General features: G+C 43.3%; 1 long non-coding RNA gene across 3 annotated transcripts; it reads left to right on the top strand.

Annotated features, from left to right (window-relative positions):
* The first annotated feature begins 37656 nt into the window (after positions 1–37656).
* Positions 37657–85573, top strand: LOC132249811 (uncharacterized). 3 transcript variants are annotated; one of them, XR_009461310.1, is made up of 3 exons: positions 37657–37809; positions 59685–59744; positions 85217–85573. It is a non-coding gene; the product is annotated as an uncharacterized LOC132249811 (long non-coding RNA). The 3 variants fall into 3 exon arrangements; XR_009461311.1 differs by lacking the exon at positions 85217–85573 and adding an exon at positions 84825–85210; XR_009461312.1 differs by lacking the exon at positions 85217–85573 and adding an exon at positions 63355–63424.
* The last annotated feature ends 58606 nt before the right edge of the window (positions 85574–144179 follow it).

Raw genomic sequence — 144179 nt, 5'->3', positions numbered from 1 at the left:
AGTGGTTTGGAATAGCATATTTGCAATGACTGCTGATTCCAAATGAATGCTCCCTGCTTTCTCTGTCCTCTTGTTCTGTCTGAGCACTTTTAGTATATGATGAGTCACTTTCTCAAAGCTAAAGATACCTCTCTGTAACTATTCTCATCTCCCTTGTTCTGAAAGCTGGCGGTATTTACTGACTAGGGAGAGTGATTATCACAAGGGCAAACAGTGCCTTGGTTTTGCTAGCCAGGATAGCCAGGGGCTTCTTGGCTTGTATACTTATTACCATCATTTTATTTTTTCAAGTGAGAATAAATGGAAGAGTGAGGAAGGACTAGCTAGAATGCACAGATTAACAGCGGGGGACAGTTTGGCTATTAGCATCGAATTTTCATGGGCAGAAGTAGCCCACTGCACAGTCCAAATGAGGCTCATTGTGTTTTCAGAAGCCCCTGTTAGTCATGTATGAGCTCCTGGGGAGCACAGGAGATTGAGCAGCCCTAAGTGGTGGGTCCAGAAGGAGTTTTGTGCTGAAGGAACTTGGTCTTTCATTTAGGATTTTCAAAAGTGTTCACTCACGTGTTGATCACTTAAGGAATCTCTGTATTTGTCATATACACATGTAGGCACAGATTAAACCATCAGGTTATTGAAGCTCAGGTAAATTGTGTTAACCCAGAAATCCATCATGTACTTCACTGAAGTGTAAGCTGGAGAGGGTGAAAAATTCTTATTTCATTAATAGGATGACTGTTTGCTATGCCCTCAGCTGCAGTACATGGTACTTCATAGCCTGACTGTCCCACCCTGCTATGTCTCCTACAATTCTGGTTTTGTTCACTGCCTCAGATTGAACAGCTTGGTAAGTAGCTTTCATTTAAGTCCCATTGGAATCCAAAAATTAAGCAGAGCAGAACCTAAGTCCATTGAAAGATTTGATCCAGGATTTATATTCTGCCTGAGCATACCCACGGCGTACAGACAGGACCTTCCTTAAGTGTAGTAATGTCCACCTTATTTTTTAAGCTCTCCTTTTCTATAATAGTATTAACAGCTAGAACACTCTCGTTCTTCAGACCTAGATCACCAGCCTTCCTGGAGAGTGCCATAACCACTAGGCTGCAGGCGAGACTGTTCTGAAGATCTCCTCAACATCACCCTGCTGACGTGGGACGACTGTGCAGAAGGAACACAGAAATTATGTGGCCAGAGAGGAAGCATGCATAGGAGGGAGTCTGACCACAAACTAAATGTCAGAGAGGGGAGAGTCTTAGTTTCTGATCCCTGCTTCTAGGATTACATACATATTGGGTACATCTACACAAGACACTTAACTGCACATTAGCATAGTTTACTGACAACTAAGCATGTGTGTCTACATGTAAACATGCTTACACACAGTAAGCCTCCCTAATGCTGAGTAAATTTCCTACCTGAAAATGCAAGTAGCAAATTTACTCAAGATAAGTAACTGCACAGTAGCACTCATGTAGATGCCTGACCACCTGGTCAGCCATCCACCAGGGGGCAGGAGATAGCTCTCTGCCCATGGGAGCTGCCTGCTGCTGGGGTGTGCTCCACCACAGGAGTCTGGGCAGGGACTATGTCCCCCTGCCCTGGCAGTAGGGAGCTCCAAGCCCCCTGCTCTGAGATTATGATTGGGGAGCAGGGGCTAGAAGACTCTTATCTCCCAGGACTGGCTCCATGGTTGTGGAGCTGGTGCTGGGAGCTCCCTGCTGGTGGGGGCTGGGGACCTGTTCCCTGCCCAGCTCCGTGAATGTGGAACTAGGTGGGAACAAGCTTCCCAACGTATTCCCCCACAGCTCCACGCTTTTGGAGCTGGGTGGGGAACAAGCTCCCCAGCCTCTACCTGGCATGCATGGTAGGGACTGGGAACTGTCCTTATCTGGGGCAGGTCCTAGCCCCATGCACTGACTGGGTGATTGAGACACAGGACTTGGAAAGAGCTGGGGTGGGGCAGGTCCCAGCCCTCTGCCTTGATCTGATGGTGGGGCAGGTAGCAGCAAGCTAGTTGCTAGCTGGCCCACCAGTGGATCGGGGCAGGGGACTAGGACCTGCCCCTCCCCTGCAGCTATTTCCAAGTCCCCTATCCCTGATTGGGGAGCCAGGGCCAGGAGCTCCTGACATTGTCCCTGCCCCAGCAGCAGTCAGCTCCCCAGAGCTGTCTCCTTGCCTAGGGCTTCCTGCCAGCCCCTGAGCTAGCACCCAGGGGGATCCTGGAGCTCCACCCAGTGGTGGCAAGGGCCCATTGCAGGGCTGGAGGAAACGGTGCAAGAAGCAGCAAATCTTCTCCCTAATCCCTGGATGTGTAGATGCCTGCCCGAAAGAGCATAGGTGATGCGTAGAGGGGTATGGGGGAGCACGTGGAGGACACCCCTCCCCTCCCCTAGTCAGGCCCACTGACTTGGGAGTTGCTTACACCAGAGTAAACTTAGGTTGGATCAAATGCATGTGTAGATGTGCCCATTTTATAGTAAACAGTCAGTGAATAAAATACATTAATTTTTATTCATGGTGGAAGAATCCAAACCATGACTTCCCCTATTACACTAGGCTACTGATTCATCCTTCCCTTGTGCTCTTTCTCTATGGCTCCTTGCTCTTGTATTCCTTTCTGCACTGTGGCCGACTCAATCTTTTCCAATATTCTGTACAGGAACCCTGGGTGCCTAACTCCAGATTTCAGATTCCACTGTGGCATCCAAAATGAAACCTGTTAGGGTGACAATAATTTGGATTTTGGGGAGCACTGGATTTGCAGCTGAATACAAAGGCTTTTTCCTGTGTCTCAGCAGAGCTGCTGGTCACAAGGCAGGATAATATATTAAGACTAACCTTGCAAATGCTTAGGCAAGCAGTTTTCTAAACAAAGTTGTAGTGTTAGAATCCATTGTGTAAGAAGAGCAAGATGCAGCCCACCAGCTATCGGCAGGAGATAAAGCAGAAGCAAGACCTTGGAGATGAAGAAGGAGTCAGCAAGAAACCAGAAAAAAACAGTAATTGATCAAGAGTACCCAAGTTCATGGCCCTAGCAGAGCGGAACGTAAATAAATGAAATGCATAGGCAATTCCATGCTAATGAAGTAAACAGAAATCTGAGACAGAGCTTGAGATGGGAGAAGAAATGGGTGGAACAGAAGGAGGGACAGAGGTGGCATGAATGTTAATATGTATGAACCAAATTGAATAAAATGTAAAAATAACTAAAGTTCAGTGCAGGTCCCCAGTTTGTTGTTTTTTAGGACCTTTGCCCGAAGCTGTCTCCATTCTAAATAAAGCCGTTGCGAGCAATGTGTGCTGGTGTTTGCTCCCTGCTTGCTCTGGCTAATGAGTAACAGGATCCATGAGCAATTGGATCGTTGTCTCCCTACTCATGGGGCACCGCATGGAGTCAGGGTCTAACAAAACCTTTTAGCTTTTTGTTTCAGAAATGCTTGCTTTGGGAACTGTCAAATACAAGCCCAAATAACATGAAACATTTCATTTTGACTCGAGCATAATATTCCATTTCAATGTGAAACATTTTTTCCGTTATATAAGGTGCGTCTACATGAGTCACTCTGGCAATGTTGTTACGACACCATGATTTAGTACTAAAACACAGCGCAGTAACAGCCTGTATTGTGCTATTCTCATGGCACATGGTTATTTTTAGCAGCTACTTTGCTGTAGTGGCACACTATACCAGGGAGCGCATCACTACAGCAAAGTAGCTGCTGGTCACGTGTAGACACGTGTAGTACGTTGCTACAGCAACATAGCATCACATGTTGATGTGCCCACAGGGAAACATTTTGGGTTGATCAGAACAGTTTTTCTTCTCAGTTTTTTGGTTCGCCCAGTTTAAAAAAAACAAATCTATTTTACGTGCAGCTTAACATAAGCAGTTTGCTTCTGGTGGTGAGAAAATACTGACTTGCTTTCTGGCTTCCTTAGGCATAGTGTCCAGATCTTCTGATACCATAATAGCATATGTTGAAACAATGGGTATGGATGCTATAACTTCTGATGGTGACTACATCTACATGCTCCTATTGGGTACTTGTTTGCAGGAGTGCCAATTTTGTATCAGCTTTCTTAGCTCTGACCTGCATGCTTCCATTTGTAAAATCTCCTTCAGGTGCTCCATTACATAGACCTAGATTCATAGATTCATAGAATGTAGGCATGGAGGGAGCTTGGAAGATCATTGGGTCCAGCCCCCCTGGACCAAGCAGGAAAGACAACTGAGGTCAAGTGAGGTGACCAGCAAGGTAACCGTCCAGTCTCCTCTTGAAGATTTCCAGGGTAGGTGATTGAACCACCTCTGGAGGGAGCTTATTCCACAGTCTGGACACCCCAGCTGTGAAGTTTTTCCTAATGTTGACCCTGAAATGGTTTTCCAGGAGTTTGTGACCATTGCTTCTGGTTTTCCCCAAGGATGCCTACCTGAGGAACTGGAACTTAACTGAGGAAGGAACAACTTTTTGGGGATCTAGATGACCTGCTGAACTGGGGATCAACAGCCTATTATTTGAGGTTAACTCCAAGATGGGGATATCCATTTAATTATGTTAACATTTCAAATGAGAACAATAATTATGGAGGGTCTGATATAAGATAATGGAAGAAAGATGATAAAGGAATCCCCAGTAGTCATATTAAAAAAGAAAAATACTTTTAACAATTGAATGGGGAGAATTTTGATTCAAGCTTTGCTTGGATTATGACAGCTGGGTCATATATACAGTTTTGTACAGTGAGAAAATCAAAAGCTGAATCCCACTTCAGAGCACTAATTTTAGTGGAAATGATTTTTCAGCATTCACACCATGTAAATCAGAATCAGGCTCTCAGTATATGCTTTGATCCCTGTTAATAATCTTTGTTATAATAAAGCTATGCTATGGTGTAACAGGGAGCGGTCAGGAAGTTTGAATGATCTTTTTCTTCTCATGTCTACACCACATTTGACCATTTTGTTACATGTTTGTGCTTGTTTATTGTACTTTGCAAGGTCTTACATTGTACATGTGCCTTCAAGCATCGGGCACTGCAGCAGGTGTTGCACAGTTTGGGGATCTAAGTCACAGATGGTCGAACCAATTGCATAGTCCCACTTCTTCATTAGTTCCTTGGACTGTTTGACTCTCATATGTAAGTGGTTGACACATCACCACTTTTGCCATGGTTTGCCAGCCTCTGGTGTTAAGGACTTGGCCACTAGAGTGTACATTTTTCCTCTATCAGGTATTTTCTTCAGCCTCTCATCTGAAGCATTATTTGACCAGTTTTTTAAAGTGTTTTTTGCCAATTGAAATGTCCCTGTAATAAAAAAAACAAGAGAGCCTAAAAAACTTGAGTTAAGTATTTTTTGCCAGTGCAATAAGGACCACTACTTAGTAAAGAGGACAATTATATGTGTAAACCTTTGTTCAATCATACATATATGGAATAGCTGAGGGGAGCTGAGTCTGTGGCCTTCAATCACAATTACCAAGTTCCATGAGCATTGGCAAATGGGATTATTTTTTTGAGTAGACAGCTAACTAAAATGTATTAAGCATAAGGCATTCATTTTAAAGAACTGAGCTACTGCACTTTTGCTCTTTGGAATGCATTCCATTTTCTCTGAATTTTTGTATTATTATCAGCATGGAGAATAACTTCATTTTTATTTTAAGAAATGCTCCTGGCCTTAAAAATGGAGATTCAGCTAATCATGGGAGCAACTACTAACTCTCTTATGTAATGTAAATGCCTACCCTGAACTGTAAATTAACCAGTACTGCATATGTATCAGTTTTGTGGTCTCGGTGGTTGTTTCATGGTAATAATGTTATGATGTTCTTGTCTACTGCAAATAAATATTGCTTGACCTTTCCTATTAATGCTGTAAGATCATGTAATCAATGGCACTGTAAAACACTGAATATTTTAAAATTACATAGGGTTCTCTTTTCACTTTTAAAATTATAGGCTTGATGCTGCTCTAACTTTGGTCAGTAGAAATTAGGAGCACATTCTACAAAGTCAATCAATTTACATTGCTGTAAAATTGAGGTAATCAATTGACTCCAACATAGCAAGTCTTGATTAGGGCTGTGTAAATACGTGATATATTGATTTGACTGCCAAACCAAAACAAAAAGAAAACAAATCAAGTCAGATTAAACCAAAATGTTTTTCTTGCCAAATGAAAAACTGAAAGGCAGCGATTTGATGCAAAATGTTCCATTTAACCTGAAACAAAACATTCTGTTTCAGGTGCTTGTTAAAATAAATACGTAAGTACATAAAATAAAGCAAAACCAGAGGAAATGAAGAGCCAGATGCACAAAACTGAAAGGGGCAAAAAAGATGATGTCCCATTATATGGAGTAATCCAAAGATCAGAGTGTTTACCCAAGATGTAGGAGACATGGGTTCATTTCCCTAAGGGGCTTTACTTTTACTTGTTTACTAGCTCAGGGCAGTTTTACTTGTGCTCTGGGTGTGAGAGGGGCAGTATCTCATGTATCAGGATCCCTGCACTTAAAAATGGTTGCAGGGGCGCTTGAACTAAAGCTTGTTCAGTGAGCTCTAGTTCAAACACCCCCACTGCCATTTTTAAGTGTGAGGATGCTGATACAGGAGGTGCAGGAGGCTGCTGGAGCACAGTAATTACCATGCTCTAGCAGAGTCTGCTCCAACATGCTGTAATTACAGTATGTCAGCACAGCCTCCCTGCTTGTGCACAGGCACACTCAATGACTATATATGTACTTCATCCAAAATGAAACAGCTCTACCAGGAAGGACTGAAGCTTGTCCACTCCAGAAAACCCTATAAACTGAGTGCATCTACACGTCCATTAATGTGCCATAATTACTGCGCATTAAGTTTAGTGCTTGGATAATCAACTACTAAATCAATGTGCAGTAACGTGCTACTGTGCAGTAGCAAGAGCACACAAGTTTTTACAGATGCTAACTGTACAGTAGCCTAATACTACTGCATAGTAGCTTATTAGCATGGTTTTTGCCCGGTACGCTATTGTGCAGTGTTATTAAGCTACTGCACAGTTAGCATCTCATGTAGATGCAACCACTGTTGTCTAAAATGTTTTATTGGGAAGTAGTGGATGTGGGCCTGGGGTCCAGCTCTAGGGATTATTTAATTATTTGCAAAATGTGGTTGACTATTACCAGGGCAAAAAACTATACACCACTTCAAAATGCCCTATAGTGTGGTAGGGTGATAAAAGTATTCCTATTATGAAATGTTTCAAATCTACCTGAAGTTAGAGAAGGAAAATCCAAGTGTCCTACATCTTGCAAGAGTGATCTAACAACCAAGCTATTAGTGAAAGGGCAGCTCCTCTGCCTATGGATGTTTTTTTAATTTAGTTTGGAAAAAAAATATTTTCTAGCTGAAATCAGTCAGTGAATTTAAGTTAAATTCATGATGACTGGAACCTCATTGTTCGGTGAATTTATTATTCTAAAAAAAAAAAAAATTAACAGCTCTACTCCTCTACTTATAAACCTTTGACATTTCTGAACATAATATGAAACCATAATTCCTTTAATTAAATAAATCATAGGGCCTTGTTACACACTGCACTTCGAGCTGCTCAAATGTTGATCAGTGTGGGCGCATCTACACAAGACGTTTACTGCGTAGTTGACTAATTAGCTGCACAGTAAATGTCTCACATCTACACATGCACAGCTATTAGGCTGGAGTAAACTAATTTACTCCACAGCAGGACACTGATAGTATTTACAAGTTCTATCCTTCTGTGACGGTAAAAGCTTTTGTGGATTTACAAATACTATCCTGCTGTGGAGTTAAAAATTTGGCAGCAACACATATGTAGATGCTGCCCTGGCTGGCTGGGGCATGCACTAAATGCCCCGACCAGCCCCTCCACAGCACATGAAACCAGGGGGAGCAACCCCCAACCTGGCAGGCTGACACCCAGGACCCCCTGCTATCTGAGGTTGCTTTGACCCAACTCCATATGCTGCACATGAATAAATACCGGAGCTGATTGCTCTGGACTTCATTGCTCCTGAGCACACATTCAAATGATGCACCCAGGAGCAAAAAACTCTAAAGCAATAAGCTCCATAGATAATTCATGTGTACTAATTGCATATGTAGACACACCCTGTTGTTAATGCTAGCTTGAGTTTGAAACAGTCACACCTTGAGGCTAAAAAACCTTTTCTGATTGCCCACTACCTGCCCAGCTGTGAGTTGTCAGTACAAGACTATGAGCCAGGACAGGCTTTTATACCTGCTCTAGATGGGAGGGTGTGAGAGATGGGTTTGGGGAGAAAGGGGTGGGAACAGGAAGCTGGGAGGTGGAGAGTTAATGGGATGGGGTAGATAATGAAATGGAAGGTGGAAAGGAAATGAGGGTGGGGGATGGGTGGTGAAATGAAGGAAGTCTGTCACAGAAGGATAAAATAAAAAGAAGTAAAAATAAAATTAAAAAGAAGTAAAGCAGAAGTAAATTAAAGAAGGTCTCATGTTTTAATAAATTGGGATTTGGAATTGGAGTATGAGGTTGTGCTTCCCACTGTGACTGGGAGGTGGGAGTGTTGAGGGAAGGTACTTTTGGGCAAGCAACTCCCCCTGCCCCAGGAAGGAAACTCCAGCTCATGGATCTGATCTGGACCCCTACCTTGTCCCTACTCCTGGATCCATCCATGGCCTGTGATTTGGATAGCTGGTTTGTGCTCTGCAGACTGTTTGCATGCAGTTGCACCCCTTGGGGTGGGAAAATCACACCCCTGGGGGAAGGAGGGGGAGCTGGTGCCAGAACCCCATTCTGGGAAGTAGAGTTCAGGGCATGGAAAGTTTGTCCACACAGAACAGGAGGGTGGAGGAGACTCTGTATTCTGGGATGCTGGAGGTCTGCAACTTTGGTGGCTCCTCTGTGGGGCGTGGCCACACATTAATGGAATATGAAATGGGTAACATGGATCAGAGATAAACCTGTCCTGGAGTAGTGCAACTTTAAGCTGCCTAAAGTGCACTTAAAGCTAGTTTCAGGTGTTAATTTGTGGACAATCCAGGGATTATGAGCTCCAGAAGCCACCTAAAATTAATCTGTAACAAGGCTTATAGACATTTTGTCCTCTGCACTAAGCTTTTGTTGCTTTTGGATCAGGAAATGTCATTATTATGCCCTTTTAGTAGGTAGCATATTGTAGCAACCTATTAACATTTGAGTCTTTGATTTTCTCTGAATTTTATAGGTAGACATCTATTTTCATATTTTTCATATTTAATAAAACTAGTTTAAATGACAGAAGAATCTTTTATACTCGTTCTTACACTGTAGGACACATGCAGATTTGCCTTCTGCATGCTGTACACTGCATATTCCTAGGGGTTTGGTATTTATTAATCTTTATATTTTACAACACATAGTTGTCTGTAGGGCTCTGATTGCTCTTTACTATTCTTTTTATTTCATGAGTCCCACAACTCAGACATTGTCATTAGTATAACCTTAGATGTGTCAGATTCCTTTCTGAAAACAATTCTCCAAAAACATTTTGCAGTTGTATTCTGAATAATTTCTGCATTTAATCATCAAAGTTCTACTCTATTCCTTCTGAACCCATTTGAATTATAGAGAAAAGTTAAAATATATGATTCCTGCTGGCAATTCTGGCAATATATTCTTTCTCTAAAGTGTTTAAATTATAAAAATAAAGGCAGTGAGATGATTGATATTTTCTGTACATTTTCCTTTTCTGTTTTGTCTTGATCTTGTAAGTCACAGTGATATATTTAGGGCCACATCTACCCCATTTAAGGATGAAAACCATACCAGGAAATGGCAGACAAGGTTCTTTGGTAGATGTGATATCTTTTATTAGACCAACTTTATTCATACAGGCACTAGATACAGGCTCCTCATTATAACAAGAGACTCTGCACAGCTCAAGGCACCTCAATACGAGGTCTGAGGTTGAAGTACAGCTACACTAAATAATAGATAATAAAAACAAGAGTAACACAATGATTTTGGAGGTCAAAGGAAGCAATTTATGAGGGTGCTGTTTGGGGCTCTTCTGGCTGCTTTCATTTTTGGGGGGGTGAGGGGAGGGAGGAAGGTAAAATGTTTGTGATTGGCTGTTTCTGTTCCCACTTCCATAAACATATTTTTCCTCAACTTTCTCCCAGCAAATCCATCTTTGCACACCATGCTAGTCTGAAATCAGGTATCAAAACATTAAGAAAATTGTTACAGCATTCTTGTCATTATCATGTGGACAGGAGCTCAGCATGCTCTCTTCACAGAGGATGTGCTTAGTTGTGGACTGAGAAGCAGTATTGCTTATGTCCTGCCCTTCCCCACCTCCCCAAAAAACACTTTCTTCACTGCTTACAAATCTCATGTGTCTAAGAAGGGATGCATTGCTCTCATAAAAAAAAACAAAACTGCAAATGACTTTCTCCCAGGCTACACAATTAGCATATTATTCAGACACTCTGTAATAGTGATCTTATTCCCAAAGACCTCGTAAGTAAGACACAGAACCTCATTAACACAAGAACTACCCTTTGTTCCACTGTACAACAACCCAAATGATCATGGGTAAAAATTTCAAAAGCACCTAATGGCATCACGTCTTTAAGCAGCAGTGAAGGTGGGTACCTAGTCAGATTTCTAAAGCATGCTTGGTGCTTGTCTCCTATTAATTTCAATGAGAAATGTGCAAGTATCCCACTAGGTACTTACTGGCCCCTAATGACAAAATGTGTTTAAAGGTTTGACCCTCAGGGATATATCCTATTTCCCCTTCATATACCTTTGTGGCACTTATATAGCCAGGTAACTGCAGTTTTTGGCACTTTCATGCTGTTTGGAGTGCCATGTAGCTATGCTCACGCCACACTTCCTTGCTGTACATGCTTAGTAGGCTGTATCCTGGCCACATGCCCTGCAACCAGTTTAGATACAGCCATAACTCTGAGAAAATCCCAAAGGATTAGTTTCAAAAACATAGCTAGGAGGTGTTAGACACCAAAGGAGGGCAGTTCTCCCATTTTTTACCCACGAAGACAGGAGATTTGCCCAGGAGCAGGAGAACGAGCTTAACATGTTTGGAGCCATGATCCCAAGTCCCAAGTGTTGTGGCCTCCAGCTTCTCTGCTACTTCCCCTTTATTCTGCCTGCCACAATGTTAATGTGTGTTAACATTGGGAGGCCACCCTCAGTCACTGGAATAGCACCTTAGGTGTTTTTCTTTGCCCATCTCATCATATGCTTGCTAGGCTGGCCCAGTCCATACTCAACCCGGGAAATCCCACCAACAGCTGCCTACTGTTGTTTTTCTCTTTCACTGTTTTGAAGCCCCATTAGGCCTCTACCTCCTCTGCTTGTCCTGGGCGGACCACCACAGCACTCCCAGAGTTCCCACCATACTAACTTATTCTTGTCTCATATGTAACCTCCCCGTGTCTGCTCCGTCCCAGACAGGACATTCATACAACACCCGCTCTAGACACACCTAGTGTCCTCACAGGGTGGATGCTCCTGCAAGACAATTACTTACATCACCCTTTCAAGACATCTCTTTGTGTAATCAAGACAGCACCCCCCTGCTGGGCATCCTTAGTGGCCTCTGTGCTCCCCAACAACCATCCCATGCCTTGTGGATAAAATAATATATCTAACTGAAAAGCTAAACCTCTTTGGATGTGTTTACCATGGATAAAACCCTCCACTGCTAACTGGCTTGCAGCTCTTCAGGGTATCTTACTGTCCCTTTGGTCTGCAACCTATTCTCAATGATCACTCTACCTTCAAGACTCGGGGACAGAATGAGTTTTTCACCTGAGCAGCCAGGTTTTCATAGCCCTAATCTCTGCCCCCTTCCAGTCACCTGATCTTTAATGTTCTCAACTAGGCACAGGGATTTCCCATTGCTATCATCAGCAGCCCATTCAGCTCTGCTTCAGTCATTACCTAACAGCCTGCCTGGAGCTCTTCACCCTGTAGCCTGTTGCCTTTTACAGCTTGTACATCTTGGTACCTTTTAGCTCTACTTCCTAGCCTCACTCTTAATAACAGGGGTTGGGCCCCGGATATACCAGGTTCTAGGCCTGCATTACTCAGAGGGGAATTAAATCTGTCTCCTACTTCTCACCAAAGTGCTACAACAACTAGACCATGGGTTAGGTATTATCCAGAATCATCTTCACTCCTCCTATTGAAGCTACCCCACTGGGCCGAGAAGAGGGGAAGATATTTTGGCTAGGAGAAAAAGTAAGCTATATGGTATTTAGCCTAGTGAGATTGATGATGCTTGGAAGGGAGGTGACTCTGGCTCCAACTTGGGCAGAAACTGTCTTAATGCTGCTTATCTGAGGCATATTAAATGCAGGATGCAGGGGGACTGCTTCAAGAGAAGTCTAAAATGTGGGAGGGTTTGCTACCTTCATTCTGGCAAGAGTGTCTGTAAGGTGAAATTGCAGCTATACAGCAATATGCACACCATGTGAAGGGTTGTTATTCACAAGATTTATTCACAAGGGCTTAAAGCCAATCTACAAGGACTTTACTTCCTAAATTCATCATTTAATTTTCCCCTGACATGTCACATATCCATAGGCACCTGAAGATCCTGGATGCTTGAGGTTCTACTTGTGTGTAGGTGAAAGTGGCTTTATACAACCAAACTGCTCAGTCCTAGTTCATATTTAAGTCTAGGTGGTAGTCTCAAATCAGATTTTGACTACCTGTGTCACCTGTGTGGTCCAGTCTGGAAGATGTTCTCAAAGGACAGCTACTGGAGTAGATCCCTTGCAAAAGGCGGGTGGGAAAGAGGCTTTTTGGGATGAGGGGGTTTCCACTGTGTCCACTAGTGCAATGCTTTCCTAATATGAGGGAGATGCATGTTTGAATCCTGATTCTGCCTGCATTGGAGTAGAGACTCTCACCAGATCTCTCACTTCCCTGGAAAATTTACTAAGAATTGAGTATTCTGAACAGAGATGAGTCTTTCCCCACATTTCATGTGTTTCATAAATGTCTAATTTCAAGGGATGATTCATGACTGGGAATCATAACAACCTTTGAGAAGAAGAGCTTAGAACCTACTCCTTGACACCTATTGGCCACTATAGTCAACTTCTTGCTCGGACTGTTAGTTTCTGAGGTGATTATTCTTAGGATTATTGTACTGCATTGGGATCTCAGGTGTCTAACTCTTAGCGTATGAAATCCATTGAGTGGCAGCTGAAAAAAATGTGGATTTAGTTCCCTGGAGCTTTAGTCCCGTTTTAAACACAGACCTAAGTGGCCACGTTTATACAAGTCACTAACTCTGCAGTAGCCCATGGTTACTGTGCAGTAGCATCTGGTGATAGAAAGCATGATGCAATGCTACTGCACAGTAGTCACAAGCTACTGCACAGTCAGCATCGTGAGAAAGCTGTTCCTTGGTGTGACTGTGCAGTAACTTTGGTTACTTATTTACACAAGTACTAAATGACTGCATAGCATCTCATTTAGACGCAGCAATGAACAGTGGATTTTACTGCTAAGCTTGAAAATTTGAAGAAAAAAATACTTTTGAGTCAAACATTTTTTTTTCTACTTTTTGCAAATCAAAAGGTTAAATAATGTGGGCAAACAGAATGCTTTTGTTGGTCTCCAAGCATCTGTTTACTTTGAAAAGAAAACTAAAAGAAATTTCAAAATAAAATGTTTCAACTCAAGATGTTTTTAACTAAGAAAAGTTGTCAAAAATGAAATTTTTTTTTTTTATTTCAACAAAATATTTATGGTCACCAAAGCTATAAAGAAATTAAGGAGGTGAGGAGTAGGAAACAAAATGCCTGACACTACCATATGTCCCAAATTGGCCGGGACAGTTCTGGATTTTATAGGTTATTTCAGTGTCCCAGCCACTGGAGAAAATTTAAGCACAAGTCTTGGATTTGTGGGAACCTGGGAGCCATGGGCTTGGGGCTCTGCATACATTTGTGTGCATGCGTGTGTAGTGCTCTCCCATTTGGCCCTGTTCCTGGGAGCCATGGGGTGGAATGTATGTGTGCGTGTGTATGTGTATGTGTGGCAGTAAGCAAGGCTGTCAGGACATGCTGGGGAGCTCAGTGTCTTTAACAATGGAGCTGGGGCTGTGGGTTGGAGCCAGGTCCAGAGCGCCGGCCAGGCTGGTGGGGGGCTGCGTGGGTTCTGTCTGCTCTGCACTGACTCATGGCTCCAGCCCCATCCCAGCACCTGCAGCCACATCCTGGCCATGCGCCCTCAGGCCGGGCTGATCCAGGCTGAGCTGGGCTGGGCCAGCTGCTTCACAATCCCAACACCAAGAGCCCAGCCCAGCGTGGCCATGCTCTGCCTTAACCAGGGAGACTGATGCCCCAGCCTTGCATTGTCCTCTCATTAAGGCAGAGCATGACCAGGCAGGGCTGGGTGCTTGGTGTTGGGACTATGATGCAGCTGGCCTTGCCCAGCCCAGCCTGGATTGGCCTAACCTTGGGGCACATAGCCAGGATGCCTCTGCAGAGGTTGGGATGGGGCTGGAGCTGTGAGTCAGAGCCCATACAGTGCGCCCAGCCTGTCCAGACCCTGCCCCCAGCCCCAGTCTGCAACCTGCAACCTCAGCTCCGGTGAGAAAGGCACCACTGTCCCCAGCGTGTCCTGTCCCCAGTCCACAGCCCCAGCTCTAGTGACAAAAGCACTGCACTCCTGACAACTGCTCTGGCCCTCTTGTTGCCACACATGGCCCTGGCATGTGTGTGTGTGTGTGTGTGTGTGTGTGCATGCGCATGCACACGCACATGGGTGCACCCCCCTTCCCTCCCCCAGTGCTGCCCCCATCCTGGATTTCCTTAAAATAATTATGGTCACCCAACTCCTAAGTCTCTTACGTGCTTTTGGAAATTTTACCCAGGGATTTTTTACCAAAAATTTTTGTTCACTTCTTTGAAGCAGCTCAGGCTTTTTTGAAACAGTGATGAATACAAACAGGGAATACTTAAATAAGCATACTCTATATGCAATTTCATCATAACATCTTGCAGCTCTAAGTTTACTTACTACTCCCTCAGCTGAACAGTTTCGCTCATTTTTGTTTGGACTAAACAAAGTATTCAAACAATTAACATTCAGCACAGGCTAGAAGCCCCCTGATGCCTTTTCTCCTGCAAAGGAATGTTTTTTTAGCCATCTCCCTTGCCATATTCTACCCTCTAATGCCCAGATAGTAAATGTTCAGTGATTTTTCTTGTATAGAGCTTCTAGCCCAGCCAGTTCAAAAGAACTGCCATTACTTTTTGTACCCTATCATAACCCAGCCTAAACCTTCAAACTCTGTTCATTCCAGACTTGACAGTACCAATTTTAGCTATTGAAGCACTGACCAAAATATTTCTCACCCAAGGACAGAGTGCAAGGGCTTGTATAGTGCAGTACAATGCCACCTCTTTATTTATAAATAAGATGACATCTCTTTGCATCCCTTTGCCCCTGTTGATGTGATGGATCTGGGAGTTCTCTCCACTCATATTTTTAAACCTTGTTTTGGTCTGTTGTTAGAGGTTGAGAACTGTGAAGCATTGTTTTTCCTCCTTTAATTCTTCCATAAAATAGTCTCCCATGAATATTTATTGCAAATAGTATTTGTTGCAAAGTTTGAGACATCCTGTGGGTTGAGTATTGTTTGGTCAATGAACACTGAATAAGGGAAATACTCATTCAGTTTACAAGCAGTTGACTCAAGCAGTAGCACTGACAGTTTTGTTATTGCTCTAAACAATGCTAGGATATTTAATCTGTGACAGATTTGGGTTTCCCCAACATCCTAAAAAGAGTTTGTTATAATTCTACTGTTTTCCAATGTACTTTCCTTAGCTTTCTTTCACATCCTGCCATTTTGACATCTGGATCCCTATGGGGAAACTACTTGGCCAATCTAAGCTTGGCTTACGTCTCTTAGGACTCATTGAAAAAATTGTATTTTTAGATAAAAATTGGGTTTTCTATTTTTTCTATGGAATCTGCTTTCTGTAGAAAATTTCAAATTTTCATTAAAAATGATGAGCCCTTAACAAACAAAACATTTTCAATTTATTCCATTCTTCTCTCTCAACTGGGGTCCCTAAACAACTATATGCTCCATCATGGACCATAACATGCAACTTTTATGGTGCACCATTATGACTCCACAGCATGGGAGACTATGGATCCTCATTGTTTTGGGAGTCCTGCCTACAAAAGGTAATGGAAAATGAGGAAGAAAAATGACAATCCTGTGATGCACTATGTTGGCATTTCTGGAACAAAAATATTGGTGTCAAGTGAAAAATTTTCAGGCTTGTTTTTTTGTTGTTGTTGCTCAATTTGAAACTAATTCTTAATTTATGTCCAAGCTATTTCTCATGTAGTTTTAATAATGCCACTTTTTTTCATTTTCACCAATAGATTTCTCTTGTATCCTTCATTTGACTTCTAGCACCTGTGGTGTGCTAACGATTCTCCTTCCATCACAAACCTCTCTGCCCACAGCTTCCTGCAGAGTCAGCATCATCCCAACTACTATTATAAACTATTTCTGAACTTCAAGACTCGTGCTCATTCTTTGCACAACTGTCTTCCTGTTCCCTTAAACTTTAGGTAGTCTTCAAGAGCTTTTGTTGCAATGTGATCTGTTTTGCACCCATTTAGTACATGAGCCAGCTTTTAAAATCTGAAATTGATACAGAGTTCCAACCAGATAGGAAGAAACACAATGTTCATTGTCCTGAAGGTAACCTATGTGTATGCAGCTGAGACAGGAGGAGACTGAAGAAGCTATGTATGATGAGTCAGACAGGTTACTTTAACACTTGCTAATACCCAGTCTAGAGCTTTTTGCTTTGCACCTGAACATATTGATTCTCATTAGCATGGATATCAAACATGTATAACCATACTGATATTAAACTGTTTTGTAGCAGATCTGCTTAAAAATGTTATAGTGCTTCCATAAAGCCTTTTGTGAATAACTATAGTTCTTAGAGTGGCAGATGTGCTCTAGCATAATTTATAAGAAAACAATTTTGGGGTAATGTTCAGTCTCTCGGTCTGAGAAACTGAAAGGTACACAGGCTCATTTTTTGGAAATTAGGGAAAACTAACTGGCAATCTGTGCTTTTTTCTCCATGTGTAACATAATTTACCTACTTGTCACTGCAGTTTTAGCAAGATCCCTTTGTGCATTCAACTTATAATTATGGATCTAGATTTGTGAAAATATTAGTTCTCAGTACATGTAACTATATAAAATTGAATAGGAAAGAAATTTTCTATAGAAATTGTACTAGCAGATATTTGTTTGCTAGTTCTCTAATTTTGTCAGTTTCTTGCAACACATTGGCAACTGCTAGTTGAAAAACAAAACTTAAAATGAGGGAACTATAGTCTTAATAAGGAGTTGTTTCTAGATCTGCCTGGGTGCCTATACATGTGCAGAAAGGCTGCTTTGACATGTTGTAATTACAGTGTATCAGAGCAGACTCTGAGAGCCACTCTAATTAAGGCACTGAAAAGAGGTGGTGGGGGCACTTTAACCTAAGCTCGTCACACCAGCTTTAGTAAAAGTGCCCCTGCAACCATGTTTCAGCATAGGGATGCCAATACACATGATGCTGGTGTCTGCTGGAGCGTGGTAATTACCACGCTCCAGCAGACTCAAAAAGCTGCTGTAATTAAAGCGCTCCCCTCTCCCCTACCACCCAGAGCACATCTATAAACACCCTCTAATATGTTTCTTAGAGAACAAAGAATTTATTATAGAGGGAGCTAAAGAAATATTAGTAATTCATCTCTTTGGCAGTTTTTTTTATAGTCTCATATGTGCTTCATATTCATATTATATGGGGTTTTTTTTAAACTGGTATGCAAATAGAGGCTGTTTCATGGTCTAAATTGTCAATAGACATGCTAGAGAGGGTTTTTTTCTGCCTTGGCCACTATATTTTGGTTTTCATTTTATTCATCATTGTGTCTACATTTGATAATGATCATAGAGACATATTGGCATTGATTCTCTCTTGTATTTTGAAACTGATGTTTATTTATTATGTATTAATGCCCATTCCATATGTATACATATAGATTTATATATATTATAATTATATATAATAAATATACATCTAAATTTAAGGCACTAGCATTTTAGGATGGAATAGAACGGTCAAAAGCATTCAGATGGGGTCTGTGGGACAGGTTACATATGTTTAATACATAATAGGAGGATAGCAACAGCTGCAAAATACTTTGGTTGCTAAAATAAGCTTTGCACTGTGCAGGTGTAAGGTTTTGATGTGGCAGCCATTTAGCCTCTTATTTATATGGAGCAGGCTGGCAAAGTAATGGAAGCAATGGATTCCAGAGACTGACATCTTATATTAACCTTCCTGATATGTTTGATTTGATACATTTAATAAAATAATATGAATACCTTGCCCTTCTATAGCACCTTCCCTCTAGCATCGCAAATTAGATCTCATGTGAAATGACTAGAACTAATGAAAAACAAATATATATGCTAGTTTGGATTCCAATAGCTTCCTTAGTTTGCAAATATTCAGCTTTTGATGAATCCAATTAACAAATCTATCATGAAACTATCACAAAGTACAAGGCAGCTCTATCACAAAACTATCAAATCTTTAAAAACTAATTTGCAATAACTTAGAATTATAGGAGGAGCAAGCCCTAGAAATGAATGAAAAAACAATGCTAGTGACATTAACAAAGTAAGGAGTTTGTCTGTTTTTTCACTCTTTTATCCTTCCAACAATGGAATTTTTTATGGTGAAATTCATTTACACATTAGAGAAGCTCTACCAGTATGTGCGCTAGATCAGATCCTCAGCTGAAGTAAATTAACATGGATCTATTGATGTCTGTGCCAGTTCATACCAGATAAGGATCTAACCCAGGGCATTACATAACCCTACCTGTCACATAAAAATGTAACATCGTCAAAAAATTGCTTAGGGATAAAAAAGAAAAATCTCACACAATTTTTACCTCACACAATAAACTATTCGAAATTTTAAATAAGGAAGGCATTTCCAGAGCTGTAAGGGATCAAACTGTTTGATCAAAATGTCCAAAGCAGAATAAGTTGTATTGATCTGCTTCAGTAATGGAATCTGACAGGAGAAAAATAAAGATGATCAGATGAAACCTTGTTGAATTTAAATAAGAAAAGACTAGTTCAGAGTGATGGTCTTGCCTTTGATCTGCCTTTGTTTTCTAAATGATAAGGTTAAGCTTTGGTTGAAAATTTGCATTCTCCCAGGTGACATAGCTTTAACAGTCTTTAAAAATGACAGCAGGCTCTGTCAGCTTCAAAAAAGTTCCCTGATTGGTTTCTGAATTTGCTGACAAAGCAGTCAGGAAAGTGAATTGAGTGGCCCTGAGGGAATGTTTTAGATGTTATCTAGTGTTTAGTGTAATTGATAAAATAATTGCATTTGTGTGAGGGCATTAAGCTCTCAAGACCTGTCTTTTCCTATATTCCCATTCATTTCTTTATACATTTGTAAAGCAAGGCAAAACTCTAGAAACTCCAAGTGAGTTATTTTGAGCATGTATTTTCTTTTTAACTCTGGTTTCAATTGACAATTCTGGCAGGTAAATTATGATGGATTGAATACTATTAAACATAGATCCCTATAGACAATAAAACAAGAGCTGCCTGGTACTTGAAAATAACCTAAATTATCTGGGGCTATCTATCTGAGGGCCTTGTTAAATGTTAATTTTAGACAGCTTCTAGGGCTCTTCATTTCTAGACTGATTGCATATTAACACCTTTTAAGTGACTTAAAGCACTCATTATTTGGTTTAAAGTTACACTGTTCCAGGTCAGCATTATCTCTAATACGCCTACTTTTGTTCCTGTTCCATTAAGGTGTGGCCACTCTCCATAACTATTCCACCCAAACTGAAGTCCTCCAACATCCCAGGATGCAGTGGATAAGTGGGGACCCCAGGGTGCAGTGAGGCCTGGCATAGTACCTCTGTCGTGCTGCTCCTGCTGGTAGTAGCCCTGGACCTCACTTGCTAAGCTCAGGCCCAGCAGTCCAGAAATATGTGGGGGGTGGGGGGAGGTTAGGGACTGGACTTTCTGCTCCTCCTGGGCTTGGGAGGCAGCTGTGAGTGGCTCAGCCTCCCCACCTGCTCTGTGTAGCCCTAGCCTGGATGGGCAGTGCCGAGCCCTGCATTCCATGCACAGAGTCACCTGGCTGCTACAGGGGGTCAGGGGCTTCAGGCACCTGCTAACCAGCCGCTGCAGTGTGGCAGCCTATGATGAACAGTTCCCACTGACCTGCACTCCACCAGGTTGTGTAGGGTCTGATGGTCAGCTCCTCCCACCTACCTCACTTGGCAGCAGGCATGGTTGGCAGGCACCTGATGCCCCTGAATCCTCCATAGCAGCCAGGCATTTCCAAATAAGGAGTGCAAGGCTTAGCACTGCCCATCTATCTGAATAAAACTAAAACCAAAATATAGAGGCCAAGGCAGAAAAACCCCACTCTCTGGCATGCCCACTGGTAATTTAGAACATGAAACAGCCTCTATTTAACAGGGACTGCTGGGATATAAAGTCTGTCTGACAGCTCGATCCACCATTTTTGCCCACCTCTGCCCTAGCTCCTAGTCCTTCCCCCGCTCACCTGGCCTCTAGTGTCAAATCACAGCTGTGGAGGTGAAGGACAGTCAGAGATGGTTTCTTGCCATAAGGTTTGACTGCTCCACTAAGCCAAACAACATGAAGCCAATTAACATTTGTTCAGCTTACAACATAAGGTGTAACAAGGCCCTGAGACTTAACACTAGTTAGATAAGACCATTATTGTTAGTTTGTGTTAGATATGATAAAACAAGCAAGACTTACAGTAGTGTTATTTATCTGTTTAAATATATAATGTATCTATTAGTAACTGTTGTTGTAATATGTTATAAATAATTAGTTAAATATGTGCAACAGATAAACATCAAGAAACACTGCCTTTTTACAGAACATATTTAAAACACATGCTTGAATCATGAGGAAAATAACAATTTATTTTCTGTCTTAGAAGTGAGGTATGTTCTTTTCATTGGATTGCATGCAAAATGGTTCCAGGCATTCAATAGGTTTGTTTAACAAGAATATTATACTTTTAACAGATACATGTATTTGTGGTAAACTTAGGACCCTGACAGATGGTTTCTTTTATGGTCTGATTAATGTGCTAATTGGGCCTTAATTGCAACATGCTACATTTTCAGTGAATTTATGGCACCACAAAATGACAAACCAGCCACATAGATGTTCCACATGTGGCTGCTTTGTTTGATGCCTGATCCCCAGGATGGGGCAAGGGACAGCTCTGGGACCCAAACTAGGACCCAAGATACAAACAACTGCTTATTGGAATGGGGTACAGTGTAGCCACAAGGTCCAGAACATAGCGACCCCCTCCCTGATCCCTCACATGGGGAAGGAGACAATGCCAGGCCGCAAACCTAGCCCTACTTCATATTTGATTCCCATGTGTATTGGGCACAGGGTAACCCCAGCTCTGAAAACTGGGCACACAGCGTGGGGCACTGGGAATCTGAGACTGGGGAGATGCTCTCTCCAGCCTTGGGTTCTACCATCCTGGGCTTCTCAACACTGTATGTGCAGCCTAGTCTGAGATCTGGGGCTACCTAGTCTGAGATCTGGTGCTACCTGGTGCCTAATCCTGCCTCAGGAGGCTTCATGATTAGCTGAGCATCAGGATCAGTCCTTTATAGTTATTGCTACATCAAAGGTGCCCCAACTGGCTGTGCAGCCTTGGGACTGACTGATTGACAGGATCAGTCATGGCACAGTCCCATGGCCCCATGGGTTTGGCCCTATCAGGGGTATGACTGGGATCTGAGGATTGTTACACTCCATCCCAAACATTGCCCATCGTGTCCTGCATATGTGGCATGGCAGGAGGAGTGATGTTTGGGATGGGGCATAACAGTCCTCAGATCTCAGTTGCACCATTATTTTAACATCTCTCAGAGGCCTTATTGTGCTCATCAGAAAAAAATTGACATTTACTTCATAGCTACTAAATTTTTACAATTCCTCCTTTCTTGTTTAGCAATGAAATTTCAAAATAGATCCCTGAAACTTGGAAGATACAGTATTTTACAGTGGTTGGCCACTGAACACACTGGTTGGAATTCTGTTCTCTTTCTGGCTGTCCAGATTGGGTTGTCAGAAAGTGACAATCCATTCTCTATTGAGTGTTCACAGAATATTTTTGGCACTTACATGCCCAGAGGAATTCTATTACTAGGCACAAAGCGCCATGCATATGGATGACAATGTATATGCCCAGAGTGGACAACAGAATATGAGAGAGAGAGTACTGCTCCCCCATTCCCCCCGCCACCCCACAATAACTGCATAGGCAATCCCCCATGGAACAGGAGGAGCAGAGTTCTAGGCCCCCTTTCATAGGGCACAGAACAGGGTGGGCCACCTGGGCCATGGCCTGAGCAGCTTTTAGCAAGTTAATTTAGCTAGCTATGCAGTTAAAGAAATAGCCATACAGTTTTAACTGGAATGAAAATTGCTCATTTGTGGGCTATATAAATTAACGTGCTAAAAGTTAGTCAGCCCATGGCCCAGGTGGCCCACCCCATTCCACGGCCTCTGCCACATTTCATAGAGAAGATTTGAACCTAGGCTTCTCGCTGCCTAGTACAGCAGTCTAACAACTATGTCGCAGGTTAGCTGATATGCAGCGCCTTGCTCTGTGATGTGCAGATTGGGCTGTCTTCTTCCCTGGATGTGTCTAATGTCAGAGGCACACAGAGGGGTAAAAAATTCCTCCTTTCTTGTTTAGCAATGAAGTTTCAAAATAGATCCCTGAAACATGGAAGATACAGTATTTTAGCCATCTGGAAAAGTAAACTTCATTGCACTCCACAAACAGACTCTCAGATACCTAGGGGAACAATATTCTAGACTCTACCTCCCCTGTGCAAAATGGAGTTTATTTTCTACTTAGGAGGACTTTTATAATCTTTGAATTTTCCTCAGCCTGAAGAAGGGTATATGTGCCTGAAAGCTTGCAAAGAAAGGAATTTTTTGCTACTATTTAGTTGGTCTAATAAAAGATATTGCCATTGACCCAAGAGCTTTGCGTATGTAGAAGTCCAAACACTGGTGACTTAGGCAATTAGGAAAAATAGAATGTCACTGATTATGGTCATATCAAATCAGGATATAAACATAACTTATGAACTTGTAGAGAAAGTCTTGTCTTGTCCTGGGAGCAGTGTTTGTAGCACTCTGACTTGGAAGCCTTCTGACTTGCCTGTGCTTTTCTCTTGTCCTACCTCTTCCTCAGAACCTGCTTCCTTCCTTGTGCCTTGTTCCCGTCTTACCTCTGCCTTGGACCCCTATAGTGTGCTCCTGCATGGTGGATTCATTGGCTCCTAACCCTGGTCTGGCCTTGACCTTAGAACTGTTTGCCTCCTGGTGTGATAAATTGGATGTGGACTGACACCCGTACTGTGACACACTGCTATAGTTTCTGGATCCTTAGTATCGCTGACCCTTGTCTCAGTCAACAGTATTGACTCTTGGCTCTTGAACCCTGACCCCCCATATCTGGGCTGTACCCATGACATGCTGAGACAAACACATATGGCATCTACCTTGCCAGCTGTATGACATGCACAAAGTTTCTAAGCAGGCATCTTTTCCAACAAAGAAACAGCTTCCCTGCTTAAGATATGCATCCTAGTTGAAGGAGTGCTGATTTTGGGGAAAAAAAATTGTGTGTTGTAGTGAGAAAATAAAGCATTTTTTAGAGCTGTATTTTTTAAATAAGAGCTATCTAATTTCTAAGCAGCACAGGGTCCACATGGGCCACACCAGCAAGGACTGTATGATCCAGCTGCATGGTGTCACAGGAGTGCCTCAGCTCTCGTCCTCAGCTCCCCAGCCCTGGGCTCCCATGTTGCACTGTAGCTATGCCATGTTGTCCTCCAGCGCTGAGGGCAGGAAGTAGAATCCAGAGGAGGGAGGGAAAGTCCAGAGGCTCCAGTTGCTGTTACAGCCAGAGCAACAAGGAAAGCTTTGGATGACTGGGAGTCTGGGGCCCACTAGCCACCAGCTGGACAGCCTGGGCATGACCCATGGTTCTTGATATTTGTGCTTGTACCTTGCTGGGATTCCCTTCTGGCACAGTGTCCAAGAAAGCAGTTTGGTCTGCTGATAGCATAAGCTTATGAGTAAATGTTACTGACGTTACATAAACATTTCCTTTTCCCCAAATTAAAGAGAAACTATGACTCCCTAATATTAAACAGAAAGCATATTATGGGACAAGATAATATGAAATTCAAAATTATTTCTACTCTTATGTTTTGCTGGAAGAGTGAACCAGAAAAAACTTAGGTATTGACATTGCTTTTTATTTTGTGTAATGGTTAAGAAGTTTTAGGTAGTGGATACTCATTATTAACAGATATTGAACATAATATTAATAAATTAAATGGCACCCAGTCCAGTCATTAAAGTTAAATGCTTCATCAAGGAAAGAAAGATAAAACATTTGGGAAGTCTTAAATCCCAGCATAAACCCCTAGTTCCTGGAAATTGCAACCCTAATCATCTGCTCATTTGCCTCCATGGCACAGGGTAGAGTTCTGCCTCTCTCTCACACTCAGCTTAACTGCCTTTACTGGGTTGCCATTTGAATCCATTTTTGGTAGCTGAATTTATAAAACATATTAAAAAGTGATAGCTTTTTTAAATCAAGTTGTTATGCATGATATAAATGCCATATTTCAGTTTCAAAGAGAAAACTATTTCTTTTTGAACCCCTTAGTACTTTGAAGAGAAAAACAACTATATAAGTAATCAGTATTATTATTATTATTATTACTTGTCTGGTACTGAACAACTTGCTAGTGTAAACCTTATAAACACTGAACACCCTAGGGGAGATTTAAAACTAGCACAATCTCTTCTTATTAGAAATATTTCAAGGTTCTAGCTTTTAAGTTTTCCTGGCCTTATACTATGTGTCAAATATACTTTAGGTATCCTAAAAACTAAGCAATGCGTTAATTGAAATACAGCTATGGCATTCCAGTTCAATAAAGCATTGAGGGATATGTTGAGTAAAGTTTTCTTTCACCATTTAACAATAGCTACGCAAATGTTGTTATTATTAAAGGCATAACTTTTGATAATGATATATTATAGGCCCTAATTCAGCATTCCATGAAACATCAACTCATTTTTTTTTTAACTTTGGTGGGATGTTCTTTGCTCAACTGGGACTGTAATTAACAATACAAGATAAGAGCATACCAGACAATTCTGGGATGGGCTAATGGGTTATAGAGAGAGTATCATTTATCTCTGTGTTTCTGGTTCAAATCCATCCTGGTGGACTGTGACTGAAAGTTGTTTCTACATGATGGCTGCTAAGTGAGTTCATTGCAGTTCCCAAAAATGACAATTCATGTTACCAAAATCACCCTTGTTGTGCATGTTGTACAATGCTGCGGCTAGTAAAGCGACCAAAACGCTGGCTTGCATCCATAGATGCTTCTCAAGCAGATCCCGGGACGTCATTCTCCCCTTGTATTCGGCCTTAGTGAGGCCACAGCTGGAGTACTGCGTCCAGTTTTGGGCTCCACAATTCAAAAAGGATGTGGAGAAGCTTGAGAGAGTCCAGAGAAGAGCCACGCGCATGATCAGAGGTCAGGGAAGCAGACCCTACGATGACAGGCTGAGAGCCCTGGGGCTCTTTAGCCTGGAAAAGCGCAGGCTCAGGGGTGATCTGATGGCCACCTACAAGTTTATCAGGGGTGACCACCAGTATCTGGGGGAACGTTTGTTCACCAGAGTGCCCCTAGGGATGACAACTAGGTCGAACGGTCATAAACTACTACAAGACCATTTCAGGCTGGACATAAGGAAGAATTTCTTTATTGTCCAAGCCCCCAAGGTCTGGAACAGCCTGCCACCGGAGGTGGTTCAAGCGCCTACATTGAACACCTTCAAGAGCAAACTGGATGCTTATCTTGCTGGGATCCTTTGACCCCAGCTGACTTCCTGCCCTTTGGGCAGGGGGCTGGACTCGATGATCTTCCGAGGTCCCTTCCAGCCCTAATGTCTATGAAATCTATGAAATGTAAGCAGTGGGGGCAGACAGCTAGACGTGTTAGCAAGAGGAATGTCATATTTACATGTAGCAACCTTTAAAAACTGGACCCACCTGAACAGAATGGGAAGGGCTGCCTGGCAGAGAGACAGAGTTTGTCCCAGAGGGGACACTGTAGGCTCTGAGGGCAAGTGAAGCTGTTTTGGGAGCAGCTCTGTTGGAAGTGGGAGGGGTGATGTAACCCCAGCAAAGTTTTGAAACAGAGCCGTTAGCAAAAGCCTGGGAAGGGCCCTGAGCTGGGATTGGCTGAGAGGCTTGGATAAAAGGGGGAGCAGTTTTTCCTGCTGGGGAACAAGAGAGAGAGAGGGGCTGAGGGACAGGCTGGTGTTATGCCTCAGCTCTGTATTCTTGGGCAACCCTGACACAGGATGCAGTCTGTCTGACACACAGCTCTAAGTTTAATAGGCATCTCGGGCCGTACATTCCCCGGTCCCACTATGGGAGGCCTATTTAAACTTGATTGACTAAAACTCGGTTGCCGGGTTAGGGAATGCTGAGGCAAGAGACCGAGTCAGAGGGGGTATGGGCAACATTTGAACAATGGTTAAGGGTTCATCACAGCATCCAGCCTGCTGGAGCCCTAATCCCAGGTGTTGTCGTATCTTTCCCGAGACGACTGGTGGAAGTCCTCTCCACAAAAGGTTATGAGCACCCCAATTATTGCTTTAATCTGGAAAAGTCATGCTAAGCTGAGGCTTGTGCACAACAAGTAAAAATCCAAAATCCTGATGCTGCAAGCTATCTATTGTTCCTGAAGAAACCATGAGATATCCCATCAGTATATCTGCCATCCATAGGAATCTCAAGCTGGCTCCCAAGTATTTGGGTTACTCCCTAATCTTAAGTGTTTCCTGATTATCAATCAGTTTCCTGAGATGGTCCAAACCAGATAACCCCTTGTCAATAGAAAAGACAATGATTTACACTACTGAGGGTGCTTCGAAGCAGCTGAACTGAGGGTATAAAAATCTGTAAGTGTGTGTGCTTAAAAGGAGGAAGAAAAGAAGAGAAAGAAAGAAAAAGAAGAAGCAGGAGGAAAGAAGGAGAAAAGGAAAGAAGAAGAAAACTCCTGTGCTGACACCATCCCCTGTCATTCTTGGGACGCTGGAAGAACAGATCGTCTCTCTCTTCAAGGACTGTGCTACGGACTGTGCCTGTCAGCTTTGCAGCCTGAGTACCGTGGGCTAGGTGAGACCCCAGAGTTCTCTCTCTTCTGTCTAGGCATAAACTTCTGAACCTGAACTGTATCAGTTAAACTTGAGCTAAGTTTCCCCAAATACTTAGTGAAACCAGGGTAGTATTGTCATTGTTTGTGTTTGTTTTTCTTTTGCATGTCTATTACTACTAGTACTATTATATATTTCATATGCTTAGCAATAAATAACTTTTATGGTCAAACTGGTAGTAATTGGGTATATTTTTCCTTCTCTGCTTCTTTTTCCTCCCGTGCTCTGCAGCAACGCTTCTTTTACCTATGCTAAAGATCCCTGTGAAGCCTAAATTATTGTGGGGTCTGCTCAACGAGAGGCCAAAGATTGGGACGTGCTGAGTTTGAAACACATAAGGGGATCAGCTTGTACAGGCTGATTGACCCAGTTTGACTCAGACGTGCCCTTATGAAATGAATGCTGGCCCATGAGGGTGTCAGCTGGACACCCAGCTGGATTCAGAGGGATTCTGTTTACCTGTGTGCTTGTGTCTGACTGCATTTTATTGTTGCTCTTATGAACTGATTCTTGGCATATGAGGGTGTCAGCCTGTCCATGCTGATCAGCCCGGCCAGGTCAGGCGTGTCACGTTAACTTGTGTGTGTTTGTGTGTATGACTGATTTGGTGACTGGAGGAACCCAGTCCCATTGAGATTGAGTCCTGCAAGATAGCTCCACTGGGGGTGAGGGCTTGCAGAAGGGAGAGATACAGCTCCGTATAGTAACACAAGCAGCACACTGACAGAATCACCAAGACCCTAGAAACTATCCTTTAATAAATGAGCACACCCCAAAGTAATGGGCAAATTTGGTAACACTGGAGACCGGATTGAGAGTCTCAGAGCAGCGGTCCCTCGGAGAGCCCCTGAGAGAGCCCTGCGGAAGCAGCAGCAGAGAAGCTGCAACGGGAGTGACACAGTATCCAGCGTGATACAGCATCCAGTTCTTCTCTCCAGCCCCAGAAGGCTGCTTCGGCAGGATTAGGCAGGGACTGTTTGTGTGGAGACTCCAAGTCTGGAGAGACCTGACTGCAGCTGGTGTGGCTGGGCGAGCACAGCAGCCGGGCGGGACTGCCGGAGTCTGCCCTAGTTTCCCTGAGGGGTGAGGGGCCTCAGGGGCAGGCAAAGCCCAGGGATGGGCTGCATTTACTGGGGCTGTGAGGCTGTGTGGGACAGGAGGGTTGCTACAGCCTGCAGCCCAGACACTGTTCACAGCAGAGCCAGGGAAGGGGGTCAAAGGCAGGGGGAGGCTGTCTTGCAGGGTCTGCAGAAGAGGAGTTGCTGCTTGCTGCCTGGAGACTCCAGGAGCACGAAAGCGGCCACCAGCTCCAGGGAGCGTCCACAGACCACGTGCAGGGACACAGACAGTCCCGCTCCCTGAAATACCCCCACCAGGGGCAGTGCACACGGGATCCCCAGTACACCGTGTGCAAGTGAGAGACTGTAAAGAAGTTCTTGAGGGTTTATTAGTCGGTATATCCATGTGCTTATTTAATGATTATTTGTTATGTTGTAAATAATTAAATCTTGTAAATAGTTTGAGAATTGTCTGCGAGGATGCTTGATTGTAAGGGGAGGCTCTCTGCTATGGGGCACTGCAGCAGCTTCCCAGGGCAGCTGGGCAGGGCTACTGGCTACTGGCTACCCCAGGATCCCATTATTCAGGTTGAGGGTGCATGTAGTGTCGCGCCCAGGGTTACATACATATACATTGCTTCAGATATGCTTATTCTCTATCTGCATTTTTCTACCCGATAATCATAAAGAACAAAGCCTATGTAGTGCCCGAGACTGTGTGGAAGACTGCCTGGTTCTTTACCTTAGTTACAGCCTCTAGTCTCCACTAAATTTTGTAAAGGAACTAATGGCATAATAGGACCTAGGCCAAGGTTTGAATGTGCTTGGGGGAACTACACACAGAAGCATGTCCTGTCCTTTTACATGACTTGTATTTGTAAATCTGGGACCATGTGGAAACTAGGGCTTCATATTGGACCATGTTATTGCGTATATACTAAAGAGAATTTGAGTTATATCGCTCACCGCATTCTAAACTCATTGGAGCAGTTTCCCTGTAGAAATGCTGATTAAAGGCAGCTTTTGCTTGGTCTGATTCCACTCCTCCAAGGCTGGAATGATCTGGTATGAGCTGTATTGCCTGGCTTCAGGTACTCCAGTCCAGTGGGATTTGCAATGGAGCTCTGCACAGAAAACAAATTCAATTTTCTGGAAAAGTTTGAGTTTTTGAAATTGTGTTTTATTTTAACTCAGAAACCCTGCCTCCAAATTTCATAGTGGAAGGGCAGCTGCTTCAGAGCCATGGACCTTGGAAGCTCTGAGATCAGTAATTCAGACCTGCCTGCTGGATTGCCTATCTGCCACGTACCCTGGAATCTTGGGATCCCTGATTTAGATTCAGATTACTTATCCAGGCAAGCTAGGAAGCTGGCAGAATACTAGGCAGGTTTTCCATTAGAAAACCACTTTGCCGGTAAGTGTCAAAATGTTCCTGGCCAGTAGGATTCCATTAAAAGTATAGCTTCTTTCAACTGAATGTTTCTCAAAATCTAACTCTCCCTGTGTAATGTTTTTATTTCTATAAATCATCATTAAACAAAATGTATTCCATCAGAGAATTTCTGACCAGTGCCAGCTTGCAGTTATCTTGAATCTTAATTCAGTTATCTTGAATCTTAATTCAGGCTCAGTGTAACCCTTTAAAACCCATTTTTGGATTCTGATTGCACCACCACTTTTTATATGCATTATGCTTTCCATTATTTAGTACGAGATTATATTTTAGTCAGGCACCAGGTCATAGAGATATAGCCTTTAGCTCTTTCATGTAGTCCTTGGCTTAAACATCAATGTATTCCCAGTGGACCTAGGTTCTCTAGTGAGATTCACCTGCCTTCAACTCCACTGACACAATGAGATCCAATGTAGTTGAGCATAAACTTTATGCTGAGTCAGAGAGTGGGTGCCAATTTTTCATGTAATCTAAGCTAAAACCACCTTGATATTTTTCATATAGTGCCAGCACCTTGAATGTCATCTGGTAGTCAATTGGAAGCTCAGGGGTCCAAACACAGGTATGATATGTTTTTTATGGACCTATCCCACTCATAAACTGTCTGCCAGCTCTAATTTGGATTAGGCTGAGTTTCTGAGTGGTAAATCCATTGATATTTTAGTACCATAATCAATCTGAAAGTTAATACAGGCAAGTATGATTGACTTGCATCTGGAAAAATGGGACTCGGTCTCTTTCTGAGTAGTTGTTCTGGTAAAAAACACAATCTCAGAAATTAAGTGCAGTCATGAAGCTAGTAAAACCTTGAGCTTGGACAGCCCTCTTCCTATGACTGGGTAGGTGGTCACATATATGCAACAGTTCTAGATTCTGTCAAAACCTCAAATTTTCCTCCAGTCTCACCTTCTTTTAATAAATTTTTAAACTAGATTTGATTATTTCTTCTTTTCATTTCCCCCTCCAGATGCCAGGAGAGTAAAAGTAGAGAACAATAAATCAATGACCATTCTAATTAAAGAACCTTGAACTTGTCAACATAATATTCTACCCTGTCTTTCACAAAATATAATTAATTTTAACCTTGTTCTTAGGATGAAAATTAGAACAAGGACATTAAATGGCAAAGCCTGGAATTGATTCATGCAATGGGAGTGCTGCAGGCTTGGCACATTCTTCATGCTGTGCAAACTTCTCTGGTCCACTTTACTAAGTGTTGTCTTCTCAGACTTAGCAGATAATAGTGTATCATAGGAGAGAGGTTTCTTATCCCTCAATACCAAACTAAACAAGCAGAATGAATAGCCTCTTGTGTTCATTGCTCTCCAAAAACAGATTCTTAGAAAAATGACATTTTTCACCTTAGCAACTGCCTCATTAATTCCAAGTGTTACACTAGAGCTGGTTTAGTAGGTAATATTTGTCCTTGCAGATTTAAAAGCTGAGTAAAGAATTGCATGTGTATGGGGCTAATGATGTGCTGAGACTACTGCTTACTGATGCTGAGCATTATATCTCCAAATAAGGTGGTTTCTTTTATAAGTATATAGTTCACAGACCTCTGAGCCTCCAGCCATAGCTCAACTATCAGTGATCAGTAATCTGGTCAATGGTCTGTGTTACCCCCATAACTTAGCAGTGAACACTGCAATTTTTAATTAAAGTTAGCCATTTGTGTGAAATGATTACTCTGTTCATTATCTTGACAATTTCATTACGGTACCAGGTAAAATAAAACATTTATAGCAAAGAAAAAAAAAATAAATGAGCTATTGTAAGGTTCAAGGAGATTCATAATGACAGTTGCCTGAGGTTGTTATCATTAACATCAGTGGCAATAGGTCACGGTTCCTGGTATGTGGCATGCCAGTTATCAACTTTTAAATGAATTATACATTTACTATTAAAATTCCTGAAGTACCATTAGAATATGAATATACAAGCTATTGTGCCCTGTTTGCACATTCAATATTGTGATCTGCTTATGAAGTGGGTAATAACAAAGTAATCAAGTTTGTATTCCAGTTACAAAATGTCTAAACCTATGTGGCTACTCACACTAAAATATGCATGCTGTTCTTGGGGAGGCACGTGGTTCTCCTGTTCTCTCAGTGAGCAGCCTTATGTATCTTCACACATGTAATCCCAAACTAGTTGTTGCCTACAGGCAGCTAGCAGAAAATACTAGGAGCAGAGGTATAAACTAGTCTCAAGGCTTACTATTATGTGTCTCTATTATCTGGAGATTCATATTATTTAAAGAAGTGCTTCCTTGAACTGGGGGTTTGGTTTGCCTAATCTGTTCTGATCAGGACCTGTGGTTCTATTTCTATACAAATAATGGCAATACAAGTTCTCTCTCAGAGAGATGGTCTCTTGCAGCTCCTTGATTCACAAGGAAAGTGCTGACATTGTGCCGTCTATTAATGAGGTTCTGCAGCCCTCACTCCATGACTGTCAAACTCTATTAGCCAATGCAGAACAGCAGAGACTAGCATTAGCAGCACTAGCATCATCCACTCAGGTGGGCAGACTGTAGTTTGTGTAAAACCATAAGAAACTAAAGTTCCTTACTTGCTATCTGTCCTTGTGCAACCATGCAGAACTAGTAATGAGGATAACCACACAACTTACATTGCTGGGTGAAGAGGGGAGAGGCTTACACAGTATATTCAGTTGATTTAATTTTCTTGTGAGGCTCTTTACCTGTTCAGGTGTTGTGCGAAAGTTCAGCCTCCAGGTAATACCATGCCATGGTTCATTTTTATGACATAGAGACAAGAGAATTTATTAGAGGTATTGACTGTAATTCCAGTTGGCAAAAGATCACCAGAAAGTCCATCACATGGTACAAAGATTATAGTTGGATCGTTCCTGTTTTATTACTTCTCTTCTGGGCAGTAATTGCACAGATTCCTTTCTATTCAATGCTTTTTCTCAGAAAGGAAGTGAAGATGGACCATGCTATATTTAAAAAAAATCAGGCTCATGTGAGGGAAGGTGTTTTCTCAAACTGATCTTAACCATTCCTCAATGAATATTCCCACAGCAGTGTCCTGCATCATAACTTAAATTCAGATTTCTTGTCTTGGAGTCACCTCTGAGTTTTTTTTCCTGATGAGGATAATTCTTCTGATTACATCTCAGCTCCTGTCTCACTTTGAGATAAGAGTATTGCTTATGTGCCATTTGTAAATGAATTAAATGAAAGATGATGACAGAAGAACAGGGGTAGTATTACAGAGTTCTTGATATTCTGTCCAGGGAGATGTCCTGGCTACCTTGTGTTTTATTTTAAAATATGGAGTGGAGAAAGGAAAGGATGAAGGAATACACTTGGCAAACTTCCTTTTTAATAAAGAATAATAATAATATCATATGTAAAAAATTCAATAAACAACAAAACCATAGGAGGTAGGTAAGCCTGGTGATAGATACCTCTTTTACAGATTGTTTTCTCTGTGCTTTATTTGCATAGAAGACAGGGGCTAAAAATGCCTGATTGAAACTTACTGCTGCCCTTTAAAGATTTGTAGAAAACTGCACCGGGAACTTGTAGTATTGTGGATATGTATTAGAATAACATAAACATATTTCCTACCACAAGAAAATACTTCTTAGCAGCAGGGGAGGGCTTTTGTTAATTGCATTGATAACATTAGGAATGCCATTAGGTTTATGAAAGACTTGTAAAAAAACCTCCCAACAATCCTATAGATAGTTTTCTGTGAAGAGCATGTGTCACTGAGATTAATGCCAGAAAGAAGAAAATAAACAATTTATAAGGCAAAATTGCTTGCCAGAGGAAAATTAAAATGTGAAGCTTCCTATTCCATGTATGTATAATAAGGGCTCATCATCCTGAAGGATCAGAAAGAAGAATTGTAAGGGCTTAACAACATTAAAGAAATGTAAATGGATTAAATGAAAGAAGATTACAAAAGAGCAAGGAAAAATGAACAGAAATGAAAATAAATCTGAAATGAACCTTAGAAGCCTCCTGGATATAACTCACTGTTCAGAATCACAGCGGAGACCTGAAGAAACAACACAAAGCTGGGAACAAGGAAGCTTCACAATTCAGTTACACAGCTTTCTTAGTTACTTATAACTCTAGCAACTGGGAACCTACCAAATACACAAATGTGTATTAATGTTTATATAGGTATTATTTAGCTTCCCACAAGTTCTCCAGTTTTAAGCAACTTTTAGAGAAGGGAAAACATAAAAAGAAACCTCATGCTATTTAATGTTAAACAATATAATTTTGGAAGAGGAAAGAGGAATGGGAAAATATATCTATAATGGGGAGAATGGGCTAAAGTCAGAGACTGGCTTTGGAAAGCCAGTGTCTAGAAATCCTCTGCCAATTCTCTTCCTTCACCCCTTGACATGTACAGTGAGATTCCTGATTTTGCTGAAAGATGCACAACATAGAAAAAGAACACATGCCAAGTTCTTAAGCCTTCTCTCAGACCAGATTGTAACTTGTCCCCTGTACTGATGTACAAATAGGGAAGAAGGGTGCAAGAAGTTGCCATTTGTTACTCCATGTACCGAACCAACAGTTAAGATACACTTGGGACCCTCAGAATTTAGGCTTTCCCCCACATCTGGAATATTAGGGAGGTAAGTGAAGGAGGTGCCACTGTTACTACTGTTTAACCAGGAGTATGCTTAGCCAGAGGCTGGCTGAGTATTGGGAGCAGGTTCAACAATACCCAGTGTTCCTCTGAGAGGATAGAGGACAATAGTGATCTGGAGGATGCTCTGGCTCAGGGATAGACTGTTGGCACTTGAACTATGACCCAGATACCTTGTTCTGGGTGGACCCAAACCCTCAGACCAGTCACGACCTCTCCATTCGATAATAGGCAAATTTTATTGATACACAGTGGTAGCAGATAAGAATAATGCAGACAATTTTATATCTACCAGTCCTAGAGCTGTCATCAGAGGTAAGTCTGGCTTGTACACAAGCTTCACCCTGAGGATCTCTCTTGAATGTCAGATGTCAGCAGCCTGGAGGTCAGAGACCGAGGCCTATACCCCCAAGTGGGGTGGGTGAAACAGGCTTGTGGTATGCCTTCTGTCCATTGTGGCCTTGGCCTTTTCTCCTCTGAAATTCCTCCTTTTGTATTCTTTCTTCCTCTCTGATGACTCTTTATCTCTGGGAATCATTGATTGATCTCTCTGTGATTGTCATAATGTCCATGTTCTGTTCTGTCAGCATATTCCTTTGTTTCACAAACCCATAACATACACACATCCTAATCTGAGATTTTACTGGTTTCCTCCTAATTTGGTCTGTTCCCAAAAGCCAGAAATCCCAAGGGCTCTGCAATTGGGCACTGTGACCTGGCCAGTGTGGCACAATCTTTTACCTCATGTTATGGGACATTGTGGTACATACCTTCAATTTCCCAGCCTGTGTCAGACACAGTGGGCCTTGAAGGAAACTTTTAAAAACAGGCTGTTAGAAATCAATTAACACTTGCCACCACCCTGGGCCATTGTTCTCACGCAATATCTATTTTACCTACGAGCCAGTTCCCAAAAGCAAACCTCTAAATACCATTTTCTACCCATCAAAGGCAACTCCCACCACATGTGCCAGAGTGTTGCATGCAAAGGCATTTTGCTTTGGATTTGCACCTCAGAGAAAGGGCCAGGGATGCACTGCCACAAGGATTGGGCTCCTTGTGGCTCCCCCTCCATCTGCTTCTGGCATGCCAACAATTTACAAGTCAAAGTTGCAGATGTTTTTGGCAGTCTGCCCAAAAACATTGCCGACCCCTGCTCTAGCCATTGAGTATGAACATCTCCTGCTGCTTTGCAGTCTGTGGAAGGGTTGCTTCCCTTGCCTAGTCAAGTTTTCAAGGGCGGATGCCCTTGAGTATGTTTGGCTAAAGGATAGACAAAAGCACTTCAATAAAAGTGCTTCAACAAAACAGACTTCAACCCTGATGCAAATCTAGAAAAGAATCCTGGATACTAGACTTCAGCCGAACATACAAAACTGTTTCTACATACACATCACTCCAGAATTCCTACACTTACTGTAATTACAAAGTAGCTGTTTATGTGCAGTAGAATCTACCTAATAGGTTTATAAGCGTAATAGTCTTTGCTCATTCTGTAATGGGTAGCAGTTTCCATAACAAAGTTACCCGGTATAATCCATCAGTCTGGCATTATTTACACTCTTCAATGAGGCTAAACACTGAGTTAGCATCAAGTTAGCATCATGCTTATTCACTGACCTTGATTTTTCATAACCCTTCTGACATCCTGGGAAGAACTATGTGTTTCTGATGATTTATGTTCTATTCCTGAGAACATGTAACTTGCAAGGTAAATCATTCAATGAATACAGTTCCTTCATAACTTAGTGTGACATTCTAGATGTTAACAATTATGGACTATCAGAAATTGTCTTGTCACATTAAGGCAGATAGACAAGGTTTTGTATTGTTGATGAAATAACTTCCACGTGCTGAAGGTTCAAACATCTAAAATGTAATGAGACTTTGGCGGAATATTGACTGGTAGTCTTGTATTTTACACACCTGCACCTACACACACACACACACACACAACTGCACCCATGCAGACATGCACAGAGCAAATTAGCAATCCTTCAAAATAACAGGTTCCAATTCTTATATAATAAAGGGCTTAGTCCATCTATCTGTCTCTCTGTAACACTCTAGGAGCACTCTAATTGGTGAGTGAAACAATCAATCAGAGTGCAGAGTGCTTCCATGACCGAGGGGATGGAGGAGATGAAGCAGGTCGGGGTGATGAGGCCATCAGTGCTCCATCCCTGCAGCCGTAGCAATGCTCTACAGCTCCCCTTACCCCCATCATTCTTGATGGGCAATTCGCTAGTGTGTGTATGTATATATTATGTGTATCTCTCTCTCTCTCTGTCTCTCTCTTTCTCTCTTTTTACCATACAATTTAAAATCTGTGATTACAGTTATGATAATTTTAAACTGTTATGGTCATTCTCTTAAGAATGCTTAATACAAATTTCTAGACAGATTAGGGAAAGAAAGTGTGAAAGAAAGTTAAGGAAGAATAAAAATTAGACAATAAGAGTGATTTTTCATTGTTACTTCGGTTTTACTTTGCTGTAGCTCACCATAGCAAATATGGTGCAATCAGACCTAAGAGGTAAATTGACATTGGTTAGGGCAGCTTCTTAGGCAATGTGAGATAAAAATGCTTTATGCAGAGGATAAATTTTTACTTAGGTGTCCTACATCCAGAATGAATACTCCAAACATTAGGATACTGGGTAGAAAAGTAGGGAAAATCTTTTCTTTCATTTTAGGTGTGCAGTTGATGTGCTATGAATATGTCTATCAGATCAGGCCCTCCAGGTGAGAAATGGGAATACTAATTTTATGGATCCTGTTGGCACTTAGGCATGAACTATTTAACCCATGGCTTGGTGCAGGTAGAACTTCAGATCAGATTTAATGAACTGGTTCAGAATAAATTGGAATTAGGCACCTTAATCTAGGCTTTAATCAATTGTCTGCATGCCCAGCAGCACACATTAGGCCTCCTAGGAGATTTGTGTACATACAGGATCACATGCTAACTAAAATGGGATTTTGTAAATAACAATGAAACTTAATAGCTAAAGTAACATTTAGGTATCTGTGGCGGAGCACAGGGTGCTCCTGCCACTTTAAGGGCCTGGAGCTGGCAGCCTCCAGGTGCCTGATTGCGGCAGCCATTTTGAGGCTTATATAAACCAGGCAGTTTGGCTGTAGGACACTAGGCAGTAATATTGCCTGGCTGTAGGGTTGCTGTGATTGACCTGGAGGTAAGGGGGAGCTATAAGGGGATGGCAGGAGGGTCCTGGTCCTGGTCCTGGTCATGACCTGAAACTGCACCCTGCCGGGAGTGGGTGGTCTGGTGGGGTTGTCAGTGACGTGGGAGCCCCCAGGAAATGCCAGGCCAGTTATCACCCCGGTGAAAGGCGAGTCGGGGCGCCTTAACCCCTAGCTCCCACCACCACCGGGTGGGTAACCCTGACAGTGTTATGAGGGCCTAGAGGGCCAGTGTTTGTGAGGGGCCCAGAGAGGGCAGATCCTGAGAATGGCGGTGATGTGGGTGTGGTGCTGCGGTGGCTCCTAGGAGGAAGGGAGTAGCAGCACGGTGAGGCCCAGTGATAGAGTGGCTAGAGAGACCCAGCCCGAAGGGGAGAGTACCTTTGATTGGCCCATGCTGGGGCCAAGACCAAGTGGGTCAAAAGGGCCGGGGGCCCACTGCGAGGGACGCCCAAGAGCCGGGGGTCTGGGGTCCCGACTGGCCTTGAGGTGGGCCAGGGCAAGAGGCCAAAGGTTCCGGGGGAACCACACCCGAGAGGGAAAATAGCTTTGGGGGGGTGAGGTAGCCCAGTTGACGGCGGAGTGGCCGCCTGTGTAGCGAAGATCTTAGTGGGGTCTTGCATGGAAGATTCTGGGGCCCAGTGTGGGGCCAGTGAGGTAGAACACCATGATGCCATCTGCGAGGCTTGGGCTGTGGTATTAGGGGAGGTCGGAGCCGCAGAGCGCCCCTTGGCATCGGGGCAGTACGAAGGGCAGCCTCCCGCTTAATTGAACTAGTTATCATCAAAGGCGTGGCGGGCGAGCTAAGCGGGTGGTTGCCCAGAGACAGGGGGTGGGCCATGGAGATCGGCCCGAGGAGGCCCTCCGTCACAGCATCTAAATCCCCCTTGCAAATCCAGTATTTCTAATAGTAAAAGGCAAATGTGTGATTGTCAAATAGCATTTGATAATGAAGGTAAAATCAGATTCTGAAAGCTAGAAAAAGCAGCTTAAGCTCCACAGATATAATTGAAAGCAACAGAAGAAAGACATGATGTTCTTGAATCAGTGGTACATGACAAGTAGACACACTGCGTCGGGTTTGTTAAATGGAATGACAAATAGTGATGCCAATTAATATTGCATAGAAGTGGGATATATATTTTTTGAATAACAACGGGTCTCAAGACAGCCTGGGGATTATGGAATATTAATGGGAGAGAATTCAATTAAAATAATCAACATAAAGTAAAAATCTTTGGAGAAAATAGCCATACTTGAATTAAAAAAATAAATACAAAAAGAAATCTTGATAGTAAAATACTCAGATTGTCTACAACCTGAATATATTATAATATGCATAAACTGATATCCTCAAGTGCTTTATAAAGTATTTAGTATGTACAAGGATTACTTTTAAATCAAAATATGTCCACCTCTTACTGGAAATACATCAGCTAGCTGGCAGTTCTTAATTATACAACACAATACTTGTGAACAGAAACTCAAGCATACTGTATCAAATTGGAACAACAGAGATAATTAGATGTTGGAACTGCATACAGTAAAGGCCAGATGCTGTTTAAGTAGCGTAAGTGCTTACACTACTTACGTGTGCGTAAGTAGCAGGTATGTATCCATATAACTTCAGTTTTGGGAACTAGCATACATTTTGGGATTCAGCATTCTCCCAGCTAGCCTCTTGAGGCTGCTTAATAAAGCTGCTCTCCAACTGGTCAAATAGAATCGCCCAAGTATGTGTGTAAGGCCAGTAAAATCCTGAAACTTCAGTTGGAGAAAACTCACAGCTGGTAGATATTAGTTGACAGAGAAGGAGCCTCCCTACCTTTTAACCCAGTTGCCTAGTGGTTAAGACACTTGCCCAGGTAACAAACTCTAACTCACAGAAAGTATGAACTTACATTACCTGTTTCCCAGCAAACTGCTTGAACCATTAGGCTGTAGGCTAGGCATTAGCTACACCAATCTCTTATTGAAGCAGCTCTGCTCACCACCCAAGACAGAAAAATCTGAGCAGCCAGGAGAATACAGGCAAGTCAGAGTTATGGCTCAATAATATTGAGGGTAGTCTGTGAAGGTATAGAGATAAAATCACCATCTTCAAGGGGTAGCCCCAGAACTTTTTTTGCACTTTGTAAACTTCCATAAAATGTCCTGTTGACCTCATCTATGTACAGTTCTGGTTATTCAAATTCAACAAGAATCAATTTAAACTGGAACAGGAACAGAGAAGAACTACTTGGATGATCAGGGGAATGGAGCACTGGTTTACAACATCTTTCCAAAGCAGGAAGCAATGTAACTTCCATGGTACTATGCTGAGTGACAGTGACACTTAATTTATCCTTGGGACAAGATGGACACAGCTACATTTCCTTCCATTTAGGAAGAGCTAGAGGTAATCGACATGTGCTGCATGTTTGAGGGTCCCACTACCTGGTATGATAATATATGATCTACACAAGGACAAAGCACTTTGGCTTGTTTAGGCAAGCAAAATGAAGGCTGATGGGACATATTACTCATCACTAGAAATACAAAAGAGTGTAAACACCAGGAAAGGGGAGGGGGAGGAAACAACTTCAATAGAAGAAGGAATTGGTTTAGATTGACATTGAATAAAAATGGTGCTATAAACTAGAAGATTTCTAACTACTGAAACAAAGAGGCTCTGAAGCAGTCTTTCAGTAGGAGTAGTGTAGCCAAAAAATTCCTATTTTTAAGAGAGAACTTGATCATCCTATGAATGGGAATGATATGATATAATTGCCTGTAATAGCAGAGGACTGCATTCAGTCACTGAGGAGATCCTTTCTTGTTCTGGAAAAAGAGATTTTTTGTAACAAGTGGTAAGTATAACACTGTTGTTGTTCGTCCTTCAAATTCAAAGATAATCATGACATCATGGGTTGGTTTGGTTTCTGTGAGCATGTGAGTGGCCAATTTGTGCTTTGAACTGTTCATGGCACACTGAGCAAGAGATACTGCTTTGGGTGGCTTGATCAACAGTGGATGTGCTACCATTGAGAGATCTACTCTGTTTGTGCTTCTGCTGTGCCTCAGTAGTTCTCCTCCACTGATAGACTAGCTCCAGTATGGATGAGGCTTCTCCAGGTGGAATGATCATGAGTGTGATCTTCCCACAATTTCAGGTCAATATTGAAACATTTCAAGGATGACTTGAGGGTGTCCAGTTGTGGCATGAGCAACTGGTGCCACCTTAGTGTCGGGGGGTGAGAGGCATGTGCCCCGCCCCCCCCAGTGACCAGTCACTGTGGGGAGGTCCCCCCAGGGCTGATCATGCTGACCAGGGGAGTGGGGGAGGTTTCGCCTGTGGCAAAACTTACCAACCTGTGAGCAGCCACGCTGCTCCCAAAAGTGGCCACGGTGCTCCCAGAAATGACTGTAGGGCTTCTGGAAGTGGCCGCAGCCTACATCTGGCACTTGCACTCCCTGGCCAGTGCTCACAGGTGGGGGGGGGGCCCACACTCCTGCCTGTCCCCCCTGTCCATTGCCTGAGCGGGGAGCATGGCCTGATAGGGGGTGCATTGGTGCTCTCAGGGGGTGCACATGCACCCCTGTGCACACCTGATGCATTGCCACTGAGTTCTGGGCACAGCACTTTAGGAAGGATGTGGATAAGCTCAAGAGAGTACAGAGATGGGCCACCCATATGACTGGGGGTCTAGAGGATAGGCCCTATGAGGAGAAACTCTGGGAACTGGGCCTGTTCAGTATGAGTAAGAGAAAACTGAGAGCTGCCTTGACAGCTACAAGTACATCAGGGGTGAGCATCCAGATCTAGAGGAGCAACTCTTCAGGATGCTACCCTTTGGGAGGAGAAGGACCAATGGGCACAAGCTAATTGAGGGATAGTTTAGGCTGGACAGAAGGAAAAACATTATTTTCTGTAAGGGTAATTAGAATCTGGAACACACTCCCAGCAGAGGTGGTGCAGTTGCCATCCTTGGAGGTGTTCAAGAGGAGCACCTTGTTGAGTCCATTACCACATACACATTCCAAGCACCAACGGAGAAAGGTGTCACCTTTGTCTTTTTTGTTCTTTTCTGTTATTTTTAACTGCTATAGTGGGATCCCCATTTAGCTGTGGTATATGAAGCAAACAATGTTTAGGGCACCTTTTCTAGCCCCTTTTTTATGCTATGGAGGTGAGCAGGGTGATCCTAAATAGGGCTGCTCAGTCACCTAGGGGGCTGTGGAATTTCACTGTAGTTTTTGGTCCCAGGTATGACCAAAAACTGCACCCTACTGGCATTTGGAGTCACTGTGGTGGGACTGCTCATGGAGGAGCAGCCCCTAGAAAGTATCACTAGAGCCAAACCCCAGGGAAGGATGAATCTGAGGCTCCACAAATCCTTAGCCCACTCCCCTGCCTTGCAGGTTACCACTTGCCAGGGAAAGGCTAGGGGAACTGACCCCAAAATAAAAGTAAGGGTAGGGCCAGACTGTTTACCAGAGTGGATAGCTAAACCTGGCTCCATCTGAAAAGTCCTTTCTGGCAGATCAGGCAGCCAAGCAGATATATTCATCTCTCTAACTGTGAAGGCAGATGGCAAGAGCTATGTGGACAGTGTAGGGCATCAGTCTTGGTGCAGCAGGACCCGATGGCCAGACATCTTGACACTGTCATGCCACTGGATTCAGACAGGCCTAGGTGCAGGGGCAGTGCTAGGGAGGGTTTCTGGGGGCTATAGCCACCCCAAAATTCACCCTAGCCTTCCCATAGCTACCCCTCCCAAGACCACCTGTTTCCAAGTCCCCTTTCTCCTCCCCCCCAAGCTGTCACTGCTTGCCCTGCAGCTGAGCCTGACTTGCTCCCACCTGCAGAGGCATGGCACTCCTGGCCTGACCTGGCCCAGCATAGCATGGCCTGCCTTTGTCTGAGGAAGAAAAGAAAACAGATAAAATACATATTTAAGTGGGTATTGTTAAAAAAACTAATATGTTTGGTCAAAAGATGTATAGTGTAGCGCCTGCAATTTTCTGTCTAGTCCACCTTATCCCCCACACCAGGCAGAGGCTGGCACCGCCCTTGCCTGGATGAGAGAGTGATGGTGATTCTGTGCAACTTTCCTTCACTTAAATCCGACTCATGCTCAAGTCATAACATCATCTATATCTCTTCATAGATACACTCCAGTCCTGTGGCAATGGACAAAAAGCAAAGCAGAAGGTGGGGATACACTGGGAGCTGTAGCTGCAGACCAGCACACAGGCAGCTCAGGGCAAGGGTTGCTTTTCAGTGGACTGAAGCAGCAGTGGAAGTATAACACTATAGATACAAACATGGAACAAAATATTACAACTGTATAGCTATATTAGGTGCCTCAATTTTAGGTACTTGACTTGAGAAACTAGGCACTGATCATTTTGCTAGCAGGGCCAGTTGATACACTTCATGGATATTAAGCACTGGAATATAGGCTCCGTTTGCAAAAAAATGTATGCAGCTCTCTTGTTTGCACTGTTTTAGTACAGCTCCAAAGAAGCTTCTAGAACTTTCTACTGTTGACAAATCTGCCTTTATTTCTTCACAGATTTATAACAATAGAGGAAGATCTGGCCCCAGAAATACAGATATCAATAATCATACTCTGCCATTCCAAATTGAACATAAGATGGATCTTGGAACACAGCGATTTCTGAGATTTGTTTTTTTGGGAAAACAATTGGGAACAAGGAACTAGAGTGTAGAAACTCTATCTGTAATGCTAACTATGTCCTCAAGGAAGATCAGTTTATGATGAGTGAGAAAGATGTGAAACAACATGTTTTAATAAAGTTAACAGAAGTTGTTTCATATTTCTTAACTTTTCAGTAGGATTTCCTGGGACCTCTATGTAATATTTATCATCAAATGATTCTTCCAATATTACAAGAACAGATTGACTCTGTAAACAATTAGTGCCCTCCACTGGAAAGTAAAATATTTTAAGACCCAGAAGCACTCATTTTTTAATAAAATAAATGATAGTGGTCTACTACTAGACGAATACTCTTCTGCTTATGTGGGCCCTATGTAAGCATTATCCATATGTTCAATTGTTCTAAGAAATGGAGGATTAAACTCTATTTTGGATGCTTTGCTATTCAAGGGTTAGTTAAAATTACCTAGATTAATGATTTATCACTGGCACTTGTTTTCTAATAGTATGTGATAGCCGAACATTGATTAAGAAAGGAGGCTATCCTTGTGATCAGATTTCTAGAAATGAAAGTCATGACACACAAGTAAGCATGCAACATATATTTTGTTTTCCCTGTTCTTACTGATATACTTTATGCTGCTCATAAAGGAATTTTAGCCAATTTTAAAAGAGTTTTCAAGCAACTATCAGAAACATGATTTTTTTTAGATGCTATTTTGTACTCAACAGGCACTAGCCTGGAAAAGATGACATAGAAGAAAAGTGGGTATGGCTGGGATATCTCAACACTGCATTCATTCCTGGGTTTGCACTCTGGAGTTCAACATAGTATGGCCTTACAGTGCTCAGTACATTGGGACCATCAGAATCCAGTAACTTCAGGGTCAGAGGAGTTCAAAAGGGAATTTTTTGTCAGCTTAGCAGACCACTCCACACTAACTTACTTAAGTCCTCCTTAACTTAGGCTGACCATAACTAATCTGGGACACCTAGGACACTGCTGCCCCCACCCACCTCCTGCTGTCCTAAGTCAGTGGCACTGCTGCAGGCAGGGGTGGGGTGGCATGGTGGGCTGGACAGGTAGGCAGGCAGGCAGCAGTGCCTGCCTGCCCACCTGCCTGGTATGCTATGCTACTCTGTGCAGCTCCACCTCCTCACCAGACTGCTCCCTGCAACCCTGAATTTCCAGGATGCTTATTTTAATTCTCACCAGCTGGTCAGGACCAGCCTACAAAGTCCAGCTAAACCAGTACATATAGTCACCCTACCTTAACCGGAACAGTAAATAAATTAAAAAAAAAAACTCCACGCCTAGCTTTTATATATTAACAAAGTGGCTCTCAACCTTTTGCTGATGTGGGCCAGATGAGTGGTTCAGGGCCAGTCCTCAGGCTGGATTGGGCTTTATGAGCCAGGGCTGGGGGCCTCTGCTGCCTCCCTCAGCCCCATGCCACCTCCTGGAGCCCTTTACCACCTCCTGCGGCCCTGAGCTATAGGCTGACACTTCCTCCGCCTGGCCCCTGTGTTACCAGATTCGGCCCTGGGCAACCTTTGCATGTCACTGTACCATGCTATCTGGCCTGTAATTGTGGCCACTGGTCCCCTGCGGCCAAGTTTTTGGACCAAAGGGGCCCCAGCAGACTAAATGTCATCGCTCCATAGGCTGGATCTGGGTTGTGAGTTGAGCATCCCTGTATTAACAGAATGAAGAATTGGATTGTTTCTCTAAACAAACAAATAAAATTTTCTCTAAAGAATCTTTTTTAAATATAAATAATGCATTCCAAAATAATTTCCAGGATTGCAGTTTTTTAAGGGCTAAAATAAGTTGGATTGTAGGAAAATAAACAATTATATAAATACAATTAAATTAGCAAATAAACTATATATTTTAAGACATACCCTAAGTATCTAAGTCTTGAAATAATTGCCATTATATTTTAATAATTTTGTTACTTTGCCTGTAATTTAGGTATTTATCTGAATATTTCAAATATTTTAAATGTATTTAGAGTATCTCCTCCATTTAATGTTACTATAATGACAAAGAAATTTAAATATACATTTTTGACCAATAATGGTTAGCACTGAATTTGAGGGAAGCAAATATAAGTTTAGGCCTTTTGTTGGTGAAAAAGTGATATAGCTTTATTTGTAGGTTGTTTGTCTATAACTGTAGATGAAAAATAGTGCTTGAATTCCAGTTATTGCAAGGCAAGTTTCAATTCTGTGGATGTTATACACCTTTATAGTATGTTAAGTCTGAGCATTAATTTATGCATCTTTATAATATTTTTATTTACTTACATATCCAGGCCTGTGGAAAGTAAAGTAATTTTAAAAAGAAATGAAAGAAATTGTATCAATTTACAACCACTAGAACAAAAGCAGTTCTTTTAAAAAGTCATAATTGTACAATTTAGCAAGTACATCTGGTGTTAGTCAGAGTATATTTCTGCTACCATCTATCACTTAGGAATATCTTATTTCTTCCTCCAGTGAGTGATAGAGGTGCTAAGGGAATTGTTGATACACATTTTTTAACCAGTGACCTTACTAAACATATTTTTTTCCTTAAGGTAATGCTAGAAATATGTGATTTTTATCTCTACGAAGTTTAAAGGCATACATTTATGATGAAAGATTTGAACAAATGTATCAAACCAATATTTGTTTTCAAAATGATCACAAATATTAACCCATTATTACATTTTCAGATTCTTGTTTTGCGCACTTTTTCAAATTAAAAAAATATACAAAATATAGATTTAATTTTTTTCCCCCCGATTACACTATAACTTGTGATGCAAAACCACAGTCTGTGTCTATACCATCACCACATTTTCCAGTGAAAATAAGGTGAATATTCTGTATTCCAGTGAACATAATTCTTTTTTAGTAAGTGTTTTTTATGCCATGGCAGAAATAGAAAGGTAACATTTAAACAACACTGAAAATAACACATACTAATGTTATACTGTTTAAATGCCAGGCTGGTGATATGTAGGTTTGTGAGAGTGTGAGATTTTGATTAAATGGATGTTGCCTATACTTCCAGAGCTCATTGCTCATTGGTATAGTTTCTGAAAAGTTTGGCTGCAGGGGTTTGGTACTTGACACCAATATCAAAGAGAATGCCATTCACCCCATAGTCACTAAGAGGTCTTTGAGCTTACTGGGATACCGGAGACAAATTCCCGACTTGGAAGGGCAAGCCAGATGGCAGTTGTAAATATAATGGCATTGAAATTTATGGATATATGTATCCTAAGCCTAAGTCAAAACCTGACCCTAAATGTTGCAGGTAAACATATTTGGTTTCATTTTATAACATCACACAGTAGCAATATTTCAGTATATGGATAAAGGGGACTGCGCTTAGAGGTTTTGTATATCTTGTCCTCATTGCCAAGAAGACATCTGCCAAACTATCTAATAAATGATATCTTTCCAGAGCACATATGTTGAACACATATGGGTACCAGTAATCTGTGAGTTTCCATTAAGGAGTGCATTTTGTATGATAGATAGCATTTTTCAGGCATAAAATATTTTGACAACTTTACTCTAGATAGTATAGAACTGCTCATGACTTTGATGAAAACAAACTATAGCATTAAGTACCTTAATGATAAAATTTGTGTATTTTGGGGGGGGGGGGGGGAGCAATAAAACACCTTATTTTGAATGTTCCAAAATCTTGATTTAATTTTCTTACCTTAATCTCATATGGCATTATGAATTTGCACTTTTTCATTGTATTTACACTTGCCATCCCTAATGCATTACCAGGTGTGAGATTTATGAGCGGAACACATGAGACCTGCCATAGTTAATCACATTTGTAACCTTTCAGATACACTGAAGAATTTTTCCTGCTGTGAAACATGCTTTACTTTTTAATCTCTGCTGAGCATATTTCAAAAACAATTCTTATAATTTTGTTTTCTCCCCCCCGCCTCCCATATTTCTGGTTCAGTCATCAAATAAAATTCTAGTTACCTTTCTTCCCTTGCATTTGCTAACAGACAACTATTTGCATTTCAAGAGTATACTGAAGTAATCACAGAGATAAACATACATCAATTCATTTTCTAGAGTGAAAAATAATGTAAAACTGCTGAATTTGGATTAGGTTTCTGCCTTATTATATGAACTAAGCTGTTATAGATCTACTGGATTATGCTATTTTATAGAAGATGGAAATAGTCTAAAAGTTCATATTTAGTATATTATAGCACTGGGGGAGAGTACTTTAAAATTTCAGAAAATGCCTCTGATATTCTTGGCTGATCTTGTTACTTGCTTGAATGCCTCATCCACCTCCTCCTTGTGATTTGACACCATAATATCACTATTGTTCTCCCCCTCCTCCCCCAACCCTTTATCTTCACTGAGATACACTCAGATTCGTTATTGAACCTAGGATCAAACTTAGATATTCTTAATGTTTAATTACCTCTTTTTACTATTTTTTTTTCTTCTGAAATAAGGCATAGCCCTCAATTTTGATATTCTAGTCATAGGAGTTATCCCAGCAATTTTCTGTAATAGCAGGTGCATCATACTTTAAAAAAAATACTCTGACTTCCAACTCATCTGTCTTGTTTCCCATGCTCATTGTGTTTGTATATATGCAACAAAGATACTCTGCAGTCTGCCTTACTCATTCTCCTTTACAGCTTTTTTGCTATATTGTAGTTCTCTAACTCTTCCACAGAATTAGGCCTCTTTTCTTAGTTCACAGCCCCTATTGTTGAATGCACTTTGGTTTTTCTTTGCCATCCACCATAGGATTATAGTCCTCATCACCAGTTAGCCGGATGATCTTCCCATTCTTCTTCTGCTGACTTCTGTCTTGGGTCAGCAATCCTCTTTCCTGGTACCTTGGCACTTTGTTGAAGAATCCAAAGCTTTTCCATAGACAGCATCTTTGGAGCCATACATTTACTTCCATGATGGGTCAGTCCCTGCTTGGGCCTTTATCACCTTATAAAAGCCGTATAGTCTCCTTTGATCTTTCATGGTCAATCCTGGTAGTATCACTGATGCCTACATGATGGGATTGAGAAATGAATAAGAACTGGCAATTTCCCTATTTTGTCATGAATTCAAGCATCTCATGGGAGTCTGGGTGAAGATGATAGATGGGTAACCACCATTTTCTTGAGAAGGGTTCCCAGACCACCATTACTGATTATCGTTTCCTCTTTTGGCATGGTGGTTATAGAACTTCCATCCCTAGGGCTGTGCACACTCCTGCTTTCTGTTCTGTTGACTATGTCTCTAAGCCCTGACATCCATTGCATGGGAACTTCTGCTGTGACTTCCTCAAAGGAAACAGAGAGTCTGAAAGTGGTTGCTTAGTTCAATCTATGTCTCAAACTCTGGTGATTCTCCTTTTTCTGGTGGTCACATGCCACTGCAACTCTTCTTCCTTGTCTTTCAGCCTCTGGATTTCTATCCAGAAAGATCTCATCCTGTCTTATATGGCTTAGAGCTAATAGCTGTACTTCCAATCCTTGAATCTTCTTCTCCAATATGGTCATCAGCTTTTACTTGATACAGATTAGTTTGTTTTGATCTTCAGGGAGGAACACAAATGTGTACATCCAATAAAGGTCATGACCACTGTTCCCTCTAAAGTTTAGTGATCTGTGAGCAACAATTGGATACCAGTGAGCAATAACCTTTCCGAACGTGATTGTGTGAGCAACAATGCAGTGAGCAATCAATTGAGTTGAGGATTTACAATAAAAAAAATCTTACTGTCTATTAAAAAGACTTGTAACAGTATAACAACAACAAAAATGATACTATAGCTTTTTATTTATCATCAAAGTGACTTTTGTTTACCTTTTTCTGTTTTCCAAACAGAATATACAGTGTCCAGGTTAACAGTCTTTCCTGAGGCTAAACAAAGTTTAATTCTCACCAGCTTGTCCAGATTATCAAGTTTTAAATGATTTCTAGACTTTGTTTTTATTGTGTTCATGAGGCTAAACCCTCTCTCACAATCTGCACTAGATGCCTGAAAAGTGGCACAAATGTCAACAAGTGATGACAGTTCACTAAATTGTTCCTGTTGTAGTATGTAGGTGACCATGTCTTCAAAAGTCTTTATTGCCCCAGTTTTCATTTTCTCATTAAGAGCTAATTTAAAGTCCATATATTGTTTGCATAGATCCTTCTTAAAAGTTTCTACAGTTTTGTTTAGCAAGGCACTATATCTTTTTGCCAATATTTTCAGCTTCCCATGCCCAAATGAAAAATCATTTCTGTTTAATAAAGAGGAAAAAGAATCCTTATAAAAAATAGACCATTCTTTCAACTCACCTTCTGGAAATCTGTTGTCCATGTGGTCACATGTATGCTCAATGAATTGAATAACTGATGTAGTGTCAACAGGAGATTCAAATGATGGCAGCAAGGTTTGAACATCGTCAGAAAAATGTACAGTCTCACCAAGATACTGCAAATGAAGTTTAGCAGTTGTAGCTTTGGCAACTTGAAATGCTTCTACTGTTGTTAGTGACCTTCATTGAAGCATTCTGCATAACTCAGCCAGTTCACCTAAGACATCATTTAGTATGGCCAGTGCAATGTGATACTCTGGTTTCCGCAGTATGTCCAAGCAGTATTTGTGAATTGGGTTGTTGTCTTCAGCAGCTTGTTCTGTGTAGTAGTCCATCAATACAGTGTAATTCTTCATCAAGGCAGTAACAGCAAAATGTCTAGAAAGCCATCTGACCTCATTCAGTGGCCTAAATGAAATTGTTTCACACTCAGCAGCCTTAGATAGTTCTTCAAACTTAGATTTTTTTTTTTTTACAGAAAACCTACTAAAATGTGTGTATATGGTCTGTAGTAGAGTTTCAATGTCCTTCATCAAAGACACGTGTTTCCAAGCATCATCAATCCCCAAGTCTTCCCAGTGTGCCACGCAGAGCTGCTTGAGCAGTTGCGGAATAGACTGGCAAAGTACTGGAGCCACACCATTGTGCTTTCCAGGCATTACTGAAGCACCATTGGAGATGAACATTGCCATCCTTTACATATCTAAATTGCTGTCAACATAAAATTATCTAACTGCTACTACAGTAGCAGAGCTATCACAAGCTGTCAGCTTTAAAATTTCAGCAAACCTGGTTAAATGAATGAAATCGTCCATAGTTCGGAATTTTACATACAGAATTAACATTTTGCTAACAGAAATATCTGTGCTCTCGTCAACTATCGAACTGTGGAATGGCAATGTACGCATTTCATTCAGTACTTCCTGATGAACTACAGATTTTATGCAGTCAATAAATTCAAATGCATAATTCTTACTTCTCCAGCTTTCAGGAATTTTAACATATTTGCCAATGTGACTGTGGATTTCCTGCACTGATAGCATGGATGAGCTTAATTGCGCTGTAAGGAGAACATTAGCAATTAAGATTTTGACTTCGTCAGTGTTTGACCGCTTCCTTTGAAACAGTTCCATCTTATTTTCCCATGTCTCGTGTGTTTCAGAAATAAACTTTTCAGGATTCCTCTGCTTTGGTTGCGTAGTTTCATCACAGAATCTGCATGAATCTTGTAGGTCAAATGGTGTTTCAAAAAATCTAATTTTCAGTTATCACCCCATTTTTTCCAGTTGTCCATTCGCTATTGGCACCTGCATGCACGCAGATGGTACACAGGATATCCTCACTTTCACAATACTGGAAAATATATCTGAGACTTACACGCTGCTGACCAGACACATGTGGCAGGTCAGTTTCGAACATTTCCTTCAACCAGTCTTCTTTGAATCACAAGCAGCTCTTCTTCTTTGCTGGTCCACCGCATTTACTGCCTTCATGCTTACGCTTTGACATTATAAAATTTGAGGATTTAACTTAAAGAAATAAACAAAAAAACAATTACAACACTAACCACATGACCAGACTTGGGTTCAACTGTAAAGCCAATAACCAGAAGTCGTCCCTGGGAAGAGCCTGGGTCCCTCCACGCTTGCGGTGATGGACAGCCAAGTGAGGGCTCATGGCCCCCAATCTTTGCACAGGGCAAGGGTGGGTGGGAGTTGCTCTCTGCCTGCTCCCTGTCTCCATGCCTCATTGCAGCCTTTGAAAACAGCGCAGCACAATGTGCATCCCACCACTGGGTGGGTTGGGCAGCAAGGCACATGGCATCACTTTCAAAGGCTTCAGCGAGGTGAAGAAGCAAGGAGCAGGCAGAGCACAACTCCCACCCACCCTTGCCCCATACAAAGATCGGGGGCCACGTGCCCTCACTTGGCTGCCCATGCCACGTGTCTAGAGGGGTCACTGGGCTCCAATTGCCACACAACCCAGCCGCTGGCTCAGGTCGTGGGGCAATCAGAGCCCAGCGGCTTATTCAGAGGCACAGTGTGGAGGAGTCGGGGGGGCGGGGGGGGATGTGTGCTCCCAGTCCCCTGCAGTGCGTGCAGCAGCAGGAGCTGCAGCTGCCTACCCACATCCCTGGGCTTTGATTGCCCCAGCCCAGCCAGGACCCCATTCACAGTGAACAGAGCCCCAGCCAGGCCAGGTTGTGGGACAATCCCCACAGTGCAGGAGGGAGTGGGGCAGTTCTCTTCCCCTACCACACTCTTGCACTGTGGGGGTCTCGATCTGCCCCCCCCCCCCAATCTCTGTGATAAAGAAAGAAACTTACCTGCCTGCAGCTGCAATCCTGGCTGGGGGTGTGCAAGTATCTCAGTGTGCCTGCCCCTCCCCACTCCTGCAGCAGCCTGTGGCTGGGTTGGGGTGGGTGGCGAGCAGCCAGACGTGAAGCCGGTGGCAGTGGCAGGGGGAGCATTGGCACCCCCTTGTTATGGCACTGGGCACCCCCCCCCAAGTCAGTGCCTGGGGGCCATGGCTCCTACTGCCTCCACCATCAGTACGCTACTGTGTGCACAGCATTAAAAAGTTATTGCACGCAGCTTAGAGGGAACACCGGTCATGACAGCTGATCAATCATTTTCAATCTTCATTTTTCTTTAAACCTCTAAGGCAGTGGGAAGAAACCTGACTCTCCAAACTTCCAGTCTCTCCTAGCTCTTTTCTTAGGTTTATTAGCTTTGTTGGCTTCTCATTTGTTCAGTGCTTGCTATGATCACAAGACTGCTTGTCTTAAGCCATCACCCTGGAACAAAACCTGTCTAGTTCAAACCTAGTCCTGGTTCACACTCTAGCCCCAAAGAGTCCATCTGAAATAAAGTTTAACAGTTACCACAAACAGGCTCACATCAAAAACAGTCAGTGCAGACAGACCCAACTATTTAGTAACTTGAAGCAAAGTCTAGCCTTAATGCAGTCTTATCTTTACCAGTCTTATCTTTTCTCAGTCTTCTGAGAAGATCCCAGGAAAGCTTTGTTATCTTCTTCTCTGCTCATCACTCTTACAGGATCGTTTGGAGATCTTTTATTTTTCTTTCTCTGCCAAATGCTCATCTCCTGAACAAGCAATATTTATGACAATGATTTTTTGTGAGCATGAGCTTAATATTTTATGGATCAGTAAAATGTCTAGTTTTCTGGCTTCCACAGATATGTTCTGCAGGCCTACTCCAATATATCTGCTCATTTTCTGTTACTCAGCCAAGCTTGTGCTCTTCCTACTTCTGACCTTTAAGGATATGGTCTTAGCAAGAAAGATCTCAATGACTGGACAGCACTGACCAGGGGTAAACTAATGGTGACACAACCTAACTTATTTATTTGAGGTACAACTCCTGCCAGATGACTCTAGGATTCTAGGATTTCACCCTTGGTCTGATTAGGGGAATGGGAACCTCAGGAAGCTTGAATTAAGAACACCATACCGCACAAAACATTTATGGCTAAATTTATACATTCCTTGTGCCACTGTTTTTATTTACATGAAAATTGACCAGTACTTTCATACACCTTCTGATGTGAAGCATTCTGCTACATCAAAATGAATAATTTGGTGCGACTATGTGTGTTACCAGAGAACTTCATGCATGATTCAAACTGACATTCTTTATAACATCTTGACAATGCTGTATAAAACATGCTATTTTAAAGTCCACGGTACATGAGACCACTTTTCTCTAAGTCCCTTGCAGAGCTAGGACTAATTCACTGTTTATGAGTTGAGCAAATACATTAAAATCAGTACTAATTTGGGAAATCCTAGGCTTAATTATTCTATGACTAAATAATCATATATATATATATAAAAAAACAAAACAAAACAGGCAGTGAAATTATCTTCAGTCATTTTCAGAACTGAAGCATAGCATGAAAGTATTTTGGCCTGATTTTCAAAAGTGTGAGGTGAGCACATTTATCTTACCACAACCCCCGCCCACCACAAAAAGTGCCTCCAAATGTAATGCATTGTATAATGTGTGCTAGCCAAGAACTACTTTTAAACACTTGTCAGTTCTCACTGATTTGAGAAATTTAGAGAAAATTCTCTCCTCAGATACTTGCAAACCAGTCTGTGTTATCTGATGGTACCTGACTGATGGTATGATTTGACTGTGTAGGTGCACCACCGTGAAGCATGGCATGCTCACAGTATGGATGAAATATCTTAGTAGAGTGTCAGGCAGGTGCCAATTAGCTCCCTGTCCTGGGGAAGTCATAGTGGAGTTGTGCCACACTTCCCTGTGGCCCTGCCTAGTGTAGTCATTTGATAGTGTAAATATGACCCGTGTGGTCAGATGCATAGATTCATTTAAATATTTAGACAGAAGGGGTGGAACTCAATTAATTTTGGTCTGGTTTTAGTCATCTACATGGCATTTTTGGCATTTATATGCAATCCATATTTCTATGGACATGTATTCTGAATGAGTGGATGTATATACCTAGGTGGCAAAAGCATGGAGACAGAGAACCCTCACATATTGTGGCCCCAAAGTGGCTAGGTCTTTTGCCTGGGAGAAATTAAGTCTGCTTTCTAGGTCTTGTCCCTCTCAAAGGAGGTTTGAAACTGGGTTGTTTTGATTTCTCAACAAAGTGTTCAAACCACCATGCCACAGGTCAGGAATTATCCAGGTCCCTCTCCAGCACCCTTTTTGAAGCTGAGCCTCCATCCCTTACATTTACTATAATTATTTGAAAAGAGGGATGGGAGCAGTGCAGCAGGGAGAGGGGGGTGCTATGCTGGGAGCAAGGGTTCAGGTTAGAATCTAATACCTCTTCTAGTCCAGATTAGCAGCCATTTTATTAAACCACACACACTGTGGCTTGCTTATATACCCAACATCCCTCTGACATAACTCCCTTTCGTGGCTGCCAAGGGGGCCAGCTTCAAAATCAGCAAGGGAGAAGGGCACAGATAATGCCTGATCTGTAGTGTGGTACTGTAGTTACAGCATTATCCTTGGAAGTCAGGTTGAAACTCCCTTTAGGTGATGGGGAGTTGAAGCCCCATTTCTTTGGGTCTCCAGGTAAATTGCCCTAGCCAATCAGGTACTGGAGACAAAACATAGATTTTCCTCTTCCTCTTCATGTGTTTTGGGATGTCTACTTTTTCAGGTCTTAGACACAACTATGCATCCAGAAAGGGTGTATGTAACTGGGCATGTAGCTTGCTATGCAGGGGAATTAGCACATAGCAATAAACTCTGGTGCAGTTTGTGCCAGAAATTATTGCTCCTGGGTGCAGCTTTTCCATGTGCACCCAGGACCACAGCACATTGAGCCAAGGCAGAGCAGCCTCAGCTGGCAGGGGACCCAGAGGGTTAGCCCACCAGTCTAGGGCTGCTCTGCCCCAGTTCAACATTGGGCAGAGGGGCTGGCTGGGGCACCCAGGTACAATAAGTGTGGGGCTAGTTGGCAGGCAGTCCCCACACTGTAGCACTTTGTGCCCCAGTCAGTCCCAGTCACCATCTACATGTGTGTTTTGCAGCAATAAATGACTCCGCTGTAGGATAGTACTTGTCCTGAACAGTACTATCCTATGGCAGAGGTAATTAATTTACCATGCCCATCTTAGGTAAATGGTGACACTTTACTGGAGTGCTAATTAGTCAGCTTCACAGTAAAGTGCACATGTAGATGCACCCAGTGTGTAGCATATTGTTCAGGCTGAGAATGTGGATACGCATTACTGACTGGGAACCACCTAGGTGGAGACCACCAGGTGCCACCCAGGTGGCAATGTACATGTGGAGAGGTGTTTACATGTACATTGCCCTAGAGTTCTAGGTGGGATGATCATCTTTTAAGCACTGAAGTGCTATGGCTTTGACACCTGGGATGGGACTGAGCACTTAGCCAAGCATGCTTTGCAGTGGGCGAGTGCTTGCTCTTATACTTTTGGGGTTTCAGGGAATGGCAACCTATGGCTGGGGGCATTTTCATTTTTTCTGCTTTCCCTTTTCTCCTAAACAGAAGTTCAATAAACTTGAATAATCTTGCAATTGACTGACTCCTGCAGTGTGCTTGCCTGACTTAATTTGGCTAGGGGGAAGGAGTGTTTGGACCTAGATTTTTATGTTCCCAGGGTTTGTGGGAGCCTGATGGGGGGCTGCAGTTGAGTAGGGAACGAGAACATGGCTAGTTGTAGGAAAGATAGCTTTTTTTATTGAACAAGCAGTGCAAGGGAAGTCATTGCTAAGAAGTTTCAACATAATGGGGGGAAAAAAAGGTAAAATTATTTTGGCTATGCACCACAGTGACTGGTTGTAGCAGTGGCGGGGAGGGGGTGGTGGGAGTGAGGAGTGATGCAGTGTGGGTTGCCTGCAGGACCAACCAGCCTTGTGCCATAGAATATTGATGTCCACACATAATACTGAACTGGTGAACCAATGCAAAGGAAGACCTGGTTTTCCAGCTATGCTTTTGAGCCATTCCAGGCAGTTACTGGTTTAACAGAATCAGGTTTCAATTAAATTGTTACATTTGTCCATAACCCTCAGTCTCTGTGGGTACATAGTTATCTATGCACACAGGTCTAGGCATCCAGCCATAGAAGGGCTATCTGTGTATACATCCCCAATATGCCATGTAGATGACCAAAACAAAGCTACTTAGATGACCACAGACCAATAGAATCCCCTCTCCCAAAATCTACAAAAAGAGTAGCAAGGAAACAATTCACTTATTAAATATCTATGCATTCACTATTTTCAGTAAATGGTAAGTACTATGTATTGTAAAGGTTGTAATACAACCAGTCCAGAAATAATTTTGTAAGCACTTGCATAGGAACTGGTAAATATTCATAACATCTGACCCATTTATAGGAGTGTCTGAGTTCCCTGCCCCCCACCAACCTTCTAACATACCCGTCCTTAAAAAACCTTTGTGATTTAGGGATTTAATTTTAGCTGTATAGATGTGAACTGGAGGCACAGAGGTTAAGGCCTAGAATCACTAAAAGGCTTAAATACCACAAGGACTTGGCAGACTATGAGGGTAGAAATAGCTGCTGCCTTTGTGCTACCATAAAAAAAATGTTATGATGGTTCTAAGTACCAAACAAACAAATGTCTGTACCCTTTGTTGTGCCACAAATGGCCAACATTTGTGGCCATGACATAGGTAGCATCACTTTGTGCTTTTTATTTTTTAATTGAGATAGACATCTGTTCAGTTTATGGTGTGAGAACATGGTCAGCCTGGAGCTGCACTGGGCAGGCACTCACAGGACTTCAGGGGACCAATCCTGCATACCCCAGGCATTCCCAGGACTGGGGCCCTGAGGCCCTGGGAGCGCCTGCCCGGGTCCCCATTGAGGGTTCTCTGGGCACCAGCGTGGTCCCAGGGCTGGGATTGTCAATCAGCTAACTGGAGCATGTCTCTGCAACACAGCATCGTGTTGCCTATTGTCCCACAGGATAAACGGGCAGGACAACAGGCAGTGTGTGTTTTGCCTAATGAAGCAGGTCAGTTGTGCTGGGACACATCCTAGCACTACTGCTGATTCACTTCATTTAGCAATGGCTATTTATACGCTAAAATAATCCAAAGGGCTAATTTCCTAACTCCCTCCCTTTTGCAGTAAAGAAACCAAAACAGCTTTTTTATTGTAAGAGTTGAGTAGCTCATGCATAAGCCTTACAAACTGGGAGTTTTTTTGCCTAACCTCCTAGAGGAGCTGCTTTTGTTAAAAAATCTCCACTAAGGGAGGCAGTACCTCTTATACAAAAGATCAGGGTACTCACCCAGACATAGTTCAGTTCTCTAGTTCTGAGGCATTTAAAATCCAGAACTCCTCTCTCTCAGGAAAGTGGGGCAGGCTAAAGGCTCTTTTGGGGTGGAGTCTATGGCAGAACAGGCACTTGAACCCAGCTGGAGGTATAGCTAGAAAAACACAGCATGAAAGTATTTCCCTTCTGTAGCCACATATGTGGATTCTTTAGAAATCTCCCTTTAGTGCTGCCTTACCCCACTGGTGCACTGAAGGCATCATTGCAGGTGTCGTGCACAAGGTAGGGTCAAAATGTGTCCTGAGCTTTTTCTCTCATGATACAAAGGCTGTAAGCCTGGAATCAGTAAAGAAACTACCATTGATTTTAGTGGGAATTGGTTCAGGATCCCCTACTGCTTAACTTCAGTGGGAGACAGCATAAGAGAGATGTGCATGAGAAATGCATGCTCTGTCAGCTTACTGAATGGATAACCTATAAAAAAAGAGTCAAAGTGCTGCTCTGAGGCTTTTTTTATTGTATATGTCTTTTTTTTTAGTTTGTCAATATTTTTTCTGTTTTTCTAATTAAATTGGCTTTGGTTTAAGAAAAAAACATTCCAGTCCATATGTGGCTATATTCACACTTTACACTTGGAATAAAAAATATGCCACTGCTAGAGAAATTCTCACCAGTTCACAATATCATTATGTTTCTTAGTAATGTCATTAAAGCTGAATGTCAGTGTTTGGTAGAAAAAAGAAACACATTTTAAATCCAGAATCAGTTGTGTCAGACAAGTTTAACAAAAAAAAAGTTCCATTTTTGTAGCACTTCCAAGTGCCCCCCCTCCCATGTTTCACAAATGAGCCCAAACATCTGAATTTCATTCAGAGACTCTATGAACTGTGAATAGATGATGCCTGCCTCACTTCCACTCCTCACTGCATTTCTGATTAGATATCAGCTACTTTTTCCAATAGATTCTAGTTATCTAGCCTGAAATATACTATCCATAGTTTATTGCTGTCATCATCGGTATGATGGGTTAGAATCATCTTAAAATTGGAGCTGAGTGGTTTAGATGCAGAGCTTCCACAGCAAGGCTGCTATAAAATCCTAAGAGTGAGTCAGGAGCCAGAGTGTTACTATACTGTACCCTGACTCCAGGCTTTGACGAAGTCCTTTGGGTTTTTAGAGAGTGAAATATAACATCTTCTATATCATATTTCCTGCTCTGGGAATATTTCACTCACTGAATTTTAAATGTACTTAGGTTATGTGCACAGAAAAGGCTCAATCTCAGACATTAGCCCTTTACTTAGGGACACACATGGGGCTAAATTATACAATTCATAGCCATCTTGCTTGAAAGAATTTAGACCTTAATGATCATTACTTTTAAACATAAATACGTATCAGGCTTGTCATGCCTGCTGTCTTTCCTTGGCTCTGATCCTTGATAATTATACCAATTGGTGTGCAGTTACATGTACTTCTTTCCATGGGCTTACAAAGTATATTGCCTTTTAGATCCAGATTCTAGGCTTCAACTGTTTCTATTTCCCCAAAGGAGTAGGAGTGATGTGTATATGCTAAAGCATGTGGAAGTGTCTTGTTTTATCTTGGCCACATGTAAAGCATCACACTGCCTTTGATGACTAATCACCACTGTGCACTTGTATGCAGGCTTTGTCATTTTAATTCATTTGGAATTGATATTCTCCCAATGTCACTGTCTGGCATGATTTTGACTTCAGTCCTCTCTTGTTACAAATATTGCCCAAATGATCAGCCAGAGATTCTCAAAGCCATATCTTACTTTCTCCATGATGTGTTGTGAGGCTTGGGGAATGTTCATTTAGAAATACTGCTTTCTACAGTCAGCATCTTTGATTACATTCCAGAATACTGCATCAAAAGGATCAGATACATAACAACAGCAGCAACAAAAACCCAACAACTAACCAAAGCATAACTAGGCAGTTTACTATGCAGAACTTCTGATGTATTTCAGCTGATAATGCTCTACAGCCTTAGCTTTTTACACTTGCAAATCTTTCCCTTTTTATTTAAATAGTTGGTGGAAGAAGATGAGATGGAAACTTGAGTGTTAGAATGGACTCTACCTTTGAAAAAGGTAGGTGTCGACAATTTGATTTTGTTTACCCTAATCTTTTAGCCCAATGCTTTCATTAATAATACAGTGTATTTATCCTTTCTCCACTTAACTAGCTGCACAGAAATAAATGCCATGTTTCTCTTGCTTCTGAATTTTAAGTGCAAAGAAATAAATCAGAATATACTGAGGGAAAATCCTGGTGAGAGAGAAGCATAGAATAATTCTAGCTATGAGTGCTAGGCAACCTAAAAAATAAAGGACTATGGACAGAATACCAGAGTCTTCTCATCCTTCACTCCCCACCCCTTCTTTTAAGTTTGTATCATTTCATTTTCTCTCACAACTTGAATCCCACTCTACCCAGATGTAATTAGTACCATTAACACCGTCAATGGATATGATCAAACAAAGAGGCATGCAGCATAGATACTTTACCGAAATTGCTGAGATCTTCTTTCTGATGAGCATTACAATACTAAAGAAATTCTGGCCCCACCAACATTAAGGGGAATTTTGCTATTAATTTTGGTGTTGTCAGGAGTTCATATGGACCATTTCTGCATAGTTTCTTTTCACATGGATTATTCCTCATAAACAGAGATCCAGGTTTTCTTTTTTCCACAGAAAAATGGAGTAAACCATGGATTTTACCTTTTACTGGAGGAAAATGCAGAGTTCTCGTTTTAGCAGAGAAACCTGCAAATTTCAGACTTTCATGATGAGCCCTCTGCAGCTGGCAGAGTTCCAGCCTGCAAGGGGCTGGGGGTGAGCAGGAAGAGAGCAGCCAAGCAGGAGGTGCTATGTGCATGTTTATGCACATGGCCACCAGGAAGCCGGGAGAGAAGCTCCTGCAGGTAAGTGGTGGTGGGGGGCGGGGGAGGATTGAGGCCCCCATAGAGAAGGAGGGAGAGAGGGAGTTGAGCAGGGCTGGGGCTGGGGTTGCAATACATGGCTGCGGGGGACCAGTGGGGAGTGGGATGGGGCTGTAGGCAGCTCATTCGGGGGGTGGTAAATGGTCGAGTCAGGCAGAATTTCTGAGGTAATTTCACCTGTAGTCTATTCTGAAGCTACTTCTATGTTGGAACAGGGTAGGGGAGGGTCAGCAATGATTGTACATTTTATTGCTCCTGTGGTATACCAGTGGGCAGGGGTGAGACAATAAGGATGTCAAGTACTGGCATCTATTAATGGCTGACATAAATCTGCCAGGGTATAACTGAAAATAAGTTTAACTTAATATTTATGTAAGTCACACTTTCTGTTTCTGCTTTTCTATAAAGTCCCTGTACCCACATGTGGGTCAGCCATGATGCCGTGGCCCACTTGTGATGGTCCCAGCATCAATCGCTCCTCCCCTGTACTATGGCCAAATGTACTGCTGGGTACATGGAGCCTCCTTCCCTGAGATGGTCTCCCCTACTATTAACCTGCCACGTCTTGATTGTTGAAAGCTGGTAATAGAAAGGGAGTTTCCTCCAAAATAGGGTGACTCTCCACCCTCAGGCCAGCTCAGTTCCTAGGCGGGTGACTTGAGGCTCCCACTCCCCTTCACCCCATCTACTCACCAACTGGTTCTAATTGCAGCTGTGGTGATGTAATGGGCCATTGCACAGTAGGTGCTCATTCATTCTCTAGAATGAATGGAGGACAATGCCTGCATTTGAGTACTTTCAGAATCCACACTGCCTGGGTGTTCCCCTAGGTGCACTGTAACCAAACTATTGTCCCCTTGGTCGAGATGAGAGCTGCCAGATGGGGACCTCCCACACTGGCTCTCTTATTCAAATTAAACCCAAATCAACTGGCCCTTGTGGCTGGGCCTCCATGAGCCACCAAGATTCTCCTGCATCAGCTGTCCCTTTTGCAGAAACTAAAACAAAATAAGCCCCAGTGCACTTCAGCTGTGGCACTGCATGGGGTGTCTGGGCGTTACTCATGCTTCCGGGGTCCGGGCTTTAGTCATGGGGTGAATCCGACCAGTTACCTAAGCACCTCATGGTCCTTGTCTTCAGGGGCAGGAACCCCTCTAGATTCCCTCTGGGCTGGATTGGTGGTGGCTCCCCAGCATCCACGTTGGACCCCACTGGATCAGTGGAGGAGCTTGCTGCTATTGCTACTTCTAGTGCTGCTTTCCCTGCTGCTGCTGCTGTTGCCACTGCTGCTCCCTTCTTTGTAGTTGCCTCCCCATGCTGGGGCTCCAGATACTTTTTTATGACATCACTCCATGTGTGCCCTCCCAGGGAGAGTGTGCTTTTAAAACAGAGTGGGTCTCGGCTGCCTGCAGGTAAGCAGAGCCAACCCTCAACCCTTTCCAGGCCATAGCCCCCCATCAACTGGGGGCTGTTGTTGGGGTATCCACCTCACTCCTAGTGACTGCAGGAGCCTCGTCACACTGCACAGTGACTGTCCCAAATAGTCATATAAGGTTGCAGAATATTGGGAAAAAAGAAATGCTGAAATAATAGGTTCAGGTTTTTTGTACCAATGCAGACATGGAAGTAGGGAAGTAATACATCTGCAGTTATCTGTAAGTCATCATTGTGAACTGCTGACCCTTAGGCCACTAAGAACTAGCTCTGAGGAGGAACTTGGGGAAGGCTTGTGGCTGCTCTAATTTTGCCAGCTGTCATGGCTCTAAACAGCCTTTTGAACAGCCAGATAGGAGACATGAGATTGGTCCAATCCCTTTTTGGACATGGCCTCTGTGCTGTTGTATCTGGAAAGATGGGTAGCAAATAATTACCACATTTTCTCACATATAATATATACCTTTTCCCTCACTGCACCTCAGAAATGGAGTTTGTGTTTTAGGTAGGGAAGCTGTTTTCTTTTTTTGGAAAAGAAGAATGCCTGGAGATGCTGTGCAGGCAGGGAACCTGCGAAGATGGTTGCTGCTTGTAGACACAAGTGAATCAGCAGATGGAAGGGGTCAAGTTCTGTGTTAACCCTCCCATAGCCATAACTATTGACTGATCATTGTAGCTTAGGTAGGCCTAAGGCAGCAAGCAAGCTGTTAGTAGTAGTTTGATGAGGTTTGTGTTATGGAAACAACCTTTTTCTTTATAGGAATTTATATAAAGAACTACTCACAGTAAAGAACTAACAATCATGTTACTACTTTTGGCAAGATCTGGGGCCTAATTTTGTGTGACATAAAGTAAATCCTCCTGAGAACATAGAGTGCCCAGAAAATGGTAAATTGCAGAAGACAGTTTGCCACACCCAAAAAGTTCCTGATGCTGCAGTTCCCAGATATTCTGTTTCTAGGAGGACTTACTTTATGTCATGCAGTGGGCCACAATTCTGTAAAAATCTCATTTTCTGTATTCTACCTTCCAAAAGCAAGGCGAATGTGTTGTTTGAAGGTGCATTGTATGCAAAAAATATGGTAACTTCTCTTGAGTAAGAGAAAACAATCCCCCCCCCCCCCCAAATGGTATAAATATACAAGAATATGAACTAGAATACACTAATCCTGACTTCCTTCTTGGAACTATCTGTTCCAGAATTATACATTTACTTAACTATTGCAAGCATTCAGAAGAGCACTCATTTTTATCTGATCATAAACACAAGCTATGTTGTTACAGAAAGCCTCTGTCCTTTATGCTTGAAATATATCTTTCAGCTTCCAGATATGGAAGTCAAGGAAACACTTAAATTGAAGGACAAAGGATAAAAATCAGAACACTTACCAGAAAGAGGTAAGCTGTAACAAAAGACAGTTGTAGAGAAAATTTTACATTTAGGAGGTTTTTTTATATAGACAGAATTTATATACAAGAGGCCAGATTTTCATTTAATAGAATTGCATAGATTTTGGGGGTTGGAAGGGACCTCAGTAGATCATCAAGTCTGACCCCCTGCCCTGGGCAGGAAAGAGTGCTGGGGTCAGATGACCCAAGCCAGGTGTTTGTCTAGTCTTCTCTTAAAGACCTCCAAGGTAGGGGAGAAGCCCATTCTAGATGGGTAACCCTTACCATGAAGTTCTTTCTGATGTCTAATCTACATCTGCTTTCTGTCACTTTGTGGCTGTTGTTTCTAGTTACTTCAAGGGACGCTCTGGTAAACAGAGCATCTCCTATCCCTTGCTGCCCTACTTGATGAATTTGTAGACGGCCACTAGATCACCTCTCAGCCTTCTCTTATAGTAGCTGAAGAGATCCAGGACCCTCAATCTCTCCTTGTAGGACCTTACCTGCAGGCCCTTAACCATATGAGTGGCCCTCTTCTAGACCCTCTCAAGGTTATCCACATCCCTCTTGAAGTGTGGTGCCCAAAACTGGATACAGTGTTCCTGCTGTGGAATGCCACATAGAGGAGAAGTATCACCTTCTTAGACCTGCTTGTTATGCACCTGTTAATGCATGATAAATTGCGATTATCCCTATTGCTCACTTTGTCACATTGTCGACTCATGTTCATTTTTGAGTCAACTATGACTTCAAGATCCCTTTCCACCGCTGTGCTGCTTAGAAGGCCATCTCCCAATCTGTATATGTGTTGGTGATTCCTTCTCCCTAGGTGCAGTACTTTGCATTTATCTTTGTTAAACTGCATCCTATTTTGTTTGTCCCACTTATCCAGCCTGTCAAAATCTGCCTGAATCCATTCCCTGCCCTCCAGTGTGTTTAATTTGCCCCATAATTTGGTGTCATCTGCAAATTGGACAGTGTGCTTTCCACGCTCTTGTCCAAGTCACTGATGTAGATATTGAACGGCACTGGTCCAAGAACTGAGTCTTGGAGGACCCCTCTGCCCACATCTTTCCAGCTCGATACCGACCCGTTCACCATCACTCTCTGGGTGCATCCCATTAGCCAATTCACCACCCACCCAACTGTGAAATCATCTAAGTCACAGGTGCTTCATTTTTTCATGAGAATGGGATGTGACACCATATCAAAGACTTTTAAAAAATCCAAGTATATGACATCCACCTCGACTCCTGCATCTAAGAAGTTTGTGACCTGGTCATGTCAGACAGGTTCTACCTGCTATGAATCCATGCTGATCTTGGAACATTATTTTTTCTGATCTTGAGATCTTGAGATATTCTCACACAGGGGGTTTAACTGATAGAATCCTTGGGTAATTATGTCTTGACCTGTCCTCCAGACTGATGTTATGCATTAACATTTCCAGAATGCAAGTGTTTAATCAAATACAGGCATAAAATGTTGTTCTGAATCTTCTTAATATAATGCATGGCCCAGAATTCATGCTGTAAAGGAGGAAGTAAAGCACTATCTTACTCTAGTATGAGGGCTGTTCATACCAAGAGAAGCAGAACAGGAGGAAGAATAAGCACTGCAGACTATGGATGCACACAAGCATTATATTTCAACCAGTGGAATTACAGTTGTACTGGTAGAAACCCTAAATGTTCAAGTGGTTCAATAGTTTCTACTGGACAAAAAAGTGACAGATCTTTTAGAAACTTCTATCAGTTCTAACAAGGTAGAAGTCATCTCTGGTAGTTTCTACTGCAAAAATGAATGCTTGTATACTTACCTCTCCAATAGAAACCTCTATGCTGCCCTCCAACATCACAGCATGCATTCTTTTGCCACCCTCCTCCCCCACCCCTTCCAGAGAGACAGGGGCTTGGCTGTTCTCCACTGATCCAGCTGAGTACAAAGCTAACACTTCCCTTTGTTAGCTTCAGTGTTGAGAAGCCTAGGCCCATAGGCAATTCCCTCCCTGCCCCCAACCAGCCCCTGGGCTTTAAATGTTGGCTTCACTGTGCAGCTAGGTAGTAGGGGTGATATTTAAAGCCCAAGGGCCAAAACACCAACTCACCAGACCACAGACCCCAGTATAAGGAGTTGGCAGGGGCTTTGCTTCAGTGCTCAGTCTGCTTGGGAGCCCAGCAGGATAAGCTGTGCTGTAAGCATCCTCCCTGCTTCACACACAAGAGTCCTCAGTGTATCAAGGTGGAAGGGGGCTTTGCCCAGTTGCCTCTTGTCCCTTCCTGGGACTGTTTAGGGATGGGAGGGGACCCAGGGGTAATTCTTCCCACTTCTTCCACAGAAGAGGGAGTGCCTGGTCTGGGGAACAGATTTGCTCTCTATTTCCTCTGCTCCCAAGGAGGCTGTGGACAGCAGTTTTTAATCCCTCCTACAGCACTTCAGAGCCCTGCACAGGCTTCAGGCACTACCTTTAAGGTGTGGATCTAGACGGAGATTCTGCCCCACAGGATACACATAGAGCCATGCACCAGCAGCCTCTTTAGTGGGGCTGCAGGTGATGGCTTTGATGTGCCCTACAAGGGTCATAATGGGGGGCTACAGGTGTGAACCTTAAACTGCTGGGGGGATGCATCTCCCTCCTGCCATGTGGCATATCCAGAGCTCTGCAGCCACTACCCCACCAGGTTGAGAGCTGTAGTATTGGCAGCCCCAACAGTATTGTCGGCAAAGCCCCACCAGAGTCCTACCTCTGGTCACACAGGTGCTTCCCATGGTGAGAGCCTGTGTCCCAGTGACAGCCAAGGTGCTGGCACCCACAATAGCACTGTGGGCAAAGTTGTGCCACCAGCCTCATACCCCACTCATATGGACCAGCTAAACTTCCATCAGTTGATTTGAACGCTTACACACACCCTATAACAACAGCGCTTCCCAGTGGTGGGGTGAATGTTATGGAACGAGGCAGGGAATTGACAAGAGGTGGCTTAACTGCTTGTTTACATACACCTAACCCTTTGACCCTCTCAGGGTCACAATTTTTCTAAGAGACTATCCAAAGTGCAACAGTGTGCTGTCCCCTGCTCTGAACAGATAGTAACATCACAGTCTAACCCTTAGTGCTGCAGTACATAATAAAGAATATTTACAAATTATAAATTCACAAGAACAAAAGATGTTCTTTTGCCAAATGCACTGCAGTTTCATCAGGTATTGCAGGGTGTGTGTATTTGAAATGTTTGTCTTATGTCCCATAAACAAATGTAAAAACAACCCTGGTCTGTCAATGAGCAATGAATGAAGTATCAAGCTATGGTATGTCTTTGAAATGGAGGAACTAAGCAAGTGCAAAGACCCAGATTCTTGGAGAATTATCTTTTCAAATGCTGCATTTTACACACTCTCTCTCCATGTGCAAGCCTAGTTTTGCTCTGGATATGCACATACCAACAATTTATTGTAGAATAAAAGAGGAAGAGACTTTATTGTTGACTTTATTGTCAGCGTCTCTGCAATAACTTCTCGTGAACTCTCTCATCCCATGTAAAATGGAAGATAACCCACAGTAGCTTACATCTCTTTCATCAAAAGCAAAATGATCATGGCTTAGCTTCTGCTTACCATAAGATAAGAGCTGGCACACAGATAGTTATGGCAGAACAATTTCATGTGTACTAGCAACATGACCCCTTTTAAATCACTAAAACCTGTCCATTTGTCTGTATCCATAGACTGTCTGTATATCAAGAAGAGTGAAAAGTTTATACTGCCAACTTCCCCTTGTAAAGGACTACAAGAGAATGGGAGAAGATTCCTTCTGCCCTTTTTGCATACCATGAAATAAATGTCCTAGCTCTACTTTTTGAGCACCTTGGTTTGGAACTTTGCATGAAAACTAGACAACATTTTTAAACTTAAGTGTCTAAGGTATGATACACAAAACCCCAAATCAGTGATTCTTAACAAGGAAGCTGTACGGCCCTTCTAAGGGTCCAGCATTAGCATGGTTAGGTATGCAAACACCGGCACACATTTTACAAGATAAACCCAGAGATTTCAATAGGAACCACAGGCTGCCCATACATGTGCTTGGGTGTGGGAGTATTTTAATTAGAGTGGTTCTCAGAGAGCCGCTTTAATTAAAATACCTCACCGTCACGTGTATTAAGCCCCCACAGGTTTTAAAAATGGCCACAGGATGCTTTAACTAAACCTCATTTGATGGGGCTTAGATAAAGCACCCCAGCAGCCATTTTTAAACCCACAGGGATATACATATGATGATGAGGCCACCCTGGACCATTCTAATTAGAACACAGAGAAGACTCAATTAATCAAGTCTGCCCTGACGTGTTCTAATTAGAACATGATCCAGCACGTGTATAGGCACCCACAATGACAAAAAACACTCTAAAAAACTTAGAACAATTGTGGCCTAAGTTCTTTGCACAGGAGAATTACTGTATTCTTTTTTCCAATAAAAAAATGAGTGGAAACTAAGAGTTGGCATTTTCTGAGGGGTACCTTGAGTTTAGAAAGGCTGAGAACTACTGTCTGAAACACTAGGTTAATGTATGTGATTGCAATATCCCTGTTTACAGTAGGGCTCGATGAGCACACCTGGGCTACTCATACAAAGATCATTGCCAACCCATTTTTATTCATGCACAGTAGAATACATTTATTTTCAGATACACAAGGAAACAAAAAAAGAAAACTTTTCAAGCCCCGGTGACTCATATTCTTTCCTGATATGTCTATTGAAGGAAAAGGATTTACATCACAAATTGTTTTGGCCCATGAAGCTTATTATGTTTATATATACTATTTTAACACCATATAAGCAAGACCCCTTTTCAATGAATGCCTCATCCTTGGCATTTCATAGCCAGTTGCAAAGACATGCCACATTGCATTATAACAATACAGTGTACCAATATGACTTGGCATGATTCATCATCCTAAGGAAATGTTAAGCTGATACAATTTGAAAAAAAACACCCACTCTGGATTGCTTGAGTATCTTGGCACTGTATACAGAAAAGGAGTTAGAAACTAATATGAATTTGCTTAGTACTTTATGATGTTCCCTGGGAACACACTAAAATAATTTAAAGACATTTTGAAGACATAAGCAAAATATTCACAGAAGTTTTGTTTCAGAAATCATGTCATAGGGCCCTAGCAGATGTTATATTTGAAGTAGAAACAATGTGTTAATGGATCTGTAAATTGTAAGGTGCCATGCCTTCAAGCAATGTATTATTTGTTAACGAGCCTCAAGTACAGTCATCCACACACAAAGATATTACTTATAGAATATAAGAAGAATATATTTTCAGCTTGTTATTATGACACTTTAATTTGAAAGTGCAGCATATTAAATGTAGGGTGATAGTGTTTGGTGAGGTCCTCCAGCATTGCAAGGTAGACTGCTCTCTTTCTGCCCCTGCCCCCTCTTCCTGCAAGTAGACTCTCTGGGCATGTCCAGAGAAGTGCATGTGTGTGGCTTGTGGCAAACCCATTTGTGGTGCCACAAACCACACATGGTACATGTGCACTCTGTCACTGTGTTGCAAATTTGCAGCACTGCAGTTTTTTTTAACACTGGGAAATCCTGGTGTCAAAAATAACCTGCAGCAAAAAAAGTGGCGCTGTGCACATGGTAGGAGCGTGCACCACCAGACCAGGAACCTGGCCAGCCAGAGCCATACTCTGGCTGCCAGTCAGAATCCCTGCTGCCAGATTCCCACTGCTGCTACCCTGGGAGGCCCCCAGGTAAGACTGCTGGGGCTAGCACAGGTGCTGGCCCCAGCTTCACCTACCCCACCTGTCATTTTTCTTCGTGCTAACCCTATAGGCTCTGGCATTTTTCTCAATGCTAATCCTACATGCAGGGGTATGCATGGGGGGCAAAAAGCAGTGGCATGAATTTGTTCCAGTGTTTTTCTTCCCAACTGCAACCACATGCCCTCATGGGGACATTGCCTTTGTGACTCTTCTGATCTCTACTACCTTAGGGTGCCTCAGTAGATGATATCATGACTCACTGTCCTGCCTCCCTTTCACCAAACATTACTATCTCTAAGGAGCCATCAGTATCTATTCCCTGTGAGAAGCATAGTGGAAAAGACACACAATATAACATACTTCATTTACATACAATAATAATCTGAGAGGGTATTTGGAGGGTATTTGGAAAGCTGTCATTCGGGCAAGATGGGGAGAAAAGAAAAGCACATATACAAAAATACCTTCCAAGGTATTTCAAGAGAGTTTAATCATTGCTGCTTCTGCCTCCCCCTCATCTCCCTCTCCCACCCCCATTGCCATTCTTATCCATCTCCCCTGCTCTGTGCAAGGACTAGGGGAGCAGCTCCCAGGGGGCAGCTCACTTCTCATCAGCAGCACCACAGTTGAAGGTATGAGAGGGGGCTGACAGCCCCTGCCACCAGCTTTCCAGCTCCTCTGCCAGAGCAAGTTCCTAGGGCACCTTCCCCCGCCCCCCCCCCCCCCCCCCGGATAACTTAACCTGTGAACATGAAGAGGGTCACATGCCATGACAGTTTCCATCAACTAATATTACTTGTGGCTTGATGGAAGTAATGTCTGCCAGGGACCTTAAAGCACAAGACACTTCAAATTGCTACTTGCTAGAAAGCCTTTTCTGGATATCATTAATATCCATTGCACTATTATAAATTATCTGTATTATTATTGTGTCTAGGCATCATAGTTATAGACAAGGACACCCATTTAGGTGTTGTACAAATTGAACAGCTTCAGTTCCTTGAAGTTTGGGCTAGCTGGTTGCAAAGTCCTGCCCCATAATTTCAAGAAGGTTTATAGTTACAGAGAATATCATATTGAAAAGGGAAGCAAATGGCATTGTGGAGAAAGCAGAATGAAAACCTTTTTAGTGATAATGAATATCTACAAAACCATCCAAATTGAATATGGAATGCTTTTGTCTCTCATGTTCTGTACTTGGGACACATATTTTGGTTTTTACAGACTGAAATATTTGGCCTAAGTAAAGTCTGAGCTTTACTTTAGTGAAACTTAATAACCTATGATACAGAAAAAATAAGACAAGATTATTTGGTCCCTTCATTCCTTAATGTCTATAAAATGATGAAATTATAAGTTAAGGTAATCACACCAAAAATATACAAGCTGATTAGCGTTCACCCAGTGTTAAATTAATGGTTTTATATAACATGCAAAAAATGAGCCCCCAGGGCAATGCTTCCCTGTCACATTTGCATAAGGACAGATGCCACTGTGTACAGTTTGAAAGAGTGGAACAGGAAGTCCCATGTGGGTTTGGGTTGAAGAGCAGTCAACAAACTCAGAGGATTACATGAATATACAATGTCTGAAGAAAAAGATACTAAAGATGTTTTTTAATGATTTGATGAGGTATTTAATGGGCTTGGATTCATTTGTATGGATCCCTGTGTGCCCCCAAAAATTCAAGATGCACTTAAAGTCTCATTAGGACTTAGAGATAGTGTATAAGCTGAACATGTCCAGATGGTAAAATTAAATGTTATTGAACATATGTTTAATTTTGTTTGATAAAGAGGGAATATATAACAGTAGCCGGTGGAGTCAGTGGATATTTTGCTGCTATCATCTGCCAGGGCTAATGACCTTTGTTTCCCTTAACAACCTCTGACATGGAGGAAAATAAAACCTGTGCAAAAGGCTTTTTCTACATATTTCATTCAGCTCTAGTTCCTCAAGATTGTCATGGGGCTTAGTCCAGTGAAAATGTTGGTATGAGAATATTTAGTAACAAGAGTTGCCTATGAGTTCAGAGAGATTGCTCATTAGGCTTGTGCGAAGTGGCTAGTATTCACTTCGGATTCAGATTTGGACGATATCGGGGACAGTGATTTGATTTGGTGATTCGAATCACTGTCCCAAATCAATTCGGCCGAATTTGATTTGGAGATTCAGTCACTGCTGAATCCATGCCCTGCTCCCCATGGCTGCCCTGCCTGGCCCCACCTCCCTGCTCTTTAAAAAAAAAAAAAAAAAAGCCCTGCACTCATTGGCTGCTGCCAGGCTGGGGGGCGGGGGCAAGGTGAACCCCACTGCCCCACACTGCATGGGGGCTCTGTCATGAGCCTCCTGACCCTTGCCAGCTCTCTCAGCACTGCCCCGCCCCCCATGGCTGCCCTGCCCTCCCCAGTGTTGGGGGTGCTCAGGGGGCCTGGGGGAGCAGGCAGGGGATGGGGCCTAGAAGGGATCCCCCATGGTACCCTCTCCCCTTTTCCAACCTGCCCTCTCTCCCGCCCTCTACTTACCAGCACGGAGTCTGGTCCAGCTCCCTGCAGCAGCGAGCAAGCCCGAATCTCTGAAGCTCTCTGCATCTTTTCCAAATTGATTTGGAGAGCTTTGAATCGATTTGGACCTTTTTATTGGTCTCCTGATTCGATTCAGATTCAGAGATTCAGCCGCCAAATTTGGCCGACTCTCCTTCGAATCAAATCAACACCCGAAGCTTTGCACAGCCATACTGTTCGTATGTGTACATTTACTTACCAGCATAAGTGGCTGTGGGACTGAGTCCCTTGTAAAGTTCCTACAACTTATTTTCCCATATGGGCACCTTATATGCCAAAAATGAAAAGATAACCCCTGGCATTGTGGGCTTCCTGCATTATCTTGGCATAAAGGAACATTTTTCTTCTGTTCGTACAATGTCTAACATGAGGAAGTCCTGGTTGCTAACTGGGAATCCTAGCTGTTATAGTAATATAAAGCAATAATAAAGAAATAAATGTAAGATGCTATAATAATAAGAATGACAAATTTTCAATTATTTGTAAAAAATATATTTGCCAACCGAGGTTATTTGCTGCATGCAGAGCTTTCTCTTGCTTTCACAGAACAGTCGTTCACATATTTTCAGTGAAGCGCGTCCCTTTTAAAGAATTTCCAGGAAAGTCTGTAGCTAGGAATAATTATTTGCAGGAATGCTCAGATGGAGCCATTTTACAGGGCATCCATAGGGAAGGAAGTGCTGCCAAGTGGTCAGAACAGGTGTAAAAGTAGGGTTTGTGTCCAAATGAACCAGTTACCAAAAAGTCTGAATTCTTTAGTATTGGGATAAGGATCCTCAATTACCTTCTCCAATGGAGTGAAAATCTTATCTGGATGATAGAGAAAATTCTCTCAGTCACCTGGACATCTTCTGCCAAGCCTTACTCCAGAAGTTGTCTGTGAGAAGGATGTGGAGGGCCCTTTAGATTAAGAAATATATTATTATATTAAAAATGTAGATTTTCCTATTTGGTGCCTTAGCAAGAGACTGCAAAATGGATGTTAGCCATTGGATGTTACTTCAGAGATTTTTTGCTTGAAGTTGGGACCCAATCTGAAATTCTCTAATGTATACCCTACACAGTACACCGTGTTTGTGTTTATCCCAGGCCAGACTGATTCATGGAGACAGATTCAGGAATAAGCTTTTATGTGTCTAATATGCCTGCAAGTAAATAAAATAAGACAGATTACAGTCTCTGCCTACAGTAGCCTTCTCTCCCTTTCCTTGTGGTTTTGGCTTAGTGGAGCTTGGCACAGGCATAACATGCCTTCCACAGAAGGCAAAAGGTAGCTTCAGAGAGGAACAAGGAAACGATTCCAGGAAATATCTCATATTATAGCCCCCAAGCACTTTCTCCCAGGCTGTTGCTAATCAAGCACAATGAACTTCAGGCAACCAAGGGACAGAACTATGCTAATGCAACATTATGGCTCAGATTTGTGCCCTGTGATTTGTGCTGCGCACTATTATGTGGGAAACCTGGGTTATTTCCTATTATAGTTCTCTCATTTCCCAGTCTTCACAAGTACAGCAAAACTGTAGCTTACAGCACCACTTACCATGGTATTGTTAGATATTTCAAACTGAGCAAGGCAGAGGATGGTCAGTAGTTTGAGATATTTTTGTGGGTAAAAAAAGGGAGCTTGTTGCACGCTTGTATCTTTTGTACTCCAGACTGTTACTGCTCCTTTTTGCCCTACAACAAAGCAGTTCAACCAGGATATCATGTTTTCCAAAAGAGATAAAAAGATTTTCCCTTTTTGACTGTCATGATCCTTTCTTCTTTAAATTATGGGGACAAAGGTTGGCTTCTGTCTCTATCACCTCCCTTTCTCCTTCCATGCTCATCTCCCTCCCTTCACAGAAAGGCAGTGTCCAGGTTTTCAAGGCCAGGAAGAAGACAGGGCACTTGATTCAGGTGATAAAATATTGTGCTTCTCCTTCTTCAAATCTGTAACCAGAGGTAGATGTGTAGGGGGGCAATGGTCAGTGGATGGAAATAAGAGGATTTTAGAGGGAGCAAGAAAGGGATGAAAATAAGACAAGAGAATGAAGGTAATATTGCATGTAGGAAAAAAGTAAGGAAGGTGAAAAAAAAGAAAACATCTCTTCACAACTACATAGTTCTCTATCTTCTGCTATCTCACATTATGATTTATTGTCCTGTTTGTATGATCATTGGGACTGTCTACACATACAGGCATGTGCGCTTGCGAAAGCACAAGTAGCAGCAGCACAAATATGTGCTGGAGCTTGAACATGCATTTTGGTGTGGGGCAAATTGTGTCAATGGGGGCAAAATGACCCTTCCCAGTTCCTCCCAGATCTTCAGCTGGAGGAGAGGTAGAGTCTGGGGCCAGCACCTGTCCTGGCCCCAGCAGTATAAAAAGCTGCCCTGGTGAGCAGCTCAGGGCTACTTGCCCTCAGGAGCTTCTGAGGCCTGGCCAAGTGCTATCTGGAGACATTAGCCCCTGAAGCAGCCCTAACCTAGACTGGCCCCTGCAACCTCTACCCACTGCAGCAGTCTGGAAGTGGGGGCTGCTGCCTGGCTGTGATCTGCTGCCACCTGTGACAGCATCTGCCCTCTTGGACCTGCAGCCCCATAGCTGCACGCCTGTCAGATCCGAATGGGCACCACCTGGCCACCTGGGCTGTAGCATGGGCACTGCAGCAGAGCCACCTGCACCTCTGGACCAGCTGCCAATGGGCTGTGGCTGCACATTTGGCCTTCATGTGGTACTGCTGTCATGTCTTCTTATGCCCCCACTCTGCCATCTAGGCAGCTATCACCTGGAAAATGTGCTCATTGTGGTGGCCTGCTTTGAACTATCAAAGCATGTCCTCCTAGCCCCAAATGGCCAAGAGGTCAGCCACCTCATCTACCCTCCAGCTGGGTCCCCAGTGCTGGCCCTGGGCAGGCTCCTCTGCCTGGGTCCTGCTACTTGCCTCACCAGCAGGGATCCTGCTGTTCCCTGTTTAAAAATTGCAAATTCTCTGATAAAAACACAAATTCTCTCATTAAAATACCCCAAATCCTCATTCTTCCATGATTAAAATGAAACACCATTATATATAGAGACAGAGAGATCAGTTAGGCAATGTTTTATTGATATATTTACAATTTTAAAGTAATTTGGAAGACTGCCAGTGCCTCTATCACCATAATAAAATATATTTGAAATATCTATACACTTTGGCGTTTGCTTTTGGGTTTTTTTGTCACAGAAAAATCAGAGCTTCCTTTACCCCTTTCTCTCACCAGATGTGGGGACAGCTGCAGCTAAACCCGCAGCTGCTTTGTGGTGCTGAGCAGCACTAGGATGCCAGTGCCCTGCCCCTGCCTATGCTCTTGCCCCTCACTCCCAAACCACATCCCTGCTAGTGCCCCTTACTCCTGACCCACAGCCTCTACTTGCCCCCACTGGCTCCTGCTTCTACCCAGAGTGCTCCCCACCCCCTGACCCCCATCTATCCCGCTCTCACACACACCCCTGCTGCCATCCCTAGCCCATCACACCCATAGACCGCACTGCCACCTCAATCCCCCCCCACCCATCACCCACGCCTGCTGCCACCTCCACCCAGCCCATCACAGCCCACAAGTGGTTCTTGGGACCAGGATCCCCCCAGGCTGGGGCTGCATGTCTCAACACCGGTGTGAGCATGGGGCAGAGCTGCAGTATGGCAGTTGCCCCTGTAGCTGTGGCTCCTGTCAGCAGGCCTTGTCTCATCTGGCAGTTGGGCATGCAGGGTGTGAGATTTGGGGGGGGGAAGTGGGGGGGTTTGTGGGTGGGTTTATAAGGTTTGTGGGGGGTGGGGGCTGAGGCGAGAGCTGACCTGACCCGATGGTGGGCAGGCCACATGGAGGCAGGAGTTGGCTTGGCCTGATGGCACACAGCTCCTGCCTGTAGTGCTTGGAACCCTGGGTGGTGGTCGGAGGTGGTCTGGTGCTCCCTGAATGCCATGTATAGCCCCTGGGACTCAGGCAGGGCTGCGCATCACTGAGGGGCTCTGTTAGCAGTGGGCCATGAGCTCCTCGAAGGCCTGCTGCTGGCTGTGGGTGGTGGGGACTGTGCACTGTGGTGGGGGGATAGACAGACAGAGGACCTACCCCTCCCACACAGTTCCCTCCACCCCTGCAGTCCCCCCACCCCCCATGTCCCCGCTTACCAGGGACCAAGCCATTGCTGCCAGCCATGCCCCACTTCCATTTCCTCCAGCACACTACAGCAGCATGTCGGAGCAGCAGGGGCAGCAGGCATAGAGATGCTCTGGCTGAGTGCTAGAGTGTGTCCTCGGAGGACCCAGTCTCTGGTTGCTTCAGAGTATACTCCGCAAGTGTGCTGTGCACTACTTTATTCTGGCATGGTTTCTTTTGATACCAGGATTCCCCAGTATCAAACTTAGAGTCCGTGCTGTAAATATGCAGCAGGGGAACATTTTAAAGTTCATGGTGTGTCTCTTGCAGTGTCTCAAACTGCTTTGTGATGCTGCAACAGACACATGCTCGCTCATATGGACATGGCCACTGAGTCAGAGGCTTGTCCTTCCACTAAGCCTTTTACTGTGCTGGTCGATAAAAAGCACAAAGGAGTTGTGGGAAGGAAAGAGAGACATTGAAGGGAAATGCAGAGACATTGTATAGCAATGGAGGAGGGAAGGAGAGAAAATAGAGAATGGGGAAAAAGGAGAAGAAAGGAGAAGGACAGAGAAGCAGAAGAAAGAAAATACTACTAAAAATATGGGGCAACAATTGAGGAAAAGACAAGATACAGAAAAAAATGAAGTAGATTGAAGCCCATGTTAAAATATTAAATTCTTTAACAGTTGATTGCAAACATGTTACATTTAGTATATGTAATCTAGATGTATAGCTATACGTGCCTATTCCTCCTTCATTTACCTTTGATTCTTTTTCAGGACACCGTAGTGTGGACATATCAGAAGAAGTATCCAGGCTATATTTGTTGTCTAGTCCAACTCCGAAAAAATATCCTGTTTAGAACCTATGCAGCAAAGCCAGAAAACTTGAGGGCTTGGGCAGAGAGAAAAGTTCATTTTAAGTTATAATTGCATACACACATTAAAAATGACTGTGTCGTTAGTTGATCAGAACGTATTGTTTAGGCAATGACGCAAGACATGCTGAATAAAAATAAACTAAGTGAGTTGAGGGAAAAAATATGAAGAGAGATCTTCAAGTTCTGGGAAAAAAAATAACAGGTCCCTGAGCTCAGGAGTTTCAAGAAGTATTGTCCTGTGAAACATCTTCTTACAGTTCTGCTCCAACCCTGTCTGCCCTGCAAAGGACAGGTTCTGCAAGATACTTACCACTTAGTCAGTGACTTCACTGGCTGAAAGAAAAAGAGCTCCCTACATCCTTTGTTGGTGCCCTTACCCCATTATGCCTTTAGCTTTCCTTTGGTAATACAAGAGTATTCTTTGTAGTTACACCGACTGATGTGTGACTACATTTTTTTGTTAATGTTTCTACTGAATGGCACCCAGAGGTGTTTGCATAATGTGATGTATGAGTGAGCTAGAAGGCCTTTCACAGATCTGGAAATGGAGCTGACACCAGATTCTAAAAATATAATGCTTCTTCAGCATCGTAAGAAATCCATCTGCAGGAAATCCAGGTATAAGAAAAAATGCTATCCTTCTAAACCTAATAAACATCTGTTACTGTTTCAGAGAGATCACACTGAGCAATATTAGTCAGTACAATAAGATGCTTGACATTTATGCGTCAAAACATACAATATCCAAAAATAACTGCTTTCCACTGTGACATATATCCTGCTTGCTTTAAGAGTTTGCTTTAGCCAATATTCATCTTTAGTGTGGTTATTATGAGCAATGACAAAAAGTAATATCTCCTTATTGTATGAAGAAAGAAGTTTCCTTAGTTTATTGCAACCACCTTCAAGTGTTACAGTATTGATTATTTAAATATCTGCTGCTGCTCTGTTCAGAGTATTCTCATGCTGACTGACAGATCCCATTACTTTATCTGCAGAGGAATTCAGATTTGTTAAAGTTATGAAAAACAGCGCTGTATACGAATCATCAATCTTGCTCTGTTGTTAGTGGTGAGATGTAATGGAGACAGCTGGCATTTCCTTGACATGTTGTACGATGTCCCCAAAATCTCTCATCTTTCCAGACTTGACAGAAAGAAAATTAATCGCACAGACAGTGATTTGTCATTTTGAGGATTATCCAGGCAGCCCAGTAACACCTAAAGTACTAAATGTGCTCCTTGCCATAGTAATTTGTGCACAGATTCCGCAGTGACATAAGGACCAAAGTGGCATTTGGTGGGTTACATAGCGAGGTTAATTGGTCCATTTAAGTGGTGGGCAGTTATGGCAGGGATAGTCAATTCATGGCTAATACTTCTCATTTGCCTGTAGATGGCAGTAGAGCACTTTGACAATTGACCAGGTATGGAAAGCTGTAGGTAACAATCAGATTGAGACTTTATATAAAAAAAAAAGTTTTGTAAAAAAGTATAAGATAAAAAAGATTAAACAGCAAATTAAGATTTTAAAGTTTTTCTAACAGTGGTCTTGTACTTTTTAGAGGGAAAAGGGTTTGGTAGGGTAGCACAACTTACATAAATTTGAAAGATCTGATGTGATAGCAGGAGTGATACTGCAAAAAGGAGTTGTAAATCACAGCTTCAAAACCTCCTTCTATTTCTTGTCTTGAAGACTGACTTCATTTACTGTTTCATTTACTTTATGGGTGCTTAAGGCTTAACAGTAACCTTAATGTATTGGACACTTGGTTTTAAATTAATATCACTGAGTTTACAACTAATCAGCCTAGGAGTGTTCAAAGACATCCATAAATGCAGAACAGGTAGTGCAGTTTGGCAATAATGCAAATATGAAATATAAAAGTGAGTTTGTGAACTATCTGCACTTCCAAACAGTTATACTTCCAATACAAGCTACTAAAATTGTTCAAGCAGAGCCCACCTATGCTGCTCCCATCAGTTGTACAGCACTAGAAAGCCTTGGACTCCCATGATCACAAAGGCTACTCCAGTTTTGCCCTTTTCCCTGAGATGCAGGTAGAAGTAGGGTTGCAGCTTTGTACTCTATCCTGCCATGCCAGCCCTATGCAGGCAGCAGCACAAAGGATGGCTGTATTTCACCTTCATTTAAGGAAGCATTCTGTTTACATGAGATAGTGTACCTCCAAGAGATTTTGCTGGAGCCATGTGCCTCTATCATCTCATGCTGCAGGCTGTGCCCATAAGCCACAGTTGAGCCAACTGTGAGTTAGAGAATATAAAAATAAGTATTGTCACTTGAAGTTTGCTACTGTAAAGCCTATAAATACCCCACATTTCTAGTTATTATATCTATCTGTCACATACTGTTAAAGAACAAAACAGCAAAAGCTACTTGTTTGCCCATACCCAATCAGATAAAAACAGTGCGAAAATCATATTTGGAATATGCTTTTACCTTGTATGCTCTTGTTCTGGGACAAAGAAAGACACCTATGTCAACATTTCCACAATTGTTGTCAAGTCCTAAGAACAAATATTGCTGCTATTTTAGCTTTTCAGTGCATAGTTATATGCTAGGTACTGATCTTGCCCTCTTAGATGCTGAGAATTTTAGGTCCTGATATAGCTCCACTGAAGGCAAAGGAAGGTGCTCATTTATTTGAATGGGATTTGGATAAGACCCTTAGTAAAGGTCTATGGGACAGTAATCATATTGGGCACTTACGCCCCATCAATTTTGCATGGAGCTAGTTATGCACTACTTTGAAATAGGCAAAGCAAGCACTTGGAAGCTTTAGAGGCTGAAAATAATTCTCAGAATAGAATAAGGGCTTGTCCTTTGAAATCAGTGATGTGGAAACATCTTCATTGCTTCCTCCACCACTAAGTCTGCCCTCACAGCAGCTCAGACTCCACAGGAACCACACTTCCAGTGTGTCCCCGATTGGTGCCTCAAGCCTTAATCATACTGTGTATTATGCACGTGCTGGAGCTTAAAGGAGAAATTGTGGGAGTATGCCTTTGGGTTGGCACTGTCATATGCTGACATACTGCAAACGTAGATTGAACTCACAAAACAGTTTTGGCTGGAAAAAAGTCCTTTTGGCATCCTGTTTTTATCCAATTGTCGGGCCTTCTTCATCTTAGGTGGAAGCTCTTTATTCCACCTAGGAAAGTAACTTAACCAACAGGGTAAGTATGTGGCAGGATGCCTGGGTTCAGCTACTTCATACAAGGGCAGTGGTGACTTCTGGTTGCCACTGCCTCTATGACCATGTGGCTGAAAAAGCCGCTTTTTCCCCCTCCCCACCTTTGTCAGCCATCTTATGTGGTTGCCCTTGTCTCCCCACCCTAGTTACACTACTGAGCCTAACCAGTGGCTTCTAAATTTTGTAAAAGTAGCAGAGGAGGAAAGACTTAAGATCTCTTTCCCTTTTTATAAAACACATTCATTTAGCTAGGCAGCGTGGCTCTCTACCCTGGACATAAGACATTATCTGGGATATGACACTGCACCTGGGTTGCAGTAACTGCTTTACTTCATGCTTAATGGTTTATGTAAGTGTTCTAGAATCAACAGGAGAAATTGTGACCAAGCCTCCCCAAATTAACTCCTGCCGTGCTGGTTTTCTTTTAGGAAGAAAAAAAGTTTTGACCGTAAATTCCTTCCAGCAAAGGAAAACATTGACCTTGGTTCTTCCATCCCGCTCAGTCTATGATCTAACCACTGGACTATTGGTTATTACAAACCTTGATAGTTTAGGCTTGTATTGGATTAGCTTTTATTATGTTTATGGTAATTTGTTGGTTTAGGTCTTAAAACCAAAACAATAATTATTCTCATAGTCCAAATTTTGGAGGCCCTGTACTTGCACAAGTTTAGGAGGCTTTGTACTTATTACTGTATTTTAAGAAGGAGATAACTGTTTTCCAGAATAAAAATCTATGTGCTATATACAGCTGTAGGATGTGACATTACCACTGTCATAGAACCAGGCTGCAAGAGATGTAAATTACAATCGTTTAGTGACTCCTGTGGCACTTTCCTGATTCACACCAGGTGAGGATCTCTCCCTAATATGCATCATACTAATCAATGTGAAACAAGTCAGTGAATATTAATTTGCAGCCATTACTTTTAGCCATAAGCGTGCATCAGCCTTCACCTTAGCAGAAGGAGTTCAAAAGTGTACTGTGAATGTGGGACTGCCCTCCTCTGGGTTAAAATCCACTATGTTGCGTCACAGGATGCTCTGCACAAAACATAACATGAGTGCAGAACACATACAGAAAGAGATCAGGACTAGACTATGTCAGTTATTTCAGAATACAAGATTTAAATATAAAAAACAAGATCCTCTCTTAATTATATTCCCTACATAAATTCAAGTCCTAAACATTTTAAAGTACTGAGTGTGCTTACCCATTGATTGTGGGCTTAGCTCACTGACAGTATTTTTTCAATTAGAGCCTTGTTACACGGCAATTTTGGGTGACTCCTGGACCTCTTAAACCCCAGATTGTCCACACATCAATATTTTACAGTGGTGTTAAACACCCATTATGCAGCTGAAAGTTACACCACTCTAGGGCAGTATTATCTCTGATCCACACTACCCAGCTCCTGTTCCATTAAGGTGTGACTTCCCACCGATATGCTGCCCCAGTTGAAGACCTCCAGTATCCCAGGATCTTTCACATCCCTGCCCATACAGCAGGGATAGAAACCTGTCCTGTCTCACTAGGCTTCTAATGGCAATTCACAGGAATAGCTCCTAGTCCTGCCTTGCTCTTAAGTGCAAATCACAGCTGTAAAGGTCGGGGAGAGTCAGAGGTTTCTAGACTAGGAGTTGGTGACGTATCAGAGGGCATGGCCGGGAGACAAATTTCTGCACTGACAGCAGGGCTCAGGGCACGGGGTTGCAGCCTGGCTGGAGTCAGGGCCCAGCTGTGGTGGGGGTGGCAGCAACAGCACGATTTCTGTGCCAACAGCAGGGCACGGTGCTGTAGCCCAGCTGGACCCACACCTGGCAGCAATGGGGAAGAGGTGGCAGGAGTGCAGAGTTGTGCCCCCCCCCACTGCAGCGGTGGTGCACAGTTCTGCCCCTGCAGTGTCAGCACTTATGCCTATGAGATTAGGGGTGTGAATTCTCCAAACACCAAGCTAATACCAACCAACTTTTGTGTGACTTACAGTGTAAGGTGTAACAAGACCCTTACTCTCTTTATTATGGTACATTCTGTAAAGCTGATCCTTTCTTGTATTGATAACATGATTACTAGGTAAAGCTAAATTTCCCAATACTGTAGTTTATATTGAAGGATGTTAAAAATCTCTCTTAAAACATTTTTGAATAAGCTTTAAAATCATATTATAGATACTGATGAATAAAGTCTATACATCTATCGTTATATTAGGCATGGGAATGAGATTTTGTGGTATTGTACTGTAAATTGTTAAAAAGAGTATTGTGAAATAATTTAGTAAGATAATTTAATAGACTTTTTAGAAGAAGCTGATTCAAACTCATTAAAGCGAGAATCTCTCATGTAAATGCTATGCCCTAGAGCAAATGATGCAGCTATCCCATTGTTTCTTGGTATTATAACTCATATGGCATCTTTTTTCCGACCTTCCTAGAGCCCTAGGTAAGATATTTTACAGTCTTTTGAAATATTTTATACCATCAATTAACAATGAATGATGCTTCAGATTTGTCTACATGCAAATCCCAAGAAGCACGCCCACTCACTCACTCCTACACTATGTGAGCCAAGTCCTGGAAATGAAACAATGTTGTTACTTCAGAGTGGAACTTATCACATGCACAGAGCTAATTACACACTGTCTGGCTGGGGTGTGCTTATTAACACCTGCTCAGGACTACTGTAAAGTGGATTGGCAGAGCTCCTGATCTGAGCATGCAGGCAGTGTAGACATGCCTTTAATGTCAGAAGCCCAAACATCTATCCGCAGACATATGTCTCATGATAGTGAAGGACAGAATTTATCCAAGATAGACTAAAAATCCACTACTGATTTTGAGTCACAGAACACCCTTATAAGTAAGATAGTATTTTTCCCAATGGAGTATGGGTATATTACAGTGAGCTTACCCAAGATCACACAGGAAATCTCTCTATTTAATTATATGCATATTTTGAGAGAGACTCTTCTATCCAACAATTCTGGTGATTTCGATTGCTTTATTTCCTTTACCTTTTTTTCTTTCTGAAAGGTATGACAAGTGGTTTATGCTCGTGACACTCCTATCATCAGGGAGGGTTCCCTCACAAGGAAAGCCTATAGGATTACACCTACTCACAGGGTAGTTGTAAGAAGTAGTGCTAAAGGCAATTTGAGCATTTTGTACAGAGTTAAAAAGTCAAACAGACACATGTTTAAATCCCAGATCTGGTTCTATTGCTGATATACAGTGTGGCTCTTGGCTAACTATCTTGACTCTTAGTTACCCCCATATATGAGTTCTGATAATGAAAATTTACCTCTCTGTGGTAGAAGGCAGTTCTGAGGCTTAACTAATCCTGAGCAATATAAATGCTAAGTATTGTATAATCTGCATTTTAAAATTTGTCTAAACATATGCACATATTAAAGAGTTCTGGTGCCTACACCACACTCATTTTTCAAAGGTTAGCTCCTGATGCTTATTGTTTTTAAATACCAAATGCTCACTTTAAAGACTAATTGTACATCACAGCAAAACATGAAAGAAAACAAATACGGCAGTTTGTTCTTTCTTTTGGAGCAAAAATGCAAAAGATTCATCCAAAACTAGTAAAATTCTGTATTATTTTTAATACTCATAAAATGTGTACATGTGAATGCACACATGCACGCGCGCACACACACACACACGCACACACACACACACACACACACACGTAAATTTATGCCTGAGGTAGGAATCGGAATTAAAATAAATTTAGATCTGAGACTTTAGTATGCCAATCTTTTGCCTAGAGCCAATTTTTATGACTGGTATATTATTACTGAAAAAAGGAGTTTATGAAGACAACTTTGATAGACTTTTCAGTCCAGTAGTACTAATAGAATCTTCTATAACAATGAATAATGGATATAGCATTTCACTATCTTGTGAACTTTCTTTCCTGGTTAATAAATACAGCTTCCTATTTTGCATACAATTACTCTGATTAATTAAGCTTTTGTGTCCCCTTAAAACTCACTGGCAGCAGCAGTCCCTCAGGGTTGAGGATGATCACTCCCTTGGGTCAAATAAAGGCTTGTAGATGACTCTGTCGATAGCTAAGAAGGCCAATCCTAGAGCCGAAGACTCTGGCAGATGTCACAGGTGGTGGTTAAAGGGAGGGTCAAACCACAGATGTTTTGATCTTGTTTCTTTTCCTTTTGTTTCTGTTGTTTTTCTGCCTTCTGGGTGACATGGGTTTCCTCAAAGTAAGATGTACCTTCTCTCACAAGACATCATTATGTAGTCCTGTCCCAGGCTAGCTTTTTCCACTTTGTGATGTCAATGCCACATTTAATGTTTCACCTTGAAGCATTTTCTCTGGGCCTCATGTGTCCTTTGTCCTTAGCTGAGTTGGGAGCATTGCAATTGTTTTTGTAAATGTGCACACAATGCCCTTTCCACCTCAACTCATGTTGAATAATCAATGCTTCCATGCTGGTGGTGTTAGCATTGGTAAGGACACGGGGATTGTGTGACAACCCTCCTATTTTATGCCAACATTCTTCTGGAGGTAGCACCAGTGAAGGTATTCTAGGCTTTTCAGGTGGGCCACATAGGTCACCCAAGCTTCACAGCCATATAGAAGAGTTGTGATTATTACAGCAACTGGCCCTGATGGCATACCAGCTAAGGTCCTTGAAGTTGGTGGGGAAACTATGCTCAACAAGCTCCACAAGCTGTTTCTTAAAATCTGGAACACTGAGGAAATTTCTCCTTATCTAAGGAATGCCAATATTGTCATCATGTTTAAAAGGGAGATAAGTCCAACTGTGGTAACTATTGAGGTATTGCTCTCCTCTCCATTGCTAGGAAGATCTTTGCTTGAATTCTGATGAACCGACTGCACCAAAGAAATACTTCCTAAGTCTCAATTGGGTTTTAGACCATCAAGAGGCACCAGCAACATAGTTTTTGTGGCCTGGCAGATCCAGGAAAAATGCTGAGAATAACACCAGGAACTGTATATGTCCTTTATCAATTTGACCAAAGCCTTCAACTGTTAACTCTCCATGAGGCTCTGTGGAAGATCTTATTGGAGTTTGACTGTCCAGAGAAATTTATCACCATACTAAAACTCCTTCATGACCAGATGACTGACTCCATCCTATGGAGTGGCTCCATTATGGAGCCCTTTGTCACTCAAACTGGCATCTATTTGGGCTGTGTGATCACACCAGTTTTGTTTTCCATTTTTCTTGCAGTCATCAAGATGCACATCCATGACTGTCTGCCACGTGGCATTGACATTGAGTACAGGATGGATGGGAACTTTTCCAATCTTTTCTGCTTCCATGCCAAAACCAAAATTACTTCAGCCTCAATCATGGAACTTCAGTACACTGATGATTTTGCTGTCATTGCACATATGGAGGAGGACCTACAAACAGCCCCTAACTGCTTCTGTCAAGCATACCTGTGCCTGGGACGACCCTTAACATTAGAAAAATAAAGGTGATTCACCAGCCTGCTCCCAGGCAATCAACTTCCCTGGCAAAGTTCCTCATTGATGGACAGGAGCGGCAGCACGTTGAACACTTTGCATATCATGGCAGTCATCTCTCAAAGAAGGCCAACATCAACAAGAAGAGCCAGTATAGGATCCAATGTGCTGGCACTGGCTTCAGAAGACAGTAGCATCATGTGTTCAACAATCAAAACATCAGGACTATAACAAAGCTCCTATTATATAAGGCCCCTTAAATCTATTATCATTTTAAAGGTGAAAAATATTCTATTTTGGGGTAATTAAGCACATTTTAATATGGAAGACTATGAGTTTTGTTTCAAGTTTGTATTTCACTGATAACTTTATTAAAATTTTTCTAATCATATAAATCCTGCCAGTATTCTCTTCTCATGGGAAAGCCTATGAAAAAGGAAACACTGTTGCAGTACCTCAGTCATCTCATAGCTTTTTCCCCTACATCCCACCTAGGAACAAAAGGATTTGCAGCATTATAGAGGGATGCAGAAAAGAAGACATTAGGAATGTGAATTACCAGGGTACAGCTATTCTACTACCCCATTCATCTCTATCTCCATGGCAAATGGCTCAAATTAAGACTGCAATTGCACATGGTCCTAATGACTCATGTGTTCAGCTCCACTGACATTTTTGGAACCTGATCCAAAGAGTATGCTGGCTATAACATGATTGGAGGGGAATTAGATACCATGGAAGACTACCTAAAATGTATTTCCAGGTTTCCAATCAGAAATCCACTAGTACTGAAGATGTGTTTCCCTAACTGGCCTTTGCACTCAGAACCAACTTAGATATAAGCTTGTACTTAAGTGTTTTCTTGATTCTTTGGCTATATTACTGGTACTATAGTAAAAATAACCAAAAGGGAGGGAATAAAAATGAAGTGTTAGTTTCATATTAGTAATATTACTAGAGGCTATATAGACACTGGGAAACTTGAATGAGAGGATGATGGAAATGAAGGGTACCTATACAGGAGCAGCGAGGCTGCTCTGACCACTGCCATTACAGCGCGTTGAAGCAGATTGATTAATTGAGTCTGCTGGAGCGTGGAAATTACTGTGCTCTAGAAGACTCCAGCATCTCATGTATCAGTGTTCCCATGCTGAAAAATGGTGGTGGGAGTGCTTTAACTAAAGATTGTTCAATGAGCTTTAGTTAAAGTGCCCCTGCCACCATTCTTCAGAGCAGAGATGTTGATACTTATGAAGCTCCAGGTGCTTTAATTAGAGCGGCTCTTGGAGCTGCTCTAATTAAAGTATTCCCCCCACCCATTACTCCTGGAGTACATGTATAAATGCCTAAAATTTCCAACGTCCTTTTTCCTCATTGATTTTTTAGTCTTAAATCAACACAACACCAGGTTTTCCTCCCACTTATAGATGAGGTAGGGCTAACATACAAATCCAAGAGACTTCAGGCAGATCCTATTTTCATCATTTAAACTCACAAAAACTGATGCATACGACAACAATATCTTATCTACTTTTCTCAGTAGGGTAACTAGGATGAGGTGAGCAGGGTCTAATTGTCAACTCAATTCCTTACCCACAGCTTCCCTACCTCTGTTCAGGGTACTGAAAAATCTTGGTGGGTCTCTGCTTTTTGTGTTAAAGCTTTGTCAGGGATTCCAGCCAAGTGGAATAGGATCACACTTAGACAGTTTGGGCTAAATTCTACTTTGCTGCTAAGATATCTTAAATTAGTCTCTGCTCTTTCCAAGCTAACAAGAATAGACACAAGGAGGATTTCTATTATGGATATATAGGTACATGATTATTTGATACTTTCACCAGGGGACTTTGGAGATGTATTCTACTTTGTTCTTACAAATTCACATGGATCTCCCATTTCAATAGTCAGCATTTGGGAACCTCCAGAGATGGATCTGCATATAAGGTATGTAGTTCTCTTACCTCAATGGGGCATTTGAACTCATGCTAGGACACCTTCATATGGTTGGAATTCTATTTCCTTCTAACTGTATAAGAAATCTGTATCTAAGGAAAACACATGACCTGAGCAATGAGACATAAACTCATAGAAAAGTAGGACTGGAAGGTACTTCAGTAGGTCATCTAATTCAAGGGTTGGGAAAATACGGCCCGTGGGCTGGATCCGGCCTATGGAGGGACTTTATCTGTCCCACAGTGGGTGTCTCAGTCCCAACTGGCCCAGGCGCTGTTCAGACCATGGCACATCCTACCACCCCATGGACACGCAGCAGGGCTGTGGCAGCTCCGCAGCTGGGCTGCCTTTCTAGGAAGCCCAGGCAGTGGCAGATCCTTTTTGCAGCCACCACTGCTGGTGCCAGCCCTGTGGTACTGGCATATGGCCCCGCTCCCAGCCTGCTCTGCACCCACTCTGGATTCTACTCAATGAAGCAGAGCAGCTCCAGACAGGCCAGAACCTGAAAAGGGAAGGGGATGCTTTTTCCCCTGCTGAGTGCCAGCAGTGGTGGCAGTCGGGCAGAAGCTGATGCTCAGTAGGGAGAAAAGCATCCACTCTCCTTTGCAGCTGCTAGGCCTTTCTTGCTGCATCCATCCTGAGCCCATGCCCATGCTGCCCTGCAGCTCCTCTGCAGTACCACTGCTGCACCGCTGGGCGACCCAGAGGCAATGGTGATGGTGGCAGAGAGGAGCCACCAGGCAGCCTGGGTGTGGGGTCTGGGTGGCTACAGCAAGAAGGGTCCATCAGCATTGAGATGGAGGAGCTGCTTTTCCCCTTTGCTGAGCTGCAGCTTCTGGTCCAGAGCAGGTGTGGGGCAAGCTGTGGTTGGGGCTGTGCGCGCAGGTTCCAGTTGTTCTGCTCCATGGGTTAAAATTCATTCCTAATAAAAAAAATGGTCATTGTTCTGACCCTGAGCAGAGGGGCAAGACCAGCAACATCCAGTTTTTTAGTCCCAGCAGGAGCACTGGCACAGTCAAAAATCCAAACCCTTGCTTGAACCCAACACCCAATGCTTCTGAGGAAGGTGAAAAAAATAAAAACCTCTGACATCCTGTAGCAACAAGTGGTGGGGGAGGGACTTTCTTTCATCCCTGTGTGGCAACCAAAAATGCCCAAGCACAGGAAAAAACAAACACCCTCTACTTCATCTGAAAGAGAGGCTCATTGACTTTAGTATACAATGAGCCAATAATTCTTAACCTTGTTAGGCTCAAGGCATACCTTATTAGACTTAAGAGGTAATTCCTCAGAAAATGTCAGTTCTTAGTTTTCCCTTGTTTTTTGACTACAGAAAAATAATAGAGCAATTCTTCAGTTGCAAAGAACTCAAAAAGACCATAGCAGGTCAGAATGGTTTTAACAGTATGGATTCCTATTTGAAATCTCTGGTGTCATCTTATAAATCATGTTTGTACATGTAACAGTGCTAACATTGCATGGCACCCTTAAAAAGCTCTCAAGAAACCCCAGGGAATTGCTGAAATAAGCTCTCTTCCTCAAATACTAATGTAATTAGAGCCTTTGGCCACATTCAGATGAGTGAAGCTGTGCGGTATGTTGCACCACAGACATGTCTGCGACATTCAGATGTTCTGGGTCTGCTGGGGCATGCGCAGGGGGCCTCTCCACATCCTCCAGCTCAGCTACTGGTGCCTCCTGGGTCTGGGGGGCACCCAGTGTCCCCCCATGGCAGATTGCTAAACCAGGGGAATGTGGGAGAGCCCCCCAGAGTACTCGGCAGTAGACCCAGAAGTGGACCGGAAGTACTTCTAGTCCACTTCTTGGTTTGCCGCTGAGCATGTGGGCCCCCTGATGCTCCTGTGGGATGCTCCATTGGCCCCAGCATCGCAGCGTTCATGAGCTGTGCCTGGTACCTCGAGGTATGTAGAAAAAATATTTAAAGCTGTGTCTATGGCTGAATCGCTGATTCTCCAAATTTGCATTGAATCTTCAAATTTGTATTCAGCTGAATTGAAATGGGGACAGTGATCCGAATCAACAAATTGAATCACTGTCCCTGATTCGGGCTGAATCTGAAATGGAGTACAGCTCATTTCACACACCCCTACTGGGCAGTTCCATGCCCAGAAGAGCTGCATAATGCCTGGGGTCGCACTGGCTGCTGCAGCACCATGAGACCAGCCATGAGACCAGCTATCACTGTGGTTGCAACTATTTTTGTGCCCCCTTCACAAAGGCAGCACTCAGGGCAGCTGTCCCAGTTGTCCCCTCAGTTACACTACTGGGCTAAGCTATCAAGCTGATCAACCAGAATACTCCAGGCAGAGCCAACAGACTGATCAGCCTGACTCTCAGCTGGAGTTCAGTATGTGCAGTGACCTCTGTCCTCACTGGCTGATTAGCTCAGGTCCTGCTAGAGCTCAGCAAGCGTAGTGAGTCCAGAAAGCTGAGACGGGGCATGCTGAGCTCTACTGGGAACCCTACTAATCAGCCCATAAGCTTAGAGAGCTCACTGAGCATGAGCAGCAGAGCCCAAGGAAGTTAAGAAGGAAAGAATTATAAGGCCAGAAGGAAAAGAAAAAAAATCTTGATACTGCATGAGCAGCACAGCCAAAGGGATTGTGGCTACAGGTTCCTACCCTCTTGGATCTACCCATGGAGTCAGAACAGGACTATTAGTACTAAGTACTGCTGCTGGAATAAGCCCTATGGGAAGTGGGAGTCTTTTATAGCCCTCCAGTCAGGAACTTGTGGCTCTCATGGCTTCCACTGATCTGCCCAGGTCACCTAGTTTCCATTGGGGAAATCTCATAGGAGAGCCCTGGCAGAGCTGAGGTTGGCATTTAGCCAGCTGCCCAGTGGTGTTGAAGCCTAGGCTTCTGCCTGTGAATACCACAAATCTGGATTTAAACCAGCCTCACTGGGTGGGAGTTTCACGCAGGTAGAGCACTATAAAGGTGCTCTTCTCTGCCCTAGTGCTGTTTACACAGGATTTTTTTCTCTTCAGTGACTCTTTAACAGAAAATAAAGAAACAGCATTGGAAGCAAGAGCTCCCTCTCTTCCAATGTACTATCCATCTCACTAAGCCACTGAGTCAGGTTCTTCTCATTTGCTGTCTTGCTGGCCAGGACTCTTTATCTCTTGGCTTCTCAGTGGCCTACTTTCAGTGGTCTGCTGGTTTTGTGTACCTCCTCAGAAAACTGAGCAGCAATTGAGCATAAATGGAACAGTCCTCATGGCTGTATTAAATTGCACCTTTGGGTGCATAGTAGGACAAACTTGGTTGCACTGATCGAAAGTATAGACTTATAGGGTACTTAGATTTGTTTGCAGAATTCAGGCAGTTATGTGAGACAAAGTAAATTCTTGTTTCATGATGACTGAAAATAGCTTTATAGCCACTCAGATCTATTTTAGCAGTGAAGTAGATTCATTCCTTATATGTCTAAATTCTATTTAGATGCATAATGTCCAGTCCTTTGTGTTTATGAGTAATCATTGGTATTAGTCATTGGCATAACACTGCCACTGGCATTGCCATAGCAGTTCCATTGGAAATGCATTGCCCAGCGTGCTTACTGTATCTGCGCTAGGATCACTTACAGCAGAATTTCTACAACACAAATGTGTCTTCCTTTTTCACCATTCCTCTTCTGCCTGCTTGCTTCTGCTCTGACCTACCCATTGCCTCTTGGTGATTTCCTAGACCTGATGTCTGGGGAGTGGGGATGGTGTCAGAAAAGCCACTCTCTGAACACATGTCAATAAATGTCAGTGATAAGAACACGCCACTCTTGGATTTTTTTTTCTATTTGGAAAACACTAAAACAGCTTACACACAGTCTCTGGTTTGGCTCATTTTAAAAATTGACCAGATGTATAATGGGCTGTTGCTCATGCACAGGAGCATGCTTGCTAATATTTGGACCATGAGTGTTTGCAAGGAGTGGGGAGAAGTTAGGAGCCCAACATATTACCTGTCATTTTGGTCCTAATCCTGGATTAGTGATTTCCCGATAGAAAGCACCTACTTTTGCACAGAGCCCCATTTTCCTTTCACTATGTCACCTGGATGCAATACACCAAGAATTGGAACACAGTGATTAAGTAGAAACAGAACAAAATAACCCTCCAACAGTGCTAAAACAGAAAACTAAGGGGGAGTTAACACAAAAAATAAAAGAGAAGAGGGCTAAATATAAGTCTGTAATGAGCAACACTTTTGAAAACCAAAGAAAAAGGTGGGATGAATTGAGGCAGGTGTCTTAACAGAGTTCCATACAGCCAGGTTTGCTGATGCAAGATGTGAAGTGGAATCCTTAAAAGGCAGAGAACAAATACTAATCAGGACAAAGCTCACAGAGGTGCTCTCCAGTACATCTGGGGCCTGTACTGTTAAGCACCATGAGGGTCTACTTATAATCACTTTTCCACTTTAGAGACAACCAATATAAAGAGCACAGGGAATGCATAATAACATCAGAGTCACTCAAACCTGTGAGCTAATGGGCTTTTGCTCTCTGAACATGCTGTAAACAACAGAAAAGCTCTGCTGGAAGTGTAGCTGGGATGGAATTTCAATAGTTTTGTCTGCTGGTCACAAAGCAGGACAGAGGACAAAGCCATGCTCAGATTTGTTGGGATTGCCATGAGAATTGAGACCATATTTCAGTGTCCATGACATTTCAAACATTGTTTTTTCCCCAACGAGTGTTACCAGCAAAGATGCCACTGAGGTCAAATTTGTGACAGAGATATCTGTACCCTAGGAAATGGGTTAGTCAAACTACCAACCAGCCATTAAATCACTGTTATTGTTAAGTTACTGCCGCTGACCAGGCTTGGGTTTGAATCAATAGCATTCAGGTGAAAAGTACTAATATCCCACTATCAATTCCCTTAATCATCCCATCCTCCCCAAAACATCCAAGCTTGACAGTACTAGAATTTTAAATTCTGTTTAGTCAATGGCCACAAATAGCATGTACAGAGTACAACTTTTAAGAATGTAGTTGTTAATCCTATTTGTTCATTCAGACCTTTTAATCTCTGCTGATATTGTGATTAAAAAGTACCCTTATGGCACTGATTTTTAATTACTACTGATCTCACCAAAGATACAGAGAAGCGTTACTGTTTAGTAGGGGTGTGCAAAGTGGGCCATATTCGATTTGGATTCGACCTGATTCAGGGGACAGTCATTTGATTTGTTGATTCAGATCACTGTCCTGATTTGGTTTGGCCAGATCTGAATCTGAAGCAGTGATTCGGCCATAGACACAACTTTAAATGTTTTTTCTACATACCCTGAGGTACCAGGTGTGGCTTGTGATTGCTGATATGGTGGGGCGGATGGAGCATCCCTCAGGAGCGTGGGGGGGGGTGTCCCTTGTGTGCTCAGCAACGGACCTGGAAGTGGACCAGAAATACTTCTGGTCCACTTCCGGGTCGGCCGCTGAAAGTGCAGGGGACACCCCCCCGGTGCCCCCGCAGTTCAGTGATTGGCTGATGCTCCACCAGACCCAGGCAGCAACAGTCATCGAGCCAGGGGGTGGGAGGTCTCCTCCACATGCTTCACAGTGGACCGGGTAGTGGACCACTTTGATATTCAGATGCCTGAGGAGTCTGGCCACCCATGCTGCTGTACACAGCATGGCTGTGGTCTGGATCTTGGGGCACGAGGATGTCAATCAGTTGCTGCATAAAAGGCATGGACTTACATGCACTCCCTGACTAATGCTTGTGGTTGGTGATAGAAACCCACTGTGCCTGCACTCCTGCACTTTATGTGGCACTGCCACACCAACTAGTCATGCCTACACTCCTGCATCCAGGCTGTAGTTGGTTGAGTAGATCTTGAGCTATGGAACTATGAAGTTTCTCTCAAAATCATAAATGCTTTCCATGTCCTCAGGAACATAATAGAAAGATTTGCAAGCCCCAGTGAACCCAAGCAGTTTCAGATTCTTAATTAAATCTGAAAGCAGGTGACTGTCTGATCTGATTCAGTGGCTGAACTCTTGTGAGGTATTGAGCTGTTGGATTTTCCATTCTTACTAATGGAGGCTAAAGACGTTTGGCTGTAAAACTGGGCAAAACTGGAGAAACTATTTAATTAAAGAATGTGACTTTTCCATATGGTTTTCCTATTGTAAGGAACATAATGGACCCCATTTCCTTCACAATTTTATTTCTGACTTCCCTTCTCCTCCAACCCATATGTTTGCTTATTGTTAATCAGTTCTTTTTTCATCTCTCTGTTCTTCTTTCCTCCCATTTCCTTTTCAACAACAACAAAAAACATTTTTATTAAAAAAAAATTCTAACCAGTTCTATTCAGAACATTTGCAGAAATGAGTCATCTGTAACTAAACTTTCATGCACATATGCTTATCAATGAGGCTTCCAACTTGGCCTCATAATCCAGTTGAGGACAATTCAAAGCTGCAATTCAGTCTTGCAACATTTTTTCAGAAATCCTTTGTTTATTTCACTATGCTGATATTTCATTTATCCCTTTTAGAAATGTAAGAGGCAAGCTCAAGTCAATTTTATAGATTTAACAGATAAAAGTTATAATGTAAAAAATAACCCTACGGACTGTTTCATAAATGTGAATAATCTCAATTTCCCTGTATTACAGTAAGTCCTATAAAAGTCTATATAAAATATTTATTTAAAGAATACTCTGTTTATCTAATCATTACTGAAAAAATATCTGGAAAATTCTGAAACAAAATTAATTTTATCTGGAAGTAGAATCTCAGCTTTCTTCTGATTTAACCTGACTGATAGATTCAAGACAATTAACTTACAGTGGTACAAGTATAAGAAAAGAACTTTATAGAATGCTTTCACCACCATTTTTATTCTCTAGAATTTGAAGCAGCAGTAGATTAATAACTTGCAATAAGAAACTGGACCAAAGTGTGCAAGGCTTTAAAGTAACTTTTCTCAATCAAAATGAAGTTTCCAGCTGTTAAGCTATTTGACTTATAGTCCAGGTTCAAAAGAGAAAATGTATTTTCGGATGTCTTATTTGCCAGCAGAAATACCTACCTTAATTATAACCTGGTGAAGTTGATTATTAATTTTACTGATAAATTAATGCTGAGTCTCTGGTTATTCAAAAATAAGCCCAATGAGCATGTGTGTTTATGATTTTGATGTGGTTGTTGTTGAACTTCCCATAAATATTGTCTAAATATCCTTCTTCATATGGATAAGAACATGCTACCAACTTCCCCCAAAAGTGGTTTTATATAGTCAGATGTTTTATCATTTTTTGCAGGGAGAGGGAGCAGGGGAGGACGAGGGGTGTTCAAGAATGACACAGATTTACAGGCAAAACAGTTTGTAAACTCCTACATATTTGGAATAGTGCTGATTTAAATAGAACCTTTAGGAAATGGATACTAAGGGCCACATCTACACGAGATGCTGACTGCACAGTAGCCTGTGACTATTGCGCTGTAGTGTCACATAGCAAAATCATGATGTGATGCTACTGAGCAGTAATCTCAGGCTACTGCACAGTCAGTATCACAAAAAAGCTGTTCGACAACACTACTGTGCGGAAACTCTGGTTAATGCACTGTCATTTAGTACTTGTTTATACCAGTACTAAATGACTGTGCTGTCAGTGTCTCATGTAGACGTGGCCAAGGATAACTAATTGACACAGAGTTGCATGGTACCAAGATTATTCTTATACATTATTTTTCCAAAGACCTTAGAGAGAGGCAGTGTGAAATAGACAAAGCAAAATATGCAAACATAAGGACTACAGGTAGGACTGAGAAGCATCACCATTTGAGGGTAGAAGCCATCACTGGGAAACAATGAGATGTTTTACTGCACATGAACCCAATGCAGAGTAAAGCATCCCCATCTTCACATACGCAGCAATTACTGTGCAATAGATTTGTCTAATGTGCCATTTCCTAATATCTATAAATACTGGTACTAGACATTGGTGAATTCAACAAATGCGCTGAAGCACATGTGTAGACACTCACTGGGAGCAAATTGTCCTGGTCTAATGCTCTCAGAGCCACTGTAATTAAAGCACCCCCCCCGAACATGTGTATACATGCCCTAATAAGAGTCCAGCAGAATGAGAGATGAAGGGTGTACCTAAATGGCAATTTTCCAACTAAGTAAGTGTCCTTTTTAGTACTTAGGCAGAGTTCTCAATCTTATTACTGTCTTACATGCAAGTGTAAGTATATGGAAATCCCAGTCTGGGCAGTAGACTACTGGGCCAGCTAAGTAGGCAGCTATATATACACATAGGGTGACCACATCTCCCCCATTGGGTCAGACAGTCCTGAAATGTAAACATCAAGTCCCAATCTCAGACTGAATTATTCTGCGACAGCATTTGTCCCTGATTCCCCTTGACACAATTCTCTTTGACACATTTTCTGCTTAGCAACTAGGTATGTGAACTGTTAAAAAATTAATTGTTTAACCAATTAGCTCAGCGATAACTGTGTGCACCTGCCTGGCTTTGAATGCCCGCTTGCGTGCCACCTTGGCCCAAACTGTAGAGGACGTACGCTCTCTAGCTTCATGGATTCCCTGAGGTGGGCTTCGGTTGTCCCTCTGGCCTCCCCCGAACTCACCTGCTATATCTTTGAATGTTACGTCAGTTGGGGGATTAGTCTTGAAGGTCCCATCAGGGATGACCAGTCCACTTGCAAGATATTCATGGGGCTCCACCTCCCCTACACCCCAGCCTCATACCAACCTCTGGCAGGACACCAGGTCTTGACACAGCCACCTCTCCAATGTGGGTATTCCTCGTGTCCTATTGTATCCCACTTTTCTCCTTGGGGAAGGATAGTTAGCTGGTTCAGGCCCTAAGCCTGGGACCCCCTTGAGCTGGTTGGCTCTATTCCTGGGGTTGGTATGGGTGCCCCTGTCAAGTAGGGGTAAAGAAAACAAAATGAAGAAAAGAAGAAGAAAAAAAAGAACCCAAAAGGGTCTTCCCATCTGGTGTCCTACCGGTGGGCTTTTCCAGCCCTCCTGCCCATGCTTGGCAGCACTACCCTGATGCTGGTCCTGTGGGGTCCCTCTTTCCTTTCCGCCCCTAGCTCAGCTCCCTGACCTGGTACCTGGGAGTGACCAGTTGGGAAAACTTCTTCTTCCCCAGGGTTGGCCTCAGCCTCTTCCTCTGGATCACTGTTCCAGCTGCACCACTGTTCAGCGTCTCCACCACCGAACCTCCTCAGTGGTGCTAGGGGGAAGTCATCCCCAGTGCTCCTCCCCTCCTGGGGCTCAGCCTCAGTACCCCTGGTGTGAGGGAACCTTGCTGCTCCAGCTGCCACACGTCATTCGGGCATTCCCAGTTCATGCTGGCTCCATCTGTTGCCAGCACGGAGAGCCTCCGCCTCCTCACTTGCTCTCCCTGCCTTACTGCTGGAAGCCACTTTTATGCTTGCCGGCTGGTGTGTCCCTGTGACATCACCTGCTGGCTTTAATTGCATAAAGGCACAGCTTGTAAAACACGTGGGCTCTTCTCCTCATCCCTCTGGTGTCACTCCTCCTGCAGGTAAGTGGTTGTTTTGTGTTTCCTTCTTTATTTTCATGTTTTTTTCTGTGCTGTGCCCCGTGGGTGGGGCTTCCCAGTCCCTCTTCTCAGTATCCCCAGGACACTGTCTCTAGCTTACTGGTTATCATTTAGCCTGGGGCCCAGGCTGAAGGAGCCCTAACTATTGTCTTATAAAACTTTTCTAGAGTGTTATTTGTGTAATATGCTTAAAGGTCCTGAGGGATTTAAAATTGTCATCTCTGATTTCTAGTAAGCATGAGATGTCAAACTTCTGCTTATCAAGAATGTTTATATTATACTATCTCTACTGATGGTGGTGGGAAATGTATGAATAAATTAGCCTCAAAACACAAAAAATTCTAAGAAGAAAGCTTCATCATTGACTGTGAGATATGGATTAAATAATTTTATTTTAAGATTAAGACAGCTAACCAATTCTAAGTAGTAGGTTTAATTGACTTTGACATAGTTCTCAGGATAAGGTTAAAACTAAATTAATTTGTTTAGAATTCATTTACTTTTTTAGAATCCTCTGCAGGGTTTATAAGGAATAACAGAACCCATCGCAAGGACAGCAGTAGTTTGTTAAAATACTCTCTCAATAATTACCGAATGATTAATGAAATATGATGGTTATTTTTAGTAGCCAATTGGTGATTCAATTAATTTAATTCCAAATCCAGCAATGAATCTCATTTATTGAGGTTGTTGCATTTTTTATTTGACTTTGATTGGATGGTTGACTGGCTCATGTCTTTGTTTAGCTCAATATGATTAATGGGAACATTTTCTGGTTACCATATAAGTATCTGGAACAGTTATATATTTTGGTACAGTTGTATTAGCAGTATATTCTGTTACACAGTGTGAGGGTCCCTTTCAATTTACAGCAAAAGGAATATATATATGTATATGCTTTTTACAATTACATATTACCTTTACTATAATAGCACCTATGGAGAAGAGGATTTCCTTTATTTATGCTTTTGGTAGCACTGAGGTTTTTTATAGCTTTATCTGTTTCTTCTGCTAGTCTTGCTCTGAAATTTCATAAACAGAGTCTGTACGAAGCTGCGTTTTAAGTCATACTCCTTTTGCTTATAAATAAATCCAAGTAACATTTTGTGCATTATCTTTTGTTACAAATAGATTGTCAATGAAAGGACAAACAGCTTAGCAAGTGCAAGTAATTGAGTCACACACAAAAACTGCAGATCAATGCATGATGCTTAACAACAATTTCAGGGGGACAATTGGAGAGGATTTACATTCATCAGCTTGCAGATGACAACACAGAATCTATCGAGACTGTGACAACAGCTCTACCTAATTCCCACACATTATCAGGTATGTACCTGTTTGAAGGATGAGTGAAGTGCATGTGTTTGTCTGAGTTTATGTGTATGTCCCTTTTTTGAGCATTGTTCTATTTTCCCATTATTCTCTCACCAAAACAAAATATACTGAACATACTAACTATAGGGGTTTTTATGAACAATTTTAATAGAAAGTTGTCAAAGCTTGACATTTTGAGGTGGAGGCAGATTACACAAATCAATCAGCAGAAACAAAACAAACAAACAAAAAAAGCCACCTGGAATTTTTCAGGAAATGAAACAATAGAGAATACAAATCAATCAATACATTTTTTCTATAAATTTCAGCCACCCCTCGAATGGGGCATCTGAGGGACAAAATGGCCATCCACATAGAAAGGGCCAGGATAGGAAAGTAAGTAGGACACAGCTGCTTTTACCATTAAATCTAAGATTTTCCCAACTCTTTACCATGGGATTTTAAGTAGTTAGACAAATTTCATGCCCCTTGAGACCTCCAACTTAGTTATATCCTTCTGCTATAACCATGATAAAACTTTATCCCACTTTATACAAATATGTAATTAAGTTGGTGTCCTGTGACTCCGCCATTTACCACACAGGAAAAAGAAGGCTATTGATATTACATTTTTTACCTTGAACAATGATGGCAGTAGAAGAAAATGGCCAGAATCCTTTTTTCTCTCACATACTTTATGAAATATGTCTGTTTAGAAAGTTATGTAATCCCTAACACAGTAGTATCTGAGTGTCTGAGTAGTCTAATACTTTATCTCAAATAGTTTCTTTTTACTAAGTTTGTTTACCAGTTTTTATGTTGCATTAACCATACAGTTATCTTCTGTTATGTAGATCAATTCACTACAGTCATTTTCTCACTAAGATATTAACATATTCACTACATGCATTTCTACAGTGTTTAGCTTTCCAGAGAAGACCTCTGCATAGAGAGCTATGGATCTACTTGTAGCAGATGATACCAATGTACCATACACGATATAGTAAAACAAATCTATACCAATAGTGTTGCGTTATTAAATGTAGTTGTAATTATTTTGACTCAGTTTGCTTACTTAAATGTGATTCTCATATTTAAATGAATAGAAACAACACATAGCTGAAGTGAAGCAAAAGTTTGTAAACCCAGTATGTTGGGTTTTAAAGTAAATATATTCCAATATTTTTAATGCTGTAGTGATGTGGTTGCATTTTGGTGCTCACAACTTCCTCTTAAAAAGTGGCATTCTCTTAGGTATAGCAGTTTGGATCAATAATTGCTTTGGAACAAATGTGAATCATTGTTAAGGTCTTGGAATTTAAAACAATTTAGTTTCTGGTAAATTAATAAATCCAAATGTATAAATTAGGGGACAAATAAGGCTCTCTTTGTAGTGCTGTAAACAGACTGTGACCTAAAACATTTGTTCAGCACTCTATTCTGTTAACAACATCAGATTCAGATCATTGGCTCATATTACCTGGAGACAGAAAGAAAATTGGTTGAACTAATTAGGAAATCTGCAAGACAGGTAATGCATGTTTAAAGACTGCAGAAAACATACACCATGCGTCACAATAGGAACTGAACTGCACAGGTGATACACAGACTCTCTGTATATGCAATCTTTCATCCATAAAATGAGGGCCCAAAAATCCAGACAGATGTAAGAAATATCATTTATCGAAACTGAGGGATTTTTGTAGATTAAATTCAGTTTCTCAGGGACCAACATGCACATCTTCCGTAAGTCACATTCACTCTATTGAGATGTTATTAGGCAAATTATCTTCTTCCAGGATAAAATATGTATCTAAAATTCACATAGAATCACAGAAACAGAACTATTTACTGATTTGGCAATTTTTTTTTTCAATGTTGACTTTACTTATCTCAGTGACATTATGTTATGAATGACTTAGGTCCACTCTGATAATAAAACACTGCTGATTTGAGTTAATATTGAAGGTCAATTGAAAATAAGAATCTTGTAATTTGAAATGGGATTTCAGATGAAATCATATCTGACACTAACATTTAAGCTAGAAAATCTAAAATCTAATAATTATATCATTTATTGAAACAAAACATTATGAATCACAAAAAAGCAGGTCTAGGAGAAACCTCAGGAGGTCATATAGTCCAACCACCTGCTCAAGGCAGAATCATCCCTGACTAAAAGATCCTAGGATAGTGCTTCTCTAACCTGGTCTTTACAAGCTCTCTAGGTAACCTGTCCCAACTCATGCATAATGAGGAAAATATTCCACATAGTCAACCTCAATTTCCCTGGCTACAGTTTAAGACAATTATTCCTTGTGCTGTGCTCTGTGGCCGTAGATAATAGCCTATCACCATCCTCAGTATAACAACACTTCAGATATTTGAAGAATGTTATCATATCTCTCCCCCCACCTCAGTCTTCTCTTCTTGTCCTACTTATTTCATACTGGTTTGTCTTAATGTAGAAATTCCCAGTATATTTGTGCATTTGGGTAAAAATATAGTACTGCCTTAATAAATATTTTACTACACTATAGAAATCATTACTTTCAATCACTCTTCCTCAGGACTTCTAAATTTCTATCATGTTATCCACCTGTTTTCTTTTTTATGTGTTCTTTAATTTCTACAGTGGGTCTTTGTTTGATAATGGAAGAAGGAACAGCAGCTTGAGGTGGGTTATTGACAGAAGGCTACTTTTCTCAGAACTATATTCCATAGGATGTTCCTTAATTATTATATCTCAATAACAATAGCCAGAGGTGGACAGCATCAAGAAACATATCTGAGACTTAACTGGAGAACCAAAAAAGACCTATAAACCAGCTATAGAGGCACCATGATTGTTATTTGGAGTTTTTAGATGTTGTTACTATTTCTTTGATCTATACATCTGTAGTAGCTGAGAAGATAAAGGTCCTTTAGATACAGAAGACATTCACATAGAAGACACATAAGAAAATAAGTGAAAAAGTTGACTTTACAAAAAGGTTGATTCTTTATAGTTTTACTTCATTTAAGGTCTGAAGTGGACATCATCCTTATAAAAGCTTCTACAGCACAGCCATTTATTTTGAATATTCTATCCTCAATTTTTTGAAGGATGTTTGATATTCTTATTGCTTCAAGATACATTGAAGGGGTCACTGATCCCTAATACATATGGGCTTTACTACATCTAGCCTAATGTTCCATACATCCACATCTAACGTTCCATAGCCTAACATTCCATAGCCTAATGTTAAGATAAAATATGTGGAGGTATAACATACTTGCTACTAAGTAAGGTAAGTCAAACATATGGTCTGTGAGCTGGGTCTGGCCCATGGAGTTGGGTCATCTGGCCCACAGGCTTCTCACAATCCAGAAAAACCACCTGTGGAAGTGTCTTGAATGGCCAGAAATTTAATAACAGTGTTAACCCACATGGTTTTCAGAGCTTCTCTGTTGGCAGGGGTTAACCGCTGCTGCTTGCCTCACACAGAAGCGGTTCATCTAGCCCAGGGGCAGGCAATTATTTTGGGCAGAGGGCCGGTTACTGAGTTTTGGCAAGCCATTGAGGGCCACATGACAGGCAGCCCAGCATAGATTAATATTAATTTTCTAAATTTTTTAGGGGCCTTGCAGGCCAGATAGAATGGCCTGGTGGGCTGCATCTGGCCCCCAGGCTGCATTTTGCCCATCCCTAATCTAGCCTATGAGAAGCTGCATGGGTTGGATCTTACCAGCATGGCCAAATAAGTTTAACATCTTGGGTATAAGATAGTATAAGTCAATGTAGTTAAATGTAAATTGATGTTATTTACATGGCCGGAAAATAGCCATTGACTCTTCCCTTGCTCCTCCAAAAAGGGATGTAAGAACATGACAAAACTGCTAATTTATTCATTCCTTTATCAGTTGTTTTCCTGCTACAGGCTGACTCATTTGCCTAGTCAGATTGTCATTTTCACCAGTTTGCATTTACTAATGTCAGTTTGCCAATGTATAATTTTAATTTATACTACTTTTTATACTCATCCATGAGCCTATCTCGCTGATCCCTTGAGTTCATGGAAGCAGGAATAGGCGCTCTGCCTTTTCTGGTGCTTTTTGATGGATAAAAACATTTTCTAGTTCAGTCTTTACCATCCAATTTGGATGCTCATTCACCCTCATTGAACTTCACTCAGCACTTTGTTCCAGTTTAAGTAATTTATCTGTACTGTCTAATTTTTTCCTGCTCAAGCTCTTAAGCATTTGCAATACATACATTGCTCCTCAGACTTCCACATATTGTAATAGCTTGAGAAGCTTAGCATATATCATGTAAGAAAGATCAAAGAATTAGTCCAAAATTAAAAATACTATGGTGATTTTTTTTGAGGGGGGTGGTAAGATGAAAATTTAAAAAAATATTTTAAAGTAAAAATATGAAGTTTTAGTTAATGAAACAACACAGTCTACATCATTACACCTTAAATTCCAACCATATGGTATAGAAGATAGAAGAAAGGAAGATATGACACAAAACAATCTGAAAACCAGATTGTTCAGTTTAATTGGTCTCTTACTGGTCAGGGAATGGAGGCTGACATTACCACCAAACAAGTTACTTATCACAGATCCTAGAATCTGCCAACCTGGCTTCAACCTGCCATATTGTTAGTGGGCCTTGTTGAATAGGTTTGGGACAGGGCAAGATCTGTGTTTGGCCAGCCTCCACTGTTGGGGCCTTTGCAACAATCCAGACTGTAGCTGTGGCAAAACACACACCATGTTGCATATTGTAGATGACTACCCACTGAATAAGTTCAGTGGCGAGCTACAGGAACTGCACATGACCACTGAGGATGCTATCGCATGGCTTGGCAATTACACACATGCTGACTGACAACTGTTAAACTATATTTTTTAATAGCAAACCAGATGGATGCTTCTTGAACCTACTTTGTACATAGGCCTGAATCTTCAGAAAAATCCAGGTGTGTGATTCCCATTGAAATCAATAACAGTGTGTCACCAGAATATCTTTGGGAATCTGGGGCTTAATATGTTCCCAAGAGTATCAAGGAGTTACTGTAAACCACTGAAAATCCACATCCAACCTTACTATACTAACTTCACTTCAGACAAGCCTTAAACCAGTCTTTTTGTTGAGAAGCACTGATTTCCCATATGCTGATTCCCACTGATTAAACATGCTAGATTTGTGTTCCATGCTACTTGTACCACATGTACCACATGAAAAAACAAAAATAATGGAGGAAAATGGAGACATAAAAGATTAAGTAACTATCCACCACTTCTGGGTTTGCCTTAAAGGACACCTTTATATCGTATTGTCCGTTCTACATTGAAAGACTCACTTGATTAAAATGCAACATAATTATGCAACATAATCCAGCTCATCAAGGATGGACTATAAATATCATCAGAAATAAATACCCATATCAAATCTATTTTTTACCAGTAGCCTAAGATATGAGGGTTTCATTGAAATTCTCATTTTAATAAAACTATTTTTAGACACTAAAGTACCCTTTGAAATGTAAATGAAAATCAGTATTTTTTCTGTCACAAATTAAGTTGTATTCATCTGATGTGATTCAAATAGACTAGGTGACTAAAACAATGCAAATGGTCCTGAGGAAATCTGTGGGTAGACTCAGACTAGATCATTAAGGCTTGATCCAGTTTACATAATGAGGTAGAGTCTCAGACTACAAAGGGCCTGTATCTAAATTTTCCCTAGAGTCAAGACTTTTTTCAATCCAGCATGTTAGGCCCATCTCTAGTTGCACTGTATGTACACCAGTTGGCAGTGACCTAGCCATGTAACTGCCATTTTTGCATGTTATGCACAGTTTATGATCATACTCCAAAGGTCATAGGAGCTCTTACATGGCTACTGGGCATGTGCGGTCAGCTGCATGTTGCAGTTTGCAGGTCTCTCTCTCCATATTCATGTATATTGGATGAATGTAAGTCACAAAATTATACCTAGCCTAAAACAAAACTAGTGTGTGTTAGACAGGGAGGGCCCTCCTAGATTTTTGTGCAAAGGCCAAATAGTCAGGGCAGTTGTTCAGGAAGAAAGAGACTAGTTTGGAGTCCCCTCAAGAGGGAAGGTTTGAAGCTACATTGCTTTACATTTCTATCTCAGAGTTCAGCCACTATATCACAGGTTAGGCATTTTCTAATCCCCTGTCCAGACCTCCTTTTGAAGGTGGTTCCTTGGGCAACAAAAGTATGGGCCCAAGTGGGAGGAAGTAACTTATTGAGTATATGGTTTTGTGTGGGGTATGTGGTCCAGAAAAATTAGCCATTTTTCTACAAGGAAGCAGACTGGAAGCTTTATTCTAGAACCTGCAGCTCCTAATGAGGTAGAAACGTCTCTGTTTTCCATTCAATTAATATTAAATGCAAGGTAAAGTGACAGCCTAGATTCTGTAGTTCCTGCTTCCTGAAGGTCCTATTGGACTAAAATGTGAGAGAAAGGGTACATCTACATGAGCGGTGTGAATGCACATTAGCTTAATTTAATGCACATTTTGGGCACATGTCTATATGTGCGTACCCTTAATGCACATTAAAAATAGTGACATTAGGCTAATCACATTTGCAGGTATCAAATTTAGGTGTGGTTGATTAAAGCACATTAATGCATGTGTAGATGCAACCCAGCACTAAATTTAGTGCTGAGTCAGCCCAGCCTCTAGGGGGGCAGCCTGAGCCTACCCCCAGGGCTGGGCTGTGTTCTATATCATTTGCCACTTGCAAGCTGGTTTTTAATAGCTGGTGGGTGGGGAAGGTGGTGGAGGGGCACTGTTTGTTGAGGGAGGAGGGATGAGTGTGAGGGTATTAAAGCGTTTTTGTTTCAAATATGTACCTGGCCTGAGAGTGGTGCTGGGGGTGGGTAGGAGGTAGGGGTGTGTGGATGGTGGGGAGGCAGGCTGGAGTAGGCAGTGCAGGAGGAGGGATTTGGCTAGGGCCTCTTGCAACGTGTGCCTTGGCCCCTGCTGTTGGGTGAGTGGCTCTCTTGGGGCCTGGGGGAGGGGAGGAGGGTGCCTGCTGGGGCCAGCAGGGCCAGCACCATGGCCAGCAGGAGCTCAGGGTGCTGGTTATTGCTGGCAGGGGCTGGGATGGAGCAGCGGGGTGCTGGGCATTGCTGGCTGGGGCAGCCCTGACACAGAGAGGCAGGGTGAGAAAGGAGGGAGCTGGTATGTGCTGCTCCTGCACTGGGCACATGGCTCCTGGGCAGGGAAGGGGCTGGCTAGGGATCAGAGTTCCTGATATGACTGCCAAGTGCTAACAACTGAGTCTGGCTTCAACATGGCTGCCAAATGCTGGCAGCCATGTGGCCAGAGCCTGGAACTCCCCCCAGCGGCCAGAGAAGCACATGGCAGGGCTGCATGTACTTGGCGCTAACTTTTGTGTCAAATGCACTAGATTTAGTGCCAAGTCTCTGCACATGTAGACACCTGCCAAAAAATCTCTTAACGCTCATTAAATTTAGTCATACTTAAACGCACATGTAGACATGCCCAAAGGTCCTCATTCTTCTCCTGATTTTTGCCTGGCCACAACTGTAGAACATAACTCAGGTATACGTGAATGAAGTTGCATACTGGCCCAGCCAGAGTACAGCTTTGCGCACATGCCCAGTAACCTTATGGAGCTTACAGCCAGGTGCAAACACTACCTTTTTTCCATTTAGGTGGTCAGAAACTGGTCTTTACCCATAAAAAAACAGATGTTTGGAGCACACAGACTGGCTTAAAAATAGCAGAACCCAGTCTAGGGTAGACCTGGATGTATGTAGTATCAGACTTAACCAATTAAGGTTAAACAGGGCTATCAAACTTCAGTTCCCGTCTCAAGTTAGGTTGCACTCCCTTTGCATCCTAGGAGTTTGAGCTGTGAGCTGCAGGCAAGGGTGGGGTTGGGGGGAAGCAGTCTGTAGCTCAGGATTTTTCTATCTTTATAAAATGTCCCTAGGCAGGGTGGGGTGGGGTGGGAGCCAAACTCTACAGGGGTGGGTGTCAAGCCCTTTGGGGCTTCAGCAGTTTGTGGGAAACTGCGTGTTAGACCCTGACTCCATGCGGCACACAACAACTAAGTAGACGATAGTCCAATTGCTCATGGATCCTGGTATTCATTAGCCAGAGTAAGCAGGGAGCAAAAACCAGCACACATTGCTCACAACAGCTTTATTTAGAATGGAGACAGCTTCAGGTGAGCTCCCTCACAGACACCCAGTCTATGAACACAGGAGGCAGCCAGGAACAACAGTTTTTTTCCCATATTTATACACTTTGGTTTATGCTCATTACCATTCATTCTACCCTTGTCCCTCCTATGTTCCATCCATTTCTCCTTCCATATCAAGCTCCGCCTCTGATTGCTTTTGCTTCATTAGCACGAAATTGCCTATGCATGTCACTTATTTACATGTATTTTTGCTGTGAGTGAATGTCTAAGACCTTGACTCTTTTTCTTCGGTCAATGGGTAGACTTTGACCAAAACCTGGAAGCTTCTGGAGGCTTCTTCACTAGTCACCATTCACCTTTTTTGCATATGTTCATTTTGGATTCTGTTACCAATTATGTGTTGTTTTTCACATTCCAGTCTGTTTTTCTGTCTCATGTTGTACCATCTTCCACATTCCTAAAACGTCACCTCATTCACAGTACACAGACTCGCACAGATTCACTTGTTGCTTTTTCCTCAGAAAATGGTTGACACAGTCAAGATGGTTACTTAGCATAAGCAAATGGATGGCTTAGCTATCATTCTGCCTTGTGGTCATCAGCTCTGCTAAGCCACAGGTCATGGCTTGTATTCAGCTGCAAATCCAGTGCTCCCTAGGATCGAAATATTGTCACCCTAACACTGTGGTGGGAACCCAGTGTGATTCCTGCAGTCACGATTCCTGCAGTCATTCCAGGCACCTGCTGCCTCTGGGTTGCTGGACCTCTGGTGGCCACATTCATTCCTTCTGTAGGGCCCCTATTTCTCTGCTGTATAGTTCAGGGCTGCAGGCACCTGCTTCTGTGGTAGGGAAGGTCCTGCTTCCTGGGACTACACAAACTTGCACAGGACAAGATCTGGGTATGGCCAAGCAACACAGCAGAAGGTATTGTGTCCAGGCAGTGGTGAGGGGCCAGCCCTGGCCTGAGCCAGCACAGCTGGAGGGACTGTGAGGTGGGGCTCCCCACCCAACCCCCTGCCTGGCTGACCAGTGCAGAACCTCTCTGCAGCCCTGCCTCTCCACAAGTGGCCAGCTGTCAGCAACAGGTAGGGGACTGGATCCTATCCCAACATGCCAGACCTGCCCCAGCACAGCTAGTGGGGGGGGGGGCAGCTGCATGGTGGGAGCTTCCCCCACACCATTGCCCTTCTGTGGAGTTCTTTTGTCCCCACTGCCTATCACAGGCCTCCCAGGCTGCCAAGTGCATCTTGCTGGTTGTCACTGCTGCTGGGATCTGGCAGGGCATGCTGGATGACCTGGGGGGTTTGCACCAGGCAGCAGAAATAGGACCATCCCATACAGGGAGGGATCAGGCCCCACATAGGTCACCTCCTGTGCTGCCTGGCATGTCTTGCTGGAGCTCAGCACCAGCAGCAGCCAGTGGGATGTGCTGTGAGGCCTGGAGGTTGTATGCTAGGTGATGAGGCCTGATCTTTCCATGTATGGACCAATCCTGTCCCTTTTGCCCAGCATGGGGACTCCTGGGCTGCCCAGTGCATCTTGCCAACTGGTGCTGGTACTGAACTCTGGCCTGACATGCTGGACAGCCCAGAAGGCCCATGCTGGACAACAGGGCTCAATCCTTCTCTCTATGGTTCTCTATCCCTGTCACCTAGCTGAGTCCCTGGTGCTTTCTGCCAGATCCTGGCACCAATGGCAGCTGGTAAAATGTGTAAGGCAGCCTGGGAAGGTTGTGCCAAGTGGTGAGGATGGGAGCGCTCCATAAAGGGAAGGACTGGGCCCTTTGGAGCCTGGTTCTTCTTTCTATAGAGCTGAGCCACCCCTGGTTGGCTGTTGGGTGCATGCCTCCAGGCTCCTGCTGTTGCCACAGCCCCATCCCTGGCCTTCCAGTGGGCCCCAGGATCCATCATCATGACATGCTTGACAGCCCCTTTCTGGGGCTCTCCCAGAGGACAGAGGCTGGTCACAGGAGAGAGTCTACAGTGACAGTCGAGGTTGGGGGGGGGGCGGAGAAGTGTGTGTAGCAGCCAATCTGGGATGACCCCTGCTTGCCTTCCATTAGCAATCTCTGGGACAGTAGAAAGCATGTGGGAGTGCCCCCTGCTTTCTGGCCTTGGCAGCCATTTGTGTGCCTCCCCCGACCAAAGAGTGAACGTGTTTTCCAGTTGCTCCTTATCCAACCTATGCAGTTGAGACTGGATCAATTCTGCCTCAGGCTTTTTGAATGTCTGTACTTAGCCTTTATGTCTACCCTGCACATGGAACAGGATCAATAACTGTGCCAAAAATGGGGAAGTTGCTATTTGGGTGTGTAAAGTGAAATAGAATTCTGCCCTTGGTATTTCTTTGTAATAAAAGGAAAACAAATGCCAGTTTATTATTCACACCTGGAAGACCTTGGGAGAGACTCTCTGGAGTAAAGTCACTTTTATTCCATGAGCAGTTGTACCTGCAGAATGATAGTAATACTGCTGTACTTCTTCTGATCAATGATCTCATGTAGGCAAGCTCTTTGACTACCATATGCAGTCTTTATAGGCTCTGCTTTGGCATTTCCAACTTACTTTTCACATTTATGACAATGCTCAGAGTTTCCATTGTACTGCAGACTGCTGGGGTCTTGCTCTATGCGAATAGAACTGGCATCTTTATTTGGCCTATGTTACTAATTGTCCAAAACTTAATTCATTTGACATCTTTTTGTCACACAGGTTGGCTTTATTCCTATGTGACTTGCTTTGGGCCAAATTAGCTTCAGTGGGAATTACAAGTGCTTAGCACCGTTTAGTTTTTCCTCCTTTTATGTTAAGGACTTGTGACCTAATGTCAGTGCAGTGTCTGATGTTACAGTGCACTAGAAATGAATGAGGAACTCATCATACCAGTTTTTCTACAATACAACAGGATCTCCATGTTTCTCTGGTACAATATTCCCATATGTGGAATATAACATTGCTGAATGAAGTTTACAAAATGAATAGGTTATTAATTTCCCTGAATGCATAGAATGCATTTGCCCATATATTTCCCAAATATTTCTTCAGGACTGAAAAGTTATTACAGAGTCCACATCTGTTTTGAACTCTTTATCTGCTTCTGTAGGCCAAATGCACTCAATATTCATGTGAGGTACAGCTAGTAAGTCAAATGTCTGACAGTTTAAAGATCACATCAAAACTGTAAAATGTATTTTTTTTAAAACAGTCATGCTTTTCATTTTGTTTAAATGTGTTGACTAGCCCATGTTCTAAAAATTTGCAAGAGCCTCTAGTTATGTTCTTCAAACTTGAGGTTGGTCCAGTCCAGGTCAGATTAAAGGTCCCCTACTATTTAGTGGCCATTTGTCCTAGAGGAAATACATTGATCTCAGGCTAATCTGAACAGGACACAAGCACATCACAGTTCCAAAGCAGAAGAAGGGCATGGAGTCTGAACTATTCTGAAAGTTTTTTCCCCCTAGGTGTGGGCAGAGGCACTGCAGGACAATGAAGGGAAGCTTCTTGCTGAGGAATTTCTTTGGATAGAAAAGGGTGCTATTTTCCTACTTTACTGATATAAAGGTTTTATTTTAAAAGAAGATTTTTTGCTTTTATTACTGAAAGATGTGGATGAGTCTCCATTACATAAAGTTTCCTTTATAAAAATAAGGCCCTAAAGTTGCAGTGAATTGTTGTTTTTGTTTGAAAGTAAATAGAATAATCATAGAATCCTACAATAAGTAGAGCTGGAAGGGACCTCTGGAGGTCTTCTGATCATTCCTGAGGCAGGATCATCTCTATCTAAACCACCCAAGTACATTTTTGTCTAACCTATTTCTAAAAATACATGGGAGACCCTCTCACAACCACAAAGCATTGCCTGAACCTGCCACAGGTAAAGCAGGGAGACAATGGTAGTCAACATCCTACTGCTGCAAGGGTTATTAAAATATACTTGAGAGCTCTAAGGAAGAGGGCCACATTCCCACTACAGAGAAAAGCAAAATTCATCACTGCCCCTACCAGTCTGACCATGGGATAAAATTCCATCCTGAACCCAGATGTGGAGAGTGGTCTGACCCTGAGGGGAAGGGTAAGACCTTCTAACCAGGAACCTCTGGTTTTTAATCCCAATAGGAGCATTGGCATACCCAAGTCAAAATCCTCAGCCTTGGCTGCAGCCAACACCCAATCTTACTTAGATTTTAAACCTGTATGGCCTTCTGAGGACAACATGCCTTTTTCTTACAAATATGTCTAGTATATAGCACAATGAGGCCAAAGCCCCAGTTAAGCCTTCAGGTGCACCAAAATACAAAACAAACAAACAAGAAACCCAAGACATGACAACACCAGATTCAATTTGGCATCATTTTACTATAGTCATTTGTCTGTTTATGATCTTTCCTTGTTATGTCAGGGTTACTGACTAGATGTTATGCGCAAAGTAATCAAAGGCAAAGGTCTCATTTACAGTAAAGGTCCAGCATGTGGTTCTGTGTCTTTTTCTGAAAGGGCCTGGTTCTTTAATTATTTTATCAAGCATGCACTATGTTATGAGGTTCTGAGTCAATGATTATGAATATTATTTGTTATTTTAGTGATCAAATATTGATACTGGCCAAAAATTTTCAGTGAAATTGATGTTGGAAAGAAGGTGGCCCTAGGTTCTGGGAAGAAGGTTCACTGCAGTTTATCCATTAACTATTAAATGAAGAGTGCAGAAAAGCCAATGGGATAGATCTGGGGCTATCGGTAAGAACTTTGCGCTCCTTCCCTTCCAGCATTCATTTATTCCAGGGCAGTGGTTATCTTACTGTGTAGCAGAAAGCCCCCTTTTCTTCTTGCCTGCAGTTGCTCTCCCCTCCTTGGATATGTTTTTCCTCTTCTACCTTTTCTTCCTTCCTCTTTCTTTCACTTTAAGATAAGGAATTGTGTTTTAAAATTTGTATGTGTGCATTTTGTATCTCCCCTTGTATTTTGGTATTTTTATCTATTTGTGTGCCATGGCATTACTTTTGTAGCTTATATTTTATACTCCTCAGCTTTCAACTTTCAACTATAAATGTGTTTAGTAACAATGTTAACAAGGGCATAGATTCATAGACTCATAGATGTTAGGGTCGGAAGGGACCTCAATAGATCATCAAGTCCGACCCCCTGCATAAGCAGGAAAGAGTGCTGGGTCTAGATGACCCCAACTAGATACTCGTCTAACCTCCTCTTGAAGACCCCCAGGGTAGGGGAGATCACCACCTCCCTTGGGAGCCCGTTCCAGACCTTGGCCACTCGAAATGTGAAGAAGTTCTTCCTAATGTCCAGTCTAAATCTGCTCTCTGCTAGCTTGTGGCCATTGTTTCTTGTAACCCCTGGGGGCGCCTTGGTGAATAAATCCTCACCAATTCCCTTCTGTGCCCCCGTGATGAACTTATAGGCAGCCACAAGATCGCCTCTCAACCTTCTCTTGCGGAGGCTGAAAAGGTCCAGTTTCTCTAGTCTCTCCTCGTAGGGCTTGGTCTGCAGGCCCTTGACCATACGAGTTGCCCTTCGCTGTACCCTCTCCAGGTTATCCGCATCCTTCTTGAAGTGTGGCGCCCAGAATTGCACGCAGTACTCCAACTGCGGTCTGGCCAACGCCCTATAGAGGGGAAGTATCACCTCCCTGGACCTATTTGTCATGCATCTGCTGATGCACGATAAAGTGCCATTGGCTTTTCTGATGGCTTCGTCACACTGCCGGCTCATGTTCAACTTGGAGTCCACTAGGACTCCAAGATCCCTTTCCACCTCTGTGCCACCCAGCAGGTCATTCCCTAGACTGTAGGTGTGCTGGACATTTTTCCTCCCTAGGTGCAGCACTTTGCATTTCTCCTTGTTGAACTGCATCCTGTTGTTTTCTGCCCACTTGTCCAGCCTATCCAGGTCTGCCTGCAGCTGTTCCCTGCCCTCCGGCGTGTCCACTTCTCCCCATAGCTTTGTGTCATCTGCAAACTTGGACAGAGTACATTTCACTCCCACGTCCAAGTCGCTAATGAAGACATTAAAGAGTATCAGTCCAAGGACCGAACCCTGCGGGACCCCACTGCCCACACCCTTCCAGGTCGAGACCGACCCATCTACCACGACTCTTTGGGTGCGACCCTCTAGCCAATTCGCCACCCACCGGACTGTGTAGTCATCCACATCACAGCCTCTTAACTTGTTCACCAGTATGGGGTGGGATACCATATCGAAGGCCTTCCTGAAGTCCAAGTATACGACATCCACCCCTCCTCCTGTGTCCAGGCGTTTCGTAACCTGGTCATAGAAAGAGACTAGGTTGGTCAGGCACGATCTGCCCGCCACAAACCCATGCTGGTTTCCCCTCAGCATAATTTGTCCTGCCGGGCTCTCACAAATGTGAGCCTTGATAATTTTTTCAAATACTTTACCAAGGATGGAGGTGAGACTGACCGGCCTATAGTTGCCCGGGTCCTCCTTCCTCCCCTTTTTGAAAATGGGGACCACGTTAGCCCTTTTCCAGTCCTCCGGGACTTGGCCTGTGCGCCACGAGCATTCGAATAATCCCGCCAGTGGCTCTGCAATGACGTTGGCCAGTGCCTTCAGCACCCTCGGATGGAGCCCATCCGGGCCTGCCGACTTAAAGGCATCCAGTTCTTCCAAGTGACTCTGCACCACCTCAGGATCTACGCATGGAAGTCTGGTGCCTTGCTGCTGCCTCTCTACAACCCCAGTGAGAGACTAGTCGTGCCCCTCGCTTAGGAACACTGAGGCAAAGAACTCGTTGAGGAGTTCAGCCTTGTCCCCCCCTATCTGTCACCAATTGCTTCTGCCCATTTAGCAGGGGTCCTATTCCTCCCTGGGCCTTCCTTTTACTCCCTATATATCTAAAAAACAATTTCTTGTTGTCCTTTACTTGGGTTGCCATCCTCAGCTCCATGGTAGCTTTGGCCCATCTAACTGCCTCCCTACAAGCACGAGCAGAGGAGGTATATTCATCTTTAGTGATCTCACCCTGTTTCCACTTTTTATGTGCTCCCCTTTTGGCCCTTAGGCTGCCCTGGATTTCTCTGGTCAGCCATGGAAGCCTCCTGGCCCCTTTCCCTCTTTTGCCTCTCTCGGGGATCGTCTTGCTTTGTGCCCAAAGGATCGTTTCCTTTAGGCACAGCCACCCTTCTTGGGCACCCATCCCATCAAAACTCCTACTCTGCAGTGCTTCCTTGACTAATCGCCTGAGTGCAATGAGATCAGCTTTCCTAAAGTCTAGCACTTTCACCCTACTAGTTACCTTACCCACTCGCCGTCTTATGTTGAATTCTATTATAAGGTGATCACTGTCTCCCAGATAGCCACCGATCTGGAGGTCCCCTATCATGTCATCTCCCGTTGCCAATACCAGATCCAGTATGGCATTCCCCCTAGTGGGACCATACACCTCCTGTGTCAGGTGGAGGTCCTGTACACAAGTTAGAAACCTGCGTGAGCGATGGGACCTTGCTGTCTGCGTCTCCCAGCAGATGTCCGGGTAGTTTAGGTCCCCCATGACTACCGCCTCTTTAGCTTTTATGGTCTCCGAGAGTTGCCTCAGGAGCCCCGCATCTATTTCTTCCCCTTGGTGTGGGGGTCTGTAACAGACCCCTACCACCAAATCCCTTTCTCCTTGCCCCCCATGTAGCCTAACCCACAATCCTTCTACTTCCTCAGCCTCGGATTCTGTCTTGATGAGGGTTGATGTATATTGCTCACTGACATAAAGTGCAACCCCCCCCCTTTCATAGATTTCATAGATTTCATAGACATTAGGGCTGGAAGGGACCTCGGAAGATCATCGAGTCCAGCCCCCCGCCCAAAGGGCAGGATGTCAGCTGGGGTCATAGGATCCCAGCAAGATAAGCATCCAGTTTCATCTTGAAGGTGTTCAATGAAGGCGCTTGAACAACCTCCGGCGGCAGGCTGTTCCAGACCTTGGGGGCTCGGACAGTAAAGAAATTCTTCCTTATGTCCAGTCTGAAACGATCTTGTAGTAGTTTGTGACCATTCGTCCTCGTCATCCCTTGGGGCGCTCTGGTGAACAAACGTTCCCCCAGATACTGGTGATCACCCTTGATAAACTTGTAGGTGGCCATCAGATCACCCCTGAGCCTGCGCTTTTCCAGGCTAAAGAGCCCCAGGGCTCTCAGCCTGTCATCGTAGGGTCTGCTTCCCTGACCCCTGATCATGCGTGTGGCTCTTCTCTGGACTCTCTCAAGCTTCTCCACATCCTTTTTTAATTGTGGAGCCCAAAACTGGATGCAGTACTCCAGCTGCGGCCTCACTAAGGCCGAGTACAGGGGGAGAATGACGTCCCGGGATTTGCTTGAGAAGCATCTATGGATGCAAGCCAGCGTTTTGGTCGCTTTACTAGCCGCAGCATCGCATTGCAGGCTCATGTTCATCTTGTGGTCAATGATGACCCCCAAGTCTCTTTCTTCCATAGTGCTAACCAACATAGCACTGCCGAGCCTATAAGGATGCTGCGGGTTTTTCTTCCCAAGGTGGAGAACCTTGCATTTATCGGCATTGAACACCATCAGATTTTCATCCGCCCACTTGCTGAGCCTGTCCAGGTCAGCCTGGATCACCCGCCTGTCTTCTGGCGTGGATGCTTTGCCCCAAAGTTTGGTGTCATCGGCGAACTTGGCCAGTCCGCTTCTGACTCCAGTGTCCACATCGTTAATGAAGATGTTGAACAGTATGGGTCCAAGGACAGAGCCCTGGGGGACCCCACTGGTCACAGGACACCACGATGAGTGACTTCCATCAATTACTACCCTCTGGGTCCGACCCCGGAGCCAATTTTCCAGCCAGTGGATCGTGGGGGACCCAAGGCGACAATTGGCCAGTTTCTCCAAGAGACGATCATGGGACACCAGATCGAAGGCTTTTTTGAAGTCAAGATATATGACATCAATCTCATCTCCCTTGTCCAGGTGATAGGTCACCTGGTCGTAGAAGGAAATGAGATTGGTCAAGCAAGACCTACCCGCAACAAACCCGTGCTGGCTATCCCTTAAGATGTTGGCGTCGGCCAGTCCATTAAGGATGGCCTCCTTAATAAACTTTTCTAAGATCTTCCCCGGGATAGAAGTCAGGCTGATGGGCCTATAGTTAGCCAGATCCACTTTCCCCCCTTTCTTGAAGATAGGCACCACGTTGGCCTTCTTCCAGTCTTCGGGCACTACACCAGAGCGCCAAGAGTTTTCAAAGATCCGCGCTAGAGGCTGGGCTATGATGCTCGCCAGCTCCTTGAGTACCCTGGGGTGAAGATTGTCAGGGCCGGCTGACTTGAAGGTATCCAGCTTCTCAAGATGTTCCTTCACAAAGTCAGCATTAATGGAGGGCAGGGGATCACCCTCACCCGGACTTCCCGGCCCTGTAGCGGGCACGGGCGTCCCATGGGGCTGATGAAAGACCGACGCAAAGTACCTATTTAATAGGTTGGCTTTTTCCTGGGCGTCAGTTGTCAGTTGCCCCATCCGGTTCAGCAGGGGTCCAACGTTGCCCCTGCTTTTCCTCCGGCTCCCCACATATCTGAAAAAGGACTTTTTATTGTCCTTGATGCTCAAAGCTAGCTGGAGTTCAGTTGCAGCCTTGGCTTTCCTGGTCTGCTCCCTACAGGACCGGACCAGTGCAGAATAATCCTCCTTGGAGGTGACTCCCATCCTCCATCCTTTGTAGGCCTTTCTTTTTAGCCTCAGGAGGTCTGCTAGGTCCCTGGAGAGCCAGGGGGGCTGCTGTGCCCTCTTGCTGCCTTTCCTCCGAGATGGAATAGACTTAGTTTGTGCATTGAGGATCGCTCCCTTGAGGAGCAACCACTCTTCTTGAACTCCCCTCTCCCTGTGGTCACAGTCCCTTAGGGCCTCACTGACAAGCCTCCTGAGCTTGTCAAAGTCGGCTTTCCTGAAGTCAAGGACTTGCGTGTTGCTGACCGACTTGCCAGCTTTTCGGCAGATGGTGAAGGTGATCAGCTCGTGCTCGCTGTCACCCAGCTTCCCATCGATCACTAGGTCGCCGACTAGGTCCTCCCCAGTAGCCAGCACCAGGTCGAGCAGCGCTGTGCCTCTCGTTGGCCCATAGACTTCTTGAGTCAGGTAGAGGTCATCCACGCACGAGAGGAAGCTCTGCGACCGCTCAGATTTTGCTGAGCGATCCTCCCACGAGATGTCTGGGTAATTGAAGTCACCCATGACAACCATGGTCCTGGAGCAAGCTGCCTCAGCCAGTTCCTGGGCAAACTCCTGGTCTAGCTCAGGACTTTGGGTGGGAGGTCTGTAATAGACTCCCACCATTGTGTCCCCTGTGCCGTGTTCCCCACGGATTTTAACCCAGAGGGTCTCCAGCCGTCCACCCTGGTGGCCAATATCGGCTTGCAGGGACGCGTAGCTTTCCTTAACATAGAGAGCTACACCCCCGCCCCTTTTCTCTACACGATCCCTCCTGTACAGGGTATAGCCATCTATCCCCGTGGTCCAGTCATGGGTGGAGTCCCACTAGGTCTCCGTGATCCCTATGACATCGTAATTGTTTGCACTGAGCAGGAGGATGAGCTCCTCCTGCTTATTCCCCAAGCTCCTGGCATTTGTGTACAGGCAGGCAAGCGCCCCCTGGGGGGCTCCTTCCTTGCCCACAGATTTTACCAGGGCTGGGGCTGGGGCAGGCTCCCTTGAGTGCCATGATCTGCTGGCTTTGCAAGATTTGCTCAGCGGGCCAGCAGTGGCGGTCGTGCCCCCGTCCCCCAGCGGGCTTAGTTTAAAGCCCGGTGGAGCAGGTCAGCCAGTCTGGCTGAGAAGAGCCTCCTCCCTAGGGGAGAGAGGTGGAGACCATCTCTTCCCAGCAGCTCGCTGCCTCTCTCGCCAAAGAGCGAGCTGTGGTCATGAAAGCCAAAGCCTTCCTGACGACACCAGCGCCGCAGTCTGTGGTTGACCACATAGATTGTCCCTTCTTTCTTCCCCGACCTGTCCTTTCTATACAATCTATAGCCCTCAATATGTACCGCCCAGTCATGGGATGAATCCCACCAGGTCTCTGTTAGCTCCACTAAGTCATAGGTGTTTAGTGCAAGCAGGAGCGCTAGTTCATCCTGCTTGTTCCCCATGCTCCTAGCATTAGTATATAGGCACTTGAGCCCTGCGACTGGCACCTTTGCTGCCCCCCCGCTCCCAGTCCCATGGGGCCCATTGTTTCTTACCTTCTTGTTCCTTACCTGTTCTGTTGTGCTGGCCTCCCCATGGCTTTCAGGTTCCCAATGTTCTCCTTCTTCAGGCTGGGCTGTCCTTGTGGGTGCCTCATGGTTTGGTGGTCCACAGCTTCCCCTGCCCTCGTACTCCCCTCCCCCCGACGAGCCTAGTTTAAAGCCCGCCGGAGGAGATCCGCCAACCTAGAAGAAAACACACGCTTACCTTTGGGGGACAGGTGAAGCCCATCCCAGCTGAGCATGTCCCTCATCGTGATGTGCGGGTCATGGTCCAGGAAGCCGAAGCCTGCCTCGAGACACCACTGCCGAAGCCGCCAGTTGGCAGGAGTCAAACTGCTGCTTCCCTGTATCAGGCGGGCCCCTGAAAGAGCGAGTGAATCAGTGATTGAATGCGTAACACAGTAGCAAACAGCAATTAACACCTAGGAAAGCCGCAGATGAACCAATGGAAGAAATCAATAGAAGACAATGTAACAACTGGGAAATCTCTAAACGTCACTGTTCAAGGGGTAGAAGCCCTGATCTGAGTTAATCAATGCCGGGGACCAACTTTTGGGATGAATATCTCCAGATCAACCGCTCCCAGAGCCCTATTCAAAATTCATCAATGGACTCCCTCCTCAGTGGCTACTGGATGGCATCTGTCAGCCCCAGGGGTCATCTGCATGTACGTGCAGGTTTGGGAGTCCCACGAGGGTCAATGACCCCTGGATTGGGCAAACCTGAAAACTGGGAAGTCACCAAAGTCTGCGAAGGACAGATAAAAAGCAGTGAAAAGTGACCCTCAGCGGTGCCCTCTTGATCTCCAACTTGACCAGCACCCGACCTGTCCAGCCAGAAGGACCAGCCAGCGACCCCCTTCTGGAAGATAACACCATGCTGAAAGAAGCCTCGATGGCAGACTCCAGTGCCTGTGGGATAGGTATACCTGACTCTCGTAGCTTGCTACTGTGTGGGTGTGCATGAATGTGTGTGTGTGTGTCTGTGTGTGTGTGTATGTGTGTGTGGGGACCAGCCCCAAGGTTTATGATTTAACTTCATTACAGTGTTTCAATCCGCCTAATAAACCAGAATTTTAAGGATCCCGAGTTGGACATTTGCAGCCAACAACTGAACCATCCTACCCTAGGCTTCCTCTATTCTTAACACCACATATCTTCCTCTCTTGCCTGCTCAGTGGGCCAGCTTCAAAGGGAGAGGTGGTGCATGCTCTGGTCAATACCTTCCCCATGACATGGGAGATAAAGGTTCAACATCCACCCTGAGTAAAAGGACCAAGAACCTATGTCTCATTCCTAGGTCAACTGCCCTGCTCTGCTCTTCTCTTCTAAGCTCTTTCAGTGTCCTTTCCTCTATCTCCATCAAGCCATGTAGAACTGTAATCCTATTTGTTGTGCAGTGACAGCTGTTCTAATAAACTAATGCTTATAATACTTGACCATTATTTGACAGTTGACAATGTTTGATCAGTCAATTGACCAATTGTTTTATGACCAGTCAAATACCCAACATTATATGAATCAAAACATATTATGCTATATTGTGTCAATGGATGTTATATTCTGACAATGCCCTGAAAAAAAATTGTCCTTATTTTTTAATAATTTTTATCTATACATGCAAGCTTACATGCATATGTGTGAGCACACACACACATACATGGATGCATCTACCAGTTACTCTAAAATGTAGCTGTAATAAACAGAGACAGAGCTTTAGTTTTAACTTATTTTGATTTGCTTTGTTGTACTGCAAGTAGGTAGTTAATGTTATTTTAATGTAAACTTCACCATTTAACTTATTTCAATTTCTCCATTTTCAGGACCATTCTCCCTCCTCCCCCATTTTTTAAAACACAAAAATGCATATTAGTTATTCTTAAATACATGCTAATGAATTTCACAGGCATGCTGGATGCAGAGAATGTAAACAAGCCAGAAAGTTTGAAGCCAGTGCCAAGGCAAAGCCATGCCAAAACATTAGTCGATCCATTGGAACTGATTATACAAATACAAAAGGGAGAATGCATAAAGTGATATATAAGGTCATTGTGACAGCCAGGAAGTAATGCCAGAATATTCTTACTGGCTTGACTCTTTCTTGGCTCATTCAGATATATAGGCACAGAGTTGACCCAAAGCCAAACTCTCTTTTTAAGCCAGGCTTAACTTCCTTGGCTTGCCCACCTCCAAAGCACAGCTGTCATGGCAAAAACAACCCATCAAACATGAATTCATTTTGCTAGTCTCATTTGCCTTGACTTTGCAAGATGCAGCCACCAAGGACAGAATACTTTGCTGTTATTTTAGATCTGACAGTAGTATGCACTACTAAAAGCAACTGTTTTGAATAATATCACAGATTGCAATGAAGTTTTAAAGTTCAAATGATGAGCCTGCCTCTGGAAAGTGCCAGACACCCAATGGCCCTATTCACTGAAATCAATTTATTATAACAACTTAGGCCAAGATTTTAAAGACATGCCTAGTGATTTTGAAGGGCTCACCTTTTGGGTCCCCAGTTTGAAGTATTCAAAATTAGCCTGAGGTTTTCAGGAACTGCAAATACTAAAATTAAAAATGAGCCTCAAAAGTTGGTTCCCTTAAAATTTTGCATTGAATGGTCATTGAATAAAATGTAAAAGCAGCATCATCAGCAGGGTCCTTAACCCAGGGCCTTCTCCTTCCCAAAGCAGTAGCCAACCTAGCTACAGAGGCTTCTGTTGTGTTCATATATGTTGGAGTGCTATGAGAGGACATCCTCAGAGTGGTTTCATTGCCACATTCCCAGGTTTGGCATGTGTGAGAAGGAGAAGGTGAGTGGGAAATGACCCTCCCCAAGAACAACGTAGAAGTGTAGTATATATGCCAAGAATGAAACTCCCTCCCGTATGACTCTTTCAAGCTTAGCTGACCAGTGACCAGCTTTATCAGCAGGGATGGAAGACTTCTTTCACACTGTTTAGCCCATGGACTGGTGTGTAGGGCACTTTTGTGGGAAATGAGAGATGTGGGTTTGAATTCAACCTTCTTGGTCTTGAATTTCCTGGGCAAGTATTCCAACCAGTAGGCTACTGGGCTATTGGACTTTGAACCATAGTTATGTGTATAGAACAGTTTGATTTTCTGGTATAAAAAAAAAAAAAAAACAGAAGGGGGAAAAACACAACCTGTAATCAAATAATAAAAACCTAGGGAAGTTGTGGACTCTCCATCACTGTGGGTGTTCATGAAAAGGTTAGACAGCCACTGCTGGAGAAGAATCTAGGCATAGTATGCCTATGTTTTACTGTGGGTGTTTCCCATGCTTCTGGGCTTTGCTGGTTGCCCCTTTCCCCCTTTTTTTGCTATATGTGTCAGGAATTTTTTTAATCCTTCACAGAGGCATTGGGTGTTGGCTACAGCCAGGATTGGGGACTTTGAGGTGTGCCAGTGCTCTTGCTGGGACCATAGCCAGAGTTTTTATTATGGATAGAGTATTTTGCCTACCTGGTCAGGGTCAGACTGATTGTCATATTTGGGCTCAGAGAGGAATTTTACCCCATTGTCAGATTGGTATGGCTGTGGGGGGTTTTGGCTTCCTCTGTAGTGAGGGCGTGGCCTGGGATCTCTTGAACATATATTGACAACATTTCATGGAAGCAGGACATTGGCTGCTATGGTTCCTCTGGTTTACTTGTGGCAGGTTAGGATGTTAGGTCTATGTTGTGTCAGGGTTGACAGCAGTCTTATGTAGAGTTTAAATTATGGTTTTATGGAATGGTTTGAATAAGGATGATCCTGCCTCAGGCAGGACGTTGGATTAGATGGCCTCTGGACGTCTCTTACAGCCCTGGTTCTCTATGACCAAACAGAAAATAGCATCATGGACATAAAGGCTGCAAGTTATGTCAGAAGGTCCTTTAGTTCAACCCCATACTCAATGCAGGATCATCCCTATCTAAATCATTTCATCCAAGTGTTTGTCTATCCGGTATTTAATAACTTCCAAGGAGGAAGATTCCACAACTGCTTCAATACTTAACCACCCTCACATTTAGAAAATTTTTCCTAATACCCAAACTAATTTTCCATTTTTCATATTTAAGAACATTATTTTGTGTTCTTCAAAGCCATATTGCATTGTATCCAGGACCATGTACCATTTAAAAAAAAAAAGATTCCAATAACCAGATTATATTTCAACTCTTTGGTTTAGCTGCCTAAATGTTGACTTTCCCCCAGCATGTTATATTTATCCATGTGACTGCTGATTTTATTCTATAACACAGAATAAAATTAGCAGTCACAAGGCTAAACATGACATGCTGTTTTCAGTATATCAAAAAGCCCTTCTACCTAAAGTATTTTGGTGATCTCAATCATGGCACTGTTGCATGGGAATAGACATGGTTTTTCAAAGGTATAAATGACACCACTGATATAAGTGAGGGGAGAATCTGGTACTGTGTATGACCTGATTGAAAGCAGCTCCTCCTTGAAAATGTAGGCAAGGCACTATTTTTAGCCAAAGTGTCACAAAATTATGTGCAGTTTTTTTCAACTAAAATAAAAGAAGGCAAACTTTGCAGATACAGAAAAGATTACAACCTAGTCAACAGGACCAATACAGGAATTACTGGTAAACTAGAAAGGCCATCTGTCTTGATATTAAATGTTTCAATCAAAAGCCTTCAATTAATTGCATTCCAGGATAAGATATAGTAACATCTCAATGAAAAAGAGCAGAATTTTTCTTTTAATTAAAAAAAGTGTGTTGCTGCATGAAGTAATGAGGATGTTAAAGATAAATAAGAATTCAGGATATCAAATAACATTTTTGGTATGCAAATACATTATCAAAATGACAACACTGCACTGTAAGTGGCTTGTGCTGGTAATTTCTGAGGATTGTAAACCTAGGATTGAGCCTAAATGGTAGATGGTAAAGCTATAAAAGGTGTAGCTTGACAGCTGTTTTAGAAAGATTGCTTGTACTAAAGATGTGCAATCTTCCCAAAGCCTTAAATAGGCTTAGGCTCAGATTTTCGCTGAAAATCTAATTTGTCCTGAGCTCCAGACTTTTTCAGCTTTTCCCTAATCATGCCAAACAGACTTTACCAGAAAATGTCTCCTGTCTCAGCATTGTGTAAAACATCATGATGATCTGGAATGGACACAGACGGCCTTTCTGACCCATCCTGCAACCACACCCTTGGAAGAATGTTCCATGCAAATATTGCTTTGGAGATTAACTCTCAGTCAGTGCTCAGAGGCAACTTAAAGAGTTGTTATATGATCATGAAGCTAATGAGGCTCAGCTGCAATTGTTTATCAGCATTTTGTATATAATTTTACAGGTATCAAAAAAAAGCACTGCACTTAGATGAAAGACAGGGAGTTTTTGTTTAACAGAAGCCAGCATATACCCTTTAAATATTTGAATCTCTTTGATACTACTTGTTGAGTTCAGAGGTGGATCTAGAGGGAGTACAACGGTGAAGCTGTACCCCCACTTTTGGACTGGACCATGTCAGAGGAACCTCCGGGGACTTTTTTTAAAGTCTCCAAAGCAGGTAAGAATCCCCCTTCTTTTCCTCTTCCTTCTATGCTCAGAGGAATGTCCCTCCTTTTCCTTCCCTCTTCCCTGCAGGGGATGAAGAAGCCTCAGAGTGCGCCTGCCAGCTCCATCTGACCTGTGTGGCAGCTGGGCTCAGCTGGGACAGCAGCAGTGATGGGTGGGTTTCTTCCGCTCTCTGCCTGCTCTAAGGGTGGGTGGGGGTGGGTGGGTGGGGGCGCAGAAATCAGGAAGATAGCTGCAGAGATAGTGGAAGTGGCGATGGAAAGGGTGGTGGGTTCCTCAACCCATTACCACTGCTACTATCTCTGCTGCTGTGCCATCTGCTCCCGCACCCTGCTTTGTCAAATCCTGGATTTGACCCTGGTTGAGTTAAAACCACATGAAAATTCAATTTAGGTGGTGTATGTATGTGTGTGTGTGTGCGTGTGTGTGTGTGTGTGTGTGTGTGTTGTCCTCTTACATATTTGTTAGCTTGCATTAAAGCAGAATCCATGCAATGAAACCATACAGGACTGACAAATTGTGTTCATACCTGAAACTCCAGTGAATTATTTTATATTCTTTTCATCTGATATGGCCCAGACATAAGATGAGAGAGAAGATGGGAGACATTTACAAAAGTATCTACATATTTTTATTTCCCAGTGGATTTTTATAATCTGTGTACTCTAGCCATCTGTGATAGGGGAAGAAAAAAGATCCATTATAGTTTATAAAAAATAAAATAAGGGGAAAATTGTCCTAACATTTACCTTCATAATCAACTTCTACAATTCTCCATGGAAAAGAAATAAAAAAAAAAAAAGAATATCAAAATATAGTTTTCAGATTTTTTAATCAAATGAAACGTTTCAATATTCTTGATTTTGAAATGTTTTATTTCAGATCATTGAAGTAACTCAGATATTCCTTTTAAATCATCTCAACCATAAATTGCATTTTCTGAGGCACTGCCTTATGGAAATTATTGTTCCTGACTCAGTTCTTTCCTCTGAACCAGGCTTTCTGGACAGACAACATTTACTATAGTATACACAGAGATATGTGACCCCTATAATTCACATGCAGTACTGTGAACCTTGATGAGAATGAAATCAATATGGTGCTTTACAGAATTGGTAGTCCTCTAGGCTCCCTGGCCCTAATCAGGTGAGTAAATTACCTTTCCTAGGTAAATGAAATGTTATGTTGTCCAATCTGATTAGAAATGAAAATTCCAGTTCATTTAAAACCAATTAAAAATGAATTCATAGCATTCAAAGTATTTATTTTAAAGAGGAAGTTGAAGATGCAAACCTTTGAAATAAATACATAGCTGAATGCACCTTTAAAAAAGGTTTTCCAAAGCAAAGCACTCCACTGCACTCGCAATGCTTCCTTAGGAGATGATGAGAGACAGAATAAATCATGTATGACAGGTGTATAAGTCACATTGCTTAGTGCTCTGCTGGAAGGTACTCTGATACTCTCATGATGAGGAGTTTTATAAATGTATATAAAACAGAACATGTTCTCCTGATGCAATGTGCTTGATGAACAATTAAACGATATGTAAGAAGAACAAATCTCACAGAACCCAAGGAAGGAAACAAAGGTGACAAACATATTGAGAATTCAAAAAAGCCTGATCTTACTTTTAATTGCAACAATTGCAAACAATAAAAGCTGATATGAAAAACAACAATAAATTACACTGTCTTTTGTAAGGAAAAGAAATCTAGAAAGGAGGAGCAGTATTACAGATCAATGAAGCAGTGGCCACTCCTGATCTCCCAAGATACTTTACTCATAATTAAACACGAATTCTGTAATTACAAGTGAGTTTACTCACAAATCTTGTAACATTTATTGTATTTACTGACCAAAATGCATTCAAACTCACTAAAGAGTGTATGCAATTATGCATACAGTATAAGGATGTAATTAACCAATTTAAATGCAACTGCTACCTCTATTATGTGGGGGAGGTAGGCTACAGACTTTTCAGACTGAGAAGAGTAGAATATTGAAGTTCTGCTTAATTTCTGAAAACTCTCCTAAAAAGATTGTGCAAGTCTATAATCATAACAAATAAAGAACTGGAACTATATCTCATACATTAACAAAATTAAGCAACAAACACTTGTTATTGAGGAATGACAGAATACACCTGTTTCAAAAATTAGGTATTGAGAGAAATTGAGTTTTTATTAATTTATTGTATTCAAAGTGTTACTTAACCAATTAAAATATGACTGTGTGCAAATGGACTTAGTGACTGCGTCTGCACAAGGTGCTGACTGTGCAGTCATTATTGCACAGTCGTTTAGTACTTATATATAAACAATTAGTACTTGTTTATGTATAAATAAATACTAAATGATGGTGCAGTAACCTGAGTTACTGGGCAGTAGCACCGATGAATGGGTTTTTTGTGACACTGACTGCACACTAGCCTGAGCCTACTGTGAAGTAGTGTCACATCATGGTTTCTGCCACGTGACACTACTGCACGTTAGCATCAGGCTACTGAGCAGTCAGCGTGTCGTGTAGACACAGCCATTTTCTCTAATATTTGCTCTTTCACTTCCATCATCTAAGAATGTGTGTAGTATCTCTGTCTCCAGCGAAGTCAGTTTCCCCTATCCATATTTCATGAGGAAATGAAGGTTGGTTCTCAGCAGTTCATTCCTCGTCTTTTCCTAGGATGCCCCATATGGCTGGGTGGAACAGTATTTTGTGGTGGGTAGATTGTTATCTGTCTAAACGGCATTCTAGCATGTTGGATATGCTATCTCCAGATGACAGGGCCGCACCACTTCTGACCATGGTAGCAAGTGTCATTGTGAAAACCCTCCATATTAACTCACTCCTATTCCATATGAATCAAATACTGTAAGAGTGACATAGCTTCCATTGGGCACATATGAAGCATTGCTCTCAATCTCAAGCATCTTTAAGAACTGTTTTGGGGGAGTGAGATGACAAATTCCCCCCAGGATGAATGGAACATAGAACCCCTCTCTCATTTGTCTTGGGCAAGTGCCATATAAGCTATTGAGAATATATGCTTATTGCAATGGTCTAGTGTGTGTGTTCTTCCCTTCTGGTTCAGTTCCCATTAAATCATTTTTTCAAGTCAATTAGGCTTCTAGGCAGTCAATATTGTGCCTCTACATCACTTGCCAGAGCAAATGTCTTTACTTGCGCTGCCAGATATAATGATTCCATTGTGAATTTGTGATGTTCAGCAGTGTTTACTTGAAGTTCCAGTTACTCAAGATCAGTGAATGCATAATAATCTCAGCTTTCGTTAAACACGTACGTTTATAGCCTTTGCGACTGCAGCAGAAAGGTAGAAAACACATCCCAAGTTGAGCCTAGTTTCTCAGACACAAGGCGACGAACAAAAATAACCCCACTGTTAGGGACATGGGCGTGGGTGGTCTGGCCTAACATTAGACTCCTAAAGCACAGGTGCATTCCAAGTTGGTGCTGGAACTGGAACTAGGAGCACAGGCAAGATAGACTGGGGTCAAAAGCCAGCGGCAGAGACAGGGAAAGCTGAGGGTTAACCCAGATCAAAAACCAAACCCATAACCAAGAGCAGAAAACCAGAATCAGGGGATTCTAAGGATCCTTCCAGAATCAGAAGATGGATTCAGAGCCAGAAGTCACAACCAGAGAACCAGCAACAAAGCATGCAGAAGGTTAGGAGCAAGATCTTTCACCTTTGTCCAGACAAAGATACTGTGGATTGGGAAACTTTCAAAGGGTGGAGCAGGTGGGGCCTTTTGCCTGTGATTTCAGGGGACTGATTACATCCCTCTGCCCTGCTGGGACTAGGGCACTGCTCTGGGCTTGCTGCAGGTGGTGCTTATGCAAGGGATGAATTGCCTTGCTTTCTTGTTTGAGGCTGACTAGTTCTGAAGCTCCACTCTGGCCTCATGATACCCATCTATAGTATTTTAAGAAAATTTCATTATTTTGAAGCCAATCTCATAGGACCTCACTCATGTTTTTTTTGCATTTCAGTTTGGAAATGCACCTGTATTCAATCAATTCTTATGAAATCAAGCCTGCACTCCTGAAAGATTTATTCCTTCAACGCTAAACTTCATAGATAATATAACTAATGAAACTGATAATCCAGTGGAAATGGTTAAGGTGAGCTTTGCTGATATAAAGAAAAGACATTAAGTTCTAGAAATAAAGAATGACATTAGGGCTTCATTCCTATAAGAAGATGATGGTAAACATTATCTTCCAGCTCCTCCAGCCGCACTCCTAGCACTGTGAGGGAGGGAGCCCTTTATTCTGCTTCCAATGCTCTAGAAGCATTTTAGCCAAATACTAATTATTTTAAAAGTAGCCAAAGAATCTATTCTTTGCCCGGGTCATTATTTTTGTAATTGATGTGTTTGTTTATTTTCAAAGAACTTAGTACAACATATTTAGGTAAAAATATTGTTTAGTTTTAAAGAACATAGTACAACGTATTTAACATTTAATATTTAACGTGGAGTGGCATTTCAAATGACATCCAAATGAATGCTTCTTATTTTAGTTCTTTGTAAACAATGTTTGTGGTGTTTCCTGTTTGAACCAGTATATACAACCCTCTTGACCTACCAACTCTGGAGCAAGCCATATATAACTGTCCGTGTGAAAAGCATTGTTCCCTTAAATAGTCACTGGATGCCCCAAAAAGGGTCAATTGAAAAATAACCCTCCTAGAATTCCCCTCAGATGGTATTCAGTGATTTTGAAAGGTTTAAAGTAGATAGTGTGTGGGCCAGGGGCGAGCCGGGCCCGTCTTTGCGCACGTGGGCTGTGGCCAGCAGCCTGGGCACGCAGGGTCGGAGGAGACCGTACGGCGGCAAGGCATGCACGGGCTAGAATTAGTCACAGAGGCGTAATGGTTGATTGAAAGATTATTTACTTGCACCCAAGATGGTCACGGTGTAGGCTGGACAGTTTCCAGGTGCAGCTCCGCTTAAATCCTCGTTGAAGGACTACGACAAATTCGGTTCTTTGGCCCCGGAGTTGTTAAAGCTCTGCGGGTTTGGCAATTTCTTTCCCACGGAGTTGTCGAAGCTCCGTGGGCTCTGTTTGGTTCTCAGGCCCTGGAGTTGTTAAATCTCTGTGGGTTCGAAAATTGAGTATATAGGAAAGGGATACGTCTAGGATTGCGCTCGGTGATGGGGAGAGGCCAGAGGCTGTTTAGACCTCAGTTGCCTGCTTAAGAAATGCATTGGGTCCGTAAGGATCCGCAGCGCTTAGAGATCTTCACGCTCTAAGCAATTTCTCTCCAAGTGATTTCTCTCCAACTTGGGCAGAAGCCACCCAAGCACTTTATATGGCTAGCAAGCCAATCGCTAGCTGTTACGTGTGCATATATTAGGGTTGGCCAATAATGTGGCACGAACTCTCATACAAATGGTGGGAACTCCTTTGCACCGTGCATCTCTGAGATGCAAAAGAAATGCACCATGCAAAGAAGGCTACAAATCTGGCGGGAAATTCCCCGTTGCACCAGAGTTCTCTTCCTCAGCAGAGAACTCCGCCGTGCAAGGAAGCTGTAATTTTAGCGGGAACATAATTTAGCGTTGCCGAAGCACACACAAACAAAAACTCACAACTTTGGGTTGTGACAGATAGGACCAGCCATTCTCGAGTTATAAGCAAACAAACATACAGACATACACTTCATTATATATATATATACTTCAATATATATACTGCTGTTTATATATATAAACATATGTCAGGACTCTTTTCCTCTCAGGGAGTGCCCATCTTACTGCATTGCTGAGTCAAGCTCCACCTAGCTCTCTTTCTGAACCCTGGCTCTTACATTCTTTTCTGCCCAATAAGCTAGCTTTCACTGAAAATACAGGAATATCTTTACTCCTATCTAGCCTGTAAACTGCCAGTAAGGGAATTCTTGGTAAGTGGGAGAAGTAAGTTCAAATGCCAATATGCTAAATGGGGTCTATTCTTGAAGCCTTGCATTTCCCGAGCAGGTGATTTAACAACTAGATTATTAGAGAAAAGGAAATTAGGTCCTTCTTACTTATTACAACATGGGTGATTAAGTTTAAGATCATAGGATAATAGGAGAGTAGGGCTGATAGGGACCTCATAAGGTCATCTAGTCCAGCCTTTCTGCTCAAGACAAGATTGTCCCCATTTAACCATCTCGGCCAAGTGGCTGTCCAATCTGCGTTTGAAAATTGCCGATGATGGAGATGCCACAATTTCTCTAGGTAGCCTGTTCCAATGCTTAAGTCCCCTTATAGTCAGAATGTTTCTCTTAATCTACAACCTAAATTTCTTCTGGTGCAGCTTGAGACCGTTGCTTCTATTCTTGTTCCCTAAAGCCAAAGAGAAAAACCCATGCCTATTCTGTCTATAATTACCTTTCAGGTATTTGAAGACTCTAATCAAATCCCCACTTAGTATTCTCTTCTTCAAACTAAATAACCCTAGTTCAGAATTCCCTCCTAAATCTTGCTTGTGAAGTCCCTAAGCATATTTGTTGCTCTGTTCTGCAACCTTTTGAGTTTGTCCACATCCTCCTTGAAGTATGGGGCTCAAAACTGGACACAGTTCACCAATGCTGAATAGAGACCCTCTTAATTTAACCCAGTATACTTTTGGCTCATATTCATCTTATAATCTAATGCAGTGATGCTCAATCTTTCAGTCCCTCAGGCCAAATGGTGGGATCCCACACAGGTTTAGCATGCAGGGTTAGGCCCCACCCAGAGACAGATTCAGGGGAGTGCAGTTACACTCCTGATTCCTTCTCCACCCAAATTTTAGTCACCTGCCTTGGAGGAGCAGCAGCATTTCTATTCAGGCAGTGCTGAGGGTGTCAATTGACTTCATGGCTTATTATAATATTACTGTTTCCTGCTAATCTCTCTTCACTCCAATGGAGGTATTGGCTCTCTTTCCTTTTTAATGGTCTTGATGTTCCATTAACTGAATTATCCTTTGTTCTGCAATTTTACTGTCAGCCATTCCTTGTAATATTTCTCACCTATTTTACAGCCCTGAAAACTGTTTTTAGTTCTAGCTAAAAATTTTAACTCAGGTGTGGTATTATTGGACTCAGTCAAACATTAACTTGGGTGTGGAAATGATTGATAGTGGCCAGGTCTACATGAGACGCTGACTGCGCAGTAGCCTGTGACTAATCATGTGACACTACTGCACAGCAGTCTTGAGCTATTGTGCAGTCAGCATTACAAAAAAGCCATTCACTGATGCTACTGCGTAGTCATTTAGTACTTATTTATACAAGTTCTAGATGACTGCACAGTAACAACTGCACAGTCAGCATTTTGTGTAGCTGTGGCCAATGAAATCATGCATGGTCTGAAAGGGAGTGTGGCTCTGACCAGCCAGACTTCCTTTCGGGTGGCCCACACTGCTGCTATGTGTGCTGCACCACTTTTTTTAGCGGCAGGTGTTTTTTTACACTGAGACCTCTTGGTGCCAAAACACCCACTGTCCTGCAAATTAGCAGCACAGTACATGGGTGCACATATGCCATGTGTGGTTTGTGGTGCCTCAGATGGCTATGAGGTGCTGCAAACCAAATGTGTGTATTCGTGGGAATGTGTCCATGGGGAGCTCTGTGGCTGACCTGGCGCCACTGACTAGATCTGTCCCAGAGGCCCTGGTCTACTGTAACTTCCAGGTCCTTCTCTGTAGTATTGCAGCCTAGCCAGTCATTCCCCTGTCTGTATTTGTGCATGCAATTATTCTATCCCAGGTGCAGGATGAAAGAGCACTACAAAAGTGGACGTGTCAATGGTTTTTCAAGGGCTCAAGCAGGCCAGAATAGAATTGCTCTTAGAGACTTGATACGCCTAAAAACTGACATCTAATTGAATCATAGAATCATAGAATCTTAGAAGTAGGGTCGGAAGGGACCCTGTAGATCTTCAAGTCCGACCCCCTGCCTGGGCAGGAGCAAAACTGGGCTCAAATGACCCCAGCCAAGTAGGCATCAAGCCGCTTCTTAAAGACCCCCAGGGTAGGAGCCAGCACCACTTCCCTTGGAAGTTGGTTCCAGATCCTAGCCACCCTGACTGTGAAGTAGTTATGAATGTCTAATCTAAACCTACTCTCCAACAACTTGTGGCTGTTATTCCTTCTTAACCCGGGGGGCGCTAGGGGAAACAAGGTCTCCCCCAAATCCTTCTGGTCCCCCCTAGTGAGTTCATAGATGGTCACAAGGTCCCCCCTCAGCCTTCTCTTGTGAAGGCTGAACAGGTTCAGGTCCCATAGCTTCTCATTGTAGGGTCTGCCCTGCTGTCCCCGGATCATGTGGGTGGCCCTCCTCTGGACCCTCTCAATGTTGTCCATATCCTTCTTGAAGTGGGGTGCCCAGAACTGGACACAGTACTCCAGCTGTGGCCTGACCAGTGTCGCATAGAGGGGGAGGATCACCTCCTTGGACCTACTTGAGATGCACCTGTGGATGCACGATAAGGTCCGGTTGGCCCTGCCGACCGTGACCTTGCACGGTCAGCCCATGTTCATCTTGGAGTCAGTAATGACTCCAAGATCCCTTTCTGCCTCCATGCTCTCAAGAAGGGAGTTTCCCATCTTATAAGTGTGCTGCTGGTTACTACTGCCCAAGTGCAGCACCCTGCACTTGTCTGTATTGAAGCGCATCCTGTTTTTGTTAGCCCACCCCTGCAACCTATCCAGGTCTCAAGCATCATCCCCGATGCTGGCCCATCACAGATGTGCTCCTTGATGATCTTCTCAAAGAGTTTCCCCAGGATTGAGGTAAGAATGACAGGCCTATAGTTGCCCGGGTCCTCCCTCCTTCCTTTTTTAAAGATGGGGACCACATTGGCTATCTTCCAATCATCTGGCACCTGGCCCGAGCACCATGAGCACTTGTAAAGCCATGCCAAGGGCCCTGCAATAACCCCTGCTAGCTCCCTCAACACCCTGGGGTGGAGAGCATCTGGACCTGCTGATTTGAACATGTCCAGCCCCTCCAGAAGCTCTCTAACCTGGTCCTCCTCAGCCTTATGTCTAGAGGTGTTCCCCTCAAGTCTGTCTTGAATCACGGTGGGGGAGTCCTGGTCCCTGCACAAGAAAATGGAGGTAAAGAATTTGTTTAAAAGGTCTGCCTTCTCCTCTAGTGCAACCACCAGATTGCCCTGCGTATCTTGCAGGGGCCCCACATTTCCCGGTGCCTTGTTCATCCCCCCTATATATTTGATAAAGGACTTTTTATTATCTTTGATCTTGGACACTAGTCCTAGCTCTATGTCTGCCTTAGCTTTCCTAAGAGCACCCCTACAGGCCCAAGCAGTGGAGGTATACTCCTCTTTGGAGATAGCCCCCCATTTCTACTAGGTGTATGCTGCCTTTTTGGCAACCAGGCATTCCCAGACTTCCTTGGTGTGCCAGGGGGGCTTTTGGGCACTCTTGCCCCCCCTTGCTTCTTGTTGGGATTGTCACCCCTTGTGCCACTCAAGTTTGTCTTGAATCACGGTGGGGGAGTCCCAGTCCCTGCACAAGAAAACGGAGGTGAAGAATTTGTTTAAAAGGTCTGCCTTCTCCACTGGCGCAACCATCAGATTGCCCTGCGTATCTTGCAGGGGCCCCATGTTTCTAAGATCTCATTGTCACCACTCATATTGGGCACTGAGTTCCTCTGCCCTCAAGAACCCCAGTACCTCTCCCACTAATCTCCTCAACTCGTTGAAGTTGGCTCGCTTGAAGTCTAGGGCTACCGCCTTGCTGCAGGCCCTTGACACCTGTGCTAGATGGTGAATTGGTAGAATAGTATTTGGGTTCTTAATATATTGCCTGTCTCCCAGGAGAAATGACTTTGTAGTTAGTTCAAATCCTTTGGGCTAAAAGTCTTTGGCCATGTCCACATTCTTACAGGACTATAGTAGAGACACTTGTGTGAAGCACAGCACTGTCCCATTCTATGTGTTTTACATCACGAAAAAGGGTTCAACAGACAGTGCTGGGTATGTATCAGTAAGTGTGGCAGAGACAAACAGTTTAGCAGGGCAAATCCCAGTACTGAGGTAAACTGGCTATATTGAATCCATTGTGGGGTGTAGCATACAGAGCGGGAGTGTTGGGCTCTCCTGCTGTGCTCTCTAACACAGTACTTTGAAAATCTATACACGGGATTTGCTTTTTCCCTCCACACTTTAAACATTTTACATTTATCATTTTAAATTCTTCTTTGTTATTTTCTGTTAACAGTTTTAAGAACATGAATGTGTTTTGTGCTGAACCTGATAAACAAATAATGAGAAAGTTTGTGAAAGTGATTACATCTGGACATGGATATTAATAATCCATAAAGTGTGGACATTTCTTTTCTTTTTAACTTTCTTCATGTAATACTCTAAAGCTTCTCATAGTGTCTGGAGCTATATAGATTAGAATGTAATTAATGCTGCAAATGTTCTCTGGGCTTTTCTCAGTATTCAGCTGTTCATGGCTTCCTCAATGTTTTCTAAGAACTCAAAGACAGTGTTATATAACAAGGACCTATTTTTCATGTCCTTGTGGTCTGAGTAAAGAACAATCAAAACTTATAAAAACAGAATTTAACTTAGCATCAGTGTGAAAGAACAGTTATCAAGCTACAGGATGCAATAAAATAAAGTTTGTGGCAATTTCTATGAGACACATAATAATGCATTATAAGTAGCCATGGCTGAGCTAGTAACTCAGTGGTCTATCCAATTGAATTAATCAGGAAAGCTTTTATGTCATATAAACATACTTCTATTAAAAATAGCTTTGAACCCATCTAATGGATGTATCTGTTATGCAAACTGTTCCACTGACAAATTACTCTAACCCTCGTGGGGCCATATGGTATCTAGGCTTGTGGGAAGATAAATGAAAGAGGTGAATACAAAGAGCTTTCCTTCCACGAGTGTTCTTTGTAGGTGCCAGAGTAATCTGCATTTCTTATACTCACCTCAGTTTAACAACTGATGCAAATTGGCACCAGCAGTAGTACTAGCTCCTCTGAAGTGGAGGAAATGGAGCTATGCTTTATCCCATCTACACACAGACCAATACAATTGTGTCCAGGCTGTAGAAATATCAAGTGCCATAGCCCCACTCCAATTCAGTAAATGAGCCTTTTATTATACAGAACTAACAATCCATTCAAACCATAATTTACTCTTCATCAGGGACATTCTTTACCCTCACAAAACACCAAGAACTTCTGGTTAACAAATCCCATTTTCAGACTTCATTCACAGCACCTCCTGGGTTCTACATTCTCTGAAGCTGCTCTCAGTGCCATCTTCCCCAACTCCCATAATTTGATTCTTTCATCCTCTAAGGAGTGTGCGCCCCTGGGATTACTTAAGCATTTTGTGTTAAACAGTTACTGTATCAAATGTATAAGTTACAATAAGAGCAGGCACCAGAACCCAAGGCTGTCTTCTATCTAGGCAAGGTGGCTTATGCATAGAGTCCAACTCCTTGTTGTTTACTGGCCTTCTGGCACTGTTCCCTGTCCAGTTGGGCAGCTTCAACCAGAGGAGTGGAAGCTGCCCTTAGTCTATTCTATCCCCAAACCTGCTGATAAGGATACTTTCCTGACAAGTAGGAGATATGGACCATACAGCAGGTAGAAATTAGAGGGGGCCTTGGCTAGCAGCAGGAAAATGAAGCTGAGCTCCACAAATGTCTTGGTTTTGAAAGAAGATTAAGAAGTTGAGATAAGTTCATGGAGGGGATACGGTGACAGAAAGGGGAGGTCTGGATCTTCATTTAGGGTATATAAAGTGGTTTTTGTGGTCCCCAGCTTGCAGTACAAAGTGGGGTTGTTTGGTTTTTCCCATACTTCTGAGCTTTGCTGATTGCCATATGGTACCAGTCAAGAAGACTTTCCCCCTACAGTTGCTACAGGTGGGAAGTTATTTTTCACCTTCCTCAGAAGCAATGGTTGTTGACTGCAGCCAGAGCTGGCATGTTCCAATGCTCCATGTCTGAAAAACTAAGAGCCAGAACTAAAAAACCACAAGGTTCCTAGGTAGATGGGCTTGATCCTGTATTCATGGTCAGACTAATTACCACATATGGGAACAGGAAGACAATTTACTCCACTTTCAAAATAGCATAGACTAAGGGGGTGAGGGGAAGGGGCTTCCTCTGCAGCATGTGTAGTGTTCCACATTTTCAGTTTTTACTGGTTTTCACAGATAAACACCAGATAAAAATTCCCTGATTTTTTTTATTGAAGTTATTTGGTTTTTACTGATTTACATCCGTTTTACTGATTTACAGCTGGTTTTCAGTTCACTCAGTTTTACCAGGTACGGTAAAATCCATGTTAACTGGCATGAATGGGGAATGGCTGGGGGGTGTTGGTAAGCTAAAAGTGCTGGTTACCCGAGGAACAGGTTTCTGGCTGGCTGTGGGGCGTGGGGTGGGGGTGGCAGCAGCTGCATGTGAAGGGGGGGGGCAGTGGCTGCACAGGGTTGCTGGAGCCACTGCCTGGGGGCACAATGCTCCCAGCTCTGACCCCAGCCAGGGCACAAGGGGCCATGGGAATTGCTCCCAGAGCAAGTAGGTCCCAGATGCACCATGGTAGCTCTGGCTGCGGACCTGCTCCAGGCACTGGGACATGTAAGCCCCATTGGGGGGCATGTGGGAGAACCTGGCCATGCTCCCTGTGGTGGGTGCTGCATCCAGCCACTCTGCATGGGCTCATGGGGCTGGAACCACTGCTCAGGGGTACGGGGCTCCTGGCTCTGGCCCCAGGTGGGGTGGGGCAGGAGGTACCGGTGCTATTGCCAGGGTCAGGATCGGGTCATTCCCCCCCTCCACATTTGGCCACACACCACGTCCCCAGCCCCTGGGCTCCACTATGCCGTGGTGCAGGCAGGTGGTGTTGTTTGCTCCTGGAGCTGCTGCAGCAGCAGTTGGGGTGAGTAGGGACAAATGTAGCCCTGTGGGGTTTGGGGTGCAGCACTGCCCAGCAGCTGCAGGCAGCTGCTACTGGTCACTCCGGGGGCCACTGCAGCAGGAGCTGGGATGAGTGGGGACAAGCTGCGCCATGGCCCATGGGGCTCTGCTTGTTCCCACTTACCTCAGCCCCTGCTGAAGTGGCCTTAGGAATGACCAATGCCAGCTGAGTAGGGAACTGTAAGTGAGTGGGTATGGGGTGCAGGGGTGTTACCCTTGCTGCTATGGGAACCCTGGGAGGGCTGAGGGCTAGGGGGATGAGCTGGGCTCTTCCTGGGGTGGGGGTGCCCCCAGATATACACAGATGAGAGCAGGCTGCTGCATCGGCCCCAGCCAGCAGTGGCAGCTTGCTCTCATCCGGCATGCAGATCCCAGGACACGTTCCCTCAGGGAATAGCCCAGTGCAGTCCCCCAGCCCACAACCCTTCTGGGGTGCACATAGCAGCAAGAGCTGCGCCCCCTCTGCCCCACAGCCACTGACAGTTCCCTTTGCTTTGCTCCCTGCTGCAGCCCCAGGAGCAGCAGACAGGCTGCACCATGCCCCTCCTCCTGTCCTTTCCCTAGTCTCAGCCTTCCTCCCTCACTCCTTCACTGACATGGGAACATATTATTATTTTCCCCAATTTAAACTGATATTTTTTCTTTTCTTCCTTTTATCCCAATTTTAAACCAGTTTTTATGTTTGGAAAATAAACCCTGAAAATTCCTGGATTTTTTTTTTTTAAATAAAAACTGAAAATGCAGAACATGCCTAGGGTCAGGGATGATCTAGTTAGGGAACTTTTGGAGGGCTTGGAAATGTTTAAATCAGCAGGTCCGGATGCTCTTCATCCGAGGGAATCAGTGGAGGTCATAGCAGGGCCCCTGGCATGGCTGTATGAGCTCTTGTGGTGCTCTGGCCAGGCCTTTCCCAGAGGACTGGAAAAGGGCCAATGTGGTCCCCATTTACAAGAAGGGGAGAAAGGAGGACCTGGGTAACTATAGGCCAGTTAGTCTCACCTCGGTCCTAGGGAAGACCTTTGAGAAAATTATCAAGGAGCACATCTGTTGGGGCCCAGCATGGGAGGTAATGTTCAGGGGCAACCAACACGGGTTCATTGTGGGCTCCCTAAATTTGGTTCCTTTTATGAGCAGGTCACAAAGTCCTTGGATACAGGTGTTGACGTGGATATTGTCTATCTGGACTTCAAGAAGGCCTTTAACACTGTTTCTCACCCCGTTCTCATAAAAAAACCTAGGCGACTGCGGCATTGATGCCTACACAGTCAGATGGGTGGCAAATTGGCTCGATGGTCACACCCATAGAGTGGTGGTGGATGGGTCATTTTTGACCTGGAGAGATGTGGGTAGTAGAGTTCCCTTAGAGCTTGGTCCACAGGCCTGTGCTATTCAACAGTTTTATCAGCGACTCGGAGGTGGGCATGGAAAGCACGTTGTCCAAATTCACTGATGACACAAAGATGTGGGGAGAAGTGGCAACACTGGAGGGGAGGGACAGAATCTAAATAGATCTAGACAGGTCACAGAGATGGGCGGATGCGAATAGGATGGAACTCAATGCAGACAAGTGCAGGGTACTGCATCTGGGGAGAAGAAACCTGCAACATACCTATGGACTGGGGAAAACCCTTCTCAACAAGATAGTGGCTGAAAGGGATCTTGGAGTCATTGTTGACTCCTGGATGAACATGAGCCATCAATGCGAGGAAGCAGTCAGTAAGGCTAACCACACCTTGTCGTGAATCTTCAGAAGCATCACAAGCAGGTCCAAGGAGGTGATCCTTCCCCTCTATGCTGCGCTGGCCAGGCTGCAGTTGGAGTACTGTGTGCAGTTCTGGGTGCCGCACTTCAAGAGGGATGTGGCTAACCTTGACAGGGTCCAGAGGAGGGCCACTTGCATGGTCAGGGGGCAGCAGGTCAGGCCCTACGAAGATAGACTAAAGGGCCTGAATCTATTCTGCCTCCACAAGAGAAGACTGAGTGGCGATCTGGTAGTTGTCTATAAACTCACCGGGGGGACCAGCAGAAAATAGGTGAGGCTGTGTTCCCCTGGGCACCACCTGGGATAACAAGGAATGATGGCCACAAATAGATTGAGAGCAGGTTCAGGCTTGATATCAGGAGGCATTACTTTACGGTTAGGGCTGCCAGGCTCTGGAATGGGCTCCCAAGGGAGGTGGTGCTCTCCCTTACCTTGGGGGTCTTCTGGCTGGGGTATTATGATCCCAGCACTCGTTCCTCCCCAGGGCAGGTGGTCGGACTTGATGATCTGTTTGGTCCCTTCTGACCCTCTAAATTATGAAACTATGAACACTAAGAATGTGGCATGGTCTTCTATCTAGGATCCCTCAAGTGTATATGCAAACTGAAACTAGCAGCAGCTGGACATTGATAGTGCCATAATCTCCCTGCTTTGCCTGTGGCAAATTAGGAAGTTCTTTGGTGTTTTGGGGCATTGTGCCTAGTACTTCTGCAAGACAGTGGTCTATGCAGTTTTAAGAATACAGGGTAGAGTAGACAAACACTTGTATACGATGGTTTAGATAGGCTTTTGATTAAGTCTTTTCAATCCCTATTTCTTTATGATTCTGTGTCTTCTGCTTTCTGGATAAGTATTTTAATTTATTGGGCAACATGTAGGTGGATCCTCCTCTTCTGTTAGGCATATTTAGAGTGCATCTGACAGATCAGGTCATTCAGGGGACTTAGGCACAACTGCTTAGGCAAGACTAGCTTGTGAATCCAAAATGATCATAGGCAGGAATCAGATATGAACACGTTTTATTTGAACTGGTTGACATAAACATGTACAAAAGCTGTGTTTTCCAGTGCTTAGGTCTGTTCTAAGTGCAAAGCCAGGCTCAGGGAAAATGGTGTCCTGGGTGAACTTGTATTTTTGTGTCACCCCCAGGATCTCCCCTGCACGTCAGAGGTGTTGCTGCAGGCAGTGGCAGGCAGGCAGGGGCTCAGGGTGCAGTCCAGCATGGAGGCAGAGTGGCATGGTATGCCAGGCAGGCAGGTGAGCAGGCACCTCCCACACTGCCTGGTCTGACTCCTCCTGAGCAATGGCGGGCAGGCTGAGCTGGCCACTGTTCCTCCTGCCTGGGGCAGGGATCAGCCAGGACAGGGTAGGGGGAGGACTCTGCTGTAAGTGTAGACTGCTCGCACATTGGTGGTGGTGGTGGTGCTGGGGGTGTAGCACCGCCCCCCCCCAGCCATGGCACCCTGTCTGGTCTCCCATGTCACCCACCCTTAAGACTGGCTCTGCTGGAACACACAGGACTCCATGAGTGTGGAAACATCTAGGTGGAAATTCGGTGAGTTGCACATTACAGAAAAGGCACATATATTCCAACTAAAAAAGTGGCTAGCTCACATAAATCTCCAGGCTCATTCATTCTTTGTCCATTCTAATTAATGGGGAACTCAGATTCCAAAAACCCTGTACCTTTCAGCACAACTCTTTAGGAATGATAAGGGTCCTTATTCGTAGGAACATCTATATGAATTTATCTTTACACCAATTAGCTTTTTCAAAGATTAGTACCTCCCTTTCAAAGGATGAACTACCTTACTCAGACCTCATCTCACATTTGAGTGTATTCAGTTGTCAGACCTCTTGTAAGTACTGCAAGTAGTGTTTTTATTAAAAAAAAAAAACGGATTTATGGGCAAATCACCAGCTTTACTGTTACAGTGACTTCTACCAATGACCAGGTTGCACTTCTCTCACTACTCACTATTTTTTTGTGGCTTTCTGTTAGGGATGTGCTAATTCCTGGGATCTTTTACATATCTACTCCTGTCATTTGCCCAGCTGGCCATTTCTGCAATAGAATCACAGATGTGGGAACAGATGATGTGGAGAATGGGAGTATCTCTGGTTGTACAGTCTGGTGAAGGTGCATACTGAAGTGTAAATCCTGGCATGTGTTTCAGCAGGTGACACCCACTAGATTTGCAAAGTGATTTGTGCATGAGTGGATGTTAAATGGAGTTCTATGCTTAGTTTGCCCAACAGCATCTCAGAGTTCTGGATATCAGTTTATCTTTGTACTTCTTATGCATCCATCATTTTGGTAATTCAGCACCAGACGTATTGAGCAACACTTTTCTGTTGTTTTTATTAAATTCTATTGTGCCCTGTAGCTTTCTGACCCATCTGCATATCAAGAGACTTTTATTGAAATATCTCAGCCTATACTCCAAATCTTTCTATACAGGCTATGACAGCTACTGGATTTAAGAGAATGATTATGAATATACTCTTATTTGTAAGATAATGATATTTAAAGAAAAATATTTCTGACTTTCTATACATAATTCAAACAGTCTTATTTTCACGTGTCTGAAGACTTTGTCTGAAGACTAAATCAATTATGTTCTGAAAGCTTCATTCATTTTATCTTTGTTATTCTAGGTTCATGCAGATTTCTTTATATTTACAAGCTAGCCTTTCAAAATGCTTATGGTTCATTTCTTGAAAAAAAAATAATTGCACTGAAAATCGTCTGCAACTTTTAGCATCTCTTGGGAAAACGCTATTCCCAAGGGGCTCAACTCTGAGCTGGAATGGAGATTTTATTGTCTCCTGCAAGCGTGCAAGTCAGAAAGACCTTCCAAATCACTTTTACATACCAAATCTTCCCTTTATAGGAGTACATTAGAACAAATTCTAGCTGTTTGTCAGAGTTTAATACACACAGAGCAACCTAATGTACCAGTCACAACAGTATTCTGAACAATTCCTTCAGGTCCATTTTACAGTAGTTCAGGGAACATGGTTAACGGGATGAAAAATGCAATGTGTGATGCAGAGACAAATGAGTAATGATGAGTGTGATAGTGCATTCGGCTAAGAGGGTCATACTCACCAGCAGATAAATCCAGTGTGCTATAACTTTATAACTTTACAATCTCTTTCCTACAGTCTCATGGTGATCTTAGCTATAAATGGTGTGCTTTTAAACTGAACATAACGTTTCTTTTTCAAAAGTTGCTTTTTAGCTGTCATTATTCCTCCTCATTCTCAAAATCCTGGAAGGGCCTCAAATCATCAAATCCTTCCTCTTTTTCAACCGGGTCTGGAGGCAGCATTAAGGCTTAAATCCTAAACAAGTTGTCACGGCCTCCTCTGGATTGTTTGGACTGTGTGGGAATTACAGATGATTGGCGGGTACATCGTCTAGATGCCTTTCCTTTATTTATTGGTGGAAAAAAGGGACAAAAGATTAGACCACTGTTAGGCCTACCCCTCAGCTAATTATCATATTCCAGTGGCAGAAAGTATACGAGTTTATCACTCTTTTAGTGGTGGATGTGTTTTTTTGTTCTTTTGTTTGTTCATTACATTATTTATTTTTTTAATTTATACCTCTGGGGTAGTAAGGACTGTGTTTTCTTAGTTTTTTTTATTTATATATCGTATGGAAGGTTGTATAAATAGTTTGCTAGTGAGCATATCTGAGTGTAAAATATCAAAATTGATATAGCTTACACTCAGAGGACCAGAAAAAGGTGTAGAGCAAAGTGGGGTGGGGGAGACTCTGAAGTCTCTAATCAAGTGGATTTCCCACCCTACTCCAACGAGAATCTATGCCCTTTGGGACTGATTAGCCTCTAGCCATGAGTTACATCAGTGAAGAAAGAATGGAAGATGTGAGTAAATGAACATTCTTCATTCATGCTGGTGAGGGTATTTAACACAGGTGGAAATCCAGTACCGCACAAGTCACAAGGCAGTTGCTAAGGTCTATTTAGTCTAAACTTGCCTTCTTCCAGGGGTTTGACATTGCAGGAACTCAGACAAAAACCGTGGAGAAATAAACCTCAGCTTAAGCTTTGTTGCTTTATTTGGCAGTCCCTAGATTTTACTTAAAGTAATTCATTTACCCTAAACTCCACATTTCCTTTGCTAAAAAACCCTATTCCGCACATCCTGAGTCAGTAAATTATATCCTGAGTAATTAAATCAGAATGATCTTACTGATTCAGAATCAGTAAAAATAGATCAGCATGTTCTTGTAGGAGGCAACGTGCTAATGGGGTTCATTCATAGAAAAACACTGCTACTCTGTTGCTCTCTAAAATACCTATTTGCTCAGTGATCTATTTTTACATTTTCCTGTTAGTTTTTTCAGAATCAGTTAAACTCCTTAGGTCATCTTTAATTTGATTAGAAAAGCAGTTAATATGGTTCTTGTAGCTTAAGCTGGATGCACTTTTACCTACATAGTGACTTTTATCTTCCACTTTCTTATGTATCATTTCTGAATTTTGCTGTATGGGCACTTCTGTCACATGCAGGAGTAATCATCATCAGTTTTTCCTTTTCTGTAATGTAAAATGGGACAAGATAAGCCTATATGATGAAGTTTCTCTTTTCAAAACCATCCCCATTCAAAATTTGTTTCTTCATTTTCTCCATAAGAATACCTTTCCAGAGCCAGCCTTAAGGAAAATGGTGCCCTGGGCGAATTGGTATTTTGGTGCCGCTCCTGTGCCCCCTGCCCCACCCTGCCCCAGGGGTCACTCTGGCTGGGCCTGGATCATCAGGTTTCCTTTCCTCCCCCTGCCACTTCTTGGGGCCCTGTTGGGCAGAGGTGGCACCATGATCCCTCTGCTGCTTCCTGCCCCCATGAGCCAGAGACAAGGACAGGCCACCGGAAACTGAGCTGCAGAGACACGTGGCTGAAGTGGAAATGACACAGGGGGTGGGAGCCATAGAGCCACCAGTTGCTACTGGTGCCCCTGCTACCACAGCTCCTGGTGGCAGCAGCACAGACAGCCTGAGGTAAGACAAGCTGGAGTTTCTGGCACCAGCCCCTGTACTGGCCCTCACCTGCCACTCCCAGCAGCACCTGCATTAGCAGCAGCCCTGCAGCCACTGCCCCACAGCAAGTGGGGGACACAGCAGGGCAGATAGAGTGGGCTTGGCAGCTGTTCCCAGGGCTGTGCTCCTCAGCCTGAGTAGGGGGGAGCAGGGGCTATAGTTAGGTACGGAAGGACCCATCTGTCACCAGGACCCCTCAACATGAGAGGTCTACTGCCTGCCCGGAGCAAAGATTTGGGATGTGACGGGAATAATCCAGGCCAGGATTAAGCCCACTGATTACTACCCCATGGTCCATAGTACCATGTGTACTACTATGTAGTCCACATAGTACCATGTGGGTACTAATGATGCGGCCAGGAGAAGCCCCGATCACCTGATGACGGACTACCATGCTCTGGGCGGCGTGCTGAGGGAGTTCGGTGCACAGGTGGTATTCTCTTCTGTCCTACCAGTGAGTGGATGCGGAAGACGACATGAGAACTGCATTAGAGAGACCAATTGGCAGCTTTGGCAATGGTGTCTCGAGGCAGGCTTCGGCTTCCTGGACAATGACCCGCACATCATGACAAGGGACATGCTCAGTTGGGATGGGCTTCACCTGTCCCCCAAAGGTAAGCGTGTGTTCTCTTCTAGGTTGGCAGATCTCCTCCGGTGGGCTTTAAACTAGGCTCATCGGGGGGAGGGGAAGATGAGGGCGGGAGAAGCCATGGACCACCAAACCATGTGGCACCCACAAGGACAGCCCAGCCTGAAGAAGGAGAACATTGGGAACCTGCAAGCCATGGGGTGGCCAGCAGTACAGCACAGGTAAACAATAAGCAGGTAAGAAATAAGGGGCCCCATGGGATTCGGAGCTGGGGGACAGCAAAGGCATCAGTCACAGGGCTCAGGTGCCTATATACTAATGCTAGGAGCATGGGGAGCAAGCAGGATGAACTAGCGCTCCTACTTGCAGAAAACACCTACGACTTAGTAGGGCTATCTGAAACCTGGTGGGATTCTTCCCACAACTGGGCGGTACATATTGAGGGTTATAGGCTGTACAGAAAGGACAGGGTGGGGAAGAAAGGGGGAGGGGTTGTGCTCTATGTCAAT

The sequence above is a fragment of the Alligator mississippiensis genome, chromosome 4, assembly GCF_030867095.1.
Source record: "Alligator mississippiensis isolate rAllMis1 chromosome 4, rAllMis1, whole genome shotgun sequence".
Taxonomy (NCBI): Eukaryota; Metazoa; Chordata; order Crocodylia; family Alligatoridae; genus Alligator; species Alligator mississippiensis.
This window is presented reverse-complemented; position numbering and strand designations above follow the sequence as displayed.